Source organism: Siniperca chuatsi, linkage group LG21 (assembly GCF_020085105.1).
Source record: "Siniperca chuatsi isolate FFG_IHB_CAS linkage group LG21, ASM2008510v1, whole genome shotgun sequence".
Lineage (NCBI taxonomy): Eukaryota > Metazoa > Chordata > Actinopteri > Centrarchiformes > Sinipercidae > Siniperca > Siniperca chuatsi.
Window position 1 is genome coordinate 13,163,873 of NC_058062.1, and position 143,023 is coordinate 13,306,895.

General features: G+C 39.9%; 10 protein-coding genes across 16 annotated transcripts in view; 4 read left to right on the forward strand and 6 right to left on the reverse strand.

Annotated features, from left to right (window-relative positions):
• Positions 1 to 26,466: 26,466 nt before the first annotated feature.
• On the reverse strand, positions 26,467 to 47,796 carry mosmoa (modulator of smoothened a). Its single transcript, XM_044181289.1, has 3 exons — positions 46,714 to 47,796; positions 35,901 to 36,113; positions 26,467 to 28,176 (listed from the first exon to the last, which is right to left on the reverse strand). The coding sequence occupies exons 1-3, from the start codon at positions 46,817 to 46,819 to the stop codon at positions 27,992 to 27,994; spliced, it is 504 nt and encodes a 167-aa protein (XP_044037224.1). The 5' UTR covers positions 46,820 to 47,796; the 3' UTR covers positions 26,467 to 27,991.
• A 1,153-nt stretch (positions 47,797 to 48,949) lies between these two features.
• On the reverse strand, positions 48,950 to 55,235 carry LOC122868876 (cytochrome b-c1 complex subunit 2, mitochondrial). Its single transcript, XM_044181288.1, has 14 exons — positions 55,099 to 55,235; positions 53,507 to 53,605; positions 53,208 to 53,357; positions 52,842 to 52,906; positions 52,647 to 52,703; positions 52,387 to 52,511; positions 51,819 to 51,916; positions 51,535 to 51,592; positions 50,970 to 51,065; positions 50,677 to 50,876; positions 50,469 to 50,549; positions 50,279 to 50,355; positions 49,972 to 50,125; positions 48,950 to 49,247 (listed from the first exon to the last, which is right to left on the reverse strand). Exons 1-14 carry the CDS (start codon positions 55,129 to 55,131, stop codon positions 49,164 to 49,166), a joined length of 1,377 nt encoding a protein of 458 aa, XP_044037223.1. The 5' UTR covers positions 55,132 to 55,235; the 3' UTR covers positions 48,950 to 49,163.
• A 1,068-nt stretch (positions 55,236 to 56,303) lies between these two features.
• Positions 56,304 to 65,043, reverse strand: si:ch211-256e16.3 (kelch-like protein 20). 2 transcript variants are annotated; one of them, XM_044181808.1, is made up of 12 exons: positions 64,895 to 65,043; positions 64,235 to 64,537; positions 63,995 to 64,129; positions 63,713 to 63,904; positions 62,191 to 62,334; positions 60,839 to 61,025; positions 60,202 to 60,348; positions 59,975 to 60,103; positions 58,548 to 58,724; positions 58,258 to 58,404; positions 57,962 to 58,127; positions 56,304 to 57,163 (listed from the first exon to the last, which is right to left on the reverse strand). In XM_044181808.1, the coding sequence occupies exons 2-12, from the start codon at positions 64,514 to 64,516 to the stop codon at positions 57,007 to 57,009; spliced, it is 1,863 nt and encodes a 620-aa protein (XP_044037743.1). In that variant the 5' UTR covers positions 64,517 to 64,537; positions 64,895 to 65,043; the 3' UTR covers positions 56,304 to 57,006. The 2 variants fall into 2 exon arrangements, with proteins under 2 accessions (XP_044037743.1, XP_044037742.1); XM_044181807.1 differs by having other exon boundaries at positions 64,764 to 64,986.
• A 1,225-nt stretch (positions 65,044 to 66,268) lies between these two features.
• anks4b (ankyrin repeat and sterile alpha motif domain containing 4B) lies at positions 66,269 to 70,710 on the reverse strand. The gene is made up of 2 exons (XM_044181809.1): positions 70,275 to 70,710; positions 66,269 to 68,455 (listed from the first exon to the last, which is right to left on the reverse strand). The coding sequence occupies exons 1-2, from the start codon at positions 70,433 to 70,435 to the stop codon at positions 67,327 to 67,329; spliced, it is 1,290 nt and encodes a 429-aa protein (XP_044037744.1). The 5' UTR covers positions 70,436 to 70,710; the 3' UTR covers positions 66,269 to 67,326.
• A 1,807-nt stretch (positions 70,711 to 72,517) lies between these two features.
• On the forward strand, positions 72,518 to 80,138 carry LOC122869366 (peroxisomal membrane protein PMP34). The gene is made up of 9 exons (XM_044182301.1): positions 72,518 to 72,861; positions 73,022 to 73,082; positions 73,515 to 73,581; positions 74,031 to 74,185; positions 74,623 to 74,739; positions 74,845 to 74,990; positions 76,032 to 76,127; positions 77,289 to 77,371; positions 77,483 to 80,138. Exons 1-9 carry the CDS (start codon positions 72,787 to 72,789, stop codon positions 77,628 to 77,630), a joined length of 948 nt encoding a protein of 315 aa, XP_044038236.1. The 5' UTR covers positions 72,518 to 72,786; the 3' UTR covers positions 77,631 to 80,138.
• dxo (decapping exoribonuclease) lies at positions 79,924 to 84,147 on the reverse strand. 2 transcript variants are annotated; one of them, XM_044182299.1, is made up of 7 exons: positions 83,891 to 84,147; positions 82,714 to 83,189; positions 82,329 to 82,555; positions 81,160 to 81,379; positions 80,897 to 81,032; positions 80,639 to 80,733; positions 79,924 to 80,534 (listed from the first exon to the last, which is right to left on the reverse strand). In XM_044182299.1, exons 2-7 carry the CDS (start codon positions 83,178 to 83,180, stop codon positions 80,399 to 80,401), a joined length of 1,281 nt encoding a protein of 426 aa, XP_044038234.1. In that variant the 5' UTR covers positions 83,181 to 83,189; positions 83,891 to 84,147; the 3' UTR covers positions 79,924 to 80,398. The 2 variants fall into 2 exon arrangements, with proteins under 2 accessions (XP_044038234.1, XP_044038235.1); XM_044182300.1 differs by lacking the exon at positions 83,891 to 84,147 and having other exon boundaries at positions 82,329 to 82,547; positions 82,714 to 82,855.
• Positions 84,148 to 84,166: 19 nt separating this feature from the next.
• stk19 (serine/threonine kinase 19) lies at positions 84,167 to 87,479 on the forward strand. 2 transcript variants are annotated; one of them, XM_044182302.1, is made up of 7 exons: positions 84,167 to 84,313; positions 84,837 to 84,932; positions 85,026 to 85,168; positions 85,257 to 85,492; positions 85,891 to 85,988; positions 86,136 to 86,283; positions 87,242 to 87,479. In XM_044182302.1, the coding sequence occupies exons 2-7, from the start codon at positions 84,839 to 84,841 to the stop codon at positions 87,285 to 87,287; spliced, it is 765 nt and encodes a 254-aa protein (XP_044038237.1). In that variant the 5' UTR covers positions 84,167 to 84,313; positions 84,837 to 84,838; the 3' UTR covers positions 87,288 to 87,479. The 2 variants fall into 2 exon arrangements, with proteins under 2 accessions (XP_044038237.1, XP_044038238.1); XM_044182303.1 differs by having other exon boundaries at positions 84,173 to 84,313; positions 84,867 to 84,932.
• Positions 87,480 to 88,099: 620 nt separating this feature from the next.
• On the reverse strand, positions 88,100 to 95,378 carry LOC122869368 (ras-related C3 botulinum toxin substrate 1). Of its 2 annotated transcripts, none has more exons than XM_044182304.1 (6): positions 94,992 to 95,378; positions 93,526 to 93,597; positions 92,935 to 93,052; positions 92,639 to 92,701; positions 89,859 to 90,018; positions 88,100 to 89,753 (listed from the first exon to the last, which is right to left on the reverse strand). In XM_044182304.1, the coding sequence occupies exons 1-6, from the start codon at positions 95,024 to 95,026 to the stop codon at positions 89,623 to 89,625; spliced, it is 579 nt and encodes a 192-aa protein (XP_044038239.1). In that variant the 5' UTR covers positions 95,027 to 95,378; the 3' UTR covers positions 88,100 to 89,622. The 2 variants fall into 2 exon arrangements, with proteins under 2 accessions (XP_044038239.1, XP_044038241.1); XM_044182306.1 differs by having other exon boundaries at positions 95,237 to 95,326.
• A 1,750-nt stretch (positions 95,379 to 97,128) lies between these two features.
• LOC122869369 (small integral membrane protein 10-like protein 2A) lies at positions 97,129 to 99,057 on the forward strand. The gene is made up of 2 exons (XM_044182307.1): positions 97,129 to 97,518; positions 98,139 to 99,057. Exons 1-2 carry the CDS (start codon positions 97,339 to 97,341, stop codon positions 98,157 to 98,159), a joined length of 201 nt encoding a protein of 66 aa, XP_044038242.1. The 5' UTR covers positions 97,129 to 97,338; the 3' UTR covers positions 98,160 to 99,057.
• A 9,919-nt stretch (positions 99,058 to 108,976) lies between these two features.
• The window catches only part of LOC122869370 (cytohesin-3), a 40,264-nt gene continuing 6,217 nt past the window's right edge, over positions 108,977 to 143,023 (forward strand). The window contains exons 1-11 of one of the 3 annotated variants that reach the window (XM_044182308.1): positions 108,977 to 109,358; positions 115,762 to 115,827; positions 132,079 to 132,161; positions 132,785 to 132,849; positions 134,071 to 134,137; positions 134,315 to 134,433; positions 134,898 to 134,978; positions 136,128 to 136,240; positions 137,518 to 137,666; positions 138,252 to 138,363; positions 142,967 to 143,023. The exon at positions 142,967 to 143,023 is cut by the window's right edge and continues 20 nt beyond it. In XM_044182308.1, coding sequence (XP_044038243.1) covers positions 109,340 to 109,358; positions 115,762 to 115,827; positions 132,079 to 132,161; positions 132,785 to 132,849; positions 134,071 to 134,137; positions 134,315 to 134,433; positions 134,898 to 134,978; positions 136,128 to 136,240; positions 137,518 to 137,666; positions 138,252 to 138,363; positions 142,967 to 143,023 — 931 coding nt within the window. In that variant the 5' untranslated portion in view covers positions 108,977 to 109,339. The other 2 variants (XM_044182310.1, XM_044182309.1) reach the window with 2 other exon arrangements.

Below are 143,023 nucleotides of genomic sequence, written 5' to 3' on the forward strand. Positions count from 1 at the left end.
TTATTGTTTATTCTGTGTAATAAATTAATGCCAAACAACTTTAAATATTTTAATATGAAATAATATCAATAAGTAGTCACTATTTGTAACTACAAATAGCCCACAGTCATGGACAGATGAGACTACAGACATGTCCTCCAATCTTCCTACAGGAGCAGGACACTCACTCCTGGTCCTTTTGCATCTCTGTGGTTGTTTGGCTTTCCATCAATAAATGCTACAAGTCACTTCATACAGAAGTTCTGATACTAACAAACCAACTTCCTATCACCTTCTTACTCTGGTAGGAGTGGCCAACCAGATTCCAGGGGGGCTTGTGCCACCCCTCTGGCTGCGCCCTTGGAGAGAACTATAAGCCCTTTACGAGGGGTGACTTACTAGATAGTGGTACTGTTCATTGTAATCCAAATGCAACATAAAACTAAGTGAAAAAATTACTATTTTTTAAATTAAAGGCTTAATTACAATATTGGACTAAAAATAAGAAGTTTATTTTTGGGGGGGGCTAAAGCAGTTTTATGGGTTACCAACTAAGGACCCAAAAGCGGAACAGCGAGGTGGAGCCGGATAGCTGGTTTTAACAGTTTTTATTTGAACACCAATATAGGTCGCTGAGCGCTTTTCTAGAGTGGGCGGAACAGGTGTAGTTCGCTGGGGACACTCCGTGGAGCACCAGCTGGGTGATCCAGAGAGTGGATCCTGAGTCCAGGACTTGCAGGAGCGGGAATGCAACAGGAGTAGGGTCCAGGCAGGGAGTAACTGCAGGTACAAGAAAACACAGGTTAGCATAAAACTCAGCTAAGGAAACAAAGAGCAAAAGACTGGAACAAGATCAACTGAATCTAAGATCTGGCAGTGTGCCTTTGAAGCCCAGTATTTGAAGCTGAGTAGATTGGAGATGATTGGCCACCTGCCAGCCGACACCCACACACCTGATCCCACTCTTGCAATCAAATGCACACACACACACACACACAAACACACACACACACCAGGGGGGTATTCCATCAAGGTGGATAAAGGAAAATCCTGGCTTATTTTGACCAAAAAAGATTGTTCCATTACTGTGGCTTAGGATTCCCTGCTCAGTAACCAAGGTAACTTACACCGCTGAACTAGCTCTCCCCATTTTATTCACGGTCACCTTTATTTTGGAGTGAAACCTTTTATTTGAAAGCTTAGCATGTATACTTTAAGAAAGAAAAGTGCCAAAGTTGTGTTGGAAGTTATTTAATAATTCAATCAAGATGTGAAGACAAACAAAACATTAATTACAGTCCCAACCATGACCTTCTGTTGTGTTTAAATGTATACCTACATCATTCTCCAGCCTGTTTATCTCCAACTTCTTAATTTTTAGTTTTTTGTACTCCATGTCCAGTTTCTGGCTTTCAATGCCAATGAGCAGCACATGGGTCAGGTAAGCCTTGGGCATCTTGAGTCGGGGGATCAAGCAGACATATAGTGTCGCCACTCACTGATACCTGTTGAGGAAAAGCAGTAGATAATACCTTGTACATATTGCTCTCGGGTACCCTGGGGAAAGATGTCTGAGAGGCCCCCCGAGCCCCCTGGCTCCTGTTGAGATATAAAAGAGACGAATGAATATAGGTTAGAGAGGCTTCACGCCTCACAGAATTAGGCTGATAAACAGTAAATGCATTGTAGTCATGTCAGTTCTCCTAAGTTAGCCTACACCATAATTTTAAACATACATCTGATATTATCTAGCCACAGTCTTACTATAGCTATCTAGTGATCTGAATGTTCATTTATTAACAAATACAAATAAATCAATAAGAAGGCTTGTAAAACTTGTATGGCCATAAAACTGAGCAAAAATCTGGATGTTTCAGGGAAGCTGGAGTTATGACTTCTGCATCACTAAATCAATCTGATTTACACTGTTCCTTTTTAATTTTGGTGTAGCCTACTTAAAGTAACTATGGTAACAGTCAGATGATAGAAGTATACAGAAAGAGACGAGCCAATGTTTCTTAATAAACATTGCTATTCAGATCAGAAAAGGTTAGTAATCTATTCCTGAACATCTTTGTTTACTGATAATATTTCTTTCATGTTCACTCTGGTGCGTTCATAGTAAAGAGAGAGAGGGAGAGAGAGAGCATGACAATGCCAACAATGGGAGGAAATCAGTTTTCAAATGTTGACTCCATGGCTGTTGGTTTCCAATGCTTTTCAAACTGCATTAAATTGTATTGTTGCTTTTGCAGCTTCCCACAGTATTGTAGATGTCACTCCTCCATTATCATGTATCTCAAAATAAGACTTCATGCTATACGTTGTATTTTCTCCTTGAAACACTGATTACCAAGTAAGGAGTTGTTTACCCTCCATGTTTGAACCTTGTTCCCTCTTCAAGTTTAATTCCATTATGACTGGTGCATGGTCTGCTATACATGGGTACACTCAAAAAAAGGCTGGGTTGTTTCTATAAACACACTGTATGGTAGATTATGCTAGGTCAAAGGGGTTGTACTTTGACCCAGCTGATAGTTCATTAATTTTCCCACTCTTCCATTGTCTGTTTTCTGGATCCATCTCTTGCGGTCAGAGGGTTGCACAGGCAGAAGTTAATGGTTAATACTTTACCTATATTTAATTAGTTGAATAATACATAGTGGTAACAGCATGATCTTAAGATCATTTCACTGTAAAAATACAATCTGGGATCATGGGCAAAGTTTGCCCAGTTTTTCTCTGATAACTTAAGATCCAGACGTCCGATGGTTAAAATCCGTTATCTGGTTAAAATATATAGTTAAAAATGACCAAAATGACAGTGATTGTGATTTCAGTCAGTACAGTAAAGTCTGTCTGTCTCCCCGCAGAATGTGGACCTGTGCGTGTGTTCTGTCCCATAGTTACCCAGCAGTGGGGTTAAAGTTGGGTTCTTTATTAATCCAGCAGTTTTATGTGTGTAATATTTCACATTCTGTAACCTGTGAAATCTCATTTTGAAACAAGACATAGTGTTGAATAGACCTTATGTGCGTCAGAGTAAAAGGTGAAGGACTTCTCTTGCGGGTGTAGACAACGCCAGAAATGCAGTAGTCCCTTCTCTATTTGAGCTTTTCTGGTTCCTCACCAGGTTGAAGTCTCTGCCCATGAACATATGATTGTTCCCTTCGCCTCTGTCATCGCTCCTTTTCCAGGCAAATTGTATACATTTATGAGAGTTATGTGTTGTTCTTCTATTTCCACAGTTGCAAACACGCACCTTCCTTCCTCATGTCTGATACATTTTTCTTTACTAAACAGATTATTTATAATAATAATTTATAATCCTCTTTTAGCTGATGTGTGGGAGAAGGAAAACGCTTAGGCTGAGGCTAATTTCTCCAATTTTGCATGTTCCACTTTGACAGTGTGTTTCCTGAAGAAAAATAATTTCTCCTCCTTCTTTCTTAAGTTTTTTGAGCGTCTGCTTCCTTTTGATTGCACTCAAAAAACTGCTGGGCTAACGAATAACCCAACTTTGACCCCACCGCTGGGTAACTCTTGGACAGAACACATTCTGGGTTGTTCATTTGACTCAACCTAATGAGTGAAATTAACTATTACCCATACACTGGGTTATTTCCTGTGTCATTGCCTTGCTACTTTTATATAAAATAATAATAATATAGGTATATTATATAATAATTAGTATTGTTCTGTAATTTATAATAATTCCCCATAATCATACAAACACACATATTTTACACATTTTTGGCAAAACAAGTTACACTTTTTTGTAAAAAAAACAAAAAAAACAACTGTAAAATTACATTTTTTCCCAGACTATAGAACACTTTACAAACAACATTACAAATGTTCTACTCCAGTCCACAGTCTAAATCGCAGCATCACTGATGCACATAATATAAACCAGTGTGTTACTGCTGTTGATGAACACGTGCTCGTGTTTTTCAGTCTTTTGAAAACTGGGTCTTTAGTTGATTAGTCACTAAACTGTGACACAACATGGTAATCATTGTGTTTTTAGTCAAAATAATGCTCACGGGTGGCAATTCTGTGCTCATTCAGTCAGATTAAGTTTTTGGAGAGGACAGAAATAGACACCTAATGTTTTATTTAGCAGACAGCAGACAGACTGCCAAACCTGAGCTGACAGTTAAATGTACTGCATGTACTCTCCTTTTTTAACAGAAAGAACATGATGTGTTAATTCCTTTCCCAGATTGCATTTACCCTCATTTGGGTTAAACAGCAGCTCTGGCACTGCTGTTGTGCTGCAGTAATGGTTGTTTTGTAGAACCCTGTGTCATTTTTTGCTTTTTCAGATGATGTATTTATTATCACAAAGGAAAATCCACAGAGAACAGAGTTCTGAAAACAAATTAAAGTGCACATAAAAGAAGGTAATCTTGGCAGGGTGACTGAATTTCCATGTCTTTGTTTAACCAATGCTAATTTCCAGAACATGTTACGTAATGTGACTTAACTCATTTGAGAAATCAGATACAGACTCCTGGTAACACCGAAGAAGGTGATCAACGTGCCATCAGCAAACTTGATGTAACAGTGATTCTGTTCTGCAAAGTGCTGCATGCTGGAGGCAGTATGCAATCTTGAAGCACTCCAGTGTTTGTGTAGCAATGTCAAAATCATGACATTAAAGGAGTACTCCACCGATTTAGCATTGCACTCCTATTGTGAGTCACACTCACAGTGGACATCCATTCTTCTTCCTCGTCAAAACCTGGTACCTGCATTACCCACAATGCAACACAATCGCCGACAGTTTGGGCGATGATTCAAGTGTGTTATGCTAGTAGTGGCTAATGTAGTAAGTGTAATTTATCAGACTTTGCGCAGCTCTCTCTGGACACACAAAAGGCTTTATACAACTTTTTTCACACATGCAGTAGACCTGTAAACATGAGTAAAATCGGTGGAGTTGCCCTTTAATGCACAGCTGCTGGGTTCTGTTTGATTTATACGACATCAGTCGGCCGCCTCTCTTTCCTGGTCCCACTCTGCTCCAGTCACCTGCTTCTAACTAACGCCATCACTCCAATCAAATTATTACTATTACTTTAGATCAGTGGATCCTAATCGGGGGGTCAGGTTCCATCCAAGGGGTCACAAGATACATTTCAGGGGTTCAGGTTCTGGTTTTTTACTACTTTTATTGATCTTCAAGGTGGCACAGCATCTGATCATACACAAACAATTTACATAAAAAATTGTTAAAACAGCAGATAACACAATTAACCACCATTATAAAGTGGCCAGATCAGTCCTAACACACTGCCTTCTTTCCTCTGCTGCTCAATTGTTATTTCAGCACTCTGTGTGATAAAAGGGTTGAGTTACTCTCTCATTAAATGCTGCCTAGCACATCCATGAATCACAGTCAGCAGGTAGCCGTTACCTTATCTGACCAGTTGCAGTGGTGAGGGGAGGGAGTGCTGTTGAAAACATCACTGTGAGGACTGGAAACAGGATGGGCAGCTCGCTGTGATTAGCCGGCAACTCCCTCAAGTCCCAGTGCAGTGTGGAGGGCGACCCGAGCTAATGCAATGATCATGATACAAGGAGATGTATGAAAGGTGGAGAAATGTGCAAGTCACAATGTAAAGTAGGGCTGCAATTAATGGATGATTAATTAATGAATGATGATTATTTTCTCCATTAATTAATTAATGAATTAACTGAAGAATATCAGATAATGGTGAAAATAGTCCAATGTGATGTTGTCAAATGTCTTGTTTTGTCGGACCAGTAGCCCCAAACCCAAAGATATTCAGTTTATTATTATATAAGACAGAGAAAAGCAGTACATTTTGGGAATTGTTGCTTGAAAAATAATTTGAGCAATTAATCAATTATCAAAACGTTTGCAGATTCATTTTCAGTCTATTGTCTAATTGAATCAGCTCTATAATGTAAAGTATTATATCAGTCAGTAAGCTAAATCAGTCATATGCACAAAAATTAGAAATGGGCAGCAGGGGGCATCACACAACAGCATTTGAATACACCATGAGCCTCAAAAGACTGCAGATCATTTTAAAGGTAAAAGATGGTTTTGTTCTCTCTAATTCCAGGTCAGACTGTCAAACTAGTCTAGAGTCAGACAGTATACCATGATGAGTTGAAAAACTGACGCAGGATCAGTTGCTCCTGGTCGTCTGCAGTCCTCTGGTGAGGGTGCAGAGGCTTTTCATGCTCAGATTCTGGATGTTTCTGAACCATTTAGACAGAAATATGCACAAATGCAGAGAACAGGTTCAAAGAGTCATACTCCCACTGGCTTCTAGGTACTGACATAAATCAAAGAAACAAAGGCTGATGATGATGCGACAAATTCTATGATAAAAATCCACTTTTAGAAGGATGTAAGCTCCTGTACAATGAAATAAGACAGAGACAGGATCACATCAACAACTACTGAAACACCAGTGAAACATTCAGTTGGGATTCATGGCAGATGAGTTTAAAATACTTGGAGTGATGAATTTAGCAAAGGAAGTGTGTGAAGTAGGACTCTGACAGCTGAGAGCAGTTGAAGGAGCTCTTGAGGAGATTTAGCGAGGGAGAAACTGCAAACGAAGAGCTGTCAAAAGCAGACAACCGCCCCTAAAAAACACTTTGCATGCAGTAAACCTGCATGCACGCTGACAGGGCCTGGCTGGGTGGAAGGTTTTCTGAGGTAAAAGAGTCATGCTTTTTCACATGGTGTCATGCTGAACCCAAACCTGTCAGAAAGAGAGAAAACAGTACAACATAATACACTGTAAGCAGCTTCTGACTGACAGCTAAGATACCAAAGACAAACTAAAAGTGTATTCTTGAAAGGAGGGGAACTACCAAGAAATGTAGAAAAATTAGATTTAAATTTTACAAATCAGTGGTCTAATGCCCAATGTCTGCTGTCACAGGCAATTGAATCAAAGAATATTATACTTGTTAAGTGTGTTTAAACTCATTGAGTTATAACATAGAGCAATTACCCAACACTCTTCAGTGAAAGTTATTGCAAAAAAAGAGAAAAAGATGTTGGCAGGTATATTTTTTGTTGAAATGAGCAATTGAAGTGGATTAGTCATCTCATTTCATGCTCATTTTAAGAAGCGGGAGCTCTGAGGTCACACTCCTGAAAAAAAGGCAGCCTGACGAGCTAATGCACTGAGAGGATTTTAAACTAAATCAATTAGCTTGACTTTTTGTATAACCTTCCCAAAACACTTGTGTGACACTGAGAGAAAGGAAGCTGCACAGTGAGATGAGATAAGAGGCGAAGCAGCGGATGAATTTTATTTATCAACACATAAGATGAGGTTTTAACTGTTTTATGGACGCTTGAGATGTGATTAGACGCTAAGTAAGTGTGTGTGTTTGGGCCCCAACAGCAAGTGTCTGAATCCAAAGAACACAGAAACAACATTAAGAGTCTACAGGCTCTGTGAAGCTGAACTTAGGCACAGCTAAATGCTAATGCTAGCATGGCAACATGTTCACAATGACAGTGCTAACATGCTGAAGTTAAGAAGGTATAATGTTTACCATGTTCACCATTTTAGTTTAGCATGTTAGCATGCTAACATTTGCTAATTAGCACTAAACACAAAGTGGAGCTGAGACTGATGAGAATGTCATTAGTTTTGCAGATATCTGGTCATAAACCAAAGCATTAATTTAAATGTGACTTGATGACTAGATAAAAAGTTAAGGGTTCACCAAAGTTCAGTTCATCCTGAAGGGGACATGAATGTGTGCAGCTTACTAAATTTTATGGCAATCCATCCAGTAGTTGTTGCGACTTTTCACTCAAAACCACAAATGTGAACTTCATGGTGGCGCTAGAGGAAAAGTCAGAGGATTCAGAAAGAGAAGAAGTCTTTAGGATTCAGACAGAATTAGCTATTAGCTCCAGACTCTTGGATCCATGAATAGTTGTTGTGGACCAAAGTGGCATTGCCATCCATAAAGGCTTGCTACTAGCATGGCTAAATATAACAACAAGAAAAAGCAGTGTCACTCTGTTATAATTAGCATTCCAACACTAGAGGCTAATGTGGTAGAAACTGTGGGAGTCTCAGACCTTTATCTACATTTACTCACCTCATTAACTGTTCCCACTGCCACAACCTGCTTTACAAACACACCCACACACTGCTAAAGAGACAGGAGATGGATGTGAAAAGACGGAAGCTGAAGCAGACAAAAGAGGGTTTGTGACTTGCAGGAAATAAAAATGTCAGTAGTGACTATTATTTTCCCAACAGAGAAAGTGAGTGGGAGGTACTGGGATGTATTGATACAGGAGCAGTGATTTACTGATTAAAGTTAATTAAAGCCTTTCCAAAAAAAAAATGTTTGGTGTTCTGCCCTCTTACCTGACCTCCAAATTTAATAAATAAAGAGTAAAAAGTGCAGCATAAGGGCTGTCTGCACTGCAGAAATGAGACAGGAGAGAGAACAGTGACAGAAAAAAAGTGTTTCTAAGTGACTTTCACTCAACCTTAAACACAGGGAAGGAAATTACAATCCACCACCAGCCAAACTCTTGACCGTGGGTGACGGGCAGCTGGCCAGAAATCATAATACATTTTCAAAAATACTCTGAAAGCATACTCAGTGTTCAACAAGTATACTTTTTATAGGTTTTATAGGTTTTAAAGGTTGTACTTAAAAGGAAAATCCACCAATTTTACACATCAAAGTCTATTTACAGGTCTTGGGGAGTACTACAGCATATGTGAATAAAGTTGTGTAAAGCCCCCTTCCAGAGGGAGCTGCGTGAAGTCTGATAAATTAAAAGAATCTGGGGTGGGTGTGGAGTTAGAAAGAAATGAGGTGACCAGACCTCTGCAGCCAGCTACTCATCTCTGCTTGAGGCTAGCAGCTCGAGGCTACGTTAGCCGCTACTAGCATAACACACCCGAATCTCAGACCAACCTGTCACTAGGCGCCAGGTTGTGACAAGGAAGAAGAATGCGTGGAATAAAAAAGACGATATCTCTGGTTCTGCTGCATCGATTTTTATCCTTTTTTTAAAACCATTGTGAGTATACTTTTCATAGTCTTCTGTTTTGGCTGCCAAAAGTAATATACTGTTTTTAAATTATTCTTTAAGTATGAGAGATAAGTTCATTCTTGACCACTGAAATAGTATTTTGACAAAATAATCTTAACTCACTTACTAGATTTTTTTTCTGGAGCTCCGACTGCATCTCACGGTATTCCTCAGTGGATGGCTCAGTTTCATACTTGGATCACATGATGACATCTGAACCATCTCCATGACAACTGAGCAAACTCTATCTACTGATGATGACAAGATTCGGTTGAAAGTGCTGTAAAATTTAGTAAGTGGACCTTGAGTGAAAGGGGTACACCAGAGATTTAGTATCACACTTCCATAAAGTTGAGGGACTCACAAGAGACAGATTGAAAAAATAAGGTCTAAACTGAAGCATCAGAGGCTAAGATATCCTGACTTTTAGTCTTTAGTATGAGTCAAGCTCCAAAACGCTGGATCCTACGTTTCCCATAATGCAACTCAGTACTGTTTTTCATTAGACCCTTTCTGCCTCCTGAATGCCCACTTCTTTCCAGTTCCACACCTCCAGTTTGTAATGCAGGCTTTCTGTTAAAAACTTTAAATCTGAAACCCAAACTGAAATCACTCTGATGACATCACTGTGACATCATCAGGGTTATTTTTTCACACTTCCGAAAGCTCCCTCCGGAGCCACAGAAGGCATTAAACATTAAACTATTTTCACAGGCTGAGCTCTAAACTGAACTTCATGCAACTGGTGGAATCAAATTCTTTAAGTATCTTTTCAAGTGTTTTTATTGCTATGAAAATGATGTGCAGTAAAATAAGTTACATGACATTTCTAGTATATTTGTTTAAATCTGTCCTATCAAAGCCATAAATATAACCCCTTGTGTACAAGTATAGTGCTTATACAATAAATACAGTATATTTTAGTATAAGTTTCAGTTATGTGGTTAGTCTGTACTGTATCTAGACCACTGACTCATCAGGACAGCCTTTTTGCTCAGTCCCATCAGTGGCACGTGTATAGCACTTTTAAGACACATAATGGAAATGGAAATGGAAATGGAAATCTGCTAAATATTCTGTTGATTTTTCTCTTCTAAAATCAGCTCTTAGCATGACAAAAACGGTTAAAATAATGTCTGTATAGCTGATGAATATTTGGAACCTATGAGCTGATTTGGCCAGTAAATGAAGCTTGCTTGCTTCTTGTCTCGCTCGGAGAGATAAAGGAGAAAGTGACTGAGAAAGTGACAGACAAGCCCATAATTCCTTAGAGGATGAAATTGGAGGCTTGGGACAAAGATGATGGCGGTACTGCTGCTTCAAGGACAGATAAAAAACACAGACGGGAGGGGGGGAGGGGGCTCCTGCTGGTATACCATCGACTGTCAGGAACAGGTTCAGACTGGACCTAAAGGGGACCAAAACCTGCTGGACATTGAGAGAAAGAGTAGGACATATATTAGGTGAACTGACCTTTTCTCCAAAAGCAACAAGGATCTCCTAGTTGTATCTACAATTTATTATTTCAGCATTCAGCATGATGTTTTGTCAGTATATTTTGCTCTCTTAATCACCCTGAGTCAATATTTTGTAAAAACCCAACAGAGGGCTGAACAGCAGCACAGATAATATTATAGCAGAATTTGACAAACAGCTTTTCCTCTAAGCCTGCTCTTGTTAAGGTCAGAGGCTTGCAGGCAATCAATATTTGGCAGTTACCTCTCAATCCATCGCTCCCGAGCCCAATCAGCCGAGCAGCTGTCCTGATGCACCTGATGGCTTGAAGCAAAGGATGGGAAGAGGATAGAAGGTGAACAGCTTCCTACATTAACTCTGCAGCTTAAAAACAAAATATGAACTGATTAAAGAGAGGGGAGAAATGCATGAGCACGTGTTTCATAATTGCAAGGGAGTAAGAGAGGAAGACAAGAAGAGGACAAAAAGGATTACAGTCACCTCTTCTATTATCACAATGACTGCAACGTCCTCCAGCCGTCCCTGATAGAGACCGTCAGTTTGGTTCAGCTCTGATCTCCATAACACACTGGCATCTGCGCTGTTATCTACCACACACATATACACAACAAAACACAACAACAGTTCAAAGAGTTCATGTGTCTGAGTTTCTCTGCAGTCTGAAGAGAAGCTGAGAAGACGTGACTTCTTTTCACTGGGCTCTATTCAAACCACACCAATCATTGTAAAAAAAACAACAATATTTTCTTTGTGTGTTCAGCGGTTATTGTTTGTGACACAGAGGTCTATTCATGATAGCTGCGACAGCAGTCCCAGCATGCACCAGTCTGCAGTGAGCGACAGTGTGTGGAGTGCTGCTGAGGGCAAAAGAGGAGAGAATAATTAGAGAAAAGGTGAGGGAGGGAGAAGAAGTATAAAAAGAGTAAAAGGAGAGTGAGGATGAGTAAGCCTAATTATATGTTTTTAGCCACGTTAGCGACGTGGCTCTAAGGGTGGCAATGGCAACTATTGGATGGATTGTCATGAAATTCGGGATTCATGTCCTCCATGATTCCCTGGCTTTTTATCTAGTGCTACTATCAGGTCAAAATGTTAATTTTGATTAACAGAGCTGCTAGCATGGCTGTAGACTCTTAGTCTTGTTAATGTCTGTAATTGCAATAGAGCTCAGGCGGGTTTACCCTCTACTACATCCTTAGGAATGAATTAGATGGACACATTAATGTAAGTTAGTTTCATCATCTGTAATTTCTAGTTTCAACTTCTTTGTTGATGCAGATTCTGTGTTTGTGATATGCCATTTTTATACTGTTTGCCTATGTTAATTCAATTTTAGTTTATTGACTGCAAAGGTGATTTGGAATAGTCGATAGTTTTATGCTTATTTTCTTGCTTTCTTTCCGAAAGTGAGATGAGAAGATCAATACCACTCTTAGGACTGTGTATTAAAGGCACAGTGTGTAGGATTTAGTGGCATCCAGTGGTGAAATTGCAGTTTGCAACCATTTGAATGCTGCTTGTCTCACACTCCCCTTCCAAGCGTGTAGGAGAAACTACGGTGGCCGCAAAACTCGCTAAAAACGTGAAAGGCTATCTAGAGCCAATGTTTGTTATGTCCGTTCTGGGCTACTGTAGAATCATGGCGGTGCAACGTGACGGACTCCGTGGAAGGGGACCCGCTCCCACTGTAGATATAAAGGTCTTATTCTAAGGTAATGAAAACAAGATATTTTCAGGTGATTATACACTAATGAAATCATACTTATGAATATTATTGCCATGTTCTGCAAATAGAGGCCCCTAAATCTTACACACTGAGCCTTTAAGTAAGTGAAGCAAGGAAGTGATTAGCTTAGCTTAGCATACAGACTGGAGGCAGGGGGAAACAGCTAGCCCAGCTCTGTCCAAAGTTCAAAAATACACCCACCAGCACCTGTGAAGCACACTAATTAACACATTGCATCTTTTTTGTTTAATCTATACACAAACAGTAATGTAAAAATGACACGTTGTGGTTTTCTTTTTTTGGTTTCTTGCTTGAACTATTTCTCTGCGAACAATAGTATATCCATCCGCGACAAGACTCTGGAAAGTCACTGCGCTCTGCTCTTGTTCACCAATAAATAGTTAGAGCAAGTAACTCCCCCAATTTAAACATTTGTGTTCAAATTAAACAAACAAACATTTGTCAGCTTTAGACATGCTGGTTGGCATATTTTTTTACTTTGGACAGAGCTGTTTCTCCCTGCTACTCAGTTTTTATGTTAAGCTAAGCTAATCGCATCAAAAAAATCCCCTGCGGCCCAAACAGCATTTTCCCCCATAAACCACCATTAGAAAAGAGACATCTGTAAAACTGTTGACAGGACACCTCCAACTGCAAAGATGGTCTGCGATTACTCTTTGAATTATGATTTTTTAATCCATGGCAGTTTTACATTTGTAAAACTTCCCCAGAGCCTAGAAAAGCTAGTTTTATTTGCGTCATGTTATCCCAATGTAAAGTCTATGGGCCAAGCAGGAGAAATACTAATGCACATGTGCAGTGGGCCATGCAACGTGGAAGTAAACCTGGAAGCTAGAGAACATTTTTGGCTTATGCATCTGAAATTTACATTCAAGTGACTGGGCACCATTTTTGAAAGCAGTATCCAGTTCTTCTTCAGAGTAAAAAGTCATTTTTCATGAGGTTCATATAATTTTGCTGCCAGGACACAACTGCAGGTAGCACGATAACGTGGAAATTCTGCGAGTCATTTCCAGCGCTTTGAGTCTTCAGGGCTTGTCAGGATGATGACTGAGAATGATGAAAGCAGGCCAGCTCAAGGCCTCTCTTCAGGGCCTGAAAGAGGTTACTCTCCCCCCTGGGACTCCCCCCATCTAACCCTGCCTGACACTGCTGGAGTCTGTGGGACAAACAGACAAATCCACTGTTATTTCTATCTTAACTAGACAATACAGAAAACGATGAACACTGAACGTTAAGCTCATTTTGTTGCAGCCGTATTATTATTTGAACTGAGCTATTACGTAAGCATAATGTTTACAAAGCTCAAAATGTTCCTTTTCACACAGTCTATTCTCAACTTCTCTTGGTAGCATTGTTGACTACTGATAAAGAAACAAGCTTCTCTGCTCAACAGGATACAGAAGCCTACATTATCACATGAGTGTGTGTTTACTGGCAAACAAATGCACGCACACACACAGTCCTCTCCGTCGTGCACGCGTCTCGCCGTCCTCTCACAGGCACAGACTGTTCTCACATGTACCCACACGTTCCCCAATGACTCATCTAAAATAACACAAGAGGCATATCAAAATAGACATTAATACCCTCGTGAAAATAAACGGTGGGGCCCAGCAGAAAGAAACACTGGTCAGAGGGCTTGGTCTGTGGGCCGTGAGACTGCAGCCTCTCCTCCAGCTCCTGCTGTTACGACAACATACTGAACACATTGACATCCATGGGGAGCTCGGGCAGAAGTGACTAAGCAGCTCCTCGGGATACCACAAGGTTGTCTCATGAATAATGGGTGCTTTCAGCGGGGCAAAACACTTAAATGGATATGTGTCAGCAGTGATATCCACGGCATGGTGACTGTCTAGGGGGCTTTGGCGGAGATTTGTCTGATTGGGCTCATCTGGGGTAAAGGATAACTGCTTTTTAGGACATAAAAAGGAGGAGAATAAGAGGAAGATTTAGTCTATCGGGGTTATCTTTAAATATCTCTAGAGCAAAACGACAGATAATTGTTTGATCCTAGTCTTCAGTAACAGTTGTAGGCTATATTTTGCTCAAGCAGGGGAGTTAAAAATCTAATTAACCAATCACATCATCCTCCAAATCATTAGCGCTGATCAACAACCGACAATCAATACAATTTTTGAAGCATTTATCTAAACTTCCTTATGAATTTTTATTGAGGAGATAACATTTCATTACATATAGTTAAGCGTGAAAGTTCATTCTTAACACTGAGAACTTTCAACGATCTTCCTCAGCAGATAGAGTTGGCTCTGTGGGCAAATGAGTGAGTATGGTCATTGAGCAAACGAGGTCCGGTGAGATGCAGAAAAAGCTAGTAAATGGACCTTGAGTCAAGATTTGTTTTTTCAGTGCTCATTCTAATAATTATATTGAGCCAAAGGGCATTACTCAGTTAATGAAAAAAAGCAGGCCAGCTTATTTAAATCTTCAGTAAGTTGTATTGTGGATAATACAAACTTTGAAAAAGATATGATTTAAAGCCGCCTGAAATATCGTCATGTTACTTTACAATCTTAACATACAATATTAAATTAAACAGTATATAATCTGACTGATGTCCAGTATCATATTTTAGTTTTTTTCTGGCTCTGTTGAAGCCACCATCACTAAAAATATGATATAACATCATGAGCTGTTGTTTGTTATTCAGTGTTTTTCTGGCAAGGGCACAAATCCAGAAAATTACATAACAGCTTGGCAGATTCAGTATGCTAATGATGGAGAAAGAAAAAGTAATTTGCTAATTTGTTATGCTGAAAAAACTGTTGATCGACTGGTAGCTTACAATCAATGAAGTATGTGGACACCTGTGACTTTTGACCTTTGACATTGTAGACCTACCTACTGAGAACCAGTGGTGGTACTTAAGTACAAATTTTAGGTACTTATACTTCTACTCCATTACATTTCAGAGGGAAATATTGTACTTTTTACTCTACTACAATTATGTGACAGACAAAAAAGTACAGCTGGAACGATTAATCGATTGACAGAAAATTAACTGGCAACTATTTTGTTAATCATTTAAGTCAATTTTCAAGCAAAAACTTTTCATGGTCCCAGCTTCAAAAATGTGAGTACTTGCTGCTTTTCAATAATTGAAATTCAGTTTTAATAGTCTTGAGGTTTGGACTAGGTTGGACAAAACAAGAATTGTGCTTTGGGCTCTGGATCATTGTGGTGGCATTTCTCACTATTCTCAGAATTTTTACAAACCAAACAATCAATCAATTAGTGGAGAAAATAATCAGCAGATTAATCCATAATAAAAATAATCATTAGTTGCAGTCCTGTAGTTAAAAGTGAGCTCCACCTCAACCAACTACAACAATAAAATTACTTTTACTTTTAATACTTTAGGTACATTTTCCTGATTATACTTACATACTTTTACTTAAGTAACATTTTCAAAATGGGGCTTGTAATGGAGTATTTTTAGTGTGGTATTAGTACTTTTACTTAAGTAAATGATCTAAATACTTCCTCCACCACTGCTGATAATCTAGGTAATATAGATAAGTGGTAACTGTTAATTGACTTAATGAGTTTTGGTCAGATGTTTACCTTCCACAGAATATTTTATCAGACATTTCCTCTCCGAATGCTTCACTCACACAGAAAATAATCATGCTCATTTCATTTCTACAGCTAATATATAATATTTTCAATAATTTCGAAATGCTTCATAATAAACATGACACTGTAGCAAACCCACCAGTCACAGGTACATTCTGTAAGAACTGTGGCAGCTGTGTTAGCTTCATGTGACAGCAGACATACGTGTGTGTGTGTGTGTGTGTGTGTGTGTGTGTGTGCATTCAGCAGCATCTGTTCATATTCTCGGGTACACCTAAGTGACAGCAGATGTCCTTTGCATTCCAGTATTGACAATGTGGTGGTAACATGTGTTTGTGTTTACTCGTGCAGACTTCTGGTAACGTCAGAAATACACAGTGAGAGAGCAGAAAGTCCAGCTGTCTGCCTGTGACTGTCCCGAACATGACAGCAACATGGAGAGAGAGACAGAGTGCAGCGATGACCAGGAGCTGCTGCAGGTTTAACGCTGGAGCTGCAGAGCAAGGCTGGGAATTTGAAATGAAAGCAGCAGTAATAGATTTTCTGGCCTCTTGAGGGCAGGGGAAGAAGCTGTACATCATCTGGAATCTTGTATTAAGTTGATATGCCGAACATGTTTGCAAACCTATTTACACATCCAGCAGACACGGAGCGACATTAGCATTCATTTGTAGGAGAATGTCAGTCCACTCCTCTTTTAGCTCTGTATTTCTCTCCACCGACTCCTCCTACCTGTCCTTGGTGCTGGACAGGTGGCGTGCATAGCAGTTATCAAAGCTTTTTCACTGAAAACAAGTAACGAAAGTATTGAGGCTGAATCAAAACAGTAAAGTTGCGACATGTAAAACCCAAATTAATATGCTGCGTAGCAGTTAGGGCTGTATTATCGCAATATCTATTGAAAGATTTTAAAAAGCTAGCTAGCTAAAAACTAGCTAAAAGCTAGCTAGTTATGGCGTCTCTTCTTTTTAACATTTTATGGCGGGTGGCAACTAGTGTTGAGGTGCATTACCGCTACCTACTATGACAAAGCAGAGCTGGATTATTTACATAATATTATCATATGTGTATTATATATGTATTATTGTAAATATCACGATTATCGTCAATACCGGTATGTTGCAACACTCCTTATAGAGCTGAAGGGAACTGCGGAGTTGGTGATAATTGTCTGTGGATTCATCACTATGAGTGACGCCTTTCACATTACACATAGTTATTTGATCCATTGTAAATATAAAAAATATGGATTGATGCAGCTTTAACATTAAGATGAAAACAAGGTGTTAAAAATGTTGCCGTGAACTGAGAAAAATGTGGTGGAAGAAGTTTTCTTTACTTAAGTAAAAGTAGCAATACTATAGTGTAAAAATACTCTGTTATAAGTAAAAGTTCTGCATTCAAAATCTTACTCCTTAAAGTATGAAAAGTAAAAGTTCTCATTATGCAGAATGGCCCATTTCAGAATTATATATATTATATTACTGGATTATAATTATTGATGCATTTATGTGTAAATCACTTTAATGTTGCAGCTGGTAAAGCTGGAGCTATTTATTAATTATTATTATTTATTTAATTACTTTATATACTGCTGGGATAGCTTAACCTATAACAATATATCATAATTTATTAATTGATTTATATTTTGTATTAATAAACCATGGGCTTAATGAGCTCACCAAACCAATTGTGTGTTCCAATTAATCAGTGCTAAGTAGTTACAGGTATTCAAATCAACAAAATGACAAGGGTGCCCAAATTTATGCACCTGTCTAATTTCATTTTGATGCATATTGCACATTTTCTGTTAATCCAATAAATCTCATTTCACTACTGAAATATTACTGTGTCCTTCAGTTATTTGATAGATCAAAATGAAATTGCTGATCCAAACACCCAAATATTTATAAATGAAAATCATGGAAATTGTCAGGGGTTCCTAAACTCTTGCATACAACTGTAAGTGTAGTGGAGTAGAAGTATAAAGTAGCATAAAATGGAAATAAGTACGTACCTCAAAAAAGTACAGTATTTGAGTAAATGTACTTAATTACATTCCACCACTGACATTAACTAGCGTAAAATTAATATGTTAAATGGGTTTGTCTTTGGGTTTGAGACATTTCTGTCATTATTCCTTTTCCGAAAATACCACCTTGACTAAAAACATTAAAATAACAACTTAATTACTCACTGAAAACTAACTTATACAACACTGAAATCAAAACATAAATTTAATTGTAATTAAATCTGACAAAAAAAAACCCTAAAGTATGCCTGATGTCTGCACACACACACGCGCACACACACATTCACAGGAGGGAGTAAAAGTGCTCATTAAACCTGAAAGCAAGATGACTGATGATACACAGATGGCACTGCTCACATTGCAGTAGAAGAGATTGCATTTATTTCTCTTGTAATAATGTGATCATTCTCAGTGACGCAGCTCCTGCCCTCCACAAACAGCACTTTCCCGTCTTGTTTCCGATTTTCCTGCCTCAGCAGCAGATCTGCTGTGTGATGAATGCTGACGAGCAGCAGACAGACATCCGTCTGGGAGGAAACATCACTGCATCCTCCGCCGGGGCTCATCTCCCACCTACTGACAGATCGATACTGAAGGCAGCTAAAGTTAGCACCAACAAGGCATCTCACAGGCCTCAGACCAGCATGTCTCACATCACGATGAATACAGTGTATATGTTGCACTTTTACTGCTTACACAGACCTTTTTCACAGAAGACATTTTGAGTTGTTACTGTAGGAAACGCACAGGTGTTACTATTACCATTAAAGATTAATTGTATTATTTATACCTGTGCTTTTCCTACTGTAAAATGTCTTTGGTCATTTTTTAAAGCTAAAAAATGGGCTCATGCCAACTTTTCCCACCACAGCCCATGATGTAAAGGCCTCTTTCACGGTAGCATGGAGTTCATTCTATAACCAGGTTTAATAACAAATCAAACACAGTTATTGTTTACTGGAGCCCTTTAAGAAACCTCATCTCATTTTCCTAACAAGTCATTTCTTGTCTGTACTGTGGATGGTGCATACAAGGTAGAAAAAAAAACATGCAAAAACATTGACAAAAGAAAAACAAAAAATAACAAATAATATGCAAAAACAATGTCATGACACTGATCATTAGTTTAAAAATCAAAGACAGAATATTTTTTACAGAACAGAAAGGCAGAGCTGATCTTAGGGACCCAGTGGGGAATGTTGCAAGGCTATATGAGCTAACTAGCTAATGGCAGCTACAGTTAGCAGCAGTTAGTGGTTACTTTAGCAACAAGTAAAGCTAGCTATCCATCAGGAAACTCCATAAGTCAATAAATGTGGCATTATGAAATAAAAGTCCCCTGAAAAAAATAAAAGTAGTCCTGCAGAGCAGAGAGGCCGCGGTGAACAACAGTGAACCAGGTGAAGTGAAGGTAACGTTTTACTCAAGTAAAGCTTTGTCCACAGCGCACTTGTTAAGCTAAAACAAAAACTTGTCTGTATGTAGCCCAACTGCCACTAATGTTAAAATTTGCAAATTCTTGGAAACTTAGCTGCTGGCTGAGACGGCAGCCCCCCACTCCAAACCAGAGAATTACAATATGGCCAAGTACAATATCCAAATCGCAGAAGCTGCAATTTTTGATAAAGGTAAAATGTGTGACAAAACAGCATGATAATGAAGTACTGTAGAACTGCAGAGATGCCCTGGCCTACAAATCTTGTTCTCCGGATGTTAGAAAACATGATTGTTTGGTACAGACCCCAACAAATGTCACATCATCATGATTCGAATAGTTTTTTCAGTGAAAATGAAAATTGTGATGCAAAAATTATAATTCCCACTAATCGTGAATCATATCGCAATCGTTATATCTGTCAAAATAATTGCAATAAGATTTTTTTACCATATCATGCAGCCCTAATTATTATTTTTTATGGCACACAGTGCGATCACTCACAAAAATGTGAAGGGTTACTTCAGGACATCACACTTACTGCATCAGTGAGCATATTTGTTTCACTTTTTTTCTTGATCATGAGCGTAATGTGAAAACTAAGCATAATGTGTTTTTTTTATAAATATTGTTCTGATAATTGTCTAAAATTAGGTGAAAATGCATAGTTTAGTCAAATAGCATAAAAGACTGGACTATTGGCCTTGGCAGAGGTCTGCGCTCTCCAAGTGCACTTTCAAGTTTTTTGTGCAAAAAGTCAATTTGTGACTAAAGCTGTCAAATAAAGGTAGCGGAGAAAAAAAACAATATTTCCCTCTGAAATTTAGTGGAGTATGTAGTTGAGAGCTGGTTAACTCGTGATTGAAGAAGTTTCAGGACCTGGATGACTTACGCAGAAGCATTTATTAAAGCTCGATCAAGAACAGAGATAAGCAATACAAGTGAATCTCTGTTTACTGCCACCCAATTCTGAAGGATAGGCCTATTTCCTGGTGTGGAATATTTAACCCCTACTGAGATTAGGCTACGTGTCCAAATCAGGTTATTCTTCACCCAGCTACATGTGTGAAGTTTCTATTGGGTAATGGTTCCTAAACAAGAAACAATGCCTAAGTTAAGTCACGTTGTATGTCACATACAGAGCATTTTAAGGGGAGACAGTCTGCCAATCTGGGGAAGAGTACATTTCCTCCGACCTTGGTCTCCTGGGGAAATGGAGACAGGACAGCTGCACTGACCAGTGACAGAGAGTCGAACTATTTCTCTAGCAGAGACAAGCCATGACCTTCTGCGTTCAGGCTTGCAAATTACACAGTCGTGACCTGGGGAAATACTTATAACCTTATCTTATTACCTTATTACTCATATTACCTTTAGCCTAAGGAAGGAAAATTCCTTCACAAAGTAGAAGTAGAAAGTAGCATAAAATAGAAACGCTCAAGTAATATACATATGTCAAAATTGTAGCTACTTGAGTAAATGTATGTAGTTTGGTCTTAAAACATGATAGATAGATAGATAGATAGATAGATAGATAGATAGATAGATAGATAGATAGATAGATAGATAGATAGATAGATAGATAGATAGATAGATAGATAGATAGATAGATAGATAGATAGATAGATAGATAGATAGATAGATAGATAGATAGATCATCAGGTCCTCAGGTGGAGTACAGAGAGCTGGTGCAGCCTCTGATGAACAGATGGCAGCCATATTTCCATCTAAATGCGCGTGGCAGCGTGCTGACACAATAATCTATCTTAGTGGGCAGAAGGACACCACACTGTAACCCATGAACACAACATTCATAGAAGGAGCACTGTACACACATTTGCAAATGGGGCTTATAGAATATAGGAATATGTGCTGCTGCAACATATCCGCTGAGAATTTTCTCAGCGCTTCTTCCGCCCACAACTTATGTCACGTTAAAGCACCTATCAGTATGTGCAGCACTGAATTCTGCACACTGTACCACATCATTTATTAGATAGAACTATATCTATCAGGTATTGATTTTAAGACATTATTGTCTGTCTTTAATTTAGTTATCAGCAGACAGGTGTGAAACAGCAAACGACAACATAGCAGCCTTTATCAGAAGATTTATTTGGGTAAATCTGCTTAATAACATAAATAATGGTGCTTATTAAAAAAAGATAATTGGCTTGAAATGCCAAATGATGCACAGAACTAATATTTGTCTCTTGAGTCATTAAGCGGCTCCAGAGCACCTTTTCATTCCTGTGTGGTGTGAGTGGAACAAGTTGCCCCTTGAATCTCTTTTATTGTCTCTGCAAATGTGAAAACAAAAATTATACAAACAAGAGCAGAGAGTCTATTGCGACACCAATACTCTGTGTAATAAAAGCACATTAACTGTAATCTGCTCTGAAACACCAGCAGGGCGAATAGTTCAGCAGATGGCTGGCTCTTGTTAAACGACAAACACAAAATTAGAAAGGGATCATTGCTTGATGATGTCACATTAAACATATTGAGTTCCCAGCAGTGAGAGTAACATTTTCACAGGAAAAATCAGCTAATAAAAGTCATATTGCAACAATTCATCATTATGCGCTGCAGTGCTACTTCTGAGTAGCTGGACAATCCTCATAAAACTTTCTTAATTAAACCTAATCGAGGTCTGGATAATGATTTGAAAATCCACCCTGAACCGCTTCTTTGTCCACTTTATTACCATCCAACATATTGTATGCTGCTGCACCAATCAGGCTCACAAATGCTCATTTTAATTCATTATAAAAATGTGGGAAATGGATACTTTTAGAAGTTTGTAGCTAATTTTCTACTTCATTTTTGATGGCAAAGCAGAGCATAGGTCCCCTTTTTTAGCAAGCTGATTGCTGATTGGAACTGTACTGGGATCTGTCAGCATTGATCTGTCCCCCAATAACTCACCATTAAGCATCTGCTGCCGATCAGGAGGGCCTGACTAAATCAAGTCTAGCAGTCTCATCTGTGAGTCCTCCTGGCCAACTTGATACAGTAACTTGTCCACCCAGTAGATATGAAGGGTGATATATGCGCGCGCACGCACACACTGACACACACACACACACACACACACACACTATGAGAGAGAGTAAAGTAGAAAATGCAGTAAGTTTGGATAAAAGCAAACAATGAAAACACTGCAGGAGCATCAAGTAGCACTAATACAACAGAAGAATTGTTTATGTTTGTTATGCTTCTTTTGTGATGAATAGGTAGAGTTGTCATAAAGAAAGAAAGTGGTTTCCAACCTCTCTTGCTTGTAACCTCTTAATATATAAATACCTTAATACCTCTTAAGCCAGGTCTACTTGGAACCTCATTAAAAGGCTGAATTTCTTTGAGTTGTGTTTTCTCTTTTCACATTATTTAATTGGCATACTTTTTAGAGGCCCAAACAGGTCAAACTTTACACAGTAGTATTTCAAGAAAAAAAGGTTAGAAAGTAAGATTAAATCAAAACTGAGCAACATTTTTTCATAATTAGGCGATCCCTTAGCTTCATCACAAGACCCCTTGTGGTGGTCCCGATTCCCAGGTCGGTAATTATCATGGCTTATTCTATTGGTAAAGTTGATATTGTAAACAGTTCCATAAAACCATGATCAGCAATTGGCTCGATCGAGGAACTTGTGACAGAATAACACAATGCAAAGGCCCGCCACATGTGTGAGGATCCTTTGCAGTTCAAATATTCAGCAATGCATTTTTCCTTTAGGTCTGCAGCCGTCTTCCAAGAGCAGGTTGGACTGATCCGAAATACTGTGACCCTCTGAAATCCTACATGGAAACACCACTCATGCTCAGCTCCTCGCTGCAGGTCACTGAGAAGCTAATGGAGGTACAGTCCTGTCTTATCTTCGGCCACATACCGACAGTGAGAAAATGACATGAAAACACATGAAACTGACTCGTCCAAATGAATGCGAGACAAACATGAATATAAAGACCTATTTATGGTGGACTTGAGAATTGGACAGTCGCCCTCAGCTCTCTGTGCCTATTTGCGTAGTGTGAGTCTGTTTTCTTGAGGGATCCTGAGTTTGAACTGTTGTAGTGCATTGTTAGTGAAGGAATGAAGGGTGTTAAACCTATCTGTAAATGTTAATTAAGAGAACCCATAAACTAAGAACTCCAACTTCAAAGAGCAGGTTTCATGAGCCTTAAGGAATAGTTCGGCATTTAGGGAAACGCACTTATTGGCTTCCTTGCTGAGAGTTAGATGAGAAGATTGATACTCCCATAACTGTATGCTAAATATGAAGCTACAGCCAGCAGTGCAAGCTTAGCTTAGCATAACGACCGGAAACTAGCCTGGCTCTGTCCAAAGGTCACCATGAGGTTGCCAGGTAACCAGAGAAGACTCCAGGAAGAAACTGCACCCAGCCAAGAAATAGTCCAGCACATAACCCCCCCATAAAACCCCAATGTGTTATTTTTACACAAACAAGATATAACGTGTTAATTAGTGAGGTTAGAGGTGCTGGTAGCCAGCTTTTGTTACCACTGGACAGAACCAGGCTGGCTGTTTCCAGTCTTTATGCTAAGCTATATTAGCTGGCTACTGGCGGTAGCTTCATATTTAGCATAAAGACATCATCTAACTCTCAGCAAGAAACCCAATAAGCACCTTCCCCAAAATGTCAAGCTATTACTTTAAAACCTGCCAAAACTTTGTCTAAAAGGTAAGGACACCTTTTAAATTCCTGAAGGTTAAGTTGCAATCAAAAGCAATGCCAGAAGCTGCCACAAGCTATGTTATGATAGATGATGGCTTGTTTTTTCCCAATAACAAATCAAATAATTTGGCAATCTAGCAAAGTTAACATAAAGGGTGCAACTACTGCATGTCCTCTGAAAACATTTTCAGCTTGCAAAGTCACAAACTAACACTTTTATCCAACTTGTCTTATCCAGGGTGCGAGTGTGAAACTATGGGGGTGATGCATGTTATCAATTGTCTTTGAAACCGAGCTTAAGGTTATTCTGAAGGAAAATGTTTAATGTGCAAATTAAAAGCCTTAAAATGACTGAATTACTGAATCCACTTAGCCCAGACAATACTTCTCTAAAAATAGATTTCAAGGTGAGTTGACACATTCACAAAGTGAAACATATTCATCAAAAGAGAAGGGAAATTCTGTCTCGATTGCTTATCAATACTGAAGCACTTAACAGGTGTACTGTAGGAACACAGATAGCCCTTCCACTGATGCACCGTGGGTGGCTGCCCTTGAATCACAGTAGGTTTGTGTCTGTAGGAGTAGGACATTTGGCCCACAATCTGCAGAAGTAGCATGTTGATAGGTTAAGGAGAATTTCTCTGGTTAAATTATCCACTCTGAATTGTCTATCAGCTCAGCTACTGATTAGATTCATACTTCACATCCCCTTAAATAAGCACAATAAATCATACAGACAGGTCAGAGTCACACACACCCATGTTTTCTCTTTTTATTCAGTGATAAATAATTTCCTATGATCATAGGCTTTATGTGAAGACATCCGATCAAGGCAAGAGACAAATTAGAGGGCACACATTGCCACCATTAGAAAATAATAGCAGAAACAAAAACAATGAGGTAAGAAGTTCTCCTTTTTTATACATTTGTGGTGCTTCTATTTCTGTTACCTATACTGTTGAATGCACAGTGCTTCCTAATACAGAAATCCTGTCTTTTGTGTCTGTACATTATTAAACAAAGACAGGTCATGGCACAATACTGAACCAACCAAGACAGGGCACTGCTGAGTGTATAGTTAGCAGTATACATCATCAGACCGAGAGTAAGAAAAGCTGAGCAGGAAACAAATACAAAGCAAAACTAAGACTTAACGACTGAGCTCCGTGATTGATTCAACACACACACACACACACACTTTGAGTGTCAGTAGGTTGTATGCTCCCCAAATTGTTAAGTGTAAACAAGTACAAGATATATATATATATATATATATATATATATATATATATATATATATATATATATATATATATATATATATATATATATATATATATATATATATATATATATATAGGAGCTGAAACGATCAGTCAATCAAAACTAAACTATTTCGATAATCGATGGATCACAATTTATTAAGCAGAAATGCCAAACATTCGGATTTGATGTTTTGCTTTGTCTCTTACATGATACTAAATTGTAAATCTGGGGGTTATGAACTGGTCTTGTGACAACTGAGAGCAACTTAGTTGAGGGACGGCTGTGTTAAGGTCAACTGTAAATGGACTTAATAACTTAATATTTATGGATAAACCTTTTCCAAATTTCAAAAATGGAAGAGATTTGAGTACATTATGTTTTCAAAAATGAGTCTGAAAAAATGGTTGAACGAATACAGAATTTAGTGCTTTGTATAGACCAAAGGCTTTTAATAATTATCACAGATGTCCTTCACCAATAAACGTCTATAAATCTGCTTAGAAATTACAGAAAAAAAGACAGCCTTTTCAACTCCAGAATTTGCTTGAGAATCATCCTGTATTTGTTTTCTTTTCTTATCAAAGTATCCAGTGTTAGTTGTCTGTACATCCATGGGTACATCACAAATGAGAGCCGCTAATATCTAATTCGGCATACTTTTAATGGTGCCAATTTGTCAAAATGTGAAAAAAATATAGGCTAAAAAAACAGGGCTCAATTTATAGCCCACAGCTAACTCACTGTCTCCATGGCAACATTACACTACCTGTTTACAGGCCCAAAGCCCCCAAATTATGGGAGCTGTAAAAGAGCATGATTATGCCCCAAACCAGAAATAACCTTAGACACCACCTTGATGGAGGCAAGATAGCCAGAAACTTCTGGTGAGCTAAATAAAGCAAGGTGTACTAGAGAAGAATTGTGTGATGTGTTTTGAGGGTACTTCCATTGAAGCTCACACTGATCTGCACCTCGCAGTGTTGGTTCTCAAAGATAAAAGCTGGTCTTGTGACAAAATTTGCCATTTGAAGACCTTGGATCACCTTGGGCTCTAGGAACTTGTAATGGGCAAATTGTCACTATTTTCTGAGGTTAATTAGAGTAATGAATCACAAAAACAATATGGACTATAATAGACAATGAAATAATGGTTATTTGCAGCCTTAATATGTGGATTTACACAGAACAAACAGTGTGGTGGCTATACGTGTGTGTGTGTGTGTGTGTGTGTGTGTGTGTGTGTGTGTGTGTGTGTGTGTCTACATTCACGGGCCTCAAGGGCAGCACACTGAGGCACAGCCCCACGCATGGACCTGACCTGCAGTCCCAGTGCCTTCACTGTTGTACAAAACAAGACCAAAAATGCTCCTTGGCTTTCCTGTCCAACATTAAAGGAGAATACCACCAATTTTTAGCATTCACATATGTTATTTTCGCACCTTAGTTAAGTTCATCTTCTATTTATAAAATTCAATAATTTCTTCTATAACTAGCTCATCTCAACCCCTCGAAAATGAAACACCACAGTGATGTACACCTTTGAAAAATACTTTGCAACAGCCACTGTAATGGTGGTTGTACAGAATTAAGAGTATTACTACAAATACAAAGAGGTGTGCTTATGTTCATATGATTATTCTCTAAATTCACAGTTTTCTAGTTACTGGAAAAGGATGTGTATCAGTGTCATGGCTTTAGCTTGGCAAAATAGCTGACTACACTCACTAATACTCTGTTGCTGTCCATATAAATAACATAATGCAAGGTCTTACATTGAGTGGCATTCTCCTTTATGGTACTTGACCTCTTGTTCTGCCTGTCCAGGGAGGTCACCCCTTGTTTGCTACCTGCTCCTGAGCTGCAGCTGGTTGGAGACAAAGAGGCAGCACACCTGCACCTTCCTCTCGTCCACAGCAGCCTGTGAGCTGGTCCAGACAGCTGGGCTCACAGCTGCTCTCCCCAGCTCACACACCTGGGGCCTCGTGAAGTGACAGGCGAGAATATACCCTGCTCTAAAGCCAAGCTGGCTCCCCCCCCCAAAAGTTCCCCTCAAGGATTCAGTTCAGTGAACCTCAATTACACTCAAGCTACTTCAGTGGAAAGGCAGTGGGGGGTGGGAAAAAAAAGAAATAAAAGAACACAAAATGTACAACAACAGAAAAAACACACAACTGAAATAGCAAAGAGAAACCAAAAATAGCAACAGGAGCGGTCGTGACGGCGCAGATGTGTGCTGAGGGTAGCTGGCGGGTGGGCGGGGGTCAAGTCGAGGAGTGGCTCTAGTGGTCCTCAAGAAATGTGCGCCAGCATTGTGGCCGCAGTTGCCATGACAGCGGCACATTAAGCACCCTTTTCCAACAGAACAACAACAGAGAGGCGGCCATATTTTAAATCAACAGTGACAGGGTGCTGCGACGGCCTCGGCTGCCCTCTCTCACACTCCTCCACATGTTTGTGCCCATGTCCCCCCTTTAGTGTTTAGTTCATTTATGCGTTGTCATTTTTTTTGTTGTTAGGTACTCCGTGGTGCTGCGATCCCTTGACACATAATCAGAGACTTCCCTGTTTCAGGCTTCTGGCCAGAGTTTGTTGTTTTTGATTTTCAGTCATTGTGTGTTTTTGTAAATCCCATAAAATTTTCAGAGCCTCTCGTGTCAGTCCAGAGGCGGGCATGGTCGAGTCCTCAGCCTGGGAGGCAAACTTTGCCTGCAAACAGAAGTCCCACTATGGTGAAGAAGATGGAGAGGACAAACAGCACATACGAGGAGCCGACCACTGTGTTGTTGGGCAGCTTGTACGGCTGGCCTCCCACCTCGTTGATATAGAAGCCTATGGGGAAGATGAGTGCCGCCATGCAGAACAGGATCACTGGAAGGAAGGAGCCAGAGAGAAAATGTTAGTTTACTGTCAAGATTGACACCTAATTTTACATTAGTTTTAGTGTCTAAATCCTACATGTAAACCAAACTAGATGTATTTCAGAGCCAGACCCTTTATAGGGTTTAAGAAATAAATAAAAGATGGGACACATGATGCAGAAAAAGTCTGACCTCAGGTTACGTTTTAGAGCCTTTGTTCAACACACAAGATGCAGAAAATTAAACAAGAATTCACTCAACTGCTCAAATTAAATTAAATTTTAGCAAGTTCATTAGCGACGTACAACAGTGCTTTTCAAATGGCTTTGAAGGAGCTATTAGACAAAGCAGACTCATGGTATGCACCATGATCAGCAAGACTTTGCCTCGTGTTTTTTAGGAATACGAGAGACTCTCAGTATGATGCACTGAGACACAAACTGTTCTGTTATGTAACTTTAATGCTTCAACGTTTCATTTAAAAATAGGTTATATGTCATAGATTATACAGAGTGCAGAACACCAACGTCTTCACAAATCATTGTGGATACTTTAATTTTGTGAAACTTCCACCATGGTGCTGAAGGCAGAAATTGGGGAAACCCAACATTTGACACAGAGATAATTTTATCAGCGCTTTAGCAGGGACTTTCTACAAGCACTGGCAGATATACAGTACATTGTAATTGTAAGAACTGCATACCCTACCTGTAATGAAAACCATTTCCCATAAGCCCTAGACCTTTACAGGCTAAACGTCAAGTCTCAAGTCCATGGGTGAATCGAGGGGCCGCGGAGGAGCAAATGCTTTAAACATTTTTAGACTGATTACAGCTAAAAAAAAATTTGAGACTTTAGTAGAAAGCTTTGGTGAGTTTTATGGATATGGAAGAAACAAAGTTACGATGACGCAGATACCCGCATTCTCATGGAAGCTGTAGTTTTTTCTGTGCCCTTAAAGTAATCAGTGTTTAACTGTTAAAATCACAAAGGTTTCAACCTCTGTAAGCAGCAATTGCTGTAGTGGATGATAATTCGTCTTATAATATGGAAAGTAAATCTCAGGAACATGCTTCATTTTTCAGTAAGACCAAAGAAAGAAATGCTTAACGATTGCATTGAGTTACAGAAGCTAGTGGAACAAAGGCTGGCCCAGACCTGAACTTATGACTTCTGCTTTCTACAGGAAACAACCAACAATACGTGTGCAACATATTACCACAAGGTGTTTGCAGCACTACATGAGGGAACTTGAGACTTATGAGTGAATTTATGTACCAAAAGGGAAGTTCTTAGTTATTCATATTCTGTCCCACTGTATTGCTGCACATGCATTTAAAATGCAGACAGGATTACTGTGTATCTTACTTGAGATGACAACACTGCGTTCAGGCCCAAGAATCCTATTAATAATGTTGAAATGTCAATGTTTCCTGTGCATCTCTACTGTCAACTAACAAATGTCAAAAATAATCTTAAAAAGCTAACCAAAAAAGTTAAGTTGAAAAGATAAACAAATACGTACTAATCGCTGGTATGAGCCTATAAATCCATCATCTACTGTACACACAACCGCACAAATACAAACACACACACACACACACACACACACACACACACACACACACACACACACACAAAATTCAAAGACAGGGCCAGAGATACACACACATGCACATTGCAGATGTTTACAGCTCTGAACTAAAAACTCAGACCTACATTTTATACAGGAGCAGCAATAAAGTGGTGGCATCAAACATTGTTGTGTTTCACTCACTAGTGCCTTGATTCGGTCCTTATACTCGTTCAGATACAATCGTGTTTATCATTAATGTGCGACAACAGACATAATTTATAAATAACTGCTTCCCTGCTGTCTTCCACACCTTTCACAACAACTCAAGTATGACAGAAAATTCACTCTTGTTATGTTTGCAGTTTTGTTGAGTTGTTTATGTGTTTCCAACTTTAAATTACAATATTTCTGATAGCACTTGAAGGCAGCATTCCTCTAAATTCAAATGTTTTGGCAAATCATTAAAAAGCATCCCTCAGGTAGATTAATTAATTTCAGTTTTGAAGTTAGTAAAGTCAAGCTTTTGTGTGGCTTTATGCAATTATTTGTGGGTAAAACCGTATCACTATCAAGTACCACCCTTGAACTCAACACAAATTTACAGTATTGCAGACACTACTTGAATGCAGCATTAGTTTCAGTAAGTATTTCTCCACTAACCATAAATAAGCTCTTTATACCACCTCAGGCTTAACACAGTTTAAAATTTCTCTACGCTTAAAAGGTGCAAATCAGTAATCAGATTTCAAGCTTTCTAAACCAGTTGTTCTCAAACTTTTTCATGTCAAGGACCCCTAAACTGACACAAATTAGACCTCGGATTTGATAAGATTTTGTGCCGGGGTCCCCCCATCTGATATGATTTTTGCTTTTTATGTTTTATTACAGATAGTGTATGAAATCCATGCCGAAAATAGTCATACATTCTGTCATTGTATTACTTATGGATGGAATTATATCAAAAATAAATGATTCCCCTTTTTGCTGGGAACCCCCTGGATCCCCCTCAAGGACCCCCGGACCCCACTTTGAGAACCTAAGTTCTAAACAGCCTCATCCAGCTCTGTTTAATCGGTGCAAGTAAGTCGAATCCTGAAATAGAATTTCCTGCATTAAAGAAAAGACAAACATTAGGGGCTGTGGAGAAAGCCACACGTATTGTATGCTGATGTTGTTGTAGTGCTGTCACTAGATGTAACATAAGAGACGTCATTTACTGAACCTTTACGTCATGAGACACACACAATATTACAAACCTATTGATGAGTTTGTTTGAACTGCGTGATTTTTGTGAGAAGAGAGAAGCAACACCAATTAACAATCAACCAACTTTCATCCAAACCTACAAAACATCCTTTTTGTATTTTTGCCCCCTTAGGGAAGCACTGGTGTGAACAAACATTGACACAACTGGAATCAGTTCACTGCAGCTAAACTGTGTCACTCAGCACGTTTACATGCACTTTAGTAGCCGGGTTACAGACAGCTTTCTGCACCTGATTTCCTAAACTGAATTATATACAAGAAACCCGGTTTCCATAATCTGGGTATGGGATTAGAGACACCTTATTTTAAAAGCGTACCAATTCAACACTGCATTCGGATTCATGATGGACAGTTTAAAAAAAAAAGAAAAAAGAAAAATCGATGAAGCAGAACTAGAGATAACGTCTTTTTTATTCCATGCATTCTTTGTTTTTGTCAAAACCTTGTGCCTACATTACCCACAATGCAACTCAACCTCTGATAGTTTGGTCGGCGAGTCAGGTGTGTTATGCTAGTCTCGAGCCACTAGCCTCATGAGATGAGGAGCGGGCTGCAGAAGTCTGGTGAGCTCAACTTCTTTTTAACTCCACACCCTCAGATTTTTTTCCATTTTCAAACTTGTAGTCTTCAGCCCCAACTGACGCTGATTCAAGTGACATCACTTGAGGCCATTTATCAGACTTCACGCAGCTCCCTATGGAGTCACAAAAGGCTTTACACAACTTTATTGACATATGTGGTAGCACTCCCCAAGAACTGTAAATAGGCTTTGATGTGTAAAATTGGTGGACTTTCCCTTTAACCAGTACACATGTGCATGACAAAAACTTCACAGCGGGAAAGTAGTCCTCTAAAAACATAGTGAGCTTGTTGTAATGTTCTGCGCAGCATGTGTCAGATTTGTTAACAGCTGCAGAGTAAAGCAGATGTCAGGGGCAAAGTCAGTACGAAGTCTTATTGTACTGTCCAGGAAGCAGGCGTCTGTGATTGGATAACAAAGTTGTCACTAATTAGAACAGCTCTCTTTTCTTCAATTTCCTTTGAAGATATTATTACTGAAGCGTTTGGTCTGGCTCTGAGTCCACTTATGTAACACACAGTGTCGTTAAACAGCAAAGCAAACTGTGTGACTTTGTAAATCACAGATCAATGGCTATGCAGAACTTGTGAAATAGCTTCATGTACTTAAAAATAACTCTCTTTGTTGCATTCAAAGAGCACAGTCGATGTTTTCGACCAGCATTTCTTCCTGGAATGATTCTGGTCTGTAGCAGCATGGTGGGGGTGGGGAAAATGTAACCTGTTACATGTTACTAGTGTGTGCTATATAAACTCTAAACTACCTTAGTTTTAAGCAGTTGTACTCCAAAACAATGACAGCTCTTTAAAGTTAACTGAGGCTGTGTTGAATTATTTTGGTTACCTCAACAGTGTGTAATACTTGGTGACAGCATATTAAACCATTTTTAGCTTTCACCTCTTCACTCCAACTTGCCAATTAGCAGAACTGTTCTGTACCTGAGGGACTTTTCCTTTTTCTCAAAAAATCTCTCTGGTGTTGCCTTTAACAGTTTTGTTAACCAGAATGGTGTCATGCCGTTAGAGGAGTCTGTAGTAGTACAGCAATCTGGATATTGGGATTAAAAGACATTTTGTAGCTGTGTGGTAATCAATATCTACAATTCAACCCAGTAATTAAATATCTAATTAGGCTTGGGTGATATGGATAATATCCTCTATCATTGTGAGAACTTGTTAATTGATAAAATAAACAGACAGGAATATTTGTTTTTGGCTAATCCAGCTATTTTAAAACACCCAACAGATCCAAGTGCTTAATACAATTTCATATAAAATCATATAATTGTATAAAATCATGTATTTGCAACTTTATCCACAATATCCTAATAAAACCAGATATATTCATTCGATGGCAACTATGGTATAAACGGTATGTCTCACAATATATACACCGTCAAATCGCCCACTCCTATTTCATCTGAATAAGATTTACTGAGCGTGACATTCATGGAGCTACTTGATTAACTAATGAACTGTTACCTATTAGCTTTTTTTGTCAGATTGCTGCATTGCTCACTGTACTTTCTGAAAAACAGAATCACTGCCTTGTCTGACATGTAAGCCATTACACACTGTATAAAATCATGATGGCAGAATGTTCAGAAACAGTCCTTGAATAGCCAATCAGATGCAAGTTGTGCCGACTCTAACCGGCCAAATGTCTCCAGTCTGCCAGCAAGTATAAACGAACAATGTCTGGTAAACCTGGCATCACAAGGAGCACACAAGCAAATATTTATGTCTGTTGTTTTGCCTGCTCATTGCTCCGGACTTGTGTTTATCTGTGAGGGGGGGTATGATTGCAAAAGGATGCTGTGAAAGGTAAGCTAAAGTGGAGCCAGAAAAACATGGCTCAGCACTGTTTCTGCAAGCTTCACCAGTGAGTTAATTGAAGTGCACCTCATGGTCCACTGCTTCTCTTAAGTGCCTAAACTGATGACAGACGGTGCCTTGCTCACCTGCTGCTGGTGAAACTACAGCATTTTAGCTGATAAACTAATAACTTATAGTTTCTACTGTACAATTACATTTGCACTTAAATAATAGTTGCAGTTAATCTCTTGTATAATCTGTAACTATTTTGATAAGCGATTAATCTTTTAAGTCCTTTTTCATGAAAAAATGCCATACATTCTCTGGTTCCACCTTCTCAAATGTGAGGATTTGCTGCTTTTCTTTGTCTTATGTGATAGTAAAGTGAATATTTTTGCATTTTGGACTGCTCGTCAGACAAAACAAGTGATTCAAAGATGTAACTTTGGGCTTTAGGAAACTGCAATTGTAAAAGAAAAAGAAGTGATTTTTGCACTACTTTCTGCTGCCTTTAATTATCCATTAAATAATGTTGTATCCTTACTGTTACATACATTTTATTTATTTTGCTTTGTTGTTGAAATTGATGCGTACATCTTGTTTCTACTCTCTGATACTGTAAAAACCTAATTTCTCTACTACTGTAGCATCATCACCTTCAGCTATAGGTGGACCAACCATACAGGTACTTGTTTTTATTTTGTAATTTCATTAATTACTACATTTTCTGCAGTTACTGTTAATGTTAGAATTCTATTTATTATTACCCCACTCTAACTACACCTCCACAGATGACCATCACACCTTGGGGAAACACTGCTGGTGTGTGCGTATAGAGACACAGAGGCGGGTCTGTGCTGGTCATACAAAGCTGTCCATTCAGGTGCTGGTGGCCTGGAGCCAGTTACACTACAGACTGCCCACCTTCTCTCAACCTTCATCACCTGTTTGCCCCGAATGAACCGCCTCCGTCTCCTTACAACCAACTTCACTTTATTCTACCTTTCCATTTCCATGTGTGTCTTTACATTGGCACCCAGCTCGCCTCTCTCAACTCTTCTTATCCCCCACCCGTTTCCTCACTTTACCTCTCACCCTCTCCCCCGCTCGGCCGACAGCAGAGAGGTGTTTGCCATCACAGCTAAAAAATAAAAAGCTCATGGTTTGGTCCTATTTTGCCTTTTCGTCCCTCTCCTACACTTCAAACAGGCCCTTGAGATACAAGAGGATACCAGGAAGTCACTAAAGTGTCAGCTAATGGGGGCCCTAAAACAGAATAAAGAGATGATTTACTATCTCTTCACTTTCTCTCACAACAAACCTAGCTTCTTCTGCCTCATACCTAAAATATATCAAGAGTCTTTTCCTGCCTGTGGCCTTATTTCCTCATTTAAAGTGATAATCATCATCATGCTTTAAACCCGTTTAAAAGAAAAAAAAAATCTGTACTAATAATATACCTCTTGTCTAATATGGCCAACAGAAGCTTAGCAGGGGGACAAGGGTGACAACTGCTCACTGTTGCCATGGAAACCGGCTTACTTTCCTTGTGCTCGTTAAACAATGACTCAACGCCTTCCGAATTAGCTTGTGGCAGAGATTTGCGCTGTCCGGACACACAGTTTGTGGGGCGCTTCGGGATTCTGTAAAGTGGTGATTCATCGGGTATTTGCAAGTGATTAGGAAGAGTTACAAAACCTAATTATGAATCTGCATTTGGCCTGGCAGGCAAACTTTGCTCAAAAATCTACAGAACAAAAAAGTCAGTGTCCTAAAAAATGCATCAAGCTTTCAAACAATAATACAGAGCATTGTGTCTTCATAGGCTACGCCACTGCTCCATCTGCACAAGTGTGCCTGAGGCCATCTATTCCCCTAACTAACCGACCAATCAAACTCCGGCCTCCCACACAGCCTTACGAAACCAGCCCAGCCACATTGCATGAGATGGATGCGGAGTTATTATCAAGTGCTGGAAGTGCATCTATACAGAAATCGTGTTTGAAAAAAACAAACAAAAAAAGAGTGGCAATGTTCAAGGCAAAGAGGGAGAGAAAACACTAGAGAAATGCTGTGGCACATAAGCCACCCACTCGGGTACCAGAGAAGAGCTGCATTACTCAATAAATCAGCTTCAGGGAGCAAGAGTCGTCGTTAAGCATGCAAAAACAACACTCAGATATGCAACCAAACACACACACACACAGGTTTTCACGTCTCAGATGTTTTTGACGTCACACTTATCCACACATCTAAATTAGCAGCGCATAACTGGGCTAAAACCAAATTTTATCCTCCTTTTATTATTTCCTGCCCTAAAGAGACATCATTCATGAAAATACTAATGTGGTAAAGGTGATTTTCTAAAGGTTATGTCATGACAGATGCAGTGAGACAGAGAAGAAGGTGAGAATGCTCCAGGAGAAATGTGCTGACGGCAAGTCTAGAAAAGCAAAACTATTTCATTCAGTGTAAATGTCATTTTCTCTTTCACTTACTGCCAGTAAAGGCGATCCAGCGGGCGTATTTGGTGGCTTCTCTGCGCCAGTGTGAAGCCACCAGCAGTCCACAGGTGACTGTGAGGGAGATGATGCCCATGATGATGAAGAAAAGTGTGGTGACCCACTCCGGGGGCAGCCGTGGTGGAATACAGGTTCGGTCTCGTCCGTGGATGGTCTGACATTGCCGGACTAGACCGACTGTAAGGGCACCTGCAGAGAGAGGTTGAATGTTGATGAGGTGTCCATATTAATGAATCTTTTTTTTAATTAATCACTCACCAAGCACACACACAGAAACACTGAAGATTGGGGTTACCAGTTGATCTATAACAGGGGGTCCCAATCTTTTTTTTTAATAGTACTTTTTTTTATTTTTAGGTTGATCACATGCAGAATGGTTAAGCAGAGATCAGACCACTGCAAATTCAAGGTAACCTAAAATAGCCTATAAAGTTAAGTAATTATTATACAGATTTTTTTGCTGAATCATTTGGTTCCTCATAACCTGGTAGCAATTGCTCAAAATCCCTTAAACAAAACACTTGAGCATCAGTAAATACATATCGCATGCTCAGAACTTTCTAAAATGTCACAAATCTATTGATAACACAGTGTATTATTAGCAAAAGGTAAATGCCAAATCATCTTTAATTATGGCCACTAAAATACAAGTGAAGCAGCTTCGTTTACACAGTATACCATACCTAGGCTATATAGAGCAAATGTCAAAATATGGAGAGGCAGTCAAACAGTTTGAGGATGTGATCCCAATTTCATAGACTACATCTTTGAGGGTGACTGTATACCTAAAGGCTGAATTAAAAAAAGGAGAAAAACTGCAAGTGGAAAAACTATAAGACCAAAAAAGATTAAGGGTCTTGAACTGGAGAAAAACAGTAACACGGTGATAAATTGGTGCCTCAATCAACGACCAAAGCGTAGCAGTTCAGCTGATGGCAAAGTGAAAGAGGAACAGGTGAAGGAGGAGGAATGGAAAAAGACAAGAGAGAAGCTCCTTTAACTTGTTGCCAATTCAGTGCTGGCAAGGAGCTGCGGAGTTGCTCTCTCCACACTTGTGGGCCCAATTATCCCAGTGAGTGGCCAATATTTATTCCTGTGCTTTCACACTCAAGGAGAGAGAGTGAGGACTAAATCAGTCCTGCCAATTACTGAATCTATCCCACGCAGGTATGACAGTTAACACAGACACACAATCTGTGAGAAGCTGCAATGACATCAAACAAATTTGCAGCAGCTTTTAAATCTCAATATCTCTGTAAATATACATCCAAGCCTTCCATACTCTACTATGAACACCAACTCTTAAAAAATCTCATTCCTCCATCTCTAGTACTTGGCTAGGTTCTTTGACATGCACATCTGCTAACACAAAACTTGACGTTCTACTGTACCTATCCATCAGTGATCAGACAGGGAGACAAATGGACAAATGGATTCATGAGTGTGAAGGCCAGTACTCAGAGCAGGAACATGCTCCAGTGGTTCAGCCACTCTGGAGGGACGCTATTCAATTAGGGCACATACTCAAGGGGAATTTCTACCTGAGTAAGCAGAACAGCGTCGCATCACTCAGGCTTCTGCTGATCTCAGGTCTCGGGCAAAAGAAAGGCGGAATATAAGTGATAGGCTGTGGGGGGTGAGGGGTGTCAGTGGGAGGGGTTTTAGTGGTGCACGCTTGGATGCCATGTGGATTCCAGTATAGTGGTCTTTTTGGATGGCGGATGAGCTGTCCTACACCCCATGCTTTGACACTTTCCGTATGTAGACATATAACAGGACGCTGTTAGACTGTCTTCAGAGAGACAACAGGCTTCGGCAAAGAAAGCAGGTTCGTTGTTGCCGCAATACAATGCAGCGTCATCCAGCAACGCGTTGCATTGGTTAATATAAAATATGTACAAGCACACATTTCCGAGAAACTACTTTGTAACGTGAACGAGGTAATTCTGCAGTTTACCTGGTAATCATCTCAAAAGAGGTTTAAAATATTTTCACTGTGATATCTTTCCAGAGGTCAGTTTGTCTCCTTTGCAAGATAACAGCAAAGGACACAAACTGTTGTATTGTGTTCTGGTGTTTGGTAAGCCTTCAAAATCATTGATGTTTTAATCAAACAGACCTTTCTGGATTGACACATTGGTTCCTGAAGCAACACTCCCCAACAAACGCAGTTCCTTGCATCTCTAACAGTGCTTTTTTTTTTGGTCTGAACGCTCCGTTAGTGCAGAAAACCAACCACAGGTCTTGAAATGGCAGTAGCTATAAATGTCATACAGTCATAATTAATAAACTTGCAAGACTCATGAGTAAATAAAACAAACTTTTACTTAAAAGGTGACCTGTGGAGCTTTCTTGTAAACAAACAAGTTAGGTTTACATTCCTTACTTGTTACTGACCAAAACTCATGTGTATCCTTGAGCTCTAACAAATGTGTTAGATGCATTTTCTTCCTCAAAAAACATTTGCAAAGCCAAAATTTTAAATATTATGAATCCAGCATTGTTTACATCCATGTTAACGTCCTAGCAGTCTTCTTCTTCCCTGTCTTTGCTGATGCATTGCTGCATATCTTGGCTCATTACCACCATCTGTTGATCAGTGTAATAGCGCGAAACCATTGGCGGGACTGTATATCGCGTCACCCACCTGTGTGTCCTCGTACAAAACAGGGACCAACACATAGAAAAACACCTCCATAGCACTACTAGAGGTCAAAAAGGTCCACAGGTAACCTTTAAATAAACTTCATCCATCTATATAAAACTGTTAAGAATATACGAGGCTATATTGAGGCTTTAATGGCAGAATTTCTTCTCAGAATAATACAAGACCATTTCCTCTTCCTGTTTGTGGCATAATCTGAAAAAGGAAAACACAACGGTGGTAAACACACATTCCACTGACCAACAAAATAACCCATTCACTGAAAAGGCTAGCCTGTGTGGGCGACATCATAAAAGTTCAACAGTGGCTCAGCAGGTAGGCGGATGTGTGTATGAGACAAGTATGCAAGCTGGAATTTCAGAAGGTCAAGCGTGTTACTTGCTCTGTCTGCACCCGAATCCAGACAGTTCATAACCCTTCTGTTATAACCTTTGTATATTTACACAATGAATATATGATGCTGCTAACAAACCTACTGAGTTTAAAGCATTTGAATCCAAACATAAAAGCAAAGCCTGTGTAAGAAAACTTTTCTTGTTGCTGCAGGGGTGTGGTGGGTTCTACAGGCGGTCCAGAGGAAATCCTGTCCCCTTTATAACACCCAGTGAAAGCACTACTTTTACAGTAACAACCCCCACAAACAATGCCAGTGGTTCAAAAGAAACGCCTTGGGAGTCTGTAGATGTTAAGGTAAGCTATATATGGAACTGCAGAACTGAGGGCTTTACATCTACTGTACCTTTTAGACCACACACACAAAGTAACGCTGTCATTAGGGAACACAAAGAACAACTCAAAAGGATGTTCTCTGTCTTCACTTTTACCTTATCGTCAGACTTATTGCTACGGCAATTACATTCTCGCTGTGCAGAACACTTATACAATAACAATGAAAAGGAAAAAAAAATGGAGGTCATGGCTCATGACAAAAATGGCACCTGAATAGCTCACAGGTTTACTCTACAGCCTATTCCCGAATAACAGAGTAACCTTGAACAAATTAAAGAACGGGAGGTGAGCGAGGTAAAGAAAGCAGGGACTGGTGCTGGGAACAGGAGAACATTAGGCAAAAGTTTGAAAGCTGCAGTTAATGGCATTGGTTTATGACCATTTCCCCTGGATCCTCTGGCCTCCTGCTGTTTCACTAGCTCTCTGTGGAATTCCAGCCCTACAGCAGGCAGGCACGCTATGGTACACGGATACAGGTAAACAACTCAACAAGCAGGCGCACACACACAAACAGTTCTAGTTAAAGTCTGGTCTGATAGTCAAACAACAACAGTGGGTTCATGATATATATTTTTATCCTACAATGAGAGATTCCACTTCAACTGGCGAACGCACAATCCTACAAACTTGGGCTGGCTATGCAGAGTTAGATGAAAAGATCTATACCACTCGCATTTCAGTCTGTTAAATATAAGGCTACAGCCAGCAGCCGGTTAGCTTAGCATAGCATAAAGATTGGAAACAAGGGGAAACAGCTACGCCTGGCTCTGTCCAAAAGTAACAAAATCCACCTACCAGCACCTCTAAAGCTTGCTAATTAACACGGTATATATCTGGCTCGTTTAATTTGTATGACAACCAAGTACGAAGTACAAAAGTCACTGTTTTACGGGGGTTGTGTGCCTACCCTGGAGTCTCCGCTGGTTGCCTGGCAACTGGTCCCAGACAAGAAATTGTCCAACATAAAACCCTCTATAAAACGTAGAATTTTAATTTTGTACTAATTAAACAAACAAGAAACAACGTGTTAATTAGTGAGCTATTGAGGCACTGGTAGGTAGATTTAGTTACTTTCAGACAGAGCCAAGCTAGTTGTGCCCCCCACCATTTACAGTCCTTGTGCTAAGCGACCTAGCTTCAGCTGTATCTTCATATTTAACGTACAGATATGAGCGGCATCAATATTCTCATGTAACACTGCCAGAAAGCGAATAAGCCTATTTCCCAATTATTAATTATTAGTTCTTTAACTAAGGTAAGACATTGTAAAGTACAACCAAACGAGTGGTGTCTCATTTTCACCCTCTGGCAGGGATGATGGGTGAGGGGAGCACCTTGAGCAACTTGTAGGTGCTATATAAAGGTAAAGTCACATTAGCCTTCAGTTCAACAAAACTGCCCCTCACTCAGCACTGAAAAGGGATGTGATGTCACTGTTCAGTTGTGGGTAATAAATAAATAGAGGAGAGAGGTCATAAACAGTCTGTGAGAGTGATGCTGCACTTTTCAGTCTGGTAGAGTGATATTGTACTTAAGGTGATGGCACGTCACTAGAATAATGGCTTCTCCATTTCCAAACAGTGCATCAGTGTTTCTATTGGCCGACCGCACACATCCGCAGGGTCAAAGTTAAACAAAGGTGAACTTTAACCTACGAGTCCACCGGAACAGACTTGAGATCGCACCGAAACAGGAAATAAAGTAAATGGGAAACAAGCGAGCGAGTGTGACCATACCTTGAGCCTGCTAGAAGCATCCAAAATGGATTATCTTTACTTTACAAACAAATTTCTTATGGTCCCTCTGTCTCTAACATACAGGAAGAAAATGGGCCCATTCTTCATTTTAAGGGCCACCTCACTTTCACGCCCCCACCATGTTACCCTGCAGTCAGCTCTGTGCTCACTATGATCAAAATACTTCTCTCACCATGTCTAGGCCCAAATGAGAGCAAATGAGGTCCGTGTCTGCTCATCTTCAGCATGATGATGTTGTCATTAGTGGAGCATAGAGGTTGCTGCTGTTTGAAAGCTCTGGAGGGATGAGTCAAACAGGCCTCTGAACTGGGGTGGGCGGCAAGTAGGCAAGCTAAAGCAGCCAACAGCTGCTTCTTCTGCCGCTGCTGCTAGAGGCATTTACAGCGCCCACTTACATTGTAGGGGCACTGGAGCACAACTGCTTTGAACAGTCCAAACTTGCACACAAAACATGGTAGATAAACCCAAGCAGAATGAGGTACAAGCACAAATACATACAAAACAACCTTTACTCACCTAACATCTTAAAAGAATGACTAAAAGAGGAAATCCATCTCTTCTTACTATCATTACACCATTGATCTATTGTTCATTCTGTTGAATCTAATCTAAACCCTAATATAACATTTCTTCCAACACTAACGCACATAGCTAAAAGAAAGACAAACGACACACATCAGCAGACCCAAGTTTTCACCCTCTCTGGGCTGCTGACCAAGCATGGTGAACATGACTTTGTAAAGTAAAAAGAAACCTTACTTGATTTGAAAAGTCACGTCACACGTTTTGCTGCTCGGATTGGTTCTAGGTCTGGGCCTGCATCCAGTCTGCATGCACCAGGCTCACGAAACTCAGATCAAACTGTCAAACTAAGCAGTGCTGAAGATTCTGTTACTGCATTGCCTATTTCCATCCTCAAATGTTTTCAGAAACACATTTTAGTGTACTGTTTAGCTGTAATTTCTTCCTGCTTAAAACACTCATATTTAACAGGCTGAAGATGAAGTTGTTCAGTCATTGGTATACAAATTCTACACCTGACAACCTGCAGTGCCTTTGGGAAAGCAAAATACTGTTAAGTAAGCAGCAGTTGAAATGCTTCCACCTACAGGCAATGAAAGTAAGAGCTGCTGCAATTTTAACACTTGGGCCATCTGCAGGCAGTGAGTGTCAACAGCTACAGTTTTTTTCCTTTTTAAAGCTGCTGTTTTCTGTGTGCGAGTTTTAGGCTTTACATTCTACACGTGTCAGAATTACACTTGCCTGTAATTTTCAAACATCGTCATGTCTACGTCTGCAGTTCTGAACCGGTGCCTGTTGTCTGCAACTGGATAATATTGGCTGGGCCTGGTTTCAGTTGCTTTGTATCAATAACAGTGTGTGTCCTTGTGCTTTGAAAAGGAATACCAAAAATAACACAATTGAATATTCTCCTATTTCATCTATTTTAGATCATGTTAGACTTAGAGTATAACTACAGCAGCCGTTTCTGAGCACCAGTGATTATTTACTGCAGTTGTGACAAATTAGCATTTGTCACAACTGCATGCATTTTTTTCCATGCATTTTGTATTTTGTTTCCTATACGCTGTGATACGTTCTCTTCAATAAGTTAGGTTTTTCCTCAACACAGTCAATTTAGCAGCTACAAGTTAGCTACTTGAAGAGTGTCTTCGATTACAGTGCCTTTGAGTTTTTTGGGCACAATCAAAACTCTGGGACTGACACCACCTGTAGCAGCATATTGGAGGTCTTGCAGCTCCTCAGTTCTCAGTGGAAAATAAATGTGTCATTATTATAACAACTGTATATAACTGTATAAGTGATACAGAATAGCGTGCACTTTGGGGTAATAAACATTTTCTGCCGTGAGGGAAAATGTATGTGGTGTGGAGATTACTTACAGCATAATCAACGATAAGATGATAAAATCAAGATGTTAAAAATGCTAAATGAATTTTGTCATGTCTTCAGAAACCACTTGCTTGAAAAGAGAAAGTGTGGCATCTTCCTGTCACGACTGACAACTTGTTATCGCCAACAACAATAATCTTATTTTTGCTTCATTCAGTAGCTCACTGCATGCAATAAAAACACTTTGCAAAGTAATTGCAGTGTAATGTTAACTTGGAACAGTAAGTGTTAATATTTCATTCTTTAACAGAGAATTATTTCCACCTGAATTAAATCCACTTGACACTGTTGACACTGAAACATTGAACTGGCCTTTGACATGGGCACAACAGTAAAGACTGGAAGGTTAAACACTGGTGTCAAGAGCACTTGTCCAAAACTAATTTTGTGAAATGGTCACCTTTAAGGTTTGGTGCTGAAATTGCAGATTTTCTAGAAAACCTAAATGGAAAAATGGTGTGTGTGAAAATCTGTCATCATCACTGGTCGTGGATACAGCGGCGAGATGAAAAGCCAGCCGGTACCTGGGATGTGATTTAGCATTTTTGTGTGTGTGTGTGTGTGTGCACACACAGAGTGTTTCAGAGGTTATTTAGGGCGTCCACTGTGGGGACAAGTATCTGTAGAAGGGCAGTCGACTGCGGAGGTGCCGAGAATCACAGTTTGTGGCAGACACTGCAGCAACAATGGCTTTGTCTTGAAGCTCAGCACAGGAAATCAGCTTCAGCTGTTATTGCCTGAGGATATCACACTGAAGTGAGGACAATGTCATGGATACACATTCTTTGTTTTGAGTTACAGTAGTGCTATTTCTCCTTCCTCACAGGTTTAATTTTATTATCAGTGTGGACAATTACAAGAAACAGCAATCATCAGTGCTGAATGATGTTATGCAAAAGCCTCGCAGTTTGTTTACTTGTTTTTGATTAGTTCGCAAAAAAGCTTTGATCAAATCACTTGACCAAAGCAAGAGGCAAAAGCTACACACTCACAGAGTAAAGTCAGCTTTTATAGATGCTAACTGCCCAGGGGAACATAGGGGTCTGTTTCTCCATGCTCTGAGTACAAAGACGACACGCTGAGTTCCTACAAGGGCAGGTTGTCAAACACTGAGCCCCTCTGATAAGACAAAGCTGGGACCCAGATGTCAGCTGATTGGAGATAATACAATGTATGGAGTCTTCAGGGGCTCTTACTTCATAATAACTTCAAACAATACACTAGTCTGTGGCATGAGGTAGACAAACTATAGCTCATGATAAATAGTTTAACTCTGAAATAACATACAAACACAAACACTGCAGGAAATGTGGCTCTTATTAGGTTAAATCCCATTTAGGAGCATGCTAGCTGTAATAGAGGCCTAACAATCAATTAACAAAAGATGGTGTAACAGAGCTCCAAAGAGAAGCTGTTAAATTATTTAATATGCCTAGACCTTCTTAAAAGTCAAGACAAAAACAGGCCAAAAACAGACGAGCTGTATCGACAAAGATCAGCCAAGGTCACAAACAGAAACTAAGAAATATGAAATAAGTACGCAACATGCACAGCATGTGTTTCAGGGCAGGAGGTGCTGACAACTGCAAGATGAACATGTAATCAGAAAAAATGGCAACACTTATAACATTTATAATCACTATATAAACAAATGGTTTATAACACAATATAATAATGTAGTTGTAAGCAGATATAAGGCCATGTTTAAGTTTTTATTAATTATAGTACTTGTCAATAATTATAACTTCTCCTACGAAGACGTATTTCATATTATTACAACTGTGTTTTACTATAATGTCAATCATTATCTGTTTATACACCAGCCTCCACTTATGGGTAACCACAGGAGGAGTTATAGGTTTTGACAAATACATTAATAAACACTTATATCTGCTTAAAATTAAATTATGGTATGTGTTAAAGCAGTTACCAAATGCTAAATAGGGGGGTTAAAGAAAAGTGGTACTGCAAAAAATAACGTTTGTGGTAGAGATCGCACACTGAACCCATAAAAATATAATAAAGAGGATATTTTATTAAACATTAAATACACAGAAACTGTAACCTACTGTCATTTACCCAGAAAATGTACTTTGCAAGCAAATGAACTGCTTTTCTAGACCAAAGAACCCTACAGAATACTGACTAGATTAAAAACCTAAATCATGTTACTATTATATATTCCAAAACAGTGGCTGGTACACTCTAAAAATGATGAGAGAAAAAAGAAGGTGTGAGGGAGATGTATGTCATTGGGTATCACCTACGTGTCTCATTAAAAAATAAAAACATCCGAGACAAGTCACATCACATTCATCAAAAAGAGCAGTGGAAGCTGTGAGGGGAAGTGAGAACAAAAGTGAGAACAGTGACAGTGAGGTGAAGTTGGTCGCTGTACTACACCCTCTCTATAAAAACACCCACATTCACCACAACAAAGCAATTTAAATATAACAAAAAGATTCAAATTTCTGTACATGCAGGTTCAGAACTGTGGATCTCGGCGGGAAGTTAACATGCACTTTTTTGGCTGTAGTATACTATGTTTAGATGTGGACTCAGCCAAAACGTCCAGTACCGAGTCTCCAAGACTCCAACACAGCTAGAGATCCATTATTTGCTCTCCAATACAATCAAATGGACTGCACTGTAGATGATGCCCTCATTTCATTTGCATCCTATTATTACTGTTGTACAGATTGTTTATTCTGTTGAACTAATACAGCAGGGAAGTTTATTGGTGGATGATGGACCCTCCCTGACCCAGTTACTAAGCTGTCATCCTGCAGAGGGAACAAAGAGGAGCAGCTGTCTATCAATAGCCTGAATGTGTTTTCAGGACTGACACAAATAAAACACTTAACAGCATGTGCTTCTGTCCAAAATCAGCAGTGACGCCACAAATAAGCACCTGCTTCGGTTCCTCTCGTGATCGCTGATTAGACTGATCACATGGAGGTCACTTAAAATGTCAAGTCACCAGAGAAATACAGGACAACAATTACCTTTAGTGCTGAAACGATAAGTCGCTTAAATCAATTAGTCGGTGGACAAGAGAAAGGACTGCAACTAACAATTGTTTTAATGATTGATTAATCTGTTGACCCCCCCCAAGCAGCTGGTACAAGCAAATGTTTGGCATTTCTGGCTTGATAAATTAATTAAATGGATTAATCACTTATCAAAATTGCTGTCAATTAAATTCCTGACATTTACCTATCATCAAGCAAAAATGCCAAACATTCCCTGGTTTCAGCTTCATAATCTGAGTTTGTCTTTTTATTTACTAATGCAAATTAAATAAATAGTTTATTTTTTTACTGTTCATCAGACAAAACAAGCAATTTGAAGCCTTCACCTTGGAATATATGAAATTAGGATTTTTCACTATTTATCAACTGATCAAAAGTCATGAAAATAATCATTAGATGCAGCCCTAGAAGCAGCAGAGGCACATGATGCTGATCAATCAGTAATGAAATTGTAATTATTGGTCTTGGGAGTCAATCAGAAGCAACATAAATATGCACAGAAGACACAGCTGTGGAGAACAAAAGATGCTGCTGCAGATGAAACCCTCCACACACCGAACATATCTTTGTTGTGGAGATTATCTGATGGCAAATGCTCCTGCGGTGTGGGGGACAGCGGCAATAAATCCTGCTAAAAATCACAAAAAACATAGTAGTAGTTTTGAATGGCAGTTGTGGCCTGCTTCATTTACCTGCTGATTCACCAGTGTTGATCCAGTCTGGGTTTGCAATGCTGGCTATTGCAAAGATATCTGCTGCCAGAAACAGGCACCCTGAAATGATCGTTAGTTTATCCATATCGCCAGCTGATGAAGCGGTGAATGACGCGGGGGGAAAATGTGGTGGTCGTTGTCCAAAATGTGACCCCGAGTGTTGAGACACAGGGTGGGCTGTTATCAGTCTAACCTCGCCCCCTTCAGCGGGAGCCTGCTGCCGTGGTTCTGCTGTGCATTTTGCAGCAACGTTAGCTCCTTCGCGTCAAGCAAGCGAGAGCCTCCAGCTACAAAAGGCTCAAATACGACGCACAAAAGCATCACATCTCAAATGTCCGTTGTAGTCCAGTGCGGTAAAACAATAGCTCACTCAGCGCCAGGGCCCTGAACCGCTTGTGTCGTCTTTCGGATCCGTTTAGCAGCAGCAGCAGCCGCAGCAGCAGCATCGGGTACAGCTGCGGCTAGCAGATAGCTAGCTAGCTACTTCCCAGATTCGGGCTCGGTGTGCCGAGGTGCGGCCCAGAGGCTGCTCGACGGCCGAGACCGCGACTGCACTAGCATTTCAGACGCAATGTCACACAGACGGAGGTGGAGAAGACGCAAAGCAAGTCCCCCTCACTTCGCAGTGTCCGTGTTTGTAGCGAAGCTCTAACGTTAGCCGTCGGGAAAACGAGAACCCATCACCCTCTCTTGCTTATTCGAGCCCGTTCTCCTTCTCCGCTGGAATAGCATCTGGCTCTTTAAGTCTGTTAGCCACCTTTACCTCCTCCTCTGCTTCTTCGGACCACGGTGAGAAGACTGGACCCGGTTTTTAACGCTGCGTACTTAAATCCAAAGAGACATTATAGGTCCCAATGTGGACTGTACAACGGTAACGTTATTGTTATGCTTTCCACCCGTGTGCCCACCGTTAGCTCAGCCTCCCTTTCTGCCTAATGACATCAGGCGAACACCCCCACGCAGCGTCGCACGCACACACGCACGCACACACACACACACTCAGAGCTCGTTCTCTTCTCGCGATACTATACAAAAAAACGGGGTTCGTGTTGTCCTGAGTCGCCCTGTTTGTGGCAATTCATTGAGGGTCGGTGATGTAGTGGGAGCGGAATCAGTGCCGCAGGAGTGCATCTTTAAATCCTTGCCAGGCACCACAGTAATGAAACCACACAACATGGCCCCAGTCTTGCACTTCTACCATTGTTATACCGCATGATGCAGATAATTAGGGCTACATGTCGCAGATTCACTGCAAGGCAGTTGTTACATTGTTCGATTAATTGCACATTTAGGAATTTGCATTATTTCAGTAGAATATACACTAAATAATTTTACCACAAACTAACCGACAGAGACAACATGGTAGTATTATTCCAGCATAGGAGAACTTTTGGGCAAAAAGTGAAGTTTGAGGGGAACTTGAAGGTAACAGTAGGTGGGACTGAGGGGGTCAACAGGGGCGCAACAGCAAAGTTTTGGGTTTTGGTTTTGCCCAAGTCTCAAAGTGAACTTGGAGACTTAGGGTAACCCTAACTCAAGTACTGTGTGCAAGTAGGTACTTGTACATCCTTATTTTATTTTTCATTTTATACTTCTATTCAACTACTTTTCAGCAGAAAATATTGTACTTTTAACTCCACTGTATTTATCTGACAGCTATAACAACAGGCCACTTCGCAGATTAATATATTACATTCAAAACATATGATTGATCAACTTATAAAATATAATACATTATGATTAAACTACAGTAAAATAGTTTAAATGCATCCACATCGACCAGCAGCAACATTTAAATGGTGCATAATGAATCAGTAATAATATGAATCCAGTACTATAAAATATAACCATATCACACTGACAGGGGCCAATGCACGATGAGTACTTTTATTTTGATTCGTTATATACTTTGTTGGTATTACTACTTTTACTTAAGTAAATTATATCAATACTTATTGCACAAGCAAAAACGGGTTGTTAAACCTAAATTTAGGCTGTTCGACATTGGATTAAAGGCAATGTTCAACCCAGCTAAGTTATGTTTGTGCTTTTGGGTCCCCCTATCGGTTGATGAATGCAACAATAGCTCTAAGTGCTAAAAATACCTGCTGCCTGATCAGCCTTTTTAACCACCAGACGACCCTCACACTCCTCATACAGCAACTTACAATAACTCTGGATTCATTCTTAGATACAAATTCAAGTGACAACCAGCTGTTATTACTGTCATTACTTTAATTTACATAGATATACAGTTAAATTGACAAAAAAAACAATTGCATTATGATTCTCCAGCTCCCTGTTGGTGCTTACACTTAATGCAGGACAGACTACAAATGATTGGTGACATCAAATGAATTGCTGCAGGATGATGTGGCTTTGAGGTCCTCTTTCCTTTTTAAGCAACCAGGCACAGCATAATTTTATTTTCATACTTCATCCACAAATGGCGTATTAACGAGGCGTCCACTAGCTGCCATGGTCTTCTTGCCTTCCACAAATTTTTTCGCAGCCTATAAAAGAGAGGACAGAGGGTTATTCAAATGTTCCATTAAAGACTTTTTAAATGTACTGCTTAGTCAGTTGCTTATCTCAAAACAGTACACAACTCTATTTACTGTCAAAGAAAAAAGTACACAGGTAGAATTTTTAACAAACAAACAACTAAACAGATAAATAAATCTGCATGCTGAGATGAATAAACTTTACAAGGAGACAGGGAGCAACATTAGCATTAATGTTTCTGGCAATTTGATGAATAGACGTCCAATATTCATGTTTTGGTCTCCACCAACTACGAAAGGGGAAAATCTGTCTCTTAAACTGCTAAATGCTGAACTATGTGGCTAGCTAGTCGCTAACTTTGTGTGTCTGCAATTTGGTCTTGGGCAGGTAGTGCACAGTGTGTTCATCGGAGCTTTTTCGCTGAAAACAGCTGCCTGCTGCTGCTGAAAATGAGATTGATGAGAGCCGAGGGGAACTGCAGAGTCGGCTGATAATCTCTATGGGTTTGTCACTGCGAGCGACCCCTTTTTACATTACACATAGTCCTTTGCGCCATTGTTAATATATAAATATTGATTAGTGCAGCTTTAAGCAAAGAATGGAACAGAAATTAGGTGTAGATCGTTGGCTATGATAATATATTGCAAAGCACCATTGATGCAAAGGTGTGACAAAAACGAAACTTGTGATGATTCAAGGTTGTATCACCACCTCTACGGCGAAGGTACTCACCTCGACCACATCGTCGTGGGTGACAGCATCTATCACCTGGACAGCAGCGTCAGGGACCTGGTACGCTGCAGTGGTCAGAGCCTGAGCACCGATCTCCTCCAACAAGCTCTCAGAGCTCTCGAGACACATCAGGTACTCTGCTTTCACCTGGTTCCTGTGCAGAGAAGTCAAACACAGACCAGAGTCAAAAACATATTATAATACACCGTCTTTCAGCACAGCAGCTCAAGTAGAACTGCACCCGTAACACCTGTGTCTGGCACACAACTGCTTCACCTCTATGTCTGACGTTACTCAGTGAACTCACTTTGCTCTGATGACGTCAGCCTCTGATACATTTCCCTCAGCCACACCTCTCACTTGAGCAATGGCAGCTTTGATCACCTAAACAGAGGACGGCAACAGGCACGAGTTCAGTGAAATGTAGATTCTGGCATTTTTTCGTGCATTTTAGATGCGGTTACATTTGTCTTGGAAGGAGTGAATTTGGAAATCACCTCTCCTGCTGAGTCAGCTTGTGCAATGGTATAGACGCCAAACAGTCCGGAGTCAGAGTACGAGGCATTGAAGGCTGTGGCCTGAAAGACAGCCAGAGGTCATCGACGGTAGGGGACAAACTCTGCATTTATAACTAATGCAACACACTCTCCTACAATAAAACACAACGCCACATAAATGTTTCCTTTCTTTTCTTTTTTAACTTACATCAAAAGGCTGTGCGGTAGCTTTGGCAATACCCTGGCTCAGTTTGCTGGTGATGTTGGAGCCCCTCTTTACATGTGGCCCAGCTCCCAGGATCCTTTGCAACACGATGAAGGCATTAGCCTCTGCACTACCTGTCACACCACCCTCGCTGGCAACCAGTGCGTGGACCAGGTCATTGTTGTTCTGCACCCGCAGCTCACCTACACACAAACGCACACACAATATAGCATCGTGACAATAACGCAATGATAAATCTCAAAGAGCGTAATGTTGCAATTAAACATGAGTTTTACCTCCACGGTACACAGCCTTAGCCACAGGTGCTCCAGCCCCACTGCGGACACTCAGGAGCTCCTCGCCCACCTGCCTCAGGACAGAGTGCTTTACACCTGGACGCATAAATCAGACAGTACTGACATTAACATACAACTGAAGTGGAGCACAGAGCACCTTCATGAACTGAAAAATACCACACATTCCCAGGATAGAAACTTCCATAGGAGCATGATGTGTCGTCATTCAGGCATGCCAACACTTGCAGGCAAAGTCAGCCTTATCATATGATCAAAAATCCACACATAACGAAACCATTAGTATCACTGGTGGCGTATTCCTCACATACCAGTATTGACTTAGTACCTCTTTGTCTTTGGGCGGAGGCCAAATGACATTTAACAGGAATGTAAGCACACACACGAACACACACACAGTTTATTTACATCATCGAGACTGCTATGGCTCAAGAGTGCCCACTAACCATTAGTAAAATGCAGCCTTGATAAGCAAAGCCCGATGAGAGAGGAGAGCAGCTGTGATAAAACGATGCAGTCAGACTAGACAGCACTAGCAGACACTCACCTAGTCCTACAAGAGCCATTCTGCCAGTGGTGAAATTGTCCTCAACAAATGACTGCAGCTACAAGGGGAAGATAAGGAGGAGGAGAGGTGTGTAAGAGCTACGCACAAACTAACAGACTGGTCTTGAAGGGTTATATGAGGTATAGTCATATGTCTTGCGAACTTCATTAAGTTGCTATCATTCTCTTCAACAAGCCAGAGAATGACTTAAACCCTCCAAAACCAAATAATAAACTACTTTCATACAGAGCGTGGAGAAATAGAACAAAAACACACATGCATACCTGGTTAGAGGTGACACGGCCGACCATGTAGTCAGGGCAGTACAGGGAGTTAGACAGGGCGTTTTTGTACGCTGCTTCGTGCAACTTCTCAATTACACCTGCAGGAGAAAATAGAAAACACCCCGAGTTACAGAAAGCATGCACCATACATGACGTTAAAGTTACAGTGAAACGAAAGCTAGCGCGTCCGTGTAACGTGCCAATCCCACTGAGAATCAACAGCCCACTATGCATCTACTTGCAGCTTTTAGCTTAAGTTTTTGTTTCCTCAGAAGTTAAGAGGCCAAATAAGAAATTGCCAGTAAAGATGGACCTACATTTGTCAAATAGGTCCGATAATGCTCTAATTCTGCTGGACAACTGCGTGCTAACATGCTATCAAGAAGAACCCAATACACTAATATCAAAGTATAATATATCAAGGCCAAAGTTCTGTTGTTGTTTGCTTCGGCCCTTGAGATCAAAATCCCTTAATGCAGTTTTAAACCTGACATGAAGTCACACTGACAAAATCTCCACAATGAAAATGCAGCTGGTTAGGAGCTGAACTGCTGCTCCTGCTACTAACCTATCTGAGGACACTGCTGAGCCAGAGCCTTGTCTATCTTCACCCTGGACGTCAGGTCGTCTACCTCCCACGGCCGGAACTCCTGAGCTGTGGTTACGTTGACCAAATACTCCATTAATGAATCTCTGGAGACACATACAAACAGTAAAGTCAACACACACTGAGGCAGCAACATGACCTTATGTTGACTTGAAGTAAACTGCATATGAAACATAAACCTTAGTAAAACCAACACTTGACATAAAGATGGCGGCACTTACAGGTGATCTCTCAAGCAGTCTGCGGTGTAAATCATTGTCTCTCTTGATGATGTCACACTGCAGGTAAACAGATGACGACACAGTTGGTTCAATGTGGTGGGCTATGGTTACACTGGTATTCTCCCATTTATTGATAGCAGGAAAAGCAGGGACTGGCAGTGTGTGCATGTGCAGAGAGTACCCTCACTGACTGACCTCAAGCTGCCCCCCAGTGCTTCCACACCGCGACAGATCTTGAAGGCAGACGCGCCCTTAGTAGTCTACAAAACAACAACAAGTGTTTCAACAAAATCCTACAGCATGTTGGTGATATAAGAATTAGAAACTAACAGGCTGAGGGCTGGGATACAGCTTTTAAAAAAGTGTAATACACTGCAAAAGGAAATCAAAGTACATAAAACATATGGTCACTAGTATGCCAGAGGACATCTTTGATACATTATGTCACAGTAAGCAGCTAAGAGAAGACACTCGTGTACATAATTATTTTAGCTATTAACAAAAAGGTTTACAGTTTTCCTGAAGGCATGGTCACACATTCACAAATGGTTCACAAATTACCAGGTTTGCTGCCATTCGTAGCACATGAGAGACGCCCTGGTTTTCCACAGTCTCATAGCGACTCCCAGCTTTCACAAACACACCAATACTGGACGAGGGGGAGTAGTTTTCCAGTGATGCTATCACCAGACCGTTTGGAAGCTTGGACACCTGAAGCAGCAAAGAAAATTGTTACTGGAAACTTAAAACTGTAAACAAATATATATCACATCGAGTCTGCCAAATAAGTATTTTACAGTTTGATTGTAGCCTGCAACAGCTACAGTCTACACTCATGTGTAGACGAGAGGAGCACCTACCTGGACATTTTGGGGAGGGAGAGGTGCTGAGGATGGTGTGCGGCCTGCAAGGGGTTCAGTCAGAGCTTCACTCCTCCTGGCAGCAGCATAGCAACGTTTCTGTGGGAAATGGTGACTCCAAATTAAAGACAAGTGACTTCTTTAGCAGCTGTCTTTTTCTCTGAGAGCATCCTCTTTGATGGTAATGGGCAACATAAACAAAAATGTGCTGAACTACTTCCACCGTCCTTGACTTAAACCTAACAGTGTTTCTGTGTTAAAGTGGTACAAGTAGTGAAAACATAAGGGTCCAGTTAAGTAGACGCTTGGAGAAGGATATACTTTCTCCCACTGGCTCAAATGCAAGTGCTCCACAAAAGCAGGCTGACATTAGATTGGACAAATCTTAACCCCTTTAAGATTAACGTGACTTCTAATGTTTCATAACACCTGCTGTCACTAATCTAAACTCTGCAGTAAATGAAAGCTTGAGAGAAGCTTATATCAGCGGTTCCCAACCCTTACACTAAGGGGTCATTATGTTTGTTTTGCTACACAAAATTATTTGTTTATTTATATTATGTGCCTTTTATCCTTGCACTTAAATTTATAAATCACTGGATAGTTTTACCTTTACTGGCCTCTAAAAGTTATTCACATACAACAAGGAAATCAGAGAGAAAGAAATCTCTTTCGGACTGACCAGGTCACAATGTTTGGCTTATGATCTAATACTACAGCTATCTATTATCTGGATGAGCAATTGATTTATTACTATGAATATGGTTTCATTACTGAATAATAATGATTTTGTAAGTAAAATGTCAAAAATAATGGCACAAGCCAAAAGTGATGACTGAACAACTGCAAACAATTCCACTTATGATCCAAAAGTCTCTAAAGTCGATTATGTTTGACAGTTTTAATGTAAATAACTACAAATAAGATTCAGTAGATTTGTTTTGTTAATCAACTAAACGAGTAATGGTTTAATATAATGTTAACTACTGTTTATACACTATGTGATCATTTCCATATATGGCATGTCAAACAGCAGACCTGTCATAAAGTAAAGTGGGGTGGGTGTCCTGAAATGACCCGGGCATCTTTAATACATTGAGAGGCCACACAAACACACAAAGCCTGGTGTTACTGTGACAATGTGTGAGTAAAATATATGGATGTCACCAAAATTATGACCAAATTAGGGGTGTTGTTCGCTTCGAGACACCTCAGTGAACAAAATTGGGATACATGGGTTCGGAGATGACCTTCAGGTTGCTTCCAGCTGAGCAAAGAAGCACAAGAAGCTACAACAAGCGGCAAAGCTACGCCGAACAAACAGGCAGGTTTACTGCACTTGCACCTCGCATTATCATTCAGTACATGTGAATGATTCAGGGAGATGGTGTTACCTATTCAACTTGACTGTAAGCAAGCTTTACGTTAGATAAACCTGCATTAGCTAGCCACCTAGCAAGCTAACTAGCCAGCAGGCTAACTACAGCTAGATGCGGTTTCACTTTTCAAGCAGATCGAGATCCACAACGAGCAGAGTTTAGGTCCTGTCTGTTACACAGCTCAGATCAAACCGAGAAAACTGCAGGACTCACGGGGAAATGGTTCAGAGACCGGATTCCTCTCATGGCTCCTAACTCTCTCCTACAGCCGGTACAGAAAGACAGATATGGCGGCGGGCTGGCGTCTTACCCACAATCCACTGCACCGTGCAGCCTATCAAAGATGATTTAGGATGCCAAGATAAACGTCAACTACTGCAGCAGCTTCAAAGTTACCTTATACGATCATGAAATATTTGGTTTGTGGTCGATAAACAATTTGATAGCAAACTAAAAATCGATTTTTTTCCCCCCTAACCATGTCGGTTTATTACGGAAGCCAATTACAGCCAAGAAAAGAAACATGTTTAATGTTAGTAAGGACATAATACAAAATTGACTTTTAAGCGACTTATCAGGTATACTAAATACAACTATGAAATACTGAGCCAAATTATGGCTTAGTCAAAATTAAATGGACTAATTATTATTTATTATTATTTATTATACTAAGTCAACATTATGGCATTTTAAGTAAAAAAAACAAAAACTTACTGAGATTAAAAGGGGCTCTGTGGCGTTTTCTTGTAAACAGTCAAGTTGTTTACATTCAGTGTTACTCAACAAGTCATTGTGTGTTTCCTTGAGCTCTAACAAAATGCGTTGAATACATTTCTTTCATCATAAAAAATTGCAAGTATTTTAAATCCTGCATTGTTTACATCCATGTTTACTTACTAGCAGTCTTCTTCTTCCCTGTCTGTGCTGGCATATTACTGCCACCTGTTGATCAATGTAATTGTGTGAAACCATTGGAAGAACTGTGAATCATGTCACCCACACGGGCGTCCTCGTGTGCGAGATAAACACAGGGACCCACTCATTGAAAAACAGCTCTACAAGGAGCTATGACAAAGTCAAGACTGAGATAATAATAGCAGCCACCACCATTTAGACTCATATCTGGCTTAAGACTATTTTTTGTTTTTTTCTTTTCCTGGCAGAAATGGACTTCGTTTTCCACTGGCTCTGTTTAAATATACATTTCTGTAAGACTTGGCTTTATAAGTTTAAAGAAATAAAAATAATAATTAAAACGTATTTCTGAAGGTGGGAGTTGAACACAAACAAAAAATGTTAAGTATTGCAGTTAATTACATCATACAGGCGTTTCTATTGTTCTAGTCACTCATGTTTGTTGTTTTTAGGACCTTTTGTGAAATAGGGGGAAAAAAAGCATGAAGAAAAACCCCACAGCATTGATAGTAAAGAATTAAACATCTTTATTAGAACTCAACTCCATTTAAATTCACTAAAATGCATGACGCACACTACATTACAAAAATATACTCAACATATTACAGTTAGTAAAGACAATCATTCAGAACGTACAAACTTTAAATACAAAAAAACACCGCTCACGTATAGACGTCTCTTTCACAGGCTGAAAATATTCACAGTTCGATTCTTTGGCCCATAGAGCATCTTTTGAGAAAGTAAAATGTTTGCTTTTTTTCTCCCAAAAAAAAAAATAAAAAATAGATCTCACAGCTAGTCACAGCCCAATAAATACATCACAATGATACAAAAACACATATGTTGTTGACTGGGAAAATCTTCAGATTTGAGGTGCTCGGACATTAAAAACAGTACCCTAAACATGTTCACGTCATACAGAGTGTGAGTTCAGACTGTGTCACTGATCAGTCAGTTGATCACTTGAGATTTATGTACGACGTTTCCTTTGCCACCACGCGGAAAAGAGTGAGACTCACAAGCACTTTCCACAAGCAGTCACAGATTAAAAACCGACTACTTTTTGCCACCAGTAACAGCTCAAACAGTGTTGTGCCAAATCCAGGCATCTCTTCTCAGTTCGCTGTTCTCCACAGCTCTGAGCTTTGTAGTGCACTGTCCCCAATGAGGGGTGCAAATATTAACCACGAAAGACTTCCTCCTCGCTCAATTGTCATTTGGCGTCCCGGGAAAGCTGCTCACGTGGATGTCCTTCCTCAGCTGGAGAGACACACAGCTGAGCCAGCTGCGACTGGTGGGCATCTCCCCGACGATCTCCCACGTGTCAGTCTCGTCACAGAACCTCTCAATAGTGTCATGATATCTGCATGTAAATGGTAAGCAGCATTAAACTGTTGTAAATTCAACAATTGTATCAAACATAGCCTAAGAAGAGAGGCTGTCATGTTTTTACTCAACAGGAACTTAATCAGGAACCAAAAGCCCCTTTTGCACATTCCTGTTTCCACTGTATCTGAACACCATGAAAATTATTAATTTAGTCCAATTTCACACGTGATTCTTTTATTCTTTGTGTTTGTTGCATGACTGATGTTTGAATGGATACAAAGAAAGGTGTGTTTTATGTTATTTATTTCTGCTTTAGGAGGCTACGTAACTGCACTGAATCAAATAGCAACTAAAAGTTTGTTTTTCTTGTTTACTCACTTGTTCTCTCAAATCACCACCTTCCCTTTGTCTCCCTCATTTGTTTGCATTATCCAATTAACACACACACACACACACACACTTGCTCTCTTTAGAATAGCTGGTAAATCGACCACATATCACTTTGTTTTTAAAGTCAATAAACGTGACAAGAAATATCTGTCCCTCGTCCTGACATTGATACTTGTGGCACTCGGTGATTGCTGTTGTACACAAGTTGTGGCAGCTGCAAGATTGTTTAAACAATCAGCAACGTTATTGTCTGCAAACTCAATAGTACCCCAATAGTTCCTTTTTGGTGGTCAGGAACTATGGCAGAGGAACTAAATTTAGACCCTGGTTCCTATTTTTGAAATGCAATTAAGTTCCTAAAATGGTTTCCAGGCTCCTGGAAAAGTTCCTGCTATTAGATTCACAAGGAACTGTTCTGAATTTTCCAAGATTAGCCCCTTACCTGTCCCAGCCTTCTTCTCCTCCCAGGACGTAGATCTTTCCATCCACCACTGCAGCACCCGGCCGGTAGCGTCGTTCTTTCATGGGGGCGCACATGGTCCACTGGTTGGTCTTGGGATTGTAACACTCCACCTTATCGGTGTTTTCTGTCGAGGCATGCCATCCACCTGGATGACCGAACAAGAGATGTAACAGTCAATTGGAATCATCTTTCTTGATTTCATTAGAGTGGTTGCTGTGTTTGTTGATTAGTGAGCACTGTGTTGTGGCCTGAGTGCTATAAAGTATGTTACATACCTATAACGTAAAGCTTTCCTTTGAGTGTACAAGCAGCTGAACCAGAGCGAGCGATCTGCATGGGGGCAACCTCTGTCCATGCAGAGGTTTTAGGGTTGTACACCTGAGCGAGGTCTGTGCCGTCGCCATCCTCTAGAACTGCACCACCTACCAGGACACAGAGTGGATACACGAGAAACAAATAAAATAAGAGATAAATAAATAAATCCAACACGTTTTTCAATAAAAAGCAAAAAGTGCAACCTCAAGTAAAAAAAACAAAACAAAAAAAACCTGCATGCGTTTCCTACCTGTAACATAGAGCAGGCCGTCCAGGGCCACCACAGCAGGACTTGTGACGGCCATCTTGACAGATTCGGTGAACTGCCAGGAGTTGGTGTGAGGGTTGTAGCACTCCACCGAGTCCAGACGAGAGCGTCCCTCCCACCCTCCCACTGCATACACGAAGCCGTCCAGCATCACCAGGCCTGAGGAAGATGAATCACGTCACTAATGATAACTAAAGATAGATAATTACCCTACATTTTTATTTAGAGCTTCTAAAATGTGACAACATGACGTCACTTGTAGCCATTGTCACTAGTTTTGCTTTCACTGTTTTCCGCCCAATTTGGAGACGAGTTCCTGGAAGTAGAGATACTGAATCCAAGTTCCAGGAACTTTCAGGGGTTGTCGGTAGCATTGTGTGTGTCGTCACATCATAACAAGGACGACTACAGCAAACACAACAGTAACCACAAATTTACTACCGCATCAGCCAAGACAACCAAAACTTAGAATAAAAAGAAAAATAATAATGGAGGATGGCTGTCGGACAAACAAAGATGTCCAGGCCCTCATTACCATTTGGGAATAGGGGGCCCATTCAGAAGACTATGGAGTCAGCAGTTAGAAAGAAAGAGTTCTCAGTGCCTGGCAGAAATGGAGATACAACTCGCAGCCAAACAGTGCAGGGAAAACTAAAATAGATTAACCAAATTATAGAAAAATAAAGCATCACAATGCAAATGAAAAGCTACTAACATGCCAAGATGTCACAGCGGACATCCACCGATTTTTACACATAAAACTCTATTTACAGGTCTCCGGGAGTACTGCTGCATAAGTGAGAGAAAATAAATTGCATCAAGCCTTCTGTGGCTCCAGAGGGAGCTGCACGAAGATAAATTGTCTCAATTGATGTCACTTGAGTCGGCGTCAGTTGGTGCTGAAGAAGTTGCATTGTAAATTGCATTGTGGGTAATGTAGGCACCAGGTTTTGACATGGAATAAACAAGACAGACTGATGCAGTGCGTTTTTTTTAACTTGCCTACAAAACACATAAAAATAACAGTTGACATAGTATAACTGGTTCTGCTGTTGTCTTTATAATGACATATCTGAAATGTCCCGGTTTGTAAGATACAGTGGAAATACAGAGGAACCTTGTATCAAAGCCTTAAAAAGTTCTGAAAAAGTTCTGAAAACCCCATGTTGGGACACCAGAGTGCTGTAGCTTCATGTCCCATGGCATAAAAAAAAAAAAAAATTGGCAAACCAAAAAATGAGGAATTCAAAGCTTTTAGTCACGTTTTAGCTGCACTAACAATAAAATGCTCCTTTAAGTTCTTGACTGCTTATAGAGTACTTTAAATGAGCAGGCTAATGAAGTACTTTGTGGTGATAAGTTTTCAGTGCGTGACAGAAGAAGGGGTTTTCACGCTGGGACTGCCTCACCTAACTCAGAGCGAGCTACATTCATGGGTGCCATCTCGATCCAGGAGTCGAAACAGGGGTCATAGCGCCACATCTCCCTGCTGGCTGAGCCGTCCGGAAACTCTCCTCCTGCCAAATACAGAGTGGAGTCTACAGAGACAGGAGGAGGAGGAGCAGAAAAACGTCACTTGAGTATCATTTTCCAGTCAGTTTTTATCTATAAACCGAATCTCATAACGTTTCCTCACCCGACACGACCAGCCCGTGTTTGCTCACAGCGAAGGGCAGGCAGGCCAGATTCTTCCACTGATTCGTCATGGGATTGAAGCTCTCCACGCTGCGCAGCACCACCTTGTCGTCCTCCCCGCCAACTGTCACTATCACTTCAGCTGTTCCTGTTGCCGTGGCAACAGCAGTAGAGGAACAGAGAGGCATGAGCCAAGGCGTGCGGGCCTTTGGATAGATATTAATCTAATAAATTAGGCCCTGTAGGATACAACGTAGTGGTCCATAGGGCTTCAACTAATGACTATTTTCATTAATCGATTAATCTGTCGATTCGTTTCAACATTAATCGATTAACCATTTCAGTTCTAGTCGTGTGTGATCACCTAGCATGAGCTGTCTAATATCCCATGATAATGAGTGGGAGACAAAAAAAATTAGTCTGAGAACCAGCCAGGAAAGGAAACAAAATATGACATGATATGAAAATGAACTTCAATAAAATATGAAGTCTCAGTCACCAAGATACAAACATTTTCTAGTTTAACAAAACACACTAGGTTGACCGAGATGGACAAACAAACACAGATTCTACCCATAATGAAATTGCATGTGATTGGCTCTCAGCTGATATGAATGTGCAGGTGTGAGTGCGTTTACCTGTGGACCTGCGTGGCCTCACTCTGGGGCAGTAGAGCTCTCCACGGCGGTCCTTAAGCAGTAGGTAGTCCTTGGCCTCGGAGATGAGCCTCTGGCAGCCCTGGCTCTCCTTAACCACATCCAGAGACTCGATCACATCATGGAGGTAGTAGGGGCTGATAAGAGGCAGCCGGATATGCTCAAGGACCTTTGAGGAACAAATGGAAGGAGAGAAATCTGATGAACTTCCACTGTACTGCCAGTGTCCAATATAAGTATAATCTAACAGGAGCGTTTGAGACCCGTCCGTGCCAGACGTGTCCGCAGATGGATTACTGAAGGGCCTACAGGGCACATGCCCAACGCCCCAAGGAGTTGAAGTGAGTCTCAGGGCTCAGTCAAAAGTACCAATGCCTTGTTTTTCCCCCCTGATCCTTTAAAGCAATAGTTTGACATTTTGGGAAATACACAATTGCCTTCTTGCTGAGAGTTAGATGAGAAGATCCATACCAGTCATATGCATGCTAAATATGAAGGTACAACCAGGAGCTGGTTAGCTTAGCTTAGCACAAAGACTGGAAACAGGGGGAAACAGCTAGCCTGGACTACTTCTTGGCAGAGACTAGTCATTTCCTGGAGTCTGCAGGTTGGCTGGGGGGAAAAAAATAAATAAATTAATAAAAATTTCACAGTGACGACAAGATTTCAGGAAGTGACTGGTCCCGGCCAAGAAATAGTCTGGCACATAACCCCCTGTAAAGGCACAATGTCTCATTTTTACACTTTTTTTGGACGTATTAATTAAGCAAACGAGATATAACGTCTTAATCAATGACTTTTAGATTTACATTAAAATTAGTGAGGTAGTTTCAGTGTGTAGACAGCAGAATAGCTCAACTTGAAGAAAAATGTACTTTTATGACAGGTTTCTGTTGATGGTTCCTATAATAGTTTATAGATTATTATTATACAAACCACCCGAGGCAGGAAATATTTGGAAATGATTTAGATAGCCTCTCTTCATCTCAAGTTAAGATTAACTTGCAAAATACCACACAAAATGAAAAAGAAAAAAAAAATAAGCCAAAAAACAGTGGGGTAAGAGAGGGGTCCTTTTACATGGGGGCCACCGTCATGTAATCCGTTTACATTGCATCATTAGACAAATACCCGTGCACTTCTATGGGGTATGCTTGAGATTACAGTAGCACCAAATGGAAAACTCTGCTACAATAGATACACATGCGCAACAAAACGAGATACGAGAGAACTGTGTACATTATCATGTGACAAATCTCTACCTGTAATAAACATTTGTACCAGGATGCAAAAAGAGAAATACCGGACCTTATGTAAACTCAAGTGAATCTGACCTTTTCAAAGCTCTGTTTGCGAGAGGAACATTTATTCAGCCACAACATGGCCGCCTCAAACACCATCTCCTCTTTAGGCACATTGAGAAAGTCACTGTCGAGGATTTCTGTCAGTTTGTCCACACACAGAGACAGGAACTCCTCCTGGTGGGGGAAAAAAAAAAAGAGACAGAAAGAATGAAGTGTAAATGACAACCTGCTTTCTAAACAGACACACTATCCATGGGAGTTAATCACTTGTAGGCTGATGGTTTAACTGCTGACAAGCAGGTAGATTATCTTTGTTAAGCCCCTTTCACACATGAAACCCACAAGACTGCCAGGTTCATTTATCCTGCTGAGGTAGTGGTGGCATGTGCGAAGGCAGCTGACTGGATATAATTCTCTTTTCCATTATCACCTTGCTTTACAAAACACAGGCGCTCTGACACAGCAGCAGCTCCTCTGGATCAAATAGGTGTGTGTACTGTCGAGCGAGTCGTCCATGCTGATTAGGGTTTTTTGATGTTGATGGGAGTAGGGTGGGTCGATATATACCGTGAGACAATTCAATCAACTGTCAGAGTTTTTTTTTTTTTTTTTTTTAAATACTCTTTTCTAGGGTTGAGCGAGTACTCGGCTAAAACGAGTATCCGGTACAAATAATGTACTTTTTACGAGTATCAGAATCAGTAAAATGTGTCAACATCTGTACTCGTAAATATATCAACCTTTATTTAAAAAATACAATAAATACTTGTTCTGTAAATAGTTCTCTTGCTCTTGTGATCAAAAACAATGATCTGAATTCTGAAGCTGTTCTGTAAATAGTTTTCTAATAAATACAGCAACTTCTGATCAACCCATATCAATTTCAGGTTTAAGAAACTTCTGGTTAACCCCGCTATACAGATGATGGTGTACTCGCTCATCCCCACTCTTTTCCCTGTGGTGTCTCTACCTGTAATAGTTCTGGTTGTATTAGGCGCTTGTGGGCTGTGATGCAAATCAGCAAACCCATTGATTTTTCAGGTTGTTAATCTAGGGTTGCAACTCACAATTAAACTTACTATCAATTAACTGACTGATTAATTTCTTATTTTGATTTTATGTAAACATTTGGTTTATAAAACTTCAGAAATTAGTGAAAAATGTCACTCCTAAAGCCATCAGTCGAAAACACTCAATTTACAATCTTGTATATAAAAACAGAGGAAAGCAGCAAATCCCTCACATTCTGAGAAGCTGGTTTTAATTGATAAATGACCTGTATGACAATTTTCTGTTCCAATTAATCGACTAATCATTTCAGATCTAAATTTAATTCACTGAATTAGCCAAAAACAGACATTCCCATCTGATTATTTTATCTATAAACTGTTTCTCAAATCAAGTTTCCAGGAAATTTACAATTTAAAGTTACCTATACTGTGATCCAATATTGCCCTATTTTTTAGGTAGTATCCGTCTATTATTGTATTTGATCACTGCTGCAAATCAGATATTATAACCACAACAACACATGGCTCCATCAGCCTCTCACCTGCTGATAAACACTGCTGAAGTGCTGAAGAATGTAGCCCATGCTGCTGTTCTCCAGCCTCCTACAAGAATGGGCCTCAGCAAAGCAGTGAATCCCCACACAGTTCATCTCATCCATCTGACGCTCCATAAAACGACAACAGGCTTCTCGCACCGCCATCACGTCCAGCAGATTGGCCGCTGCCAGCAGGGCCTGGACCAAGAGGACATTAGTTTTCAGCACACATGCTCTTTGGGGAAGGGTGACAGCAGGAGAAGCAAAAGGTGAGAGCCGATACTTTACCTGCACATTTGCTTTAGAGATGTAGACCTCTGATGTGTAGGCGTAGCTCACCAGCATGCCAATCATCTGAGGTTCAACTCCATTGATGGCAACTCGCTCCTGTTTGGACTCTATCAGGTCAGTGGAAAACATTGCCTGAGGAGATGAAAGGAGCAAAACACACAACTCATAGCTGTTTACATGATTTTCTGGCGTATGAACATGAACCTCCAAGTGCCCGTCACTGACTGGGAGGTTTACCTGGAAGTAAGAGCTGAAGGAGGCCAGCACAATGCGATGGCAGGGGAACTCCTGTCCTCCACAGCACAGAGTCACATCACAGAAGGCGTTGTTGAGCCGCAGGCTGTTGAGGCCCTGCAGGACAGTGTCAGGGTGCCTGGCCTCCACAAACAGGTAGTCGTCGCTCAGAGAGGTTGGAAGAGCGGCGGGAGAGGTGGTGCTGGCGTCCTCCGGGACCGGGAAGGTGACGTTTATAGTGGACGGCAAGGGCAAACCGGCGTCGGCGGCAATTATTTCAGCCATATCTCACTTTACTTGGCAAGCCTGGGAGGGAGGTTAGTGGAGGCAAACACAAACAAGATAGTTTGACGGTCATATACTCACTTCAGATAACGCCAACGATTTGAATACACGCTGTTTAGTAGCTCTCAGTAAGTTAGCTCCTACAAGCTGTCATTTAAGAGTGAAATTTGTAAAAGTTGGGAGAAGCAACAAGGCGGAGTGAATATCTGAGATTGTCCACTAGCTCACCAATTGAGGCTTAACTTACCTCTGGTGGGGCGGCGCAAACGAGCTGTTTTCTATCCAGTCAAGCTAATCAGTCGCTTGAGGAGATTACATACCACGTACAGACAGGTGAGATTACACGTTCAGCAACTGCAACGGTGAAACATTTTGTACCTGTGAGACATAATCGTGACTATCTCGGCGCTCTCCCACATACAGCGTAGCGTCAAACGGTCAGGAGCAGTTGTTAACGCCTCTCACCGGAAGCTCCTCCCACCTAACCGGCACACGTCAAGAGACGTCACCCCCGAGTACTTCCTGCTTCGCTTCAGTTCCGGCGTCGCTTTTTAATTGATTGAACGGGAGTCATTGGCAGACATTCTTTCTCTGTTGAAGTTATTATATAAGTTATTAATTATTAAAAGTAGAGTTATGAAACAACTCAACTGTTTACAATTTACAGAAACACTGGTATTGTATGTTGTTGGTCATTGTTGCTGTTTATATATACACCTATTTGTTCACCTACCTGTAGTACACAAAAGTTCTGTGTTCATTTTTTTCCTGTCTTTGTTCAGATTTGTTATCCTTGTTTTTAGCTATATGTCTATTTCTATCTTCCTGTAAATTGTTCTGTGTGTAAGTACATTGAGGGCAACTTAAAACTGGAGTCAAATTCCTTCTATGTGTACACATACCCACAATGATTCCCTAATTTAAACCAAATCCTCTTAAGGTTGAATTACCAACCAGGCATCAGTTCATTTTTGGCCACTTGGAAGCAGCACAACAAGCTGTAGACATAGCACTGACACATTATTACCAAATAAAGCTGATATTGTGAAAATATCAGCAATGAGTTGCAGGGCCGGATTTAGCCTGTCTGCCCTGAGGGAGCAGAAAAATATTTCAGGGGATCCTGTTGTTACAGTCAACACACACCATCATTTATCTATGTAGTTTTATTTGTGTTCATATTAGTTGTTTTCAACTCTTACTGACTCTGTGCGTAACACCTTTTGCCATTGTGTGTGTCTGTGTACATTAATGCATATATGTATGTTTAACCCTACTGCAATGACAATGAACTTGAATGTGCTTGAGCATCTGGTGAACCAACTCCGAAGAAAAATAACCTTTTTGTCTGAAAACAGCTGCCTGGTGTGTCTGGATTTTTGCCTTTGACTCCCCGGTACATTTCTGACCATCACACTGACAACAATCAAACCAGACAAGTCATCAGGTGGAGGTTTTCTAACTAAACTTAGAATAAGACCTAAATCTGGTTAGCACAATTCTTTATGCTGTCAAATTGGTGAATTTATTTTTTACTTGCAGTGAGCAGTTGAGCTCTTATGACCACCATACTTATCCCTAAAATGTAATGGTTTACCTTGTAGGGACCAACTTTCCGTCCCCAAATGAAAGGTGAGTCCCCACAACGTGACTGTGTGACCAGATTTATGTCCCCACAACGTCATAAATACTTGTAGACACATATATATGCATCAGAGAATATTAAATTGGAAACATTATTTTGCACACATATTTTATTTATTTGACAATTATGTTGTCAACAGTCAAAATAATAATTAAAAAACATAAAACAGCACAACCAAATCAGCCACTGATCCTGTGATTCTGTACCAAAACATCTCTTGTTTTTGTCTACACAGTGATATATTGTGGATTTAAGATCGAGTCGCTGGACATGTGTGTTATAATTTTCTTTTTCAACCAGATTTGTGGAGGCTATTGTTGACATTGATTGATCAATTATTATCAATATTACTGATATCATCTCCATGGCGATGGCAGCACGTGCAGATGTGGCCATCAAACTTTGCTACATTTTTGTTTTAATTTGGGGGGTTTTCACTTCACTGTTATTACTGAAGCACAAATAATCTATGACAGGAATAATGGATTAAGTGCAGCACATCCTGGGCAGATCACTGCCCAAGGCATCTTCCGACCACCCAGCCAGTCCAGCTGGCACCCTCGGGAGCAATTTGGGGTTCAGTGTCTTGTTTGTTAGATTTTGCCAAGGACACTTCGACATGTGGGCTGGGGGAAGCCGGGATCGAACCGCAGACCTTCTGATTGGTGGACAACCCATTCTACCACTAATTTAAAACAAATTTAAAAAATGCACTATAGTATTATTACTTTCTGGGTGTATACATGTAGCCTACAGGCAAAATATGTACATAACTGTATATATTGTTATTTTATTTTATTCTATTCTAAATTCAAATATTTGTGCATATGTTCTGTTTCCGTGTAGCATGAAGAGGCTAAAACTTACATTTCATTGTGCAGCCCTGTGTCAACTAAAGGACTTTCCTCCATATTGTAGGTCCTGACACTCCTGTCACGCTGTTTGTAATTAATAATTGGTTATATCATTCATTATACTGAGTATTGAAGGTGTTGTTCCACGGTCATAGAGTAGAAGTTTGATCACACTGAATTGTGGAAATTGTTGTTGGAGAAATAGTTTAGATAGAATCATCTTTGTTTTATACAGAAAATCAAACTATTGGTTTTATTTACAAAAGATACTGCCTCATTTTATTATAAATCACTGTTCATGTTCTTTAAGATCACAGGCAGCTGTCCTTCATGACGCCAGGTGTCTCCAGTGCATTCTTTCTGCGAGCAACCGCTTCCAAGATCTTCTTCCTGGGGCCCAGCTGGATGCGAATGCCTTTCAGGTCTTCGTCAGAGCAAAGCATTAGCGCCTCCAGGTCCAGGTGCTCTCTGCTGAAGGCAAGGGTGAACTCTGGCAAGGATATGGCAGACAGGAACGCATCTAAAGGAGAGGTTTCCTCATCTTCATCATCATCCAGTCCCAGATCTTCCTGATCCCAGGGCAGATCACCATTCCCCTCAAAGCCAGCAGCGTCTTCACCTGCATCAAACAACTCGTTCTGAATGAGGTAGCCGAGACTTTCGTTGTTCCCACTGGGGATGTCCTCTGCCTCCAGCCCCATCCTCTTCATGAAAATCAGACCTCCAAGGCCGGGCCGGTTGAAGATGGACTGCTTGACTGCGCCTGGTTCTTTGTTGTCATCATCCTCGAAGCCTGCCGTTTCTTCTTCGTCTAACATGTTCTCATCCTGCTCATTGAAGACATCCAGAAACTCTGGCTTCTCAGACTCTCCACTCTCTTGTTTGAGGAAAATAACGTTCCCATCCCCTCCTGATCTCTGCAGCGTGCCTTTATCTTTCTTCCCGAGCTTCCTCTGGAGTGTGCCTTTAACCCTGGCTGAAAGAGAGCCAGATTTATCAACAGCAATAAGCCTGGAGAACTGCTCATTGACGCTGGTCACGGTACCACCGTTTGAGAGTGCTGATGCCATGCTGGCCTCTGAGACAGACCCAGTACTGCCTGCTCCACGGTGCATTTTATCCATCTTGCTCTGGTGTTTCTTCTTCACCTTCTCACAGAGTTTCACACGCCTCTCTGCTTCTTTGATGGCCTCCTTCTTTAGATTTGCGACCTTCTTGGGGTTTTGGTTGGTCTGCTGCGAGGCGGAAGCGTCTAGGAAGCGTACACAGTCCATGCGGTCACGAGAAGCAGCAACATCCATCGCTGTGTGGAATTCATTGTCCAGTGCAAAAAGGTTGGCTCCGAAGTTGACCAGAAAGCTGAGGATGTGCATGTGGCCGTTAGCCGCAGCATGATGCAACGGTGTGTTTCCCCAGATGTCACTCTTATTGGGGTCTCCTCTGTATGACACAGGAGAAAGATTTGATTTAAAGTAATGATCTGCAACTTTATTTGTTTTTGCCACTCTATTACTGATTGATACCATTTGATGTGATTTATTAATAGACTATTAAACACACGAGTTCAAGGGACAACACAATAAAGAATAAGAATAAAATATTATAAACTATATTATAAAATTAAACAATAGAATCTTCCTCAGTCCAATCTAATCCAAAACTTAAATGTTCACATCAATACACTCAAATACAACAAAAACAGAGTTTAGTTGTAAAAATTCATTAATGTAAAAGTGAAGTTTACTTCATAAATAAGCTCTGACCTGATGTTTGAAAGTCTGTTTCTTGTCAACTTACTATGTAATATAACTATTCTACAATACAGCACAAGTGTAAGAAAAAAAAAACTTTATCAAAAGAAAATAACAAATCCCCAAAAAGTGACTCTTCAAGCCCGTAGTAAGTGAAATGTGGGGAAAATGGCACTCGAAGAGAGGAGATCCAATGTGGTTTGCCGTGGTTTATTTTTTTCAGACTGCTAGATTTTGCTGTTGTTTATTTGTCACAGTATATGTATGGCACAGTGAGTGTCTTTATTATTTTGCTGGGCTAACTTTACAGTTACATCACCAGGTAAGACCAATAATGGCCAATAGTTTGTTTTTGTCAGTTAAGTCATGGCTCAGTTTGCAAGTTAATGGAATAGTTTGACATTCTGAAAAATACACTTTGCTTTCCTACCGAGAGTTAACGTTAGACGTCTGTGTGGTAAATATAAAGCTGGAGCCAGCTTAGCATAAAGTCTGAAAACAGGGTAAAACAGTTAGCTATAATAGTTGGCTCTGTCTAAAAGGTAACAAAATTTTGTTTTGGTTTTGTTAGCAGACAGCTGTCAAGTCTTTCATCTGAAAAATATACTCACAACATGTAACAAAACAGTACTAAACAAGGATTAAGATAATTGGTAAACTATTAAGATTTAAAGTCCTCCAGTGCTGTGCCTCATTTTCACAGCCATAAAAGTCTTGATTGCTGTATTCCTCCAACAACTTAAGTCATAAATCCAGCTCATGCTGGCTATGACCAAAGCGGAAATGATTCAGTTAATTCTGGTCACGTAGGTGAGACGTGCGTCACGCCCTACTAAATATCCTCCAAACATCTTTTCTGAACCTAATTTTTTCATTAAGAATTTGTGCTAGATTTTCTAGTCTTTTGTTGTGTTGAATAAGGGATGGAGGTGGGGGTGGCGGGGCTAGATAAAGGGCTCTTTTGTTTTACAGGATGGCTTTGGCTGATTAAACACTTGGATCAGCTCATGGGAGAGAGTCGTCTAAAGAGGGGAATGAAGAGGTTTTAGCTCATTATATCACAGTGAACGACATGTGAACACCAACACGTGTTGTCAAAACCCAGATGAAGTCCTAAATAACTGATGCACAGTATGAAAATGCATAAAAGACATTATTTTTCAGCCATAAAATTCACTGGACAATATGCAAACCATCGTTCTGTGAACACTATTTATGGTTCTGCTATATGTATTTTAGTTTAGTTTAGTTTTTGGGCATTATACATATAATAGTAGAATTTGCATTAAAATGTACTGTATATATTTCTATGTCTTAATGTAACAATATAGCCAAACTGATCTGTCAGGCTTGGCATACTTTCTTTGGGATATCAAAACATTTGAATAAACTTCAGAGCACTAAGGTAATAATCACTGAGATAAAGCTCGCTATGGCCAAAGGTTATTTCAGTATTTGGTATATGTGTGATGAAGCACAGGTGATAGAGAGGAGTGTATCATGCTTACTCTCTGCTGCATATGAGCTGAAGAGCATCGACATGTCCATGGAAAGCAGCCAGTAAGGTGGGAGTCATGCCATCCTCATCCGCAGTGTTCAGGTCCTTCCTCGTGGCCTCCTTCAAGAGGTCCAAGTATCCATCAATCGCTGCTTTGTGGTACCTAGACATCTCTTAAAAGAACAGAAAAGGTCAAGGCAAATCTATCACTTTCTTCTCTTTTTCCCCCCACTCCCGTCGGACGCACGGCCTGAAGCGACTGCAGACCCGAGCAAACAAAGTGATCACTGGGCGTCAACACATCAGCAGCACAGAGCCATAAAACAAAAGCAAAGTCCAGTTCACTGCCGTCAGCTGCACAATTTCCTGAAACACCATCACTGCTCGAGATCGTTACTTAAAATTTCATTATTAAATGTGATAGATTTCCAGTGTTATAAGTACAATTTTGAGGCACTTTCCACTACTTTATACTTATACTCTTATATTTCAGAAGGAAATATTGTAGCCTACTTTTACTCCACTACATTTATTTTACAGCTATAGTTACTGATTACTTTACAAATTTTACATACAAAAAACAATCACCTTATAAAATATGATGCTTTATTGGTGATTAAGGTGCCCAACACAGTATATATAGAGTATGTAGAGTGAGTTAAAATTCCCCCCATCTTGACCAGCTACAATATTTAAGTACTCCTTACATGCAAATGCATCAATAATAATTCACCAAATGTAGGCTAATATATATAATAACCCACTGTGCAATGAGCACTTTTACATTTGATACTTTAGGTAGGCCTATGCTACTTTGTTGATACTATTTCTATAGTTTTACTGAAGTAAAATTTTGAATGGGGGACTTTTACTTGTTATGGAGTATTTTTACATTGTGATATTTTCAGTGGTGGAAGATGTTTGGATCTTTTACTGCAGTAAAAGGAGCATAACCACGATATAAAAATACTCAAGTATATGGTATGTAATTACAGTCAAATAAATGTAGTGAAATGTAGTAAAACCTCAAAATTGTACTTATGTTCAGTACTTGAATAAATGTAGCTTAGTTACATTCCACCACTGGTTAAAAACAAGAAGGCAGTGAAAACTTTTATAACTTATAAATATTGTTATGCACATATTGTATTACTTTAATTAATTCATTTATTTTATTATCTTTATATTTTTATTTAAACGCTATATCCCTAGAATTATCAGTTTCGTATACATATATATGAGTGTATGTAATCATTGTTTTGTTAATCAAGTTTTGTTTTTGTTTTTTAAAGTCAGCAAGCAAGCTAAAAAAATTACAAAAAACTTCCAAAAAGTTTAATGTATTATAGCAAAATCAGTTACATCTTTTAAATCCCTTCTAAAAACACACTTTTATAAACTGGCTTTTATGTGAACTTGTATGTGTAGTTTTTGATCTGTTAACTTAATAGTATCTGTTTCTTTGGTGTATTTTTTAGCTGTATCTGTATACCTCATATATTACCTTTATTTTTATCCTGTATTGCTACTGTTTTGGATTTTACTGTATGTAAAGCACTTTGTAAACATTGTTTTTAGAAAAGTGCTATACAAGTAAAGTTATTAGGACCCGAGCAGCTGCTGCGAGGTCCCTATTGAAACTAAAGGAATTATTATTATTTGCCACACCCATTCACATTTTTCAGGGCCTAAACGTGCCCGAAAGACTTGAAGAAAAATTTTATGTTTTCTTGCGCATGGGTGTGGCAAAATGGCTCCATAGCGCCCCCTAAAGAGCAGCCCCCATGGGACGTTTCACCTCAATGTACGAAATTTGGGAGGCAAATGTTTCATGTCCAGACGTGAAAACCCCCTCCTGGACCCTAAACCCAACAGGAAGTCATTTTGAATTTAGTGGTCATTTAGTGGTTTTACACATCCTGTACTTTAACGAACTCCTCCCAGAGAATTAATCGGATCGACTCCAAATTTGGGCAGCATCTAGAGACCTTCATGATGAAGAGTTATCAAAAGCTTGAGTTTTCGTTGAAGGGGTGTTCGGGGCCCGTTCATCGCTGCTTGCAGCTTAAATTATTATTATTATTATTATTATTATTATTATTATTATTATTATTATTATTATTTCTGTTATTTTCATTCTTTTTTATTCACTGCTCCACCCTCCAATCCAGTAGGTGGTTGTGGTGCATCTTTATGGCTGGTTACGCGCCAACAGAAGAAGAAGAAGAAGAAGAAGAAGAAGAAGAAGAAGAAGAAGAAGTAGTCATCATCATCATCATCAACAACCCGGCTCAACCAATGAATGGGGACTGGGAGGAAACATTGCTCGACAGTTTGCTACATTTCTACTTCCTTTGGGCTTATAAACATTATGGCGTCGTAGCGTAGCTGAGAATAAGTCCCCAAACATTTCCGCAGCTAGAAAAACCAGACCAACCACTGACTTTAGCCACCTCCTCTCGGGTCGCTCTGTGAGTACTTTCCGGTGTCCTGTGTGGTCTGACCGGGGAGAAGCTGCAGATATGTCCGACAACGGTGGCTTGGCTGTCGGCCTTCTGTCTTACGAGACGCTGGTTCACGCTGTGGCAGGTGCAATGGTGAGCAGACATGAAGTGCAGTGAGCGGACATGGTCTGTGCCTGGTCTTGTCTTACCAGCTTGATGCTAGCAGTGCTGGTATCGTAGAAACAGCTCTCTTATTGTTTGTTTAGTTGTTTGAATCAGTAACATGACAACATGAGTGAGCTTTGTCTTTTAGGGGAGTGTGACAGCCATGACCGTCTTCTTTCCTTTGGACACAGCCAAAAGCAGACTGCAAGGTGAGTTGGAGGTCTTACCTGCACTTAGGACACCTTTTAAGAAGCAGCTCAAGTCTCACCTGTTTAGACTGGCCTTCCTGTCATTTTTATTTATTTATGTTTATGTTGTTTTATATGTCTGTTGCCTTATTTTTTTCTTGAGACCCCCCCTGCCTAATGAACACCCTTGTGCCAGTTTGTTACTCTGTTTCAGAGTTTCTGTTGTAAATAATAATAAAAAAAGAAGTCTCAAGCTCAAGCTGAGATAACCATGATGCAGTGGTGGAAAGTAACTTAGTACATTCACTCAAGTACTGCATTTAAGCACAATTTTGAGGTATTTGTGCTTTATTTGAGTATTTCCATTTTCTGCTACTTTTATACTTCTCCTCTACTACATTTCTACTACTACAGAGTGAAATATTGTAATTTTTACTCCACTTTGTTTTTCAGTGGATGAGAAGCGAAAATCTAACTCTACCCCCATCATCCTGGCTGAGATAGCAAAGGAAGAAGGCCTGTAAGTAGTAGTAGTTTTGAGCTACAGTATTGCACAGACTGCTGGGTTAAAGTTATACCAAGTTATGACTTGTTTTGTCCTTAAATACAAGCCTCTTGGTTTGATTGGAGCATCTTTATTTATTTATCGAAAATGCCAAAAATTCTCTGGTTCCAGCTTCTCATGTGGGAATATTTGCTAGTTTTCCAAGTCTTCTATTGAAATAAACTGAATTTCTTTGGAGTTTTGGACTGTTAGTCAAACAAAACAAGCTGTTTAAACAGAAAGTAAGATTTTATAGACCAGGTGATTAGAGAAAGTAATCACTAGATTAATAGCTAATGAAAATAAGTGTAAAATAGTTGCAGCCCTAATCTAAACCATTACCGGCCCACTCATGTTTAAGCTGATGGCTGTGGCCACATGACTGCACACTTACTATTCAAATGAATCTCCACCACTTCTCCCAGTCAGTCTCTGTACAGAGGCTGGTTACCAGTCATCTCCAGCCTCTGCTGCTCCAACTTTGTCTACTTCTACACCTTCAACACGCTGAAGAAGCTGACGGCATCCGGTCCAGGCAAGTCCAGCCCCAGCAAAGACCTGCTCATGGGGGTCGTATCAGGTAAACACACATACAGTAAAACTAATAATTATTAATGAACTAATGGCAACCATCAAGCCCTAAAGATGTTAACTGAAGAGCTTAAAGGTGCCCTGCAGAGTTTTCTTGTAAAAGAACAAAGTCCAGAACTCAGATATATTCAGTTTACATATAAAACTGAGAAAAGCAGCAAATCCTCACATCAGAGAGTGATGATTAATTTTCTGTTGATTGATGATTAATCGACTGATTGTTTCAGCTCTAAGTTACAGCCATGTTTGCTTGCTAGTACTCTTCTTCCCTGTTTTTGTTGACACATTACAGCCGTTATTGGCAGGGATGTGTATCACTACCACTCATAAAACAGCTGCTCCATAGAGCTTCTAGAGGTCAAAAACTCCTCAAGGTGCCTTATTTAAAAACAATTCAAGAAAGCTAACAATCTGTTGTTCATGCAGGGGTGGTGAATGTGATTCTGACCACTCCCATGTGGGTGGTCAACACTCGACTGAAGCTGCAGGGAGCAAAGTTCAGAAACGAAGACCTCCAGCAGACCCAGTACAGGGGCATATTTGGTGTGTGATATACTATATATATATATCTGTATTATAGTTCAGACATGCTTTTTGTTGTTACTGCACAGTTGTAAAACCCTGCTGTGTTTGGGCTTTCTTTCTCAGATGCTTTCTCACAGATCATAGCCAATGAGGGTGTAGGAACTCTGTGGAACGGCACTCTGCCCTCTCTCATCCTCGTCCTCAACCCGGCCGTACAGTTCATGTTTTATGAGGCCTTGAAGAGGAAGGCAGGGAGAGGAGGGAAGAAGGTGAGAAGGACACAAGAAAGATTCTGTTCTGTAGAATACTACATTATCTCAGTGATCAGTCAGCCTTTTTCAGCTGTAGTCAAGAAAGCTTTAGCTAACATTAAACTTTGAACTAGATCAATGTACTTACCAAAAGGGAATAAGCATCCTCCCGTGGAGGAGGGGAACAACATGTTTAACAGGATAGAGACTCTGCAAAGCTACGGCTACATGTTCTGTTTCTTTTTCCACATCTTCTTTCTTCATTGCCTACAATTAATTGTGGAGTGGTAAAAACCAACAATTTTTATTTTTATTGTAAGAGAAAGTTGCCGTTCAAAACTTTCAAGCCTTAAGGGCTGTGATCTGGGAGAATCCCACTTATTTGGAGCACACAGCAGAGTGGAAAAGACTAAGAGTCTCCGCCATGCTAGCGGCTCTGCAAGGCTGTACTTATGCACAGCGGTGCTTTAAGCTAAATGTAATGTTAGCATGCTAACATGCTTATGATTAGCTGGTATAATGTTTACCGTGCTCACCATCTTAGTTGTACATATTAGCATGCTAACATTTGCTAATCAGCACTAAAGACAGAGGACAACTGACACTGATGGAATGTCATTAGACTTGCAGGTGTTGTACATAAACTAAAATATTGGAGAAATTAAAATTTTGACATGCTGGTGGCACTAGAGGAAAAGTCAGGGATCACCAAAGTTAGTATGATTCATCCTCTGGGGACCATGAATGTCTGTATGGCAATTCATCCAGTAGTTGTTGAGATATTTTAGTCTGGACCGAAAGTGGTGAACCGGCCGGCTGACCGACAGACCGACATTGCCATCCCTAAAGCCATGCTGCTAGCATGGCTAAAATGAATTTTGATTGTGTTGATTTGTGTAATATGTGGGTCATTTTGGCTACTAATGACCCACTGTTCATTTTATGTTTATATAGTCAAATCATATTTGTAGGAAAACTTCAATCATTAGTCATGGTCAACTGTAACAATTAGTGAAAACATTGTGTATGAGTGGGTGAAATCTTTGTCTCCTACCACAGATATCCTCAGCAGAGATCTTTCTCATTGGAGCCATTGCCAAGGCCATTGCTACCACTGTGACATATCCTCTTCAGACAGTTCAGGCCATCCTGAGGGTAAATACTGTGTTATATAAACTTTCACCATTTTACACGCTTACTTTTCCAAGATGTCTTACAAATTAGCCACTGTTAAAGGATAAGCCTGGTGATATTCTATATATTACAAACAACAATAACTTGTTTCTTCTTAAAAGAGTTTCCTGTAAAGCCCAACCCGGATATAAATTATTCCTCTGTGCCATAGATGTCATTGATGTCCAAAAAAACACAAAGACATCAGTGCATGTTTCTACAAAAACTCTGCTGGTCTGGTCTCTGCTGGTTGCCGGGTAACTATTTCTTGGTCTGGACCAGTTGCCTGGCAACCAGTGGCAACTCCTTTTACTGGTCCCGACCAAGAAATAGTCCGACAACAGTACCAACCCATAAAATGGTGATTTGCCGTTTTTACACTTTGGTTTTTGTAGTTGATTCACTTCGAATGAAGTGAACGATGAAGATGGGCGCACACACACCCTCCTGTTGCCGGAAATACTCACCAGCGTACTAAATGTGTATTAATCCGTGGCTGAAATTAGTCTCCAGGAAATACACTGTTTGAATAACATTTGTTAAAAACTACGATGTCCAGCTGTTTCAGGAAGTTATTTAGCCTTTTTAATTTTTTTTTAAATTTATTTTTTTAAATAAACCATATATTTGTGACCTGTTTTTAAAGAATTATGTCTTCAGTAGGAACAAATGTGTTTGGTGCTGAGTGCCAGGGTTCAGAATTGAGAAAGTATTGAGAGATGAAGTAAGGCATTGTTGGTTTTAGTCTTTTCATGGGATTTGTTGACAGTAACAAAAAGACAGAATATTTGCCCAGCCATATTTTAATGTGTGTAGAAAACATTTGTTGATGGCAAGAGAAGAATAAAGCATTTTTATCCGTGTTTAGTCATTATTGTAGAAAGAAAATCTTGTTTGGCTTTTGTACATAAAAATATAGAAAATCTATGCATAGAAGTTTAATAACATTTTAGGAGCTTAACAAGAAACTAATGAAGCCCCCTGTAATCACTATACATTGTAGACCATGCAGATGTTAGTGGTGCAGAATATTTTCAAAATCTCATGACAATGTCAGTTGTTTAATGGCATTCACAATGAGTAAAAAAACAAAACATCAAATCTCAAGGAATTAAGACAGCCTGCTTTATGCTTTCTCATCAGTTCGGCCAGTACAAAGGTGATGGCAGGGGTGGTGTGATCGGAAGCCTCTCAAACATTTTCTCCCTGCTCATGGACAGAATCAAGTGAGTGCAGCTACGAACATAAACACAAACGCAGTAAGTGACACAGTGAGCACACTGGTGAAGATGTCATGATAGCTGGTCATTAATATACATCTGTTGGCTTTATTACAGGAGGTATGGTGTTCTTGGTTTGTACAAAGGCCTGGAGGCCAAGCTGCTACAGACAGTGCTGACGGCTGCTCTCATGTTTGTTGTGTACGAGAAGATCACTGCTGCGACCTTCAAAGTCATGGGCCTGAATAAGAAACTGAAGCAGTGAACACACACCCACTTGAATACAGTACTGCATTAGTACACTCGTCATCAGTAGGTTTTATCAATGCCTACCGATGATGTGTTAATGCCAGGAATTGGTTCAGTTACATAAAGGTTGTAATAAGAGGTGGTACTGGTGCCTTTTAAGGCCACAGATTGCCACACTTGCCCAAAACATACACCATAACCAGAGTTTGGTGTAATACTTGTAATATCCTTGCTTTTTAACTGGGTCCATTTGTGCAGACGGACCTTGATTTTTCTCCACCAGTGAAGCTGAATTTTGTTACATTTTTATGGTAAAGGGAAGCAAATTAGTGCCCGACTGTATTCACAGACTGAAATGAGTAGCTTGTTGAATGCAGAGTTGAAGTGGCTCCTGTCTTAATGAAATTGACCTTTTTAGAGGTGAAATTAATGCACTTACTGAAAAAAGATCAAATGTAATCACTTTTTAAAGACATTCACCCGCCTACAATTGAAATCATATCTCACCATGAAGAGAGAGAAAAAACATAAGCTAAGATTTTAAAACTAGTTTGGAAAAACATGACATTATTTTGTACAGGAAAAGTTGGACAATTGGGGAAATACGGTTGTTTGCTTTCTTGTCAAGAGTTATGGTTAGATGAGAAGATTGATACCACTCATGTCTGTACCGTTAAGCTAAAGGTGAAACTACCACCAGCAGCTGGCTAACTTAGCATAGCACAAAGACTGGAAACTGGGGGAAACAGCTAGCCTGGCTCTGTCCAAAGTTAACAAAATCCAACTACCAGCAACTTGTTTGTTTGCTACCTTTTTGACAGAGCCAGGCTAGCTGTTTCCAATTGTTTCCAGTCTTTGTCCTAAGCTAAGTTAGCCAGCTGTGTTAGCTTCATATTTAACTATAACTGACATGAGAGTGGTATTAATCTTCAGGGGTTTGCTGCAAATGATAACCAATAAGGTACCTACTTAGCTAGGTATTGCCTTGATCTAAGCTACTGGACCATTTTTTACACATTCTGTCTTATGTTTTAACTGTGAATTTAACTGAGTTTGATAGAAACTTCATAAAAGTTGTGCTTACTTAAGATGTTGTTATTATTACACACAGGCATTAGCAGTAATAACAATAACGGGTTAAAGGGAGAAAAGTGCAGAGCTCCCAATCATATTTACAGATTTGTGTGGAAAAGCTGCACCTACTTTTCCAGTTCCAGGTTTTGATTTTAACATTTATAATATATTAAGTAAAAAAGAATTTAATATAAATGGGAATGCATTTAACCCTGCACTGTTTGAGAGTAAAATTTACATGTGTACAAATACTGCAATAGGTGCTAAGTGCCATCTAAAAGTAAATGTCTAAGTAACTTCTAAATTTGATGACGAAAGACTGTACTATGAACTGATCTAAGTGCTTTAATGACGTTAATGATTTACACAAACCCATGATGCACTTAGCTATCTTCATGATTGTATCGGCCAGTTTGAACATTTTGTAACGCAGGTGTCTTCCATTATTTACCTCAGTGTCCTGTTTTGTGCAGTCAGTGCTTGCAGTAATTTACAATATTTGTTTATCACAGTACTCTTTTTCTGATTTGGTGAATGGATATTTCTGCTGCCTTTCATCTTAAAACCAGTTGAAAGTTGATGTACTCCTTTTGTTGCTGTTTAACTGGTTGTTTAATGTGTGAGTTCATTACAAGAGGTGTTGCTCTCAATATTACTTTGTAACATTTTAGTGGTGTAGCCTCATTGAAAATAGTGAGGATACTGACTCACACACCTGCTGTCCACAGGAACACCATATATGTGCGTATCAGTGGACTGTGTACTCACTACAAAATTGTGTACAAAAATGTTCCTTTTTAAATTCATAATGTCAAATAAATGTATATTTCAAATTAGGAGAATTAAATGTAGCTTTCACTTCCTTCTGTTTAGTGTTGTAAAAGTTAGATACTGTCCACATTTCACATGTCAAAGGTGCGCTTTAATAACACTCAATTATAAGTCATTTAGGTGTGGGCAAAGGTGTTTGTGGAAAAAATAGACTAAAGAGTGAGGTAATAAATGTCCAGGAAGGCAGAAAATTGAGACTGCCCCGGAAAGAAAATAACATACTCTGATGATAGCAGGTGTGTGAAAAAGAATTAAGCCTGAACAAAGAAAATGTCACTAAGTCAGGAGGACCAAATGATCTTTATTTAATAGTTAAAGAGCCGAAAGCTGGTGAATGTTGTCACTGTTAGTTATAAAACAATGGCAAAGGCAGTGACACATTTGGACAAGTTACTAGACTACACCTTCCTCACAATGACAGGACTTGACATTGCTGAAATGTTTTTTCTTAACAGTTTACATGAAAATATTTTGTAACTGCTGATGCAATACTTGAAGTCATCTTCATTTATTTACATCACAATTTTTTTTACATATTTTTGTTTCAATTAATATACCACTGTTTTGGGCTTTAAATTGTTTTAACCATGGAATAATAAAGTTTGAGAAACAATACTGACATCAGTAATTACTATTTTATTTAAAATCACCACATGGAAGATGAAAACAACATGGTTCAGTTCTTACTGCTGAACAAATAAAAGAAAAAAACCCGCCAGAGGATCATGTAGTAGCAATCAGTGATCAAAATAAATTCACACAGCCACTCTCAGAGGATGAAGTACGACTATACACATCAAATTACAATGTATTTTGGTAAACACTCCTCCATTGGAGGTCTGAATTAACAGTCCCAGTTGATCATGTCTGGGTTGTAAATCAGGACTGCTGGTGTGAGTCTTGACTACTGGTCATCTCCTCCACATACCAGTGTGGCAGGAAGGAATACTGGGAGTCCTTGTGGACGGAGTAGGTCACATCTCTGTGGGGCTCACGGGTGAACAAGTACACCACTCTGGAGGGAAAACAATAATGACTCATCAACAACACAGAGGGGATACAGTTTATTTGCTTAAAATTAAAAGAAGGTACACAAAATATTCTGTCATTGCAACTCACCTTGGATTGTCTTCAGTAGCTATACTCTTCACAAAAGACAGGAAATCACAACAAAAGTTCATACAGACTGTTGGCTTCCAGCAGTTGTGTTCATTCTGTCCAGAAGAAATATAGAAGACAAAAATTGCAAACATTTTGAATTAATCTTGTGAGCTGTTTTTTACACGTCCAATTATTTTTCCAAAATAGATTTCTCAATGCTTTGATATGTTTTTGAGGACCGGTTGTTTGTTTTCACTGTAAGCAACTACACTGTACCTTGATGAGATGTGAAATCTTAGAGATGGGAAAAGTCTCCACAGCGACAACCACTCCTTCATGATCCCGAAAACCTGCCACAACACGGGGGACTCCAGGGAGAAAAGACTGGGCCCACCACTTGAGCAGTTTGAACCTGAGGACCACCACCACCAAAATGAGGAAAAATCACTTTAAAACTGCTTGGAGTGGAAATCAAATATCCAACAAACAGCATAACATGAAAAAGTTGATTAAGTGATGTTTCACTGTTCATCATCTACCTGTGGAAGTTGCTGCGCTGTTTGGGGGCGTAGATCTCTGCAGAGGTCTTCAGCTCGACGTAACATGCAGGAGGAGCTGGAGCGTTGGGATCTTTATCCCGGCAGTCCACCTCACCAGAGAACAGGAGTCTGTGATCCGCGAGACGAGTTTGCACCACAGTGCAGAAGGCCTCATTAGTGTTAACCACTCCGCTTGGGTCAGGTAAACTGTGGACGTTATCTACAGGGATGGACAAAGGTGACACGTTATTATTTATACACCTGCTTATCACCGTATGTGCTTTAAATGATTTGGGTTTGTGTGTCAAATGTAATATAATGAGACAGACCGGTATGTATGGAAGCCCATTTCTGCCGGGAAAAGTAACAGATATAAAGTGAGAAATGTTAGGAATGATTTAAAAAATACTCATTTTAAGTCAAAACTATGTCAAACGTTTGGCCCTTTAAGTCAAAATTATGAAAAAACGTTTTACTACTACATAAAATTATCAAGTTATTATTATTATTACTAAGTCAAAACGACTTCAAGGTCAAAAATACGAGATACAAAGTCACAATTTTTACTTTTTAAAACCTTTGAATAGTACTTAATAATATTGAGTAATTATTAATATTACTAAGTCAAAACTTTGACTTGGGTCAAAATCAAGACAAAGCTTTGATTTTCTAAGTTCAAAGCTACTGATATACTAAGTCATAATTAAGTCAAAATGTTCCCTTTTCACTTACTAAGACATAATTTTGAGATAGTAAATCAAAATGATGACACTACATAAAAATACTGACTTGCTCATTATCTCAAAACTTTTGACTTTGAAGTCAAATTTCGTGACTTAACTTTTCTAATTTTGACCTGCTATCTCAAATCCGAGATAGTAAAGTGATGACTTAGTATCTTATAATTTTGAAATACCATGAGTAGTTTTATTTTTGTCATTAAGAAGATTTCACCTATTGTTTTCCTTTCCTGGAAGAAACGGGCTTCCACAGTTGTGACTAAATATAAAACCAAATGTTTTTATTGTGAGGCAATATGCTTGTGAAATATCATAGCAGAGCTGATGTAAGGCAGTTAATCAATATGATGAATGATCAGTGATCAAGGTTTGAAAGGAAACAAAGTTAACAGCATATTCTATAATACTCTATTGTATAAACCTACCCACCTGCACATGTGTATTGCTCGAACTTGTATCCCCAGTACATCATCTCTTCATGCCTCTCGGTGCGGTTCTCCCTGTCCCTGCGAGCAGCTTCTGTTTCCACCTCACTGATGTAAAGCGTGCCCCTGAACCTGGTGACCGCCAGCAACCAGCCCTCCCGTGTCTCATAGGGAGTGGTCAGCAGCCTGGTGAGATGACCACGCCATGTCACAAAGTCGACATCTAAAGCACTGGGAAGAGCACAGGTTGATCAAAGTATACGTGTCCAACAGGAAACACAGTTGTGGTTAGAGGTGGTTGGATTAGAGACTATAGATCACGAGTCTGTCTGTGTTGGTCCTATGTGGTGACCTGGACCTAAAAACAGTAAAATGACGATGACACTTACCATGATGAGGCTGTGGTCACCCTTGAGCTGAGCTTTGATCTATTCGCCAAGATCCAGCGTAGGATGTGGTCCAGCTTCTCCTTCACGCTCTCGTCTCTCTTTATAAAGCGGTCCTTGTATCCATCCCTCAGGTCAAAATTAGGATTTTTTTCAGGTTCCGCATAGTATCTCATTTGCCTGCTGTCATTGAAGAATCTACGCTCAGCGTCGAGGGAAAAACATCCTACTTCGACAGGTTGTTTGTACACAGGAAAGTCTCTTTCATATAGCTCCCTTCTGGTGCTCAAACCCTGAGAGCTGAGTGGGTTTTGCCCAGGAGTTGGCCCAGACTGATACTGGTGGTGGTGGTTTGATCTGAAGTGTTTATCCTCACAGTGATTTCTTCCATTGTCATCTCTCTCTCTTTTGTATGCTGACTTGCGGTTTTGGTAGCTGGAGTCGGGATTGAGGGATCTGCGGTGGTCCATTGCTACCTACTGTAGAGGGGGAAAGAGCAATGAAACTAAGTGATGACATTGATGATTATTCATCTTCTTGATAGTCTTGCTCTCCTGCAGGACAGCCAAAAAAAAAAAAATGCTGTGCCTAATCATCACTTGTGTTGTCATTAAAGAGACAGTGCTAACCTTTTTTATGCTGCTACTAGTGAAATAACTGCGCTATTTCTATATTGCAACTTCCTTATCTCATTTTATTTGTGATTATGTGATTGCGATTATGTCCCAATACACTTTGTAATTACTATTTGTGTATCGTGTATACAGTACCTTATATGCTTCATATTGAACGCAATATGTGTTCATAGTGTATATAGTATACTGGTTTTTAAGGTTACTTATCTGTTCTATTATGGATCTGTTCTTGTGCTGCTTTTTGCTGCTGTGACACTTGAATTTCCCTGCATGGGATCAACAAAGTGTATCTTATTTAACTTTAAATGCACCACAATTGTGTGTGTATGTGAATGCATACATATTCATAATGTGAAGACCTAAGTTAGACGTTTGTATTGGCGGCTGTGTAGAGGTGTGTGTCATTGTGTAAACAAACGCATGCAAATGAAGGTTTCCAAGTATATCTATTTTGTGTACTTCGTTTTGACAATGTGCATTTTCTTTGTCATTATTATAAAAATGCTTTTCAAAACTAAATTACCGGTAAATAAATGAAAACCTACCTTATTCAGCATACACAACAAAACTAGCTAACGTTAAGCTAACGATAAGTTTGTGTCAATGCCAAGTCAGCCACGATAATAAACAAGACTTTGTTTAAAAACGATATTATATGTTGCAGCATCTTTTCGAATTAACACAAAAAAGGCAAGAAAGAATACATAAAGTGTGTTTGGTCCGCTAGCTGGGTAGCTAACTAGCACTAAGGCTAACGCTAGAAACGGTTTAAAAAGAGCATCTTTGCTAACACCTAACGCTACTTCCGTATGCACTTTGTCATCCAATCCGCTTGGTGGTAGCCGAGGCACTTCCTGTAACGAGCCGTGTAACTGAAGAGGACTTCGTTGAATCTGTGAACACTGTGTGGTGTTGAATGGGACCAGAGCGATGTGAATACCAATATTATTGCTATTAGTAGCTATCAGGTAAGTGTTTCAACTAGTTTGACTGGTCAACTGGTTGCTTATGTGTTCAGTGTACACACAAAGTAGCGTTATCTAGCTAGCTGCATTAGCTTGGCTAACGAGAGAGGCAACCCAAGTGATGATTGAACTTGTGGGTCGTGGCAAATCGTGTGTGTCATCAAAATATGTTTCCCAGGTGAATATGACAGTGTCAGTTTTTTCCCAGAGCAATACATTTAGTTAAAAACCTAAACTAGAAAAGGGGAGTTAAGTTTCTACCGGGGATATTACTAAATTTGACCATGATAAGAAAACGCCAGTGTCTCACAAAAGGAGAACTAAGTTATTTATAAGCAACGTTAAGTTGACTGTTTAGTCAGCAAAAGTTGGCAGGGCAGGGGAGGGGATATAGTTGATCGTATATTTATTTTTCTGATAGACCGAATAAAAATCTCACATGGGGTCTGTGGAGAGAAAAGCAGCTGACTGGGCGACCATTTTAATTCTGCAAGTCATGATGTCTCCACCGTAATTTGTCCTTCAGGTATGAACAGAAAACGGGCTTTGATTTCAGACACTTTCAAGGTGAAGAAAATAAGAAATGGCACAGCGAAGTTCGGAGCTGTCAGTAATGGAGATGGTAGGTGTGGCTGCTAAAAAGCTAATTACAATTTTGTGGAAATATCATTAAAGGATGTAAAAATCACTTGCCATCTATTTCTTCACCCAAAAGGACCGACTGACATCAAATCCACCCTTGAGTACCTCATGACACTGTTCCCCAGGAAGCTCTTCAATGACACCTTGCCTCAAATTGTTCTTAAGCACCAACTCTACAGCATACACAATGACAAGACTTTGGTGGACAAGGAGCTGGTAAGATGGCTCTTTAGTGTCAGAAAGGTAATTTGTTTATTAATCTAAACATGAAAATACAACCCACTGCCCTCTTTGTGGTCCACAGAATAAACTGAGGGAACAAGGAGAGCTGCTGATGTTCCAGCTTGGGTTTGATGCAGAAGCTTTCGGGCTGATTTTTGCTTCAGATTACAAGGCCAAAGTGCTGGCAGGGGAGGAGGGCAGAGTGACACGAGCCACAGTGGAGAAGTTCTTGGAGAAAGTGCTGTCGTCTTGCACAGATCTGAGCTTCAGCAAAGACAAGATGCTCAGGGAGTTCCTGTTCACAGACTCGGAGATAACGTATGAAAGACTCCAATCTGTATTGTGTTTTTATTTTATTTTTTTCTCTTGCTTTGTGAAAAGCTGTAGCAAAAATTTGAGTTTCCTTCCAAAATGAATCATTGTTTGAAAAACTTCACACTTAGCTTTAAACCAGGAGACTCAAATTAATCCGTCATTACAAATGCATACAGTTATACGCAAAATGTATACAGTTTTGCACTTGAGTATTAGTGCAGACATGAGAACCAGTTAGTTTAAACCAGAACACCAAGCATGGTATAGTTTCACTAATCAAAGAATGTGTTAACTTAAGTAAGAAGTATCTTGTGTTTAACAGTGTGTGAAAATAGTTACATTTCAGACCTCACATGTGTCGTTTTTAAAGATCAGCACATACTTTACTTTCTCACATGTAGGCAGCTGGTTAAGTCAGGAGTCCTGACTGTGAGGGACGCAGGCAGCTGGTGGCTTTCCATCCCCAACTCCGGCAAATTCACCAAGTACTTTATACAAGGTGGGTGTTAAAAAACAGATAGCTGGAGAGTCTCAACAATACTTTTCTTTTAATGATGTAAATTTCTCATTTTGCAACATGTTTGACAGTGCCTTGCTAATTGGAAGGACTGGTTGTTTCTAGCCAACTAACCACTTTTCCTGTTAGGTCGTAAAGCAGTGCTCGGCATGGTGAAGAAGTCCAAATATAGTGAAGTCTTAAAGGCAGAGCTAGAGGAGCGGCGAACAACCGCACACGTGAAATTCCACATGAAATACCACATCCATGACATTGTTGGTGCAGAGCTGGTACAGAGGTAATATTTGGTTGTATACAGGTTGCATGCTATTGATTCTGTAGGCTGTTAACCAGGACCAAGAAGTACGACCACATAACACCTGTTTCAGCCTCTTTACATTGGCTCCCTGTTTGTTTTAGGATTGAGTTTAAGATCTTGTTGATTACTTTTAAGGCTCTTCATGGCCTGGCTCCAGACTATATTTTAGACCTTGTAATCCCCTATGAACCTTCACATAGTTTGAGATCTTCGGGCAGGGGTCTTCTGTCTGTTCCTGAGTCCAGGATGAAAGCTAAGGGGGACAGAGCTTTTGCCACCAGGGCCCCGAGGCTCTGGAACAACCTGCCAGAAGAAATTAGGTTGTCTGAGTCAGTGTCTTCGTTTAAGTCTCTTCTCAAAGCACATTTTTATCTGAAAGCAGATCCTGATTTTACCTGAACTGGCTATTTATTTTATTGCTTTTGTGTATTTTATTTCTTTATATTTGATCATTCACTGTGGTATTTTATTTCTCTTGTTGTGAAGCACTTTGTACTTTATTTATAGACCACTTATCAAAACAAAATATTATTATTATTATTATTATTATTATTATTATTATTATTTTGAAAAGATTTTTAATTTGAGGTTTTGCAGTAGGTCCAAGTTTACAGGTACTTCATGCAGCTGCTCTCTCATTTATGACTCTCACTCCAGTAACTGAGGGGGTTTCTGTTCTACCCACAGGGTAGATGCTGTCTCCCAGGTGTTAAAATGTGTGTTGTGGTTATTGTCAAAACTTTCAAAAACCAGCCAGCTTGATCCCCTTAATCAGATGATCAAAGTAAAACAGAGCTATGATTGCTTAAATCCTTAACTCAAGGCCAACTGGTTGTTTCCATGAGCAGTGAATCTGACCAATTTGACATATTGCTCATCTTGGGCCATTATTTGTTACATTTTAATTTACTGAATAAAGTCTTTGTTTTCTTCCCAGCATACCCACAACTTCAGGGACATTGTTGCGATTCGTTGATTCATGAACCACCGCAACATCGGTGCGACTGAAGATGAGAAATGCATAAGCGGTCAAAGTGCTTTGTATGAGGACTGAGTAAATTAATTTAAGATTTAGGTGCCAAATGTATTATAAAACCTTGTGTGTTTATGAATTGTCAATTATTTTGACATGACCTTGTTTAATCTATCTTGTAATAAAAGTTATTTGAAATGTTTCTTTCCCTCGTGTGAGTTATGACTTGTGTGCACACCATCAAGGCACTTTGATACAACTGTCCGCTCTGTGTGATGGCAGAACTCAAGGTAACCTTTGCTATCTGTAACCAGTGTTGCCAGAATTGACTGATAAGTAGCTCAATCAGAACCTCAAACCTCCCACCTGTCACAAAAAATAGCTAGTTTTATTTCACATGGTGTTTTGTCAACCTGAAATATTATACACATTGCCTGTCCACTTTATTAGATTTATCTAAACAATTGAATGCAATCCAATACAAATCTGCCACAAAATCTACATTTAGGAATATAACGTTCAGTTGGCACTACCAGAGGTGTTAATTCAACTGTTTATTACTGATGTCATAGTTGGTGGTGGTCTCAGTATAATGCAGTCCAGTTCAACACCACTGCAAACTAAAACCTCAACCTGCCCTCTCTGGCAAGTTTCTGTAATTTAATCTGAAGCCTCCAAATTTGCCAGTATAGTCTTAACTCTATTTCACACTTCAACAAAACAGGTGTCAGCCAACAGTACTTTATCATTTTTGTGTTTGTATAGTGTTGCATCAAGGGGAAAAACTGAGGCTGCATTGTCCAACAAGGAGGCAGAATAGAGTCTGTTTTACTTGAATTTATTGGCTTTTTCAAAAAGTGACAATAGCTTTTATCCATAAAACTAAAGAGTCACAACATTGGCTTGAATTAAAGCACAGATTGATGCCTGAATACAATACAGATGAGCAACACGTACTTAACCCCTGATCTAGTTGTTCAAATACATTTTGTAAATAGGCAAAAAAATATAACTGTAGCAATTCTAATCTTAGTTTTCAGTATATGTTGCACATACATGCTATCAGCATTAATTACAAAAAGCTAGGCTTGTAGGGAGATTAAGGTAGCGTTAACTGTAGAGGTAATAAACAAAGGATATTCATAGTGTTAGTTTAACAATACAGTGAGTGAAGTGTAACTTCTGTGAAGAAAGATACAAAATAGTCAAACCACATGATTATAACAAAAAGACGAGTACACCGTATACTACACCATAACCGACAGTAGCTTTGTTACTGTTATTAGCAGGCATTAATGCTCTTCTTAGTGACATTGCTTAGCCAGTAGTGATGCTGTTAAAAATCAAAATGTGCTGCACAAAAGGATTCTGATAAATGCCCACAGAGCATTAAAGGTGCTCTTGTTCCCCGCCACCAAAACACATAAACAGTCCTAATCCAATATCTAAAGGTTATCAGCTTTGCACTCCTGGGCAGCTACACAGTTGAGACACTTCAGGGGAAATTTTGCAGAGAGGAAAGAAAAATACCATAAACGTGACGGGTCCAATTGGAGCCAAAGACATAAAATACTGGATCATTTTGATTTTTCAGGGATTAATAGCACTGTTGGTGTCAGAAGATCTGTTCCCTGTCTGAATTTTCAGTATGTCTCATTCAATCCACAAGGATGAATTAACATGAATTGTGTGCTAGGACTGAAAACTAACTGACTGAAAACAACTAGCTAATTTGAGGCAGATAGAACTTCACAGATGGTTACTTCAAGTTCCTTGTCGACAGTGCGAACTGAAAATTAATAAAATGCCATTGATCATGGAGCTGAACAAACAGCAGCACACAACAGCAAAATTGTTAGCTGTATTTTGAAGGTTTAAAGGTTTGAGACAATAGAACAAAGGTTTTCTTTTCGGCTAAAATACAGCACGTCTGCAGAATGTATTTGGCAATATTTCTTCCACTCGAAACAAACAAACAGGACTGTAAACAAAAACAAAGTGGACAACCAGTGGAACAACAAATTGAAAACATTCCACGGTCCATTTTTACAAAACATCCAATCCATTTTAGAAGGCCTCAAGAATTTCATTCCACTTGTCTATACAGTATATGATGTAGGGAAAGAACTAGGGTCTATAATCTTCCAACCCCTTCTCCTAAACCTGACCCTATGTCAAATTTTTCATGGAAACGGTTGGTATAACTGCTTTAGCTACACTTATGGAAGGAAAGAATCTGAAGTACATTGTTTTTGTGTGTATACTGGTGTGTTTCTCCTGTGTCTTTAGCCACCCTCACAACTAGCACTCATGTTCCCCTGTAACCATTCCCAGTGGAGGAAGTCTTAGAGGAGAGTGCACTTCTTCCCCTTCTTCTTGACAGGTGGAGGGCAGAGGACGGCCCGGATGGCCTCGTCGAACACAGTTTTAAGGCCACGCTGAGTCAGGGCTGAGCACTCCAGGTACTTGACGGAACCTGAGGGAACGATGCAGAAAAAGCCACTGTTGAGCTTTTTTTCTTTAAATATTTCAGCAGAAAAAACGTCAAAGAAAACTCAGCAAAGTTGACAAGTGTTGTTACCAATCTCTTTGGCCATTGCCAGTCCTTGCGGATATGTAATTGGAGAGAGTTTCTTCTCCTTCAGCTTCTCCATGGTGTCCTTGTCATCTCTCAGATCCAGCTTGGTACCCACCAGGATGATGGGAGTGTTGGGACAATGGTGTCTCACCTCAGGGTACCACTGCACAGAGACCACACCAGTGAGACGTTAGGGGTATGACTTTACAAACATGTCTGTTATCTTGAACATGCAATTTCTAGAATTACCAACCAGTAGATTTAAATCACTATCTGCTTTTTTGGCCACTTGGGGGGCAGCACAACAAGCTGTAAACATCACCGTATCAGTTGATATGGTGAACTTACTGAAGTTACCCATTTACACATCCAGCAGATACAAAACAACATTAGCATTCAGTTTGAGTCATGTTTGTGTATCCAGTATTCATTCATTGAGCTCTGTTTTTGGTCTCCAATAACTCCTGAGAGAAATATCTGGCCCTTTAGCTGCTAAATGCTCCACTATGTTCACCAGCTTGTTGCTAAGTTTTTCTGTCTGCTGTTTGGTGCACAGCAGGCAGTGCACCATGGGTTTATAGAGCTTTTTCGCAAATAAATTAAAATTAAAAGATGCTATGACATCAGTGAGAGTAAACCAAAGCAGTAAAGTTGTGGGCCGGAAAACCAAAACAATGAGCTTGAAGTTGCTACAACCCTCCACTGAGGGGAACTGCAGTCAGAAATCTCCTGTGGGTTCATCACATAGTGACTCCCTTCACATACAAGTAGTCATGTGATCCATTATTAATATAAAAAAATTGATTATAGCTGCTTTAAAGCTGCAAACCAGAACTCTCTGCACATTCTAACTACAGCAGGATTTGTGAAATTGTTTCAGCTTGTTATTGTGAAAATGTCATCAACTGACAAAGGTCCTGTAACACAAAGCAACTTTAGCTTCAGTCTGGCTCTATTTGAGTTGCCTGACTTCACTAAGCTTAACATTAGCGATGCTCTGTAAGTGGTTACTAACTGTTCACTCTAGCCAACTGTATATTGTTTTTATCCCAGCTATGAGCACGAGATACAGTTGATTCTTATGGAGACATCTGATTACTGCATAATACCAGGATCACATTCTCAAACTAAAATCGGCTAAAAATAAGTGCGGAGATTATTGTATATGCCTTGTTGAATATGGTCAACGTTTACATGCTCTAGTCCAGAGTCAGTATGGGAAATAAATGGATTGCTGCCCTTTGTCTCATAATGAACAAATTATTAACAAGAAATACACTTCAAAACAGTTAAGAGACCTTTCTGCTACCATAGCTAGAGACAAAAACCACAGATAATCTCATCGCAAAAATAAGGCTTGAAGAAAAGAAACTGGTAAACTCAATCTGACTGAAATGTTGTTTACAATTGATTGGGAGATAATGGGCAGCGTGCAGATACTGCTCGGCCGGCGTACTCTTCATTTGCAGTCGTCATCTCATCGAGTCTATAAAGACTTCAAATTCACAAAGTCGTCTCATGTTACTCTGTGATGTGATGGATAAACGGGGATTCAGACCAAAAACAGCGCTGCATCAAAACAGTGCAGGGGGCTGTGTTGGTGAGGACATGTTGTAAGGTACTGGTGAAACATGAAATATGATCCAGGAAGTCCAGTTTGAGTAACAGATTAATGCGTTAAAAGGCTTATCAGACACTAAAACACTGCACAATCGTTTCTAATACTCATGGACGGTTATCACGGCGGCAACTATTTTATCTTTTGTCACAACAATGTAAAGACTTGTTCCCTTTCCTGCCAATCTGTCTTTTGTCTACTTGTTTTTCAGATACCTGGTGGGTGGGGCAGGGGATCATCAGTGCCAACTGGGAACACTTGGGCCTGGTGTTCCCCGTCTGTAAAGCCCTGGCTGTTACTGTTTACATGCACCTCACAACGCTCACACACACTATCTCCACTCTCATGCACATCCTGCACTACTGTGCTGTAATCTCAGTTTGTTTAATCAATTACTTTGCTTAGCTTTGAAAACAGTGCGTCTCCCACTTTGTCATGGCCTTATGAGCCAGGTTGTGACGAGTACAAGGTAAATAGTAGAAATACACAGCATGTATTTGATTGGCCAACGCAGCACCTTGCCAGATGAGCTTTTTGCTGGAGCCCCCCAACACTTGGTGCCCCTGCTGCGTGGGTGGGCTGGCTCCATTCAAATGAATGAGAGGGCTGCGTTTTTTCATGTAGGGCTACAGTCACTCTAAGAGGGTAAACGCTGGTTATACTGAACCAGTCAGTGTCAGGAATGAAAATAATTCAGTGCAATTAATGTGCAGCTGGGAATGTCATCTACTTTAAGTATGGTCAACTTTCTTCTTGAAGTTAAAAACCCTGGGTCGTCTTTGTGGGACCAGATACCCTGACCTGTGACCAAAGATGGGTGGCTAACCCACTTTGTGAAATGTGCAATTTTTGTTTTTTTATTCACACTCCACCAGACAGGTAAATGCAATAAATATATACTATTCAAACTAAATTACAGACTTCTGCTTTATGACAAAAACACGTTTTAAATCTTAGTAATGCAGCCATAAAGAATAAGATAAACATTACTGAGCTAATAAATGCATTTGAATTTTCAGCAGAAAGCAGTAATTAAATATATGGGTCAAATCTGAGTCATCCACAGAGAAAAACCATAAACTCATCACGCCATGTCATAAATCTGTTCCATACTGACTCCTTAACAGCCTCCACTCTTTACCATACAGGCACTGCATCAACTCACCTTGGCACGGACGTTTTCAAATGAGGCAGGACTCACAAGCGAAAAGCAGATGAGAAACACATCCTGGTAAGAAAAAGAAAACAATGCAATCATAGCCCATAACTATCACTTCCTGTTGAGAACAGTAGGAAAAAGAAACCCCTGTGTTCATGGAGCACAAAGGTGTGGTGTTTTTCTTTCCCTCTAACATCATTATTCATTCAAGGTACCCAAACTAACCACCAACATCAAAGGGATCACAATAGATGAAATATAAAACAGCATTGTCTGACTGTTTTTTTTTTTTTAAATTGTACCGTCTGTGGGTAGGAAAGTGGGCGGAGTCTGTCATAATCTTCTTGTCCTGCTGTATCCCAAAGGCCCAGGTTCACCGGCTTCCCGTCCACCATAACATTGGCGGAGTAGTTGTCGAACCTGACAGAAGTGATGATGTGAGAATAAACTCATCAGGATTAATATTTACTGATAAATTACCTCTTCTGCTCACTCTAGAAAAATTACTCATTGCTTATTAAATCGTTGTTAAATTTGTTTCTCAACTGCCTGCTCAGCCAGTCCATGCCACACTGACCGTGATACAGATCAAAATAGTTTACATAGCTGGTCTAGAATCAGATGGAGTGCAGGTTTTCCTCCTAACTTACCGCAACATTTTCACCTGTTTTTAATACATAGTTACAGTCCACAGCAGGAATTGTAACCTGTTCTGACAGCAAACAAATTTTTCATCTTAAAAAAAGCAACTGAAGAGTAAGACGCAGCCCTAATTATGCAGTGACTGTAAAGGAAAGGGTGGAGGCAAATGATGGACTGCTAGTGTTGATAGACTTCTATTCTTACATAAATAAATACATAAATCACACTGGGCTGCAGACTCAAATACTCACACTGTGGGGATGTACTCTCCAGGAAAGGCATTGGTGGTGTAGCTGATGAGCAGGCAGGTCTTACCCACAGCTCTAGAAGGGAGAACGAGGGGAAAGGTGTTTATGATTTTACCCCACCCGGGGCATGCAAAAAGAAGCGATTCCGGGTATGGATTGATATGGCCTCATCCTATGTACGACTGGGCTTGGGTCTCATGTAGTACGTCACAAGCAGATCAACAGTTATTTTCCTTATCAATTAATTCTGTCAATTATTTTTCAATTTTGCATTTGCTTAACAAAATGTCATATCAGTGAAATAAATAAATAGTTAAAAATGACCATTATAAAAGTTTCCCCAAGAACAAGCTGACATATTCAGATTCCTTGTTTATTTCAACCTCTAGTACTAAACGCAAAGATATTCACAGAAACACTAAGAAATCTGCACATATTCACATTTTAGAAGCTGGAACCGGTGAACTTTTGGCATTTTAGCTTCGACTTTTGCTATTAATCAATTCTCAGAATTTCAGTAATTTCCTGATAATTTCACTGATTAATCCACCAATTGTTTCAGCTCTACTCAAGCCTCCAAGTCAAAAACAGATACTGTTAAATGAACCCTGATCTTTCCTTTACTTTGGGTGAGTATACTTGCAAGGTGTAGACTGTATTTTGTTTTTGCAAGATAAGCATACAAGATCTCTAGAGGTGGTGTATTTACCTAATATGAAACGTTAGTGTTTCCTTGATGAACCCTATCTACTGCGAGGTTACCCTTAGTGAAAATCTTAAATAATAAATCAAACACAGTCATAGGCCAATCAATGACTCTGCTGCTGAGGTATCCACCACACCCTGAACAAGAGCTGATGAGTGTATTTTCCTCCCACATATTGTTACACAGTTTTAGCTGACCAATCTTTAGCTGCTGCAGACAAAACCTTTTAACTCTGAAGACGTTGCATGTCAAACATAACACTGCATTACATAGCAACTAACTCCAATGAAATGACGGACGCAAACAAGGCTCTTAACTATACAAATTGTTAAGTAATTGTTGCCAGACTCATATTTAAACTCTGGTTAAGGTGGATAGATGGACTGCCCACTGATGTCTGACTCATCCAAGAGTGCGGAAAACAATGTGACCGGGGTAACTTAAATCGAAGATTAGCCAGCCGCTTTCATACTAGCTATTTTGTTATGCAATAGTTTGCCATATCAGTAATATTCCATATAAGGAATAGCGAATGAATCAGCAAAATATAAAAGTTAACTAAATAATACCTATGTAACACAAACAGGTAGTGAAAGTTAAAGCTTGCTAGCTAACTTTACCCGTTAGGAGAAATCTGAAGCAAACGGTTTTAACGTTAGCTAGTCTGATGACAGCGCTTTCAGCTAACGTTACACTTCGTTATGTAAGTCAAACACTAGGTGGGAGGCACAAACTAGTAGTCAGCTCGATTAAGTTAACCTACCCGTCTCCGACAACGACACACTTTATGGCCTGCATTGCGCCGCAGCTAGAGGAATGCTAAGTTAGCCCGGGAGCCAGCTAACGTTAGCTCACAAGTCTCTTTTCCTTTGTCCGGAATTGCTCGCTGGTGAAATATCCCAACAGCGTTTGGCGAACGGCCTTTGACGGTACAGCGGAGCTCCCGAGATGTGGAACAGCTTGTGGGAAACTTACAGCAACTTATCTAGCACTTTAACACAAGTTTACTCAGAAATTCCCTCGCGACATTCCCATGCTTTCGTGGGCTGATTTGGAAAGCTATGAAGCAAAACAGCGGCCACCACCCCTGAGGAAAAAAAAAATGCAGTTAGCCACCGCCACCAGATGGTGCATCCGGTGCACTGGGCTGATACGCCCACAGAAACTTTGACGAGCTGAAACGTCCTCAAAACAAGCAGCTGGCAATTCGCCGGTTTTCTAAATACAGAGAATGTAATCAGATAAAATGTGTCGTAAGGTTAGTCTTTTTTTAAAATAAATGTTTAACTCGGCCACTTAAAGGAGATAATAGAAAAGAACGAGTAAGACGGACTATACAGAGTGTGACACGGATTGAGGAAATGACCTCAGCGCAACGAATCTTCTTTAGATGTTAATTTTTGATTTATTCCCTGAACTCTGTCTTCCAGGCTGTGCACTGTCCCCAAGCAAACAATCAAGTGCCTCAAAGTAAAGCAGTCTCAGATACGTTGATTAATGCCATAAATAAAGCTTGCCGGGCTTATATATATATGTAATATAAAAGTCTGAGGAGCAAGGGCCAAAAATGACAAAGAGGCACCTCTTCTCCGTGCACCAAATGAGCCCCACCTGGGTGTAGTCAAAAATAACATACTCTACATGCCACTGACTGAAATGGCCATTTTGTAACTGTAAATGTTCTAAGTGTAAACAACCATAACCAAACAACCAAGTGGTACTAAGAAAATGTGTATTTTTTTAATTTAAAATTACAAAATGGCTTAAAAATGGTAGAACTTTAGGATCATGGTTGGGTCTGCCAGCCAGAGGTTCAACTGTAGTACATTCGTCAGAGAAATAAATATTATTAAGGAAAAATAAGTAGATCAGAAATCTCATACAAGAGGTAACTCTTGCCTTAGGGAGATGTTTTTGGGAATTGCATTGACATAAGATATTGCTGTGTGGTGATAATAAATAGTGTGTTAGTAACAGAGTAAATTCCTTTTAGGATTTTGCACTATATCCAGTAAAACCTGTGTTGGAGAGGTTAAGACTGGATATTTAATATTCTTTGACAAATATTGTGGATGGATGCTGAGCATGTTATAAGGAGAAAGACTGAGCAAATGATACAACTACAGGATGAAGATATTTAGTGCTGAAATATATATTCAATTAGCCGATTAATTGAGTAGTCAACAAAAAGTTAACCGCCAAAAATGTTGATAATCAGTCAATTGTTTGTCATTTGTGACGCAAAAATGCCAAGCATTCACTGGTTCTCAAATGTGAACACGTGCTGCTTTTCTCTATTTTATTCATTGAATACTTTGGGCTTTGGACTGTTGGTTGGATAAAACTAAATATTCGAAGGCATCACCTCAGATAACAGGACATTGTGATGATGTCATTGATGTCATTTTACAGACTATAAATGACTGAGTGATTGATTGAAAAAACATCCTCAGATTAATCGATAATGAAGATCATTGTTAGTAGCAGCCCTAAAGATATTTTTAAAATTTTGCCTAAGATTTTTTTTTCTCTCCCTTTAATAATGGGGAAATTCCACATCCATAAGAAGAAATGGACTCACTCCAGACTTACGGACACTTTTGCCTATAACATAATATAATACATAGAGAAGCCTGCTAAAACGTATAATATTTTTGTGCAATACAGTATGCTCATAATATATCATTTTAGATGATGTTTTATCTAGTTATTTTTATATTTATATATAAAAAATTTCAAATACTTTCTGGTTATATCCCTGGTAATATCAGTTTTGTTTATTTGTATGCAAGTTGTATGTAGGTACTGTTCTGATAATAAAAAAAAAATCTGCCTGAGAGTCCGACGTCAGGGCAGAAAGTCCATTATTTTGTAACTTCCGTATGTGTCACACCGTAATGAGTCCTCCCGTTGACCATAACAGGAATCATCAGAGAAGCTGTCTGGGTGGAGCAGCTCTGCCAAGCCAACCAGCTGATGTGAAAATGGGGCTCGGTGTCAGTCAGCGATAGAAACATGGACTGTCACATATCAGTCACCACTTTAGTCGTTTGTTCGCCTCTCTAGCTGACACAGTAACCCTAGAAACCGCCGGGGCAGTCTTCGCCTATATGGCGGGTCTGTCTTACTTAGTGCTCCGATTTTCGGGCTCCGCTGGTCGGACGTACGGAGTGTTCTCCAAAGGCTTGACGAGGACTTTGTTGATATTTTTTGATCTCGCTTGGCGACTGCGAATCAGATTCCCCTACATCTACCTTGTCGCTTCGATGATGTTTAATGTCAGACTACAGGTAATTATTCAAACGCTCATCCCTCCTAAGTAAAACAAGGTCGCTTCACAAAGAACTTCAGTTGATGAATTATCAGCTATTCAGCTGAATCGAATGGATTTTTTATGACTAAATGACAATTAAACTACTTTCAGATCTCATACTTCAACTGACAGTTAAACTACTTTCGACCTCTACACATCAGCTGACACTTCAGCTACCTTCAGTGCTTTAACTTCAACTTTCATTTGCTTATATTGTTTACAATTTAACTGACAGTTCAACTGCTTTCAGTGCTTGCTCATCAAATTACATTTGCTCTTACTCTTCAGCTGTTAGTTCATCTACTGTCAGTATTTACATCCGGTCAAAAATAATTGAATATCAGAACTGTAGCCAATGAATTTTCTGTTGATCAGCTAATCGAGTAATTGAGCTTTAAATGCATTTACTATTCAATAGCATCGCAAAATGAACCTAATCCCTAATAAACTGGCAACTGAGTGTATGCTGCTGATTTAAAGTTTGAGATCAATGACCCGTTACCATTTTCATGCTTGTCTTTGCCAAGATAGATATCTGTCTTCTCCATTCATTTTGTATGTAGCGTGTTGCCTGACAGCCTCCTCATCTGTTCATAGGTCCACATTGAAATCCACTGAATCTTCGAGGCCTTCAATGTATTTGGACAAGAAACTGTGAGCACTGCCATGTTTCAGCCCTCTTAAAACACACAAAAACAAACTGTTCAACGCTGCACAGCGATGTGGAGGAAGAGGACACTTAATTTTGCAAACTGGTGTGACAATGCAACAAAGTGACACGGCTGGTTGTTGCAGTCAGCCCTCGTCACACGAGCCCAGTGCCTTTGCAGGAGGGGAAGGACGGCAGTGATGTCTGCAAAAATGAGCCGCGGGTGAGCAGTGATGTGTGAGAGTGGAGGAGGGGAAATAATGCCTCACATTCACCCTTTTAACTCACCACCTGAGATTCAGGAGCCTCTCGTCCCGTCCGTGAAGATTGTGTCGGATGAAGGGTGGATTTTGACGCTGCCTTTTCTCTCTGGATATCGAGGACGTTGGCGTGGATTTGAACATGAAAACAGATGATTGTCACTGTGGAGCTTTGTAGCTACTCTTTACTGTCTATGTTTATCAGTGTAAACATCTCACTTTAATTCAAAAAGTAAATATCTACACCGCATGACACAAGCAAGCATGTTTTTTGTCCTCCTTGGCTTGGACACTTTATTTGAGGTTAGCTGCATAAACGGTACACAGTCTTTCAACAGAGGTTTGTTGAAAGATAACAATACAGCTGCCACAACTGGAAATGTACAGTCTGTTATTAAGTGCAGTCTCAAAGGGAATCACTGCATGTCTTCTTTGTGTTGGTACACCCAGGTCGTCACACTCAGTGTTTCTGCACTTGGAAAGGCGTCTTTGGTGAAAAATGTGACCTGCATTTGTCTCAAGTTTTTATTACTGTGAAAAAACTTGAAGTCACAGAATTGAGGGTAACAATGATTAAATCTGGGAAGTAATAAATTAATGAAATCACCTTTCTGAGACTTTTCTGTCATTGTAATAACCATTAATTCATTTTATAGGTTTGCTAAACTGCCTTTTAAAAATACTAGTTCATCACTTTAGTTTCAAATATATTTTGGCAGAAGTACTTTAGGAAGAAGACCGGTACAATGTATTAAATTTTTTAAAGAATCTTTTTATTAACATTTTTTCCCCCATTTATAGATACAGGCCCTCCTCCATTTACATGTCTTTGAACAACATATAAACAGCAAAATGTGGCAAACCCCCCTCCCTTCCACTTCCTTCATTTTCTCCTTTACTGTTATCTCCTGTTACATTTCCAATATAGAATTGAAATTTAAATAGAAATGTTATTAATTTCCACACTAAACACCCAGAGAACCAAAAAACAAGAAACAAATATAAAAAAATATAAAGTATAATAATAGAAAAACCTTTTGCAAGGCATATCATTACACTTTATGCATTAGAAGATTCCCAACATCAACATATCTTAAAGAATCAAATGGTTCTTCATTTTGTCTCTTATATTGTTATAAGATTGTCTTACATGTTATTTTTTCTAATCCCACACACGTCGTCATATTTGTAACCTGGACGACAATGTTTGCATTATCAGTTTTTCTCTAGTTCAAGGCAAGTTAATTTAGTTTGCTGGTAATATTAGTAATAATCTATAATAATCAGAAATGCTATCATTATAAATTCAGGTGTTACATAAGTCATCATCCAGTTATATTGAAGCAGTCATAATTTAGGTGTTTTTTTGTCTGAGCTGTAACACAAGCTGTCCTCCGATCTTCAGTGGAAGTCTCCAACAAAGTTTCAAGTTTTTATTTGTCACATACTCACACATATCTCTACATTGTGCAGTGAAATGCTTTGTTGGCCCCTCCAGTACTGTGTTTGACATAACGAAATATCAAAAATACAATATATACAGCGAAGAAAACATATACAACAAAAGAAGAGAGAAGAGACAATATTTGCAAATATTAAATATGTTGCAAATATCAAAGGGATTCAGGGGAAGGGTCGAGGTAATTGTCAACAAACAAGGTCAGAAACCCTGGCACTGTCCTTGTTCAGGCATCAACTCACCACTGATGATGACTGATGCATTTCACTGCTGCAACTGCTCATGTCTGACAAAATTTTAGACTAATCAACCCAAACAGACAGTTCGGATACTACTTCCTACTTCCTCTGCTGGTTAAAAGCATGATTGTTGTAGTACCAGGTCTGTCCACACGAGGGGAGAAGCCTATCACAGTACTGGATCCACCTCTCTTATATGTTGAAAACAGACAAGCTGAGCTGTCAACCTCTTTGAAGAGGATACTGGCTGAAACAAGGGAGAATGACACAGGTAATGAAGCTGTAATATAACAAGAACTATATCTCTTTCCGTTGCTGTATGGATAATTCTGCTGTTTCATTTGTCATGATTTATAACATCAGTTTTACACAGTGAAATGTGTAATTCACAAGTCTACTTCTGGAAAAGGAAATGTAAACTTAGCTTGCTCTATAAGGTGTTTCTTTCTTTCTCTACATCTACATTAATATTAAAACATTCTCTGTGATCCATATCTGTATTTAAAGAGACTACTTGTAATGAATGAATATTTGGCACTCGGATGTGCACTTCTTTTAAGTAGATTTTCAAACTGCTGACACCCTCACTCAGTGCAAAATGTCCCCAGCAAACTTACCCTAGTCACTGTGGTGCCAGGCAGCAGTGTAAAACCATCACGGGTTGCCAAGGCAACTGTATTTCTCCATGTGACAGGCAAACCTTCCTGCCCCCCCTCCCCTTTCTGGAAAAAGAGGATTTATTTCTCAGGGATTTGCCAGAGGAAAATATTTTAATAGGGTTATCATAGAGGACTGGCAGAAAGGGAGACCGAGAGATCTATAGATGAAGGATAAGTTGGGTTATCTTTACTCTGTTTTTGCCAAACCACCATTTGTACCCTCAGAAATAAAGGGGGGTTGTGGAATAAAGATTATAGAGTTTTAGCCTTTGGCATCTGCAGCAGCTCACACGTGTTTTATTTGAGTGTGAAAGAGTGATAATACTGCAAATGGAAATGGCAGGGATTCAATTAAAGCTGCAGTGCAGTATGTTTAATTCCATACACATTATTCATAAACTTTAAACAATTTATTTCCGTGGGATCTTGAGAGTTGTTGCCTTTTGATTTTGTTTTTCAGTATTTAAAACTTTAGTGGTGTTATGTTTGTCCAGGTTTGATCACAAACCAGTTTTGCAGGGTGCCTTAGTAGTAGTTTAATGTTGTCTTTTATAATCCATGTAAACTTGTTTTATTATAGATGGTAAACTTAGTCTGGTAGTTGAGTCCTTTTCCAAAAGCCTGCACAAACTTTATAAACCTCCTAACCTCAATAGTAAAACATCTTCTCTCAGACTCAGCAGTTGGTTGTCTTTGTTTAGTCAATATTTAAATAAATTTGACTGTGAGCCAATTATTTCAGCTTATTATTGATTAGTTTTTTGGGGTCCAAGCATCAATTTTGTTAGGATTTTTATTCAGGGTCTTCTTTCTCTGTCTTAAAGGAATAGTTTGACATTTTGAGAAATACGCTTATTCGTTTACTTGCAGAGAGTTAGATGAGAAGATTGATATCACTCTCATGTCTGAACAGTAAATATAAAGCTGGAGCCAGCAGCCGGTTAGTTTAGCTTAGCATAAAGACTGGAAACAGCTAGCCTGGCTCTGTCCAAGGTAAAAACTGCAGTGTGAAAACAACAAAGATATAACGTTTTAGATGTGTTGGTAGGTGGATTTTCTTACCTTTGGACATATAGCCAGGCTAGCTGTTTCCCCCTGTTTCCAGTTGTTATGTTAAGCTAAGCTAAGCTAATTAAATTACCTGGGGAACATACAGTATCCCATAGTTTCTTGGACTACGATGCCAAACACAGACTACACATCTATACCAGGTGACACTCTGAGGAGAAACTTTAGTTTTAGTCAGAAACTCCTGAACTGCACTTTATGGCAAAGAAGCACATTTCCCTCCACAGTTTCCTTTGCTCAACAAATCCATTATTTTATTTAGTTTGGCAATAACAACTTCGGTTTTTATCTACAATCATATTGTTTTTCACTTTATCCTGTGAAGTTAAACCAATCACAATGCAATTATCCACACCACATATCTGAACCTTTAGATCACGGCTCTGTTACACTTCAGTTTGAAAATCCAAACTGTTTGTCTGCCATCAACGTTGTGCTTCGAAACCAAACAGGAAATAAGGTCTGATTTTTTACAAAGTTGGAGCAACTAAATGTCATGTCTAAAGAAAACCTGAATTTCTTTCAAATTAAAAGCTGAATCAAAATGCCCAAATGAAGAAAAACCAATTAAACTTTTACAAAGTGACTCCTAGTGTCAAATCACAATTGTTTATTCACTAAACAAACAGCATTTCTATTGTGACGGGATGTCCATCAGCATGACTGACGTTTATAAATGACAAACATTAATACACCACATCCACGCATAGAGAATGGATTACTAATTCTAAATGTAATCAAACATTAATCCACATGATTTGATCTCTGATGCATTAGTCTTTAAATAGTGATTTATGCTGATCCCTCTCCCCCTCAGTTTGAGGTTTTGGTGGAAGAGTGTTTTGGCTCCGGAGAGCATTACTTACTGCGTATAATGTGCTCTTTGTGGTTTATTTAAATAGACCTGAGTTACACCTTCGATTTAAATGCTGTTGACCGGGGACGAGATCCATGTGCAAAGCGTCAAAAAGGATGAGATCAGGTGCTGAGATGAGCCCCAAGCTGACCTCAAAACTGAATCAAAGGAGTGTGAGTGAGTGGGGGAGGAGAAGAGGAGGAAGCAGAAAGAGCGAGAGAGGGAAATGTGGAGGAGGGAGATTTGTGTGTGTTAAATTTGCTGTAGTCATATTGTGGGACTGAAATAGGTCATACGAGCAATCAAACATGCATCTGTTTTTAGGAGGTGTTAGTGTGACATTTCTCTGTTTTCATAATGTGGATTTTATATTAACATTTCTGAATTAATTTGTTGGATAAACGTAGTTTTATATTGTGCACAGCATCAAAAATCAGTAAAAAATAATTGTTTTATTTGACTTATTTGCAGTATGTCTTATAGTAATTAAAAAAAACTTACAAGCTATGTACTGGACTGCCACAAAAACTACAAATTTTACCTTTGATTTTGCACAATTTTCTTTCTAGCAGCACCAATATAGTAAATATAATGATAGGGTACATTTTTATGTGTAAACTGTCAGCTGCAATTGACTTAACACCTTCTTTTTACATACTACAAATACAAAGAGATATTAAAGGCTCATAGTTCAGCTATTGACGCTTAGCAGACATGTTGTTGTTTGATCCAGCATGTTGCACTCTTCTATGTGCTGTTATACTGTATCCTAATCACATAAAATCTCTATTGATAATCACTGACTAATCACATGACTTATTGGGTAACTGATGAGCTGGGGTTCATTTTGTGTGTTTTTTCATTTCATACTTGAGCATAAGGGATCTATAACCTTTTGTAAAGCTTGAGAATGAACTATAAGATCAGTAGTGGGCTTCTTAGCAGGAATAACCCTTATAGTTTATGTAACCACAGCAGGTCTAGGAGGATTGTACTTAGGGACACACACACACACACAGCTTCACGTACAAATTCTCGGGTATACACTGCTGCCTTTGTGCACGGCAGACAGAATCCAAATAAAGACTCTACTCATATGTGTCCTTGGATCCAGAAAAATCAACTCAACTTTGCCCTTCGATCAGATGGTGGCAGGAAAGAAGTGGTCGAGATGCAGAGCTGGATATTGAACCAAAGTGAAGGAAGGAGGAAATCCTGCTGCCCTCTGCTTCCTGTGACCTCTGTCACACACACGCCATCACCCGAAGATTAACCCCCTCACCTTCCACAACAGGAAGGAGGTGTGAAACCACGTCACATCCCCTGGTTTAGGACAGTCTAAGGCCATGATTTGGGGTATGAAAACATATAGGAAGATGGAAGGGAAACTCCCAAGCATCAGCGGAAAAAAATCCCCTCAGAATTAACACAATATCCCCCACAAAAGGGATCTAAAATGACTTAATCAAAGCTTTTATGTGGAGACATTCACTGCATCATCTCTTCCTCAACTTAACAAGACTAAGAGTCTACAGCCATGCTAGCGACTCTGAGAGGCTGCTGGCTACTGGCAGCAGTGCTTTGAGCTAAATGCTAACAACAGCATGTTAGCATGCAGGTATAATTCATATCATGTTCACCATCTTAGTTTGGCAGGTTAGCATGCTAACATTAGCTAATTAGCACTAAACACAAAGTACAGCTGAGGCTGATGGGAATACCATTAGTTTTGCAGGTATTTAGTCACAAACCAAAGTATTAGACATGTTGAAATGTTGACCTGATGATGGCGCTAGAGAGAAAGTCAGCGAATCACCAAAGTCATTAGGATACATCGCCTGAGCTGAATTACTTTTTTAAAAGAAAGTATGTGGTAAAAGCAGTTTTAAAGAGAAGAGGTGATCACCCTCTGGGCATTGCTGTGGTGACTGGAGCATATGAAGTGGTATGACTGCTCAATCAGGTCACGTGAAGTCGGTCAGAAGTACCACAGACGTTTCCCATGATGGTCGGGCCTAATATGCCAGACGTGCATCGTCCCGGGGGTCTGCACCCTCAGAGTCAGACAGCCCGAAAACCCCACACATGTTCACTTCAAGCCACAGACTTTGTGATGACTTTGTGGCCATTGTTTTGCGGTTTGGACGTGAAAGAGTCCTCTTTAGTCTAACACCAAACACCAAAACTGATATTTTGTTGATTTTAAAGCTTTAAATTCTGCGTGCTCACATTCCCTCTCATCGCTGAGGATATCCGGGCCACACTGAGAGGTTTCACTTATGACTCATAAACACATTAGCATGACATTTATGTGGAGTAGAGCGTACTGAGTGTGTTTGTGTGCCAGAGAGACAGACTCAGGAATCTAATTGCTTTTAATAGAACTTGACTTACTTTCATTGAGGGTTGCTGTGCTTGACCAGGTCCACACTGACACAAATGGACAGTAACACTGTATTTGTCTAACCATATTCCCAAAGCTGTTGCAGACATTATGCATATGACCTATTTTCCACTTGTAGCACAGAGAATATTCAAATCAGGGCTTGCTCTTTTGTGATTTTTGCATCAATCCATCTAGTATGTAAAAATCTCGTAACTAGTGGAACTGAAGCGAGAAAGACTCTACCTGGGTCCCAAACTGGAGGGGCTTCACCCAGATTTCCCCTTACTAAACACTCCCTATTTCCCTCTTTTCATGTACTCAGTCACCACCAGATTGAAATTTACCAAGAAATATAACATATGCATCTCATTGCCGACTTTTCCTTTTGTGTTCTCCACACATCTCCAGGAATTAAGTTTCCTTTAAAACACATGGTTAGATCTTCACAACGTTCGCTTCATGCCAGAGTGCAGAGAAAACAAACACTGTCTGGATGCATGTACCCAAATACCCAGCCATTCCTGGATAGCTGATATATTCACACCTTAGGGACGTTTATCCAGGTGTAACTTCAGGATCTTGCCGCAGGTCTCCAGTTTCTCTCACTCTTATAATCCGGCACCAGACTGGATTGGGCCGGATCGAGAGGGTTCAGTGGACTGTGTAATCCTTTGGCCCTGCTGATGTGAACAGACTCATTTGAGCCTCTCAGTGTCTGCTTGTCCGCTGTTACAATTGCTTCTTTGGAAGACGGTGAAGCAAACTAAAGGTGAAGAAGACATTTAATTTCTGTTTTTATCAAATATGCTATCAGTATATCGACCCATGAAAGCGAAACTGATCATGTACATTGCAAGTGATGCTGTTGCTGATGATGCAGTTTTACAAATGTTTACAGTAGCAGCTATCAGTCAACCCAATCTGATTATATATGAAATATAGGAGGTAAATCATTAGCTTTTTTTTCTACTTAAACAAAACAAATACATTGTAAAGTTATAGCCTAACCCTCACAGCTATAAGAAATAGCGTCAGGAGAACTGTTTATGTTATGTCTGGAGAATGTCACTCTGTTTAGGACAGAGGATTGAGAATGAAACATTCGTCCAAAAGAGACACCTATGACTAAACAAATGGCTGAATATATTAAAACATCTGTTCATGCTTGACCATTGGAGTAATGCACACAGGAAGTGAAACCCCCTCCTTCTCTGCCGAGGCAGGAATGCTATAATTGAAACCATGTGTGTTATAGAAACAAGTTCCGCAAAGCTCTCTTTCTCGTTCTGTGTGTGTGTGTGTGTGTGTGTGTGTGTGTGTGTTTACTTCATCCCACTATGTCCTAACCTGATGGCTCTCCCTGTCTGCTTATGTAAGAGTCTCGTCCACAAGTCCTCACAGTCTAATCTGGAATCAGTCTTTTATATTTTGGATTGGTAGCTACTTGGATTACTACAGATTATATTGATGCGTAGCTCTTTTAGATTAATTTGCTAAATCATTTTTTATGTTGGAGGCAGCTCTTGCACACAGCATTTTCCACAAACCTTTTTATCTTTCCTTGAAAATGTGTTACCTGTGTGATACTCTCCCTGCTCTATAATGGCCTGCTGACCACAATGTTTTGCACAAATGAAACATTGAGATACATGAGAGAAAACCTTTTCCAAAAATGAATTAAAACTATTAAAATAATTAAAAGGAAAAGCAGCCAATCCACACATTTGTGAAGCTGGAACCATGAAATGTAGTTGCCAGTTAATTTTTGGTCATTCAATCGTTTCAGCTCTACTTAGTATAAACTGTTGGGTAGTTTAATTTATAACAAAACATCATATTTTATAAGCTCTTCATATGTTTTGTGTGCTAAAGTAACTAGTAATTAAAGCTGTCAGATAAATGTAGTGCAGTGAAAACTACAATATTTCCCTCTGAGGTGTAGTGGAATAGAAGCAGAAAGTGGCATGAAAAGAAAAAACTCAAGTAAAGTACAAGTACCTCAAATTTGTACTTAAGTACAGTACTTGAGTAAATGTACTTAGTTACGTTCCACCACTGTTGCTATTTGCCAGCAATTAAATAAAACACCCAAACAACTAGACAATAGTGATCTTGCAATAAATTCTTAAATAAGTTTTTATTGACTGAAACAAGAACAACTATTTGAACTCGCACAAATATAAAAAAAAAATACATTAACATAGACCAACAAAGATGGCAGCACCATCTCAACCAAAACTGGTAAAGTCCATCAGCACAACACCAGTCTGAGGCAGAGCTGTCAAACACAAAACCAAAAGAAAAATATTTGTGAGTCTATTAAAGGGACGGTTCACCCCAATATCAAACCTACATATTTTTCCTCTTACCTGTAGTGCTATTTATCCATGTAGATTGTTTCGGTGTGAGTTGCCGAGTTCTGGAGATATCAGTCGTGGAGATGTCTGCATTTTTAAAATATAATGGAACTATACAGCACTCGGCTTGTGGTGCTCAAAGTGCCAAAAAATAGTTTTATTTAATAAATAGCACTACAAGTGAGAGGAAAAATATGTATTTTTGGGGGTGAACTGTCCCTTTAAGAGTACATACAGTAACCACTTACTATATATATTAAATGATATACACTCAGTTTCCAGTTACCTAGCTAAAACTACTGCAGTCTAATACAACAGCACTGCAGGTAATCCTATGAAGGTTATAATGTTGTTTTTGTTGAATCTGTTTTAAAGAGCTGTTGACTCAACTTTCTGATCATTTTGGAGGCTGTAGTTTGTGCTGCTGTTGAATTGCATTGTATTTTACAGAGAGATGTTTTTATTATTTAGCCCAGTTCCCAACCTTTTGGGCTGGGGAACTCATATATAGAAATCAGTGTCTAGTTGGGGCTCCTTCTCACATATCAGATATCTCTGATGAGTGCTTATTATTTCCACGAAAGAGATATTTCCCCTAAACTTCTCACATGGTTGCATTTAACCAACTGTTTAGATTATCCAGTATCCACAAAGAATCAAAGATTAGAGAGAAGTCTGAAATAGTATCATCAAATCATCTCATGACCTCTCAGCTTTATCTTTTGACCCTTTTGAAGGGGTCTAACACCTCTCTGTATAATGCAATACAGTTCAACAGCAACACAAGCTGTAGCCTCCAAAATGATCATAAAAGCAACACCTCTCTAAAACAGTTTCAACAAAAACTGAACATTATAGCCTTCATGAAGGGAGGATTTGCTGTATTAGACTGCATTCGTTTTAGCCGGGTGTACCTAATAAACTGGCAACTGAGTGTAGAAAAGAATAATAAAATAATCAGAGCAGTAAAATAAATTTTAAGCGTATTACGTTTCATTTACTGACACACAATGTGACATGTGGTTAGAAAGAAATCCAAAGTCATCCACACATCAGAAAGTAATCAAATCATGACAATAATAGCTATAATAATCGCCCCCTAATATAAAATATACATTTTAATTCTAATCTATTCCATGTTAAATTAAACTGCCATGGATTCCTGAAAGATATAGCCAAATGTCACACAATAATTAAACTATGTCATATAATCGATAAAAAAAAATTATAGGTATATTTCGTTGGGTATAATCTCACTATTGCCTGGAGTCACGTGAGCATTGATCAATGATGAATGCTGACGCGCAGTGTAGCGGAGTTGGGATGTGATCACAGTCCATGGATGGGATTAACAACTGGTGTCAAATTAAAGAGAATATGACAAACACGTCCTGTTGGTACTTCCAAAATAAAAGAAACTGCTTGTGTCACACCTTTGAATCTTTTATTTAGAAGACAAACATGTCTACACTTCCGCAACTGTTTCCGATGTGTGTTGGCCAACTTGACGCAGCCGTGTCAACTACTCTCCCGATACTAGTGTAGTGAAGGCGTATTTGGAGGGATAAGGATAACACGCTCGACCGCTGTGGGCGAAATGACACCGCTCCTGCTGCTGCTACAGAAACACACTGACTGACTGACTCACGTGAAACCGGAGGGACTGCCTCGCGACTGTGAGGCGTAAATGGCCACAACACTCCCCAAAAGAAGACGCTGCCCGTGAGGAGACAACCTGTGCACCAAAAGCGTCTTGGAAATTAGGACGCGTTTTTGTAGTAAATTAGACCCTTTTTCGCACAACGGGAGTTTCTGTGACCGATTTTTTTTGAGGGGGGGGGGATCTTGATTTAAAGGCTGCAAACATGGACGAGGACAACCAAGGTATGATTCATGATTCAATGCAATTCAGACCGCTGAACTGTGGCTATTTCTGTAATAACAGTCAGGAGACGTATGCCTCTGTAACCTGATAGTGTCTTTCAATTTAATAATAATAATAATAATAATAATAATAATAATAATAATATGGATAGTGGCTGGCCTATAATTTTAGTAATTTTAGACTTGACATGGAGTTAGTTTTATGCCTGGTACATGCAGCAGCATCGATCTCCTCTGTCCACATCACTCATCTTTCCTACATCAGCATTTTCTGGTGGAGATCACTGACATGAAGTTACCTCCTAAATGAGCAGAAACCATCTCACTCAAGTTGTGTTATGATGGTTTCAAGAGCAGTTTTATGTCTCATGTGCCAGATGTGTTAAGGTAGAAGTACTGACCTACATTCTGGGTGATGATTAAGACTCAACAAAGGCTTGAATGGATCAGCATGATGACTGACAATGCATTAGCAGTGTCATATTAGTGCTGTGGACTTGTGTTTATCTCAGGCTTTGTCACCTATGGGCTGGTGTCACTCTGGCCCAACTGGTCCTCTCACTATCAACAGAGCGACAGCCATGAGACAGGATTCATTTATTGACTCATGACAAAAGCTGAGTTTGTTTTAACAATGTGTTGGCACAGATGCGTCACTGTAACACAAGTCTGAGGACTACATCCACTTCAGAACAGGAGCGGGTTTGGAGACAGTTTTAAAGAAGAGGGGCACATTTATAAAATGAGCAAAAATGTGTTGAGACGGTGAAAATGTCCAAAGCCCCGGTTCTCAGCAATAATAAACTGTACTCCATTAATAGTTGCATTGTTTATTCAGTGTTATAAATTAATGCCAAATAAGATACTTTGATTATTCTAATATGACATTTTATCAATGAATAGCTGCTATTTGCAAATAGCCTATAGCCATGGACAGATTATAAGACAACAGCCCCCTGGACGCAGACATGTAAAAGGTCCCCCACCCCTCCTACAGGAGCAAGACACCCAGACTGAATCTTTGTGGTCATTTTGTGCCACTTTGTGGTCATTTTGTGCCACTTTGTGGTTGTTTTGTGCCACTTTGTGGTCAGGAAACACTTCATACAGAGTTTCTGGTCCAGGGGCCTTAGAACTGTATCTGGTGAGCCTGTTCAGTAATCAGAGTATTTCAGTATTTCAGTATTTCAGTAATCATACATGATGCTTGCTAGCATCATGTATGATTACTGAATACTGATTATGATTAATCAAACTACCTATCACCTTCTGACTCTGGTACAGGGCCCCCATGGGTGGCCAATCAGATTCCAGAGGCGGGCCTGTGCCACCCCTCCGGTTCCTGGTTCAGCAAACCCTTCTAAGCCCGTAATCATAGACTGCACAAAATCACACACAGAGTTGATCAAGATTTAAACCTGCAGTGAGAAACCATCACTCATGTTGTCTCACCTCTGTGTGTCAGCAGTATTCAGCCCCACATGCTCACTGCTTGCAGAGCTGCAGGATGTGAGGATTGCAATGCATGGCGTGCAGGCATAAAGCTGTCGTTGTGCTGTGTTTGGCCAGCCTGGCCTCCAGCGGTGGCACATGTCAGCACAGCCGCAAGGACAGACATATGGTGCTGTGATGCCAACCAGGGAAAGATGACAACAGCCGGGAGCATATAAACACACAAACACTCACATATATTCACGGCTGCACGCTGACACACTGACACTCACAAATTAAATTTCTCCTTTTTCCCTTATGGCACTGTTTGCAGTGAAGATGGATGGATGGATAGATGGATCATGACCTAGAATGATAAGTGTGTGTGTGCCTGTGAGCAGATGTGAGTGTGTGATTTACGCCTCAGTCTGCCCTCTCATCTGGACTTAATAAAGTCCGGGATACTGCAGGAAAGAACGACTGCAGAGCTCCAGTTTTTTTGTTTTTGTTTTCATGTTTAGTTTTGTGTTGAACACGGGAAGCTGGGAACATTATCCACAAATTGCTTTTTATTAGAAAAACTTAGTACCCACACACCCACACATGAGCCTACAGCAGAGTTGGACACTCTGGGAGTAGCAGAGCAAAGTAGATGATGAACCATTGTGTTGGTGCGGATTGCAGGCATGGATCTACTCAAGGTGGCAGGTTGATTGACAAAGTTCAATATTTGAATTCTCATAAAGGGACACACACACACTTTGCCAGGCCACAAGTCTGGTGAGAGGGCGGACAGAAAGTGGAGGACCGAGGTGTCAGATGTAGAACAGACAGTGAGAAAGGCGTGAGGATGGAAAGAACGTGTGACCGCAAAGAGTGAGACACGGTTGTAGTAGCAGCGAGGATGAGATGTCTGAGAGGGAATGATAGAGCTAGACAGGAGGAGGTGTGTGTGTGTGTGTGTGGAGGGGATAAGCGGGGTGGGACGAAGTGCCAGAGCAAAGTTGGAAAATGGCCAAAGAAGTATGGAGTGCCGCCAGTGAGAGATAGTGAGAGAGAGTGGCAGTGGACTAGATATTCTGACTGAATCCATTCTCCAGTGTATTACAGGAGTTTCTCCCAATGCAAGTCCTTCTGTCATAATTAACTCACTGAACAGCGAGCGGTCTCCGGCCATCTATAACTATCCATCAAACCAGGTCACACTTTTTAAGAGGGTTCAGTTTTCATTTCTTTTCCATCTCCCTCTCTGTTTTTTTTCCAGTTTCACCTCAGTGGAAACATGATTTTTTTAGCCATGCCAATGGCATCGCTCTATGGGTGGCCTACTGAATTGGTGATCCCCTGACTTTTTCTCTAACACCACCATGAGGTTCACATTTATGGTTTTGAGTGAAATGTCCCATAAACTATTGGATGCTATGAAATTTGGTACAGACATTCATATCTCCCTCAAAATGAATTGTAACAACTTTGGTAATCCTCAGACAGCTAGCATAATCATCAAGTCAAAATGTAATCAATTTGTACACTTGGTTTATGACCTGCAAAACAAATGACATTCTCATCAGCCTCAGCTGTACTTTCTGTTTAGTGCTAATTAGTGAATGTTAGCATGCTACCAGCCTTAACTAACATGGTGAACATTATACCTGCTAAACATAAGCTTGTTAGAATTGTCATTGTGAGCATATTAGCATGCTGATGTTAGCATAGCAAAGCTCTGCAGTGCCTAAGTACAGCCTCACAGAGCTGCTAGCATAGCTGTAGACTCTTAGTCTTGTTTCTGTTCTTTTGCTTTCTTAATCCTGTTGGACTCTCTATTTTCCAGTATCTATTTTAGTATTTTTTCTCATATCAGTTATTTTTTGCAGCCACAGTTGGCCATACTGTACAAGGCTTAGAGAAAACAGCTCTGTAGCAATTCATCTGACACGCATCACAGACAACAATACAGTGACTTCTGCCACAATAGTCGCTCAATGGACAATGGGCAAACAAGAGCCCACAAAGCTTTGCTGCAGTGTAGCCTGTCTGACTGAGCAGACTGAGTGTAGCTTACTGTAACACATTCTCGTTTCGCATGATCGACTTTGACTGTCTATCAAATGTACACCTACAGTATCTCTGCTTTCTCTGCTTTAGCGCAGAGTGTAATCTTTATTAGTTGGTGAGCTGTATGCACAGTGTTCAATGGAGACTTCATGAGTGATGCCCATATGGTATGAATCGGAGCATTTATGCTAGACACTGGCTTCACAGCACGCCTTATGACGGCTTGCGAGTTTACAGACCGCTCTATTTACATACTGTGAAAACCAGCCATTTAAACTTGGCAGTTCACTGTGTGAGTGTGTGGTCTGTGGGGTAATGGCACACTGCAGCCCAACTCAAGTGAGGAGAGACGCACATGACGCGCTGGGCTTTGAGATCTCCTAGCCATTCATCTGCCGGCCGCAGGACAGTGCCAGCAGCTTCCTGCTACGTTCAGGATTTGTATTTTTGTCTTTGGAGTAGATTTGCAGCTGCTGTCTTTTCCCCACAGCCCACACACTGTCAAGTGGCTAAGAGAGGAGGGTCCTGAAGTCTTCATGGAGCATAGGAACAAATCATGCTTCAGCTTTAGTGTTATCCAGACTGAATATCTTCCTTGTCCATATTTGAACTCTTTTGAGAACGGTCACCTGGTTCACCTATACTGCAGATATCTACAAAGAGTTGTGGCTTTCAGGAAAGCGGTAGGCTGTGGATGTTTACTTCTGCCTGAGGAGGCTCTGGCAGGCAGTAAGGGTTTGTATGCAGCCTGTGTGACGGTGAAGGACCTGAGGGCCCTGCAGGATGTTTGGGAGCACCAAAGGGACACTGCTCAAAACTCTAAAACTTTCTATTCAAGTCACCTCCCAACAAAAAGTCTGGTGACTTACAGTGGAGGGTAATTCACGTGGCACTGGCAATAACAAGGTCTTAGTACGTACGAACTGAACCCATCTGGTACTGCCAAATTTGAGGCCCAAACCTGACTTGAGACCCAACAATATATTTTGACTTGATTTTATCCCAGGGCTGAATCGATTAGTCGATCGACAGAAAATGAATTGCCAACAGTTTTCATAATCAATTAATAGTTTGTTATTTATCAAGCACAATTACCAATTAGTTGCTTTCAGCTTCTCAAATGTGAAGATTTGCTGCTTTTCTCTGTTTTAAATAATTGGAAATTGAATATCTTTGGGTTTTGTACTGTTTGCACTACAAAAGATGTGTGACATTGGCTACACTCGTCTTTTTGCCTCGTTCCACTTGGCATTGCGAATACTTACAACTCAATGGCCTGAAGAATTCTTGCTGGTACGCCTCTTCTTGCTTCAGCCAGCCCATTCTTTTCTTGATGAAGGCAGTTCACATTGTATTATATGGTTATAAAGGTGGTTGGCAAAGTTCCCAAATTGTTGCACAGTACAAAACAACAAATCAAACAACTCTTTGGAGATCCTTTCGGCATTGGCACAGCTCAGCATCTCTATCGTCGTTTTCTTGGCTTCTAGCAGGTGTTTTGCATTAGTGGCTATGTGTGACGTCAGTGTTGACTATTCACTCTCTTGATTGGTACACTTTTGGGTTTAAATACATGTATTACTACTTTAAGGAGTAGTAACTTTTGAGTCAATGTTTGGGGCAATGGGATTGTGTCCCGGAAACCACAACTTGTCATTTTACACCTTGTTTTTTTTGTATGGATTAAACAAACGAGACATAACGTGTGCTGTTAGGTGGATTTTTATTCCTTCAGAAAGAGCCATGCTAGCTGTTTCCCTCTGTTTCCAGTCTTTGCGCTAAGGTAAGCTAACTGGTTGCTGGCTATAGCTTCATATTTAGCGTACAGACACGAGAGTGGTATCAGTCTTCTCATCTAACTCTTGGCAAGACAGCGAATAAAAATATTTCCCAAAATGTATTGGCTTTGTTAGTTTTGCCAGTGAGAAGGTTTTTTTTGTGTTTTTTGTGTGTGTGTTTGTGTGTTTGGGAGATGTATGTATGTGTGTTTTAGTCTCCACCAGTGTGACTCACCTCTGTTGAAGAGTGTGTGTTTTCTCAGTTTTGACTGCTGTGCGCTCTCACTGCTCTCACACACCGGCGGCCATGCACCAGCAGTCCAGCTTACCACGGCTCACTAACTGCTTTGAGAAGTTGATGGCGAGATAGAAAAGACTTCCGGCTTCTGCATGTGGCTCGACGTTTTAATGTATAGACTGAAGTCTGTGTGCGTGTTTCATCTTTGACAAAAAGGTCAGTGAACACAGAGGGCCCTTGTTGAGTTTGGCCTCCCAGAATATCAGATAGCACATTACGTTTACCCGTGACATCCCCTCAGTGGTTTAAGTTGGACTCAACAGACATTAAGACAGACTGACCCCATATGGAAGTAAACTTTCTGGATTTGGACTGCTTCAGTACATGATCTACTTGCATCAGCAAAAGTTTTAAAGTGAACATGAGGCATGTGTGCAAATCCTCTTGGACCTCTGCTCTGTTTTCTTTGTTTTAAAAAAAATTTGTTTGTAGTACTTTTATAAGTGGCTATGACGCTGATGGCAAGACTTAATTTTTGTCTGGAGCAGAGGAGGAAAAACACACGAGTTTTTAAAGAAAGTATCCAGTTTCCTCTTCATCTAACAGACAGCGCTGTGTCGTAAAGGTCTGCTGCTCAACAGAGTCATAGATTGGGATCTGTCTTTGTTTAAGACCATCAAGGGGCTCGTGGGGGAGAGGCGTGAGGCAAATCGAGCTATTTTTCTCCTCTGGAAAAGAAAAATTAGAGCGTGCTAAAGGTCCCGGGAGTCTGAAGTCATGTGCTGAAGTGAATTTCAGGCAAAGAACGTCCTGCTCCACTTGGGCCTTTGTGGGAGTCTGGGTTCATGGCTTCCATTAAAGTGTGTGTGTGTGTGTGTGTGTGTGTGTGTGTGTGTTTCAGGTCTTTCGGAAAGGGAAGAGAAGGCCGAGCAGAGTGGAAAGGAAAAGGGAGGGTTGGAACAATTATGTAAGCGCACAAAGATTGTTTGACCTGCTGAAGATGCAGGAAAAAGGTGTATCCCCCTCTGACTGCCAGTACATCCAGTGCTTCACACTCTGGAAACACAACACACTCTCTAGCGGTCTGTAGTTTACCTTACTGATACCATGTTAGCATACAGCATCATTATACAACTGTGATTTTTAACACAGACTTACAGATTAAAGTTTCTTTCAACAGATGCTGCACATTTCTTTGAGAAAAGTTCAACCATCTAATTATCAACCTGCCAATCTTCATCTGATTTTTCATTTAATCCATTGCTTAGTTTTGACTTTTGACTTTTTGGTGGTATCTCTTCATTCCTCTATGGGGGAACTTTGACATTTTGACTTAACCGCCCTTTCCATCCATCTTCCTGTACACCCACCGGTTCAGCTTCTACTGGAGGTTGAACTTTTTGTTTTGATATTCTAATTTTTGTTGGGTTTTTAGATTTTAAAGAAGCAACATGTGACAGTAGCACAAATGCGCCAAACAACATAACACAACTAGTTTTCAGACATGCACTGTTGGTGCATGTCGATTTTGGTCGATTTAGTCGATCAAAAGAATATTAATTGGCAACTATTTTGGTAACCGATTCATTGTTTAAGTAATTTTTCAAGCAAAAATGCCAAAAAGTTGATAGTTTCATATTCTCAAATGTTAAATTTGCTGCTTTTACATTATGATAAATAGAATATCTTCTGGGTTTTGACTTTTTGTCAGAAAAACAAGAAATCACCTTGAGGTCCGGCGGCGGCCGCTTCGCAGCTGGAAAGCGACACAGCTGTGCCCGGTAGAATCCAGGCTTTAGACACATCGGATCACAGTTGTGTGGAGTGGTACATCCCATAATGTCTTTTATGGTTGAGTGGTTTAATGGTTTTAGTTTAGTGCAAACATTGATGATTTGAATCAGTAGTCGAGAATCCAAATATTTGGCCTTCAGTAGTGACTCAGAGTCGACTTGGAATATTCTGATTTGTGTCGTGTGTGTGTGTGTGTGTGTTACAATGGTCATGACCCACTCAAACCGCACCAGATTATCAGTCGCACACAATCATCATCTGTGAGAGCACTGACATTGGATGCATCATGAACTATGGGAATTTGGACAAGGAGAGAAAGTGTGTGTGTGTGTGTATGTGTGTGTAGAGCATCTGGCCAGCCTACAGCCTCTTACAGCCATCTTGTCTCCCCCCTGGGGCTCGTGGCACTGCCACTCCAACGCCAACCCTGCTTTTAAGAAGGGATTTGTAACAACTACTACAGCACATCCTCAGTCTTTGCCAGAACTCTTTTTTTTATTTTTTTGGTTTGTTTTTTGCAAAATGGGCATTTTTCCACCCCCTACCCCCTCTCCCTTTTTTGCTGCTGCATCATGCAAAATTCATTCTTCTTTCAAGAGCATAAGCTGTGGCGAGGTTGTTGCAGTCGTAGTCTTTCCTTCTACGTTCCCCATCATCGGCTCTCTGCTGTTCAGAATGACAGCAGTGTACTGTTTGTCACAGAGAGAGACTACAAAGAGCACAGCAGGATGACCATGTGACACAGGGGCTCTTGAGCAGCCTGTCAGTGTATGTGTGTGTGTGCTTGTGATGGTGTGTTTGTACAGTAAGTCGGTTTGTATATGTTTAGTAGAGAGGGATGGAGATGGTGACATGCAGCAGTGGCACAGATTCAGAAAGACTGAAGCGGATGCTGCATTCAGATTCTTAAAGTAGGTTAGTGGTGCAAGGCTCAGCCCAGCTGTGTATACCTCATGCTTCTCTGCTTCCACTATTTCACTCGTGGAGGCGTGTGTGTATATAAATGTGCATCTCTTTATATGGTGTGCACACAGAGGATTAGTGCGGGCTGCGAGCCCTCTCCATGCGTAGACAAATGGAGGAGATCAAGTGGGGAGGGATATGGATGACAGTTAGTGGATTATAGATCAGGGGCTCGGGTCGCTTACTGTCACTTCCCTACTGGAGTGAAACACACACACACACACACACACACACACACACACACAGTGTATATAAACAGGATTCAATCATGACAAAAAGGCAGCCCTAAGAAAAAGAAGAGCAGGAAAAAAAGAGAAATACACTCCCTTGTGTTTTCTATTCCTGATTCCGGAACCATCTGTCATGTCATTTATAGTAGCTTGTGTCACCAGGATTTTCTTCTCCTTACTTGTTATTATTTTTAGAGACTTTTCCTTTGCTCTGTCCCTTGAATTGTTAAACTGTTTCCAGAGATAGGATGGCTATTGTTTCTGTAGTGAAGACTGTAAAATACAGTATGAATGGCCTTGACAGAGCAGGTCAGAGTGCCAGAATCGTCCACAAGGGCATCGATAACCAGGTCTTTCTACAGGGACAATGGCAGCTCGACTCATGGCTGAACTTGACCCACCTCCTACTGCTATAAACACACACACATATACTCTTTCTTTCTCTCCTTGTCCCAATTCTCATAACTTATGATGCATCAATGTCAGTGCTCTCACAGATGATGATTGTGTGTGATTGATAATTTGGTGCGGCTTTGAGTGGCTCTTGGGCACAGGTTCCTTCACACATGTATTTAATCTCTTTGTTGGCCTCTGCCATGCTGAATTTCTGTCATGCAGTGAGTACATGCACTACAGCTAACTTTGGAAAAAAAGGTTTTTTGTGCTCTTGATAAAGAAATGTGGCCAGAGGAACATGATGCAAATGCCCCATTATTAATCTCCTCATAATATCATGTTGTGAAATTAAAAAGATCAGCAGCTCTCCATTGCTGAAGCTCTCAGGAGAGCTGTGGTCATCATACATGCCTGTAAGCTGTCAGGAGTGCTTATGTTTCATGGTAAAACATTGTATTTCCAGCACTTGTCACTCCAGTCTTAATGAAAGAGGAAATCAATCTTCTAGTTTTGGGTTAGATGAGAACAGTTTATATTCAAATGTGTGGACACGGAAAACACTTTAAAAGTTTTACATAATTGTATGTGAAGAGGAAGTACAAGAGACTGATCCTGTATTCTGGCCAGCCTGCCCAATCGCTAATTTCCAATCTCTTTTTACATCAGATTTTCCTCCTGTGTTCTCACTGTATTACTACTATTAGCTGCAGGCTATAAGCATAGGGGATTATGTGAAGTATTTCATGTTGTAATTTTGAATGAAATAATGAGTAGGGCTACTACCCACCTAAAAACCTCCTGGCAAGGAAGCATGCAGTAACAAGAAAGATTTTACATGTTTGTTAATGTTCCACGCACTGATTATGAAGTGATTAATTTGCTACAAACACATTGATTAAGCAATATTTCCATCTACTTTTACTTATCCCATACATTTTCTTAAGGGAATGTTCCCTTTGTAGTTTGGTTGTTACCTTAAACCTTTTTTAAAAATTTTTTTACATTGCGTTATTTGGCTGATTTTTGGCCCATGCCGAATTGATTTCAAGCACGTTAAAGCAAATTCTAAAACAATTGGGTATGACTGAGTATTGTTGCAGTGTCATTCATATCTCCATGGGGAAGGTTCATCAACTCTCAGCTGGTCTTGTTCATTTAGCTAAATACTTTACAAATGCATCAACCCCACCTCCCTAAAATTATGTTAATATAGCCTACTACTAATTTGCAACAGAAAATATGTTTTAAAAGAAATGAACATATCTGCAAAGCCATAAAATATTCATACTGAACATACAGTATCTGCAAAATGTTCGCTGACAAAATGTGTTTTAGCTGCAATATTTGCTTGTGGCAAATTAAGCGTGGTTAACGTTTTTTAAAGGCTATGTTTATGCAACTCAAAGGGCTTGGTTAAGGTAAGGGAAAGATTGTGGTCTTGGTTAAGTATTTAAAAAGTCAACAGTGACATGACACAGGACATCTTCTCTAACCTTAATCAAAGTGTTTTGGGATGGAGGACGTGAAGCCTGATGTCTGGTATCAAAGTCCTGTGTTTTGTACCCCCAGCATCCACCCTGAATACTTCCCTGCAATAGCACTATATATTTTGTAGAAGACAGGGTTGAATGAATTTGACTATCAGTGCCACAAGGGCTCCGCTTACAAGGTCATCCTAGATGTTTTTATCTGACTTTCATCTACTTCTGTAGGAAAAACAAGAGTCTGCGCCTCTGTGTAGATGATGCAAGAATCAGAACTGTTTACTTCTAATCAGTGCTCAACTTGTGAGATTCAAGATAAAGGGCTAAAGAAAGGGCGACTGTGTGAAGAGGCTCATAATCTGGAAAACCCCTTTACACAGAACCTGGGAAAGAGTGATGGTCTGACCCGAACCACCCACATATTTTGTTGTAATAAAGAAATCCTGGCTCAGGTTTTAACTCTGTTATGAACTGTCTTTCTCTCTCTCTCCTCCTCCTCCTCCTCCTCCTCGTCCGCCTCCTCTCCTTCCTGCTGTCTTGGAATAACAAAAGCAGAAGTGGAGTCCTACTTGGCAGCTGGATCGTCTCCTCATTTTTCTGCCTGCCCCCTCTCTGTCTATCGTGTATCTCTGATTTTAAGGCCTTAACCCAATATAAACAGCATGTGCTGCTGCCTCTTCTGTAGTCTTTGTCTCTCTGTCATGTGCAAGTTCTGTTTGTCTGCTCAGGGACTACATACCAGACTTTAGTAAATGTCAGTAAATGGTCTGTACTTGACTTTCTAGTCCTTTGACCACTCAGCGCTTTACACTACATGTCACATTCACCCCGTTCACACACATTCATACACTGATGGCAGAAGCTACCATGCAAGGTGCCAACTGCTCATCAGAAAGAAACTACTCATTTACACACACTCACACACCGTTGGCACAGCCTTCAGAAGCAATTTGCTGTTCAGTATCGTGCCCAAGGACACTTCGACATGTGGGCTGTGGGGAGCCAAGGATCGAACCACCGATCTTCTGATTAGTGGGCGACCCACTCTACCCACAGCTGCCCCAGTGGGTGAGACATTACAGTTATTTCCTGAGTGAGTGTTTCTGGAGGACTCGTATACAACCTCACAGCAGAGTAGCCTGGTCTACTCAAGATACTCCCTGATATATTTTTTAAACTGTAGGCTACAACTCAAACTACATGTGGTTAAAATGGAACTACATACAATAACAAAGTCACTCATAGAAGTCAATATAACTGACAGTTTGCTAAGCCCTGCCCCCTTTAGTTACTGTTGCTATGCCTGTGTTTTGTTCTCGCATGGCACATATGCATTTTACGATGATAAAGGCAGATTAACTACGTGAATTTCTCGTTCATTTTCAAAACAATGGGTTCTTGATTTCAGACGATGGAAGACAGAAGCAGGCTTCTTATTTCTTGCCAGCGACCGTTGTTTCTGTCGCTAGCAGATTTGATCAAATTGTAGCTAGCTAGCTAATTAAGCTAAAGTAAGCTTCATGAGTTGGTTGAAAACACAGTATATGGCTGACTTTTCCAGCTGACTTATTTTAAAATGAGATGCCTAAAGGGGTCTCAAATATACTCTTGATGGCTACACCTGATAGCTACATGATATTGTGCTAAAAGACTGAGGCTAAAGCATGTCCCAGGCAAAAAGTTAGCATCCTAACTAGTTGATGATCCACGTGGTGTAGAGCTAGTTAGTCCTAGTGTTATGAAAATTTAAAACAGACTTATTTCATTCTATCACAACCCTGTTTGGCTGCTTTTCTTCCATACTTCGACAAACAAGACAGAGATCTAATTTATGCTTTATTGTTCAGTATGTTTCACTTTTATAGTTCCAAGAAAAAAGGCTTTTAGGATGAAGACTGATGTGTTTGGCAAATATAATTCTATCTCAGGTAATGAGTTTGGCTGGTGTTGCCGTAAAAACCCAAAACCAGTACAGCAGAACAGAGTGGCTACCATTAGCCCACACTCTGATATCACAGCTCACACTGTGGGAAAATACAACACAGTGGATGTACTTGTCATGAACGGGGCTTTCTTTTTAACATAACCTGTAACCCCACTAAATAATGTACTATGTAATGCCCCATGGCCTTGTAAGCAATGCTGGGTTTCTACTGTAAGTTAGTTAGCCAGACATGCTAATGTTAGCATTTTACTGTATTTAAGAGCAAACAAGCACGCTGTTTAATTGATTCATTACACTTTGTTCTTGTATTTTTGGTTTTGAAGAAGGTAAAAAAGAAACCATCATCCAAACTCCTTATATACAGAGGATTGCTCCTACAAGAGTCCCATGCACACCGTCTAAACCTTGACAGTGCCTAGTTATGGTTGCTAAGCTATGATTGATTGGGCATTCGCAGTTCAGGTGAGAGGGGTTTAGCGAATGGTCAATTTAAGCCATGTTTGGAAATAATTTTTGGCTTTCTGACCCTTTAAAACAATCCAGTGGCTACTTATGACCACTCGTCACAATATGAAAAAAGTGCATTAGCCTATTTTTCTATTTTAGTATTTATCTTGCAGCCTCTTTATCCTGCAACCCCTCAGGTTGGTCCTGACCCCAGTTTGGGAACCACTGTTTTAAATGATAACTTTGAGTTAATTGTGATCTTATATCCATTGTCTAGTCGTGCATGGTGGTAGGCAAAGGTGACATTGTGTGAAATGTTGATATTTAATCAATAGGGAGCATTGCTGTCATCTCAACAGATCTGACTTTACACCAAGCGAACAGAAAATTCAGGGCTTAGTTTGGCCCCACGCATGCAGGCTTCCTCAGTAGGTGTGTAGGGTATTGTCTAACATCTGAATCCTTGGTCAATTAGGAAAGCTCTTGTCTAGACTGAGTGTGAGATTATAAAGAACACAACACGATTGAGAGACAAAACAAAGCAGCGATAAGGTTAATCTCAAACATACCTTTACTCTCGCTGTCAACCTACAGATTGTGTATTGGTTAAATGGCAGGCTGTCAAAATCACAGTCTTTTCAAATTTCTTTGCCCTCTCTTTAGGGAAAAAATGAAAGTCTGAGCAGGTTGTAGACTGAGTGAAGATAAGAAAAGGTCTCTGCAGTCGACAGATGGCAGACGGACAGATTGGCTGATTGTTTATCTGTTGCAAAACATGCAACATGTTAGAAATCTGTTTCAGTAAAAATATGTATTTAGTAAGAATAATCCAGTACTTTGCTGTAGAGGAAATGACGTGAGGTAATGAAAGACCCTCTAAGCTTGCAGTCATGCTTATAATTGAGCAAAGATAATTTGATCAACTAATTTGTCTGAGGATCGTGACATATGATGGCCCAAAAATAAACCAATCAGAGGCTGTTTTTCAAATCTAAAGGGAAGAGGAAGCGTTTCTTTCAGAGTGAAATTTGGCAAACGCTGTACTTGTTCATGAATAAGTGACAGAGACTAGTGGGCTCTGTGAAGAGACTGTCTTGCTTCAAGGGATTGTGTTATAGGGTCTTTGAGGCTTTGAAGAATCAAGTGGCCATGTTGTGTTTGATGTAACCTCTGATTTTTCATTGTAATCTAATTTTCATAAAGGGAGTGTTGTGGATGTCTCTTCTGAGATGAGAGCTAACAACAAGTGACTGCTGCAGAGTTGGAAAACTCTCAGTAATTTCTTTAAGGCGAACAACAGTGGATAGAGATTTTTTTTTTGCATTTGACAGATACAAATATATAACATGGGTTGCTTCAATACAAACATGAAGTTTCAAATATGTTTCTGCATTCATCAAGAATAAGGTATTGCTGTTTCATGCAGTCCTGGTGTCTTATATCAGATATTTTATAACAAATGTTGTATCCAAGTACAACAGTGTGGTTTTCACATCAGATGTGTTTACAAGGCTGAAAGACTTAGTAGCCATAGTCTTTCCCAATGAGACACGTGGGAAATTGTTGTCTCTATTTCTGCAGATGATGGTGAAACTTTTCAACCTTGTTTTTAGCATGCTAACGGTCACCTCAGGATGAATTGTAGTAACTTCAGTGGTCCTCTGGCTTTTCATGTAGTGCTATCATCAGGTCAGAATTTCATTTTGTCCAAATACATTTCCATCAGCCTCAGCTGTAGTTCGTGTTTAGTGCTAATTAGCATGCTTAACTAAAATGATGCACATGGTAAATGGCATACCTGCTTAACATCATCAGTATGTTAGCATTGTTGTTGTGAACATGTTAAAATGCTGACGTTAGCATTTAGCTCAAAGCACCACTTTGTATGGCCTCACAGAGCAGCTAGCATGGCGGCCTACTCAAAAAATGCAGAGAGAAAGACCTCAACTGACCTCTGTGGAGTACGAATACGTTTGTCTGAGAAAAGTAAAAGATTGAGGTTGTCTTTAAACAGAGCATCCAAGATTTTCATTTGGGAGTTAATTGAAACGAGCTGTTGCTCTTTTTGGCTGGTCATGAAATTCCATTGTGGACATTTGTTTTACTGACAAAATACAGACAAAATCATAATTTTTTTTATGCGTGTGTGAAATCAAAATAATTAAAGCCAGCATCATGAGGCAAATGGGAAACTAGCCCAATCGTCAGTCTCTATTAATGTGAAGGAAGAACTTCTTGGAAGACAGGGGCCATAATGGATGAGAAGATTTTGGCAGATCTATGTTCCTTACTTATTAGAGCAGAAAAGCACAGCAAATAAGTCTTTTCTTCTGACTTGTACTCCAGCATATGCAGTTTGATGCAGTGTATTAGTATATTCCTGAGTCACTACTTCTAAAGATAGTAAAAGGGCACAGTCATATACGGAAATCTAATGTTTGCAATGGTGAGGAACAACGATGAAATGTCAGAATAGTGTTTTTTGTAAAAGTGACTCAGTAAAGTGGACAGTAACCTAAGCACTATGGACTGAGTGGCTGCTACTCATGCCTCATAAAAGTTGTAGCTGGTGCTCTTAAGGTGAGTGAACTGTATTTAAAATGAGTGCTGCTGTTGCTGCACCCTCAGCTCTGCTGATGGGATGTGACATGCAGGCCAAAACCCCATCATCATATTAATAAACATCTAGAAGCCTTTATGAAGTGAAGATGGGCCTTTTGGCCGTTCGATTTCTTTAGGAGGATGGCAGATGTTTGAGTTGAGCGTTCTCCAAGTGAAATATGGAAAAGGAGCTGATAGAGCTCTGTGTGTATCTGAAGAGAAAGAGGGAGAGAGTTGAAGCGGAAGAGCACACATAACAGAAATGGATAAAAAGAAGGGATGAGACTAGAGGAGGTTTATAAAGAGCTGGTTGGACCAGACTGGGTGGTTGCAGTAGGAGGAATGTGGGCTATTTCCATACCACTACTGTCATCTGTCAAGAGGCAGTAACTGTCAAAGAGGCTGTCATTGTGTGTGTGTGTGTGTGTGTGCAGGTTCCTGTGTGTCTCTGCATGCTTGAGAGCTATGAGTAGGAGTAATGCCGAGGGGAAAAACAATTACTACACACCTACCAGCCACAATTGCAGCTTATACATGAGCAGGAAACAAGCTGCTAAAAGCAGTGTAACTGACGCTCTCACAGCAGTCAGATACAGTACTGACCATCATAAGGACACAGACACCTCAGCTGATGGCATGTCAGTCATCATGGGAGAGAGGAAAAAACGATGTTGTATGTATTTTAATCTGGAAATAAAAAAAACCTAAGGATTTGTCTTGTGAAGGGGTTATGTTGAATCAGATGTAGGTGTTACATGGAAAACAGAGTTCATACACTGAAGTGAATGTGAACATGAGTCCTTTTGAGGTTTTGTTTGTCACAGACTCTGACACACTCACCTGGCTTTCTTACGTCACTCTTAATTCAGCTGGGTTGCACATATTGACAGCACACACACCACAGTCTAGTGTTGGCTGTGTTGTGAACTTGTGTAAGTGCTCCCTAATTAGCCCTGTGGTGTGGTGGGAACGGCCTCTGCCCTCCTCGTGTTTACGGGGTTGCTATTGTTACTGGATACTGGCCCAGCGGTCCTAATCACAGTAGATATCCCCTCCATTGTTCCGCTACAAGCCTGGTGAAAATCAGGACGTGTTTCACTGGCTCTGTTTGCTGTTTCTGTCATCATTTTGGCCAGCATTGTCACTCTCAAAAGGACAGGTTTTGTTGAGTGAAGTTTTTAGCCAAGAGTTTAGCAAAATTAGTTTTACTGTAGTAGCTCATTAACTACAGATCCTCCGTGGTTAACATGTAAAGCAACCGTTTTTCATGGCAAGTGTTTAGATTCATTTATTTAGATTCGTTAGATTCAATTATGTTAATTTCACTGCATTTCTGTATGGTATAAAAGTTGATTTGTCATGTTGATTTGTGTGATATATTATTGAATACCAGAAATGATCTGTGTTGTCTTGTTTCCCTCTTGTTTGTCTTCTGGGTTTGATTTCATAAGTGTAGCTTATAAGCTGTTTTTTGCACAAAGTTTAAAGCTAAATTGTTTTTTACAAATTTTAGAATCGGGTTTCCAGATAGGCTGTAGTTTGACATTCAGTTTGAGGAAGAGGCCACTTGAATAAATGAATAAACTATTAACAATCTGAACAGTCAATCGATTTGTTGATACCCCAAATTTTTGTCAGCTGTCGTCAGCAGTTCCGCAACCCAGTTTCCCACAGGGCTGCCGTCAAAAGATTTATTTTAAACTGTAGTGAGCTTGTTTTAATCTTATTTGAGTATTTTACATGTTGTGGCTACTGTAGTCTCGCCTGAGATATAAATAAAATCGAACATAGCTGCACAACAGACTTTCCATATTCTCTACATCTTCCCAGCCATCTGCAGATCCATATTCCTTTTTTTTGTCCTTGATTTCTGTTCAAAGTAGAAGTGCACAAATTTCATTTTAGAGAATATGGCATCTTGTTTGAATCAAACTTTATTGGAACTGCCAATGGACAAAACAGATTGGGGGTGCTGCATTTACTTTCAGTGTGAGCACCAATGTCGAGACCGGTCAATCAAAGCGTACAATAAAATAGTTCGGTGTTAGCTCAGCTATGAATGCAATAATTAGGGGGTTGACTCTTAAAACTCTGTACATTAGAGTGTCCTTGAATGCATCACTCCGGAGAGCTTTCAAGTCCCTGCTCACAACTGGATTCACACACAAAACAATAAGATCTTAATCAAACACAACATAAGGATGACTAAAACTTCACTCTGATGGCTTACAGTCTCTCATGCTGGTTTCATGACTCTCCAAGTTGACTATTCAGCAAAAATCACCCATTACAACAGAGGCATCAGTATGCAGAACCATCTTCTCCACTGCCCTCAGTGCCAAGAATATTGGAAAGGCATGACTGTCAAAGGCGTTTTGTCATTTGACTTTGTGTTCTGCCAATAAAGGTGTGTCTGTCATGAGAATCAGATCCCAATCTCTCCAGTATCTCGAGAAGCATCAGACAGTGAACGTACTCAGGACTGAGGTCTTCCTGCCTGGACTGTGGACTGGAATGAGGAGCAGGGCAGTGATGTATTATTCAAGACCCTGAGTAGTTTTCATCAGTTGATTGGGGTCCATCCATAGATCGGGCTGCAGCTCTATCATGTGGGTCAGCACAGCTACTGACACCCTGTTATAAACAAATATTAATAGTTAACTGTAAGTGAGACAGCGATCACTGACTCCAACAAAGAACGTCATTGAGATTATATAAACTTGCATCATGAGTAGACCTGAAACACAGCCTCTGTTATCAGTGGCATGAATAATTTGCATGTGATCTCTGTTTTCCTTTTTATGACCCCAATGACTGTCTAGAGCAGGGCAAGTCATAAGTTATAGTTATAATGGAGCCATGGGATTTTTACCACTAATGATAACTAATTACATACCAACTGTGACTAGAATTGACGAATACTGTGATACTAAAAGGTGATTTGATCAAGTTTTCCTACTTTGTGAGAATGTTTTACTTTACTGCATTTAAATCTTAGGATTTAAGTCCTGGTTGAAAAGAAGAAAAGTAATAATTAAATAATACAAAGTTACAAATATTTCCATGTCTTGTTCTGTAGACCCATCAGCACTAACCTCAGCGACAAAATACATTGCATTTCCTGTGGCTGCTTCACAATAAAAGCCACTCTGTAGTTTGCCAGTTGAACTTTTTAATATGAAGCAGCATTAGCAGTAACATATACAGACAGTGATCACTGAACAGGGAAGCTTCAATCAATGAGATAAAAGTATAAACAGTAACGATGAAGTATATGCATGCATCGTTTCCTGTGACTCTCTTGTTTGTTTCTAGGCAATTTGAATCCACAGCAGGACTGGCGTACTCCGTCACTAACAATGAAAGCTACCATATAGAAAGATAATTACTGAATGTAAATACATTCAATGGCTACTGTTGATGCTGATAAGTAGTTTCAAAAAAGGGGTTTTCATATAATGAAAATCATAAGGAGTATAACTTTAAAGACTGTTACCAAGGTGCATCTCAGCATATACCCGGTAAATGCTATCTGCGCTGCTTTAGCGACACATTGATCTTAGTTGAACTCTGCTGGTGACATTATTGACCTTTTCCCTAACCCCCGGAGTTGGTGTTGATCCGGCTGGTTACGGTTGACCAGGACAAGAGAGCTAGAAGTGATTGTGAGATTGGAAAGGGTACTAACTCAATGACCTTTCCTTTAAAAAAAATAAATAAATAAAACCCGGACCACGTGTCTGTCTGAGAAAACTGTGACAGTTACTCATCCCTGCATGCTTGAAGACTGGTGGGGTAAAAAGGCCAAGAATGCAAGTTTGAACTATTATGATAATGTATTGATTGTTACTGGAACAGCAGCCCCCTAAGTCATATTATGAAAAGGCTGAGTGGTGTTGCATTGGTAATCTATGTGACCGTGCCTTGGGTTAAGCATGGAGTGTTTGTATATAACCTAATAGGGATTTATTTTTTTCCAGAGGGCTGCTCTCTATGGGAATACACACACATAAACACACACTCACAGATTCCTAGACTTTCATGCATAATGCATCAGATGTCCAGTCTCGGCTGTACAGTAGTAGTTGTCCACACAATGATATCAGATTACTCTGCGTTTTCCACAACAAAACACACACAGCGGGGGAATTGTTACCCAAAACAGATTTGGTTTCTCAGACAATCTGTCCCATTCTCCAGCCCAGGCGAGCTCTTTCAGCCAGAATAGGAAGGATGGAGGACTTTTTTGCGCATTACAGACGTAGGTTGCCTGCAGGGTCTCTTTGCTCCACAATTACTGCTTTATGAGGCTGCTTAACTGAAGCCAAGGAAACAGAGCAATGGAGGCAGAGAGTGTGAAGATGTCTGGTGGGCTGGTATCTGTTCCTACATCACTCTTGAGTCTTTCCCTTTCTTTGCTGGGTGGCTTTGAGAGCATCCTTTTGTGTCTTTGTTTCTTTCACATGCAGTTGTTGCCTCTTTCCAACTTCAGTCACAGACTGTACTAAAAAATGTACTATACATTCTTTTATATTATTATTTATATTTATATTATTATAAGATTTAATGAAATCAGCAGCTGTCTTAATGCCATTAAGAGCATTTACAAGTCACAGTTTTCTTCATTGCAGTCAAGATAGTAAAATAACCTTTTTTTGATATCATGACAAATTAAGGGTGAGTCATCATTCAACTGCACAATGTTATGCTGGTAGGGATGGTATTTATACCCCATTAGCATCTAACCCACTTTGCACCTTTCTATGATCGTCTAGGTAGTTTTCTCTTTTTATGTAAAATTTGTTTTACACTCTCTCCTCTCTCTTCTGCCTTCCTTGTTTTGTTTAGTCTTGTAGAAGCTGGTAGATAATGTGTGAGCATCACTGTGTGAGAAAGAGAGATGATCACACAGTTAAAAAAGCCATCTACACCCATCTGGATCCCTGCTCTCTTGACTGGCTGCTCGCCTGTGATAACATGAGCTCCAAGCCCTCAGAACATAATAACCTAATGGTCCATGCTGCTTCTGTCACTTTGTCTTTCAGAGCAAGACTGAGCAGAGGGAAGGATTTTAAAAATGTGTGTGAGAGAGAGATGGATAAAGTGGATAGATAAAGAGGAGAGGAAATAACTTTACTTTTCTTTTTCCATTATTTACAGTCAAAGGGGAAACAACGGGGCGAAAATGTCTGAATTGCAAAGCTGCTTAGCGGTATGATTCAGTTGGGGGATTTGAATCTGCTCTCACCCCCACTTCAAGCACTGGGGTGGAGGCGGACAAAGAGAGAGATAGAGTGGGAGTGTGTGTGTGTGTGTGTGTGAGAGAGAGAAACAGCGTAGGAGAAGCACAATCTGGTATAGATCCATGTGAAAATGACCTACTTCCTGTCAGCCCACTCTCAAATGGATTGCTGTTTTCTGATGTGTGGAGGAGAGAGGGGGAGGTTCTCGGGGGGGGTTGACGTGGCACGGTTAAATGAACGATAAGTAGCTGGCTCTGGGGGACCCACAGTGTAGAATAAAATAAATGTCACATGTGTGAAGTGTGAATTCTGTATGCATGGCATGTATAGTGTGTACTCACCTGTGTATGCAGTGTTTGTGTGCTCGTGCAGTAAAACATGCATGTTGCGTGATGTTCCGCTCTCTCTCTCTGCAGTGTTAATTACCCCAAATGAGGGCTTGATGAGAGTTGACTATCAGAAAGCCAATATTTGAGGGGGCAGGCCTCGCCAGATGCTCAGTGATGTGTGTGTGTTTGTGTGTTAAACCCACAGGATGTTATTTATGGAAGTGAGCTGCTTTTCAGCAAGGAAGTTTCTGTGGTTTTAATTTGGTTTGAAAGAAAGTTCTCGTGAGAAACTTCTTCCTCATATGTGGCTTTTGTGTAATCTACTTCTAACACCTGCTCTATATTTTAAGTGCATAACACTATATATACTGTAAAGAGGTACTGTATAAAGGTGGGAAATGGCACTTTTTCAGGGTCCAGTCTGTAACATTTTGGAGGAGCTATTGGCAAAAATGGAATATAATATTTATATATATATGTTTTCATTAGTGTGTAATCACCTGAAAATAAGAATCGTTGTGTTTTTGTTACCTTAGAATGAGCCGTTTTTATCTACAGAAGGAGTGGGTCTCCTTCCACGGAGGTCGCCATGTTGCACCGCCATGTTTTTACAGTAGCCCAGAATGGACAAATCAAACACTGGCTCTAGATAGGGCATTTCGCGGCCACCGTAGTTTCTCCTACACGCTTGGAATGGGACAAGCAGTATTCAAATGGTTGCAAACTGCAATTTAGTGGCCAGATGCCACTAAATCCTGGACCCTCAAATGAATGAATTAATTAACTACATGAGATAAACAGAAGAAAAAATCCCTCCCTATTACCCCCCTGGGTTACAAGAAAATGTGTATCGATGTGTATACAAATGTATACATAGCCAGACTTTTCGTATACATAAAGTGGCTATAATCAATGATCTATGATAACAGTGTAGCAACCACTCATAGTATTGTTTTCAGTGAAGCAGGTACACTACCTGCTCAGCCCCAACAGCGAACAGAAAAGCTGTTTTATTTCATTTTTTTGCCCCTGTCAGACCTGTGAGATACATTCTTTGTGTTCCTAGCCATGTGATAATCTGCTCCAGTAGAACCATTAGAGCATAACTCTCACTACGAAGATCCCGACGACTTCAATTGGTATAAAATGCAAGTATTAGAATATATTTTTATTATGTTTATATTATTTAATGTTTTTCCAAACTCTGCTCCAGTTAATTAAAGTATTGAAAGGTAGTACGTCAGTAACTCCAAACTGCCCCAAGTGTAACCCTAACCCACTGTTTGTAAGAGGAGTTCAGCAATAGATTATAATAATTTCTTTTACTGGTACATTTGGAGATTGTATAAATTCTTCATGTATCGGATGAGTGGATAATTCAATCTGCAGAATAGGAGTTCACCTATTACAAATATATCTGAGAGTGTATGAACTCCTGTCTGTTAGTGTATTAATTTAGGTCATGAGTAATGTCTTGGATGGATTCATTGAACAGGTATGCGCTGTCAGGCTTAATCCCTGTGACTCTGACTGGCTGGTCTGAAGGTGAATTAATTTAATCCATTCTCATAACCCTGCCCCTCCCCTCCTCTCTCTCTCTCTCTCTCTCTCTCTCTCTCTCTCTCTCTCTCTCTCTCTCTCTCTCTCTCTCTCTCTCTCTCTCTCACACACACACACACACACACACACACACACACACACACACACACACACACACACACACACACACACACACACACACACACACACACTCTCTTTAATTTTCCCTTCTCTCTGTATTTTCCAGTACCTGAGGACCTGTCTTTGGAGGAAAGAGATGAGCTGTCAAACATACGACGCAGGAAAAAAGAGCTTCTGGATGATATTGAAGTGAGTAGCAGAGCAGTCCAAGGGGGATGTTTTTATTTGTTCCAGCAGCAGAAAGTTATAAGTAGTATAAGAATAAGTAGGGCTGGGCAATATGATAAAATTGATATAAATGAATAATTCTGAGCAAATTGTAAATGAATAAAACCAGTTATTCATCATGTCTGAAAGCTCATCTAATGAACAATGTTGTATATTAACGTTAAACATTACTGTGATTATTTTATGTGTATGATTATTTTTGTGAGCATGCAGTTGCCATATTTTAATATGTCCATATATCGGAAAAGTACTCCTATCGAGCGTTTCCTGTCACCTCCCAACTGTCCACCGTGTAATAAAGGCAGAAATGCCCTATTAAGATGATCTTATTAAGATTGTGTAATATTGATTTTCACAATATCACCCAGCCCTAACTATAAGGAAACATGTCATTAGGATGCCCATTGCTATTAAATATTGTGTAATTATCAAATTAGGAACCTCCTAGACAGTATTTATCTGTTGCTTCAGAGCTGCAGCTGGATCCATATTGCCCTCCCCTGTCTGTTTTTTATTAGAATTAATGAAAGACAAATTCTAATATATGGAATAAGTGAGTCATTTTGCTGTTTTCTTCTCTGCAGCGGCTGAAGTTTGAGATTGCAGAGGTGATGACTGAGATCGAGCAGTTAACCTGTGTGGGGGAGAGGTGAGTTTCTTTTTTTTTGAGTATTGATTAATTATTTTAGGGCTGCAGCTAATGATTATTTTCATTATTGATTACTCTGATGATTGTTGTCTTGATAAATCAATCAGTCGTTTTGTCTGTAAAATGTAAAAAGTGCCCATCACAGCCCAAGATGACATATTCAAATTTCTCCTTTTGTACAACAAATAGCCTGACACCCAAAGATCTTCAGTTTAAAATTATATGAAACAGAGTAAAGCAGAAAATACTAAGAAGCTAATTCGAATGATGAATCAAATATCAAAATAGTTCCCGATTAATTTTCTGTTGATCGACAAGTGAATTAATGAACTAATCGTTGCAGCTCTTAATTGTCTGTAAAATGTCAGAAAATAGTGAAAAACACCCATCACCATTTCCCATAGCCAATGGTGATGTCTTCACAATGCTTGTTTTGTCCAACTAACAGTCTGAAACCCAAAGAAAGTTTATTTACACAGATACAAAACAGAGAAAACTAGCCTATACTCGTATTTTTATTAGCTGGAACCAGCAAATGTTTGGCATGTTTTACTTGACTCAAACAATTAATTAATTAATTGTTGTTGATAAAAGTCAGTTGACTTATTGATTCATTATTGACAAATCGTTTCAGGACAAGTTAATCATTTCTTTTGCCTCCTCTGCTCTTCAAAGCCATTGAGCCATGTAGTTGCTTCCGGCTGTGAGCCTCACACCTGTCGTTGTGTGTGTGTGTGTGTGTGTGTGTGTGTGTGTGTGTGTGTGTGTGTGTGTGTGTGTGTGTGTGTATATCTCGGGTGCAGCTGGCATAGGAGCTTGGGCTATTTTGGGCATACAGGAAGCGTAGGGAGCATGCACAGACACACAAAGGTGGAGATTTCCCTGTGGACCACATGAAAAATGTGTTTTTTTTATGTGTTAATATTCGTGCAAATGGGTGCAGGGTGGGTTAAAATGAAGGGACTAAATGCACTTTCTGTCTATGCACATGCAAGTGCAGAACAGGTGATAATAAATCACATGCAGCCACGTTTCACATATTTCCAGTTTTTTCAGTTTGAACCCACTGTACACTGACAAAGGAGTAAATAAACAAAGTCACTCAACATCCTGGACGAACCCATCACAAACTGACCTACTGACCAAACGCCAGCAGCCTGGGGACAACACCACACCCTTAACTGTCACATGATGGATGTTTCTGTGTTTTTTTTATTGCAGCAAAACCACGCAAAGAAACAAACAGATCGCCATGGGGAGGAAGAAGTTCAACATGGACCCGAAAAAGGTCAGGCCTTCCCCTAAACTGATCAGAATCAATAACCCTGTTGCAGTTGGATTACACTTTAATGATTTGATTGAGCCTCTTAAATAAAATGTATCTCCAAGCCATCCATCAGGGTTATTAAAACAGACCAAAATAGGTAACTTAAGTGTAAGTGTTCTCTTTTTTCTTTTTGAACAGGGGATCCAGTTTCTTTTGGAGAACGATCTTCTCCAGAACACCCCAGAGGACATTGCACAGTTCCTCTACAAAGGCGAGGGGCTCAACAAAACAGTCATCGGGGACTACTTAGGGGAACGGTGAGCTCTCCAGTTTTCCTTCTGTTTTTCTTCCACCTTTCTTTTTCCTCTCCCCATCTCTCTGTCAGATCTGCACTGCATGTGCTCAGACGAGGGCATAAAGCCCCAGGAAATTGGTAGTCTGGATTTATGGAGCAGAGCAGTGGCGGGAGACCGTGCCAGTAAAATAACTGAGTGGACATGTGGTTCTTATCGAGGGGAAATCAATGGCGATAGGACTGTCAAAACAACAGGGATTTCATGCCGCCTGGCTCAGCCGACACAGTGGCTTTCTGTTCTGTTCTGCTGTGACATGGCTGCAGGATTTTACTTTCCACCTTGACCCCCAAAACGTATGAATGTGTCACTGCAGTGCTTTTCTGAAATGAATCCTGCATTAACAATCTAGTGTCTGTCTTTCCTGTTTCCGTTTGAAAAGTGTAAATAGTTAAACATGTGTGACATGGGTTCCTCTTCTCCTCCAGGGATGATTTTAACATCAAGGTCCTCCAGGCATTTGTGGAGCTTCATGAGTTTGCAGACCTCAACCTCGTACAAGCCTTAAGGTGAGTTAACTCGGGGGTACTGGTGAGAAGATTAAATACGATCCAGGACATCCAGTTTGAGTTATACATTCATTACTGTTTGAAGGCTTATCAGACACCAACAAACTGCGCAGTGGTTTATAAAACTATGAGAGAGGATTTTATGACAAACTTTATTATGGCATCAGTCATCGGAGGTAAACAGTAAAATTACATCATGCACCAAGAATGTGCGCTTGTGCCCTGACAGATAAGGCTGTATTGCAGCAAAAGTTGAACCAGGTTCAACTTCTTTGCAGATGACCCTGTAATTATTTTCCTGGAGGCCTCTGCATTGGCATCCTCACTGCATCAGCACAGTGTTTTCATTTAATATGAATGGGATGATGGCGTTTTTTCACGCGGGCTTATACTGCATTCACATCATTTGGATGGATGGTAGGGATGAGAAATATTTCCGACTTAACACTAAAGATTGTATAGATTTAAATTTGGGTATAATTACCTCTAATGATGGACTATGGCTGATGTGACCTGTCCATGTTTGTTTGGTTTTCAGGCACTTCTGTATTATTAAGTGCAATGGATATATCAGAGTTTTCAGAAAAATGTTTCCCAGTTGTAATTACAACTTGAATGCCTACTTAACATAATATCAATTAAATTTGGGTTTTACTTGTGTGACAGACTTTGGCTGATGCGAGGCATCTATGTTTGTTCAGTTTTTCAGACACTTCTGTATTATTAAGCATCAATTCGGAAATATCGAATTGTGTTCATAACAATTTTCCCAGTCGTAATTATGACTTGGATGTTGATGTGAATGCTATTTACAAGTATGACATGACATTGCAGTACTTAGCATGATACTGTTTAGTTATGAGGACAGTGTCCTGTTTAAGAGTCAGTAAAGAAAGTTCTTGTTGATGTTGTAGCCAAATTACTCAGTTTGATGACTGTTTTCATTCATGTTTATAATGTTTTCTAACCTTCTCAGTTAGGCTGTCTTCATTTATTCCATAGGTTCTTTCCTTTCTTAATATTAATGTAAAATGGGTTTGTAATTTACAGTGAATATCATAACATATGATATATATACTGTTCTATACATTTGCATCAATATTTCAAAATCTCTCATTATATTTTCTCTTTCTGTTACTGCTGTTGTAGGCAGTTTCTGTGGAGCTTCAGACTTCCTGGCGAAGCCCAGAAGATTGATCGTATGATGGAGGCGTTTGCCTCCAGGTACTGCCAATGCAATCCCGGCGTCTTCCAGTCTACAGGTACCACACACACACACACACACACACACACACACACACACACAGAGCAGATATATGAGTCAGACACAGCCAGGCAGTCGAGGACAGATAACATGGGCCAGCCAGACCACCTCAGCCTCAGATCAATGCTTCTGACTGTCTGTCTTCCCCCACTAGACAGATAGACCTGTTGGGTCTGTATAAATCTTTAGCATGTGGCCCCAACACTGGGGATTTTCCTAAAACACTGGAGAATATGAACATATGACTACATAGATATCCACTTTCAGAGTATTTGATGGAGGTTTATTCTCTTATTCCCAGAGCAACAGTCTTTTCAGTTTTCCCCATAGTTAGCAGCTTGCTCACTAATCGCAGTGTAATCACTATTTGTGTCTCCAGCAGTGATAATGAAAATTGATCACTGTTCAATAGTGGTCATTAGTGCAGTCTTGGCCCGTCACACATTGTCTGCTGCTTCCGTGTTAACCAAGTGAGTGTTGAGGAGTGAGGACACAGGTGACAGCTCAGGTCATGAATATTGATGTGGTGCAGTGGTGACACACCCAGACTTAAATATTGGTCATCTCTCAGGACGGGTGCGCTCAGGTTCGTAAATTTACAGTGCAGGGGATGTCGTCTGGGGCGGTTAGTGTGTGGATGGATGGATCATGGATTTGTATCTGTGTGTGTGTGTGTGTGTGTGTGTGTGTGTGTGTGTGTGTGTGTGTGTGTGTGTGTGTTCATGACTGCAGGGACACACTTCACTGCTACATGGCCTTGGAGGGCACCACAAATGACCCAGAATATGGGGCTCTTTGTTGATTAAATTCTTCTTTTTATTAGATCGAGTCCTAAAATTTGCCGGTGAGAAAATCTGTTGATGGATTGCTGTCTAATTAATCACAAATCATTTGTGCTGTCATGTCAATGTCATGTCAATACCATTATAATAAATAAGGGCAAATACCTTCTACTGTACAGCCCACTGCCTTTTGACAAATGATACACTTTTAATAAGAGCTCATGTTTTGGTTTTGATGAAGAAAATGTTTGAAGTTTTGGATTTTCTTTTACATTTTGTTAATATAAACAAGTGAATGATCTTGATATAATCTATATATTGTAATATCAATGATTTAAACTAGACAGAGTGACAAAAGATCAATAGTTTTAATCATTTCCACACTAATCCATAAACTCCAAGCAAGAAAACGTGTTCTGACACACACAGAGGGACGAGGGCTTGTGCTGTATTTTATGTTTCCTAGTGACACTCTGTGTAATTACCTCCACAGACACCTGCTATGTCCTATCGTTTGCCATCATTATGCTGAACACGAGCCTGCACAATCCCAACGTCAGAGACAAGCCCCCCGTGGAGCGCTTCATCTCCATGAACAGAGGGATCAATGAGGGGGGAGACCTTCCAGAGGAGCTACTCAGGGTGAGAGCTTTGACTTTATTAGTTCATTAGGTTTGACAAATGCATCCAATGTAGTATGCATTTGAAACATCGTGTTGGCAAAACATACGTAAATACTACTTTCACAATTAAAAGTGTAAATAGATGCTGTGTTATGATTTAGCATGCAAAAAAGAAATCTATAGGAATTTCTCCCCCTTGCAAAGCAGAGAGTCATGCTTCAGTAATTGAGATCTGATTGAAATCCGCAGCTCAGCAGAATTAGATCTTCTCCCCAGATAATGATGCTAATGATCTTCCGTGATCTCTCAAAGAAAAACACATAAAAACAAGTTGATCTACCCACATACTGTAGGCTGACGTCAGTGCACTTGGCTTCATTTAAGTAGAAAAAGTCACTTTGTTAAAGAGCTCCCAGAGTCATTGAGGTATGAATCATTGTCTCCGACACTGGAATCGAATCTGTCAATGTCTTATTTAATGCACCGTTAATTCGAAGGCTGGGTTGAATGTTTGGAGATGGGAGAAGTGTGCGTGCTGGGAGTGTTAATGTGAACTAATTCTTTTCCATAATGTTCTCTCCTTTTGCTTTCTTCCTCTGTACAGAATCTATACGACAGCATTAAGAGTGAACCCTTTAAGATCCCAGAGGATGATGGGAATGACCTAACGCACACGTTCTTCAACCCAGACAGAGAGGGCTGGCTGCTTAAATTAGGTTAGTGTGTGTCTCCGCACATTCCCGTGTTGAGGGAATGCAAGAGATCCTGGATGACTTTATTTGGTTACTCTCTCACTTTTTCTCCCTACAACCCTGGCTTTATTCTCACAGCCAAGTGAGAAGTTGAGGACAGAGTGAGGTTAACATCACTCATGCGCTCTCACTTGATTGCAGGGTATCATGTTTTAGATGCATTGAACTGGATTACATCCTCACTGTTTACATTTTAAAATATGTCGAGTTAAAATCCGATTTAAAGTGCTTGAAACATCCATAATGTGTTTGAAGCATTCACAGTGTGCAGCAGATTAAGAAACATTAATGTGCTGGAACATATGCTGAAAGATGCTATTCATTTCTATATACTTTCATCTTAAATTCCAGCAGCCAGATGCATAAAACTCTGTGCATATGCAGAGTTTTAGTTATGAACTCAAAGCCAGATAAATGCATACACATTCTTCTTGTTTAATTTATAAAGCCGTACGTGTGGCTCTGTTTTATAAAGCCACAAAATGACGCCCTTAATTAACCTCTTTGCATATCAATACCAGAGGTATCTGCTCCACTAGTCTGTAGACCTGTCAATGAAAAGAATGGCGAAGAAGCCCACTATTTACAGAAGTTCTCCAACAATGCCTGAGCAGCTGTCATTACGCATGGCAACTATGCATGGCTGTGGCTCTTTACAGCACCCATATTGTAATTTATTCCTCACATGTACATCATCATCAAACATCAGCAAGGTTCACAAAAGCTTAAAATGAAACACTGATCACAATTAAAAGCATGTGTATAAATGATCTCATCGTAGACTGCAGAAGAATGATAATTATTAGATTCTGTCTCTTACATACGTGGAATCTTTATATTGTGTTATTGAGCTGTACAATACACTGTGGTAAATTCTATCTTTTTAATTGGCGTAATTCTACTGTATCATTTTGGACAGTTGCAGGATTAATTACTCCAACGGTTATTATTGTATTATCATTTACAGCACTTTATCTATTCTTATTATTATTTATTTGCTAACCTTTAAGTTGCTTATTCTTGCCTCAGAATAATTTTAGTTCCTACGTGCCGTTGTTTTGTTAGTTATAAGTAACAAGTGCACAAAGTAGAGTAGAGAGTCTAATGTGAACCTAGAGAGTGCTTAACTGTCATGTTGGTGTTGATTAAAGAAGATTTATCCAAGAGGAACTGTGGCCCACTTATTACCCACAGCCCTGAGAACACCACTCAAGAAAACGGGGTTACATACATTTCATTTCCACTTCACTGTATCACAAGGAGAAAACCATATAGATGCATGGTCTGAAGTATTCTCTCACGGCACAATCAGTTCTTATGAAAAACATTTTATGTGTGAGAAATGGTGCAGACATGTTCTTTGTGTGTGTGTGCATTGTTCACACATCTGGACCCAGACTTGTGAAAATCATCTTAATGTAGTTTGGGAAGGAACACACACTGTAATTATTTCTTCTGTATGAGTTTGTGTGTGTGTGTGTGAGAGTCAGGGATTGGATGGGGTTGTATGCTTTGCCAATGAGATATTACAGTTTTTGATCTTATTTCTACTCTGTTTCACCATTTGTTCCTGTTTGTTTACACATGTTTTTCATTTGCTCCCTCACTCTGCAGTTCACACTACATTAAAGGCATTTCCTCCTGCTGCTCCAGCACTCTTTAGAGACCTACATAGCATCATCTCATCACCTTTCATTTAAGTCCTTTTTTGAACACTTGTAATTGTCGTTAGAGGTTGATTTATTATTCAGCATAAAACCGTTTAAGAGCCTGGATATTGTTTGTCAAAGGTTAAAGGACAAACTCACTGCAGGAGATCCGGTTTATTGCTATGTTTACACACACATACACACGCACACACCTGGCTCTGACCTGCACATTCCTCTAACTCTGGGTAACGTCTCTGTAGTCTCATCAAACTAGTGAGTACTAATGCAAATAGCCCCACTATGGCTCACAGACCTAACATGATTACATTCTAGTACGCTTCCTCCCTGGAGGCATTTCCAGCACCAGTTCTCGCTATAATATTTCTAATTTAACTTTCTAAAAATAAACCCTGGAGGATGTGAAGGAATAAATGCCTTATTTAGAAAATCTCTCTCTACGCTGAGTGGAAATTTGGCCACGCTAATTCAATAGCCAGAGTCTATTGAAATGTAAGGAAACCAGGAGCTTTTATAATTATGTGTGGCCAATGTAGGCTCATGTGAGGCACCACGAAACAGGAAATGCTGCAGTGAAAAGTGTTGTGACCGTAAGGGATGGTTAGTGTTCATTCCTAATCAGGAATGTTAGGTCAAAGCACACACACACACACACACACTTACACTTACACAACTGCACACACAGGAAGTCATCAGAAAGTGCTTGTGCTCATATGCATGTCTTCATATTTTGATTCAAGTTTTGTGCAAGTGTGTGTGTAAGCTCAGGTTTGCATTTGAATGTGCATTTACTGAAGTGCTATGTATTTTCTTTTCATGCCACCTTGCGCTTCTGTTCCACTACAGTTCTGAGGGAAATATTGTACTTTTTACTCCACTACATTTATTTGAGATTTTTACATACAAAACATGAAGAGCTTATTAAAAAATGCTGTTTTGTTATAAATTAAACTACCCAACAGTTTATACAAGTACAGCTGATTTGATTACCTGATTAGTCAATTGACAGAAAATGCATTGGCAACACTATTTTGATAATCTAAGTAATTTTTTAACCAAAGATGGATTTGCTACTTTGCCTTTTAATCATTTCAATTTATTTTTTAATAATTTAGAGTTTTGTGTTATTGGTTGGACAAACCAAAGCATTGTGAAGGTGTCACTTTGGGCTCTGGGCAATTGTGACAGCATTTCTCACTATTTTCAGAATTTTTACAAACCAATTGATGAATCGAAAAAATAATCAGCAGACTTATCCATAATGAAAATAATCATTAGTTGTAGTCCGATACTAAATAGTTAAAAATGAGCTCCACCTCAACCAACTACAACAGTAAAATCCTGCTTTTACATTAATGCATCAGTAATAATAATCTAATGATATAATATATCGTATAACAGTCGCAGGGGACGTTTTTCTGCATAGAGTACTTTAAGTACTTTTTCCTGATTATACTTACATTTACTGTAAGTATAATCAGGAAAAAGTATGTTTACTTAAGTAACATTTTCAATGCAAGACTTTTCCTTCAGTACATTTTCTGAATGCTTCCTCCACCACTGCTTTCTCATAGCCTGCATGCACACACATGTTTCTCCCACCAGGAGAGCTTCCTCGTAGTTCCTCCTTTATATCTCTGGAGCAAGTGGCGTCTTCCTCCAACACGTGGCTCTGTAGTCACTGCCAGAGGCTGAATTCTGCTTCATACCAACATTTGTGCTCGCTCTTTGTCTTGGCTTTTTTTGGATGTAGTTTGCACAAGTTGACACGTGTGTGGCCAAGTTGGTGTGTGTGTGTATGTCAGTGTGTTATTTTTTGTGCTTAAATGTGTCTACATGTGTGTTCCTTCAGGGGTGCTTTAGGTGTCACGTTAGGTTCATATCATGTGCTGTTTGCTCCCCTCTCCTGAGAGTCAATGAGGTTTTATCCTGTTGCCTTTAAAAATGAATAGGCAGATACAGCAATAATTTATCAGTTGCGTGTGTGTCATCACTTAACTAAGCTCGCAGTTTGGAAAGATAGTGGTGGTTGATTCTAATCACATGCTCGGTTTGCTTCAGTTTTCTTCAAACTGGCTTGCCTGCATATTTCAGAAAGTGAATTTTCTCTTTATCACATGTTTACATTTGACCCTCCAACCACAGTGGAAGCAATACAGCGGCTTTAACCTGAAACACTGTTTAAAACAACATTTGGGAGAGGTGCAGCTTTTTCCTTTCAAATAACCTTTTCTCTGTGTTCCTTTTTTTTAATCAGATCAACAATACATAGGATCTCATTTGAGCTTTTAGAGGGCTGTCATAGAGAGAAAAAACATTTAAAAAAAAAACCTGAAATCAAAGGACACATCAAGTCAGTCTAAAGATGATAATTCTTAGCAGCAACATTTATATGAGAATCCACTTTTAACACAAAGCACAAACCTACAACCAACTATACTTTACAACAACTGTACTATGTATTACTTTAGATCAGACAAACTACTAATTGAATTTTCAGTGGCATTTACTGCATGTTAGGTCTAACGTATGTGTCTAATTGTCACATGACATGATCATGTGGTTGATAACAAGCAGCCTTTACTACATAGGAAATTGAATTACAGCAGTGAACTAATGAACAGAATCTGTGATGCATTGTTTGATCTTCTTTCCTTGCCTAAATTATGATTCATAAAAGTAATTTCTCTGAGTCCAGAGGTCTGAGTTTGCTGCAAATATTCATACAATACTACTTTATAATATGTAAATAACTTTTAAAGTACACAAGAATAAGAAAGCAGAGTGCACGTGGGACGGCTTCATTAATGAGTGTCACATCCCTGCTCTTTTTCCTGATGGGCGACGGTCAGTCTGTCACTGAGGCCTTTGTGTCACTTCCTGTCTCCTCTTCCTGTCAGGGGGCCGAGTGAAAACCTGGAAGAGAAGGTGGTTCATCCTGACGGACAACTGCCTCT

Coding starts and splice junctions, on each gene's coding strand:
- mosmoa (XM_044181289.1), bottom strand. CDS start 46,819: ATGGATAAACTAACGATCATTTCAGGGTGCCTGTTTCTGGCAGCAGAT. Junction 36,114..46,713: donor CAACACTGGTGAATCAGCAG/GTAAATGAAGCA, acceptor CTCTCTCTGCAG/GTGCCCTTACAGTCGGTCTA. Junction 28,177..35,900: donor CTGGATCGCCTTTACTGGCA/GTAAGTGAAAGA, acceptor CCTTCCTTCCAG/TGATCCTGTTCTGCATGGCG.
- LOC122868876 (XM_044181288.1), bottom strand. CDS start 55,131: ATGAGAGGAATCCGGTCTCTGAACCATTTCCCC. Junction 53,358..53,506: donor TCCCTCCCCAAAATGTCCAG/GTAGGTGCTCCT, acceptor TTGCTGCTTCAG/GTGTCCAAGCTTCCAAACGG. Junction 51,066..51,534: donor AATGGCTCTTGTAGGACTAG/GTGAGTGTCTGC, acceptor TTATGCGTCCAG/GTGTAAAGCACTCTGTCCTG.
- si:ch211-256e16.3 (XM_044181808.1), bottom strand. CDS start 64,516: ATGGCTGAAATAATTGCCGCCGACGCCGGTTTGCCCTTGCCGTCCACT. Junction 64,130..64,234: donor CCTTCAGCTCTTACTTCCAG/GTAAACCTCCCA, acceptor TCATCTCCTCAG/GCAATGTTTTCCACTGACCT. Junction 60,104..60,201: donor ACACGGGCTGGTCGTGTCGG/GTGAGGAAACGT, acceptor CTGTCTCTGTAG/ACTCCACTCTGTATTTGGCA.
- anks4b (XM_044181809.1), bottom strand. CDS start 70,435: ATGTCTAGGTACCACAAAGCAGCGATTGATGGATACTTGGACCTCTTG. Junction 68,456..70,274: donor CAGCTCATATGCAGCAGAGA/GTAAGCATGATA, acceptor TGTGTCATACAG/AGGAGACCCCAATAAGAGTG.
- LOC122869366 (XM_044182301.1), top strand. CDS start 72,787: ATGTCCGACAACGGTGGCTTGGCTGTCGGCCTTCTGTCTTACGAGACG. Junction 74,740..74,844: donor CCAGTACAGGGGCATATTTG/GTGTGTGATATA, acceptor TTTCTTTCTCAG/ATGCTTTCTCACAGATCATA. Junction 76,128..77,288: donor CAGTTCAGGCCATCCTGAGG/GTAAATACTGTG, acceptor CTTTCTCATCAG/TTCGGCCAGTACAAAGGTGA.
- dxo (XM_044182299.1), bottom strand. CDS start 83,180: ATGGACCACCGCAGATCCCTCAATCCCGACTCCAGCTACCAAAACCGC. Junction 82,556..82,713: donor GTGACCACAGCCTCATCATG/GTAAGTGTCATC, acceptor TGCTCTTCCCAG/TGCTTTAGATGTCGACTTTG. Junction 80,734..80,896: donor AGATTTCACATCTCATCAAG/GTACAGTGTAGT, acceptor TCTTCTGGACAG/AATGAACACAACTGCTGGAA.
- stk19 (XM_044182302.1), top strand. CDS start 84,839: ATGAACAGAAAACGGGCTTTGATTTCAGACACTTTCAAGGTGAAGAAA. Junction 84,933..85,025: donor AGCTGTCAGTAATGGAGATG/GTAGGTGTGGCT, acceptor TTCACCCAAAAG/GACCGACTGACATCAAATCC. Junction 86,284..87,241: donor GGTGCAGAGCTGGTACAGAG/GTAATATTTGGT, acceptor TTTTCTTCCCAG/CATACCCACAACTTCAGGGA.
- LOC122869368 (XM_044182304.1), bottom strand. CDS start 95,026: ATGCAGGCCATAAAGTGTGTCGTTGTCGGAGACGG. Junction 93,598..94,991: donor TGTGTCGTTGTCGGAGACGG/GTAGGTTAACTT, acceptor TCTCCCTTCTAG/AGCTGTGGGTAAGACCTGCC. Junction 93,053..93,525: donor GGAGAGTACATCCCCACAGT/GTGAGTATTTGA, acceptor CACTTCTGTCAG/GTTCGACAACTACTCCGCCA.
- LOC122869369 (XM_044182307.1), top strand. CDS start 97,339: ATGGCGGGTCTGTCTTACTTAGTGCTCCGATTTTCGGGCTCCGCTGGT. Junction 97,519..98,138: donor TGTTTAATGTCAGACTACAG/GTAATTATTCAA, acceptor ATCTGTTCATAG/GTCCACATTGAAATCCACTG.